The sequence below is a fragment of the Toxotes jaculatrix genome, chromosome 10 (genome assembly GCF_017976425.1).
Source record: "Toxotes jaculatrix isolate fToxJac2 chromosome 10, fToxJac2.pri, whole genome shotgun sequence".
NCBI lineage: Eukaryota > Metazoa > Chordata > Actinopteri > Toxotidae > Toxotes > Toxotes jaculatrix.
The window spans coordinates 7,512,358-7,656,536 of NC_054403.1; the positions used below are offsets into that span (position 1 = coordinate 7,512,358).

The following is a 144,179-nucleotide window of genomic DNA, read 5'->3' on the forward strand; positions in this document are numbered from 1 at the left end:
AATCTTCTCATCTAACTCTTGGCAAAAATTGGAAAATGTCAAACTTTCAGTTCAACAAAATTAAAAAAAATATATAGGTACGTCTCTCTCTTGATATTTGGACACAAAAGATGTGACATGACACTCAGTCAGACACATTTCTGCTGAGTTTAGCTTTTTTCCATTCATTAAAATCAGTGTAGTCTTCACGCTAATGGAAAAGTAGCCCAGAAAAGCCCAACCATATTAAAAACAACAAACAGTCACTAAATATAGCTGACCCCCAGAGGAAACAAAAGATGCTGCTGATAATTGAATCTTGGAATATATGAAGGACGTTGTTACCCAGATATGATACAACATGACGTCAAAAAATTGTCCTCTCTGTTTTTGCTGTGTTTAGTAAGTGGCTGGTAGAGGTGAAGCAGGGGATTTATTGTCATTGAGTCCAATCTCTGGGCAAAGTGACATTTTCAGTGATCACTTGCTATAAATAAGTAGAAGACAAAATGGCAAATAACAGGACTCTGTAAACATCTCAACAGATATATTTTAGCTTTCGCTTCAGGAGCCTGTAGATGAAGATCTCAGAGGGCAGAATCCCTTCACAGTTTGTATCTCCTCACAAAATGAGGATTTTGAAACATCTATTATTATAATTTAGATATTATCCTCTGTATATTTTGATGAAGGAATCACAAAAATAGAACAGAATATGCTTTTCTATGGCCTCATTTTGTTCTCCATCATTCATTAGAGACCGTTTTCAGAAGTCAAAGGTTAAACAGTTGTTGGATGAGCTCAGCTCCACTGTACACCTTTGCAGACTGAGATGTCATAAGGATATGTTACGTGTGGGGAGTCATCATGTAGTAGGCGCCTAGTTTCTTGCTCTAATAGCCATATCATCCATGGAGTCATGGTTGTTGGCCTCCGTCGATCCTTTAGTCTAACAGGAGTTATGATGCTGCCACAGTGGTGAGAAACACACAGACTGATGGACAGACCAAGATGCCTGCCGCCACTCACCTCTCCTAAACGCAGTCATGTGTGAAATTGATTTTGCTGTTATTACCTCCCCGTTGGTCCCTCACTCTCCCCCCTTCTCACAACAGTGTACAAAATATATCTCATTACAAAAACACAGAACATCCATGTACTAATGAGGACCCTGTCAACAACAGATTGATGTTCAGTGTTCACGTGGTGTGATTCTGCTGCTCTAAATGTGTGCATGATTGATGAAGCTGCCAACGCCAGGTTGTGGGTTTTCTGTTGTTGCTGTTTTTTTTTTTCCCACCAACATGCTGTTCTAGATGACAGACAGATAGTTAAAGATGCTCCACACGTTCACTGCCATTTTGAAAGCTGACATGAGGCAGGTTCGTGGAAAGTTCAACCTCAGCCTGAGATCGAGCTCTCAATTAATCATTGTCATTTTGGCTGTTTAAACAGTTCAGAAGCATCAAAACAGGCTTTTCAAAAAACCAGGCATTGCAGATGGTGCTGTAAAATGGGGCAGTCATTGTCACTTTTGAAGTAAACCATGGCGTAACACTCCCTCTAGTGGCTCAACTGACCCCTTTTTATTTTGAATACAATCCTAAGTCAGAATGTGGCTCTACACTTCATTTTAAACAGCAGGAGGTGAATGCAACAATAAAGACAGTTATGCTGCCTGTGGCTGCCAGAACTGAGAGACTTTTCAACAGGACAGAGGACACTTAAAAGTACACTTGCATTTTTCTCTGCTGATGGTTGAGTGCAACAATGAAATTAATGTGTTTAAAATTTCAAAACACTCCATTGGGATGACATTTCAGGTTTTTTATTGGATGTTCAAAAGCTTGGTTTGGATTTAAATGGTTAAAGTTCTTTGTTTCCTACTTATAAAGCAAAGTCTCCTCTACATTATCATCATATGGGATTTGAGGACACAAGGTGATCTGACTCACCTTGTTTTTTTAGGAAGCATACACAAACTCCTCACGCTCATAACAGAGGGACTTTGAAATGCATATTTTTATGTGCAATGGCGAGAGAGCATTTAAATCCAGTACTTTAAGTGGGATTAAGACAGTGCTGTTATACATGCCAGAAACACTATACACTTTGCTTTCTGGTCAATACAACAGTCATCTAACATCAGAAAAATTGAATTTCACTCACTTCAGAGAATACAAATTGCCCAATTTTTTGTTTTGCGGAATTAAAAGAAGTTTTTGTATTTTGAATTTCCATCAGTGTATCAACACAAAATATTACTGTACATGTCAAAGTCAGTGTAACTAATTTCAAGTCTTTCCTGCATTTTTGAACATACTCAGTGATGACAGTGTATATATACACTCAATACAGGGAGAAGGATGTGTATTAAATTAAAACTAATCCCTGAAATGATTGTTTTTGTACAAAAAGGTCACTAAATAGTCTAAAATAACACTGTTATGTGTATTTGGTCTAACCAAGTCAGTAGTAAAGGACTAAGAAAATGTTGTGACCACTCTTAGGCATGGTTGATACTTTGTGGTGTGATATTATGAATGATTTCAAAACTGGATCATGTGTATGTTGATTGTTACATCCCTTTCACAACATCACAGTGTACAGAGGGCGTTCAGTTTTTATGTCCTGGGTGTAATGAACCACTAGAGGGAGCAAAACAACCATGATTTTCTTGAGAGACCCAGTGACTTCAGATCAGATCAGACGGCTCTCAGTACAGGACGTCCAAACAGGCTGATTTGCATTTATTTCAGTGTCTAATTTCCTTGATTCTAAAGTGAAAGATGCTATGGATAGCATTTAGTTTTGTTAAAGAGTGCTCATGCTCTGATATTGGGCAGGGAGGAGGGGGGGTCCGGGGTCTCTGACAGAATGAAGAATAGTTAAATTACATGAGCCTCATCATTCTTTTAATTTCATGAGCTTCTCCCTAGAGATCAGCACAGTAACAATGTAGGTCTATCCTCCATAGTATTATTCTTATCACACATCTATCCTCATAGACGAGAATCCTTCAGGCAAAATTGTGCAGAGGATGAGGGTGGGGGTGGGGGTCAGTTATTTAGGATGAGTATCTGGGGCTTCATGATGTAAACACAGAAGCTTTTGCTACAAAAACAGACAGAAAGTGGCCTACACTTTATTCCTTATTTTGGTCATATCTTCTTACATACTGTTTTATTGTGTTTTGGAAAAACTAGAAGACACTTAACCCTGAGTTCTCATCAGCAGTGTCCCATCACCTGTTAGGGGCATCTCCATACCAGCTTTAAGAAACATGGCGGGTGTTTATTTTGATCATGCATTTTGTTTACTGATTGTGTAACGAAAGATGAATTCCACTGTCTCATCAATCTTCAGTTTTTCTCTGACGCTGTATTTGTCACATGTGAACATGTGATTTAAATTCACCCTTATCTTCTAATATTCTAATATTCCTTTGGGGCACACTTCTCATGCAGCCTGTGCATCTCAGTGGCTTCATGTGTAATAAGACCTCACTTAACCCAGTTTTTGGAATGCCACAGGCCAAGATAATTAATGTGTAGGCTCTTGGTAGTTAATAGGATAATACAGGTCTAATTTGTAATATACTTTCTTGCAGAAGTGCAAGTCATTTTGGGACTTAACTCCATGCCACTGATTGTTTGTTGTGTCACAACATTTACACACAGAATGTCAAGAGCCTAAAAAAAAAATCCTCATCTTATCTACTGGTTCATGTTTGCACCAGTGGGTTTCAGTGATGTGGAACAATGATTTCTGGAGTCATGATCTTGATTATACCCTCAATAACAATACTCAGTAGTAGAAGCACCACTTAAAGCAATGTTTAGCCTATTAGATAAGCCATGCACAGACAGCAATAATGTAAACAAAAGCATAGAAAATGACATGTGTACACAACCTTAACTGGCTTCCTTACATGAATTAATGCTGCACCAAAGGACTCATTACAATGCTTCTCCATTATGTAAGGACTTAAGATACACTTTTAATAATTCAACACATAGTCAAACACTAACAGACCCTCAAGTTGTACTAATATTCTAACAAAAAATTAAAACCAAAGAGCTTTAAATGCTTTGGTTTGCAGATGATTTTCTGCAACACTGTCTGAAGGAAATGGACTTGTGAAAATGAAAATTGTGTATTGTGTATTTAGTATTGACGCCAGGTTGAATTTATCTCTAGGTGACGACAAATTATGGTACTAACTGTACAGTGTTCCAATTTGAACTGTTTGCCATCTGCTCAAGTTGTTACAGTCAATACGCTGATAAAAATATTTTTTGAACTGATGTTTCATTTATTAGTCCTTATCTAATGCACTGTTTTGAAGAAACACAATTAAACATGTCAGACAAATCCTTCTCCCTGTTGTAACTTCATTTAATAAACTGGCAACAAAAGCACTGTATTAAATACATGTAAGCTGTGAGCTCTAACAACCAAAACAGTGAGGGGAAGACATTAAAATGCTCCATGTAGCTGAGTGGAACTGTACTGTCGGATAATTCTCTGTGCTTTTATTACTTCAGACAACCCATTTCACATTACACATGGTAATTTGACACATTAAGTACATAGATGTATTGATTAGTGCAGCTTTAAAATTGTCACATCAAATCATCATTGAAAACGACAGAATTACAGCAATTAAACTTCCACCACATACGTCTACAACAAACTCTGGATTTAAAACTATCCCAGCAGAGGACTAGCCGTGCTGACTGTAACTGTGCCAGTGAGACTGCTCTGCTGGAAGCTCTGTGCCATGATATGATGACTACATTAAACTATTTGCTGGCCAAGAACAACCGTCAGATAAGCTGCTTTTTGCTTTTAGCTAAAAGCTTGCAGGCTAGATAGAGGGCTAATGTGATAAGCTTGCTTAGGAAACAACAAGTGCACATGTTTACAGGAAATTAAAAAAAAAATTATTGCCTTACTCAAGTGGTGTTAGGGTTAGCATGAAAGGCAGCACCTCAAGCCCGTGAACAAGGTAAATTTTAAACTTCAGAGATTAGACATTAAAGGGCCTACACATCTAAAATTCCACTTTATATTATGTTGTCAGAGTTAACACGACTGCTTGCAATTTGTGGGTCTTTTGCCTCTTGCTTAGCATTAAAGTCAATCAACACTGATCTCAAAAACAACACAGAGTTTTCGAAATGTATCAAAGTACTAGGACAGAGAAATATATCACCAAAATTGTCATGACTAGCCATTAAGGGGGTTGTTTTCTGAACACTTTTATGTTTTGAACCCCTTTGTGGACTCTGAGACTCTTGTTTAGGTTGTTAAAGTTTGTTAGTAGTTCCTGTTTTATTTTGAAATCACTGCCCTAGTGTATCTTGTCTTGTTATACTTCCTGTCTTTGTCTTGTTTCCCGCCTTTGTAATTGTTTTCCCCAATCTAATTGTTTCCACCTGTTTCCCCTTACCTGTTGTGTATATATAGTCTGTGTTTTCCCTTGTCTGGTGTCAGTTCGTTTTTGTCTCATGCCGTTATCATACGTTTAGTCTCATGCTCTCATGTCTTGGCTTTTGCCAGTGATCAAGTCATCGTGTTTCCCTCGTCAGGTAATGTATTATTTGTTACTTTGTTTCTGATTTTGTTTTGCTCCTTGTTCAGTCTTCCTCCTCTCAAAGAGTGATTCTGTGTTCACGTTTTGCATTTTTGTTCTCGTGCCTTTTTTCCCCTTTATGGGTGATTCTTGTTTGTTACTTTGTTCAGTTGGTTTGCCTTCCTCCTTCGTGAGTAATTTTCTGTTGATACTTTGTTCGAATAAATAATTATTATTTTGGACTACGTCTGAGGGGTCGTGCATTTGGGTCCTAGTCTTTGCCTCCAAGTCTTGACAAAAATATCACTGAAAACTACCAGTAGACGAGACAAATCCAGAAGCCTCTCCCTTACCCCTTCCTTTCCCTCTGTTCACTCTAGGAAAACAGCAGCTGGTATGATAGCTCGCCAGTTTTGTGTCTCAGCTTATCATATGCAAAGCTGGTGACTACTGTTGGCGTCCTGCTTTTAAAAACCAAGACGTAAACAGTATAACAAGAGCTCCGTCTAGCTTAATATCTTTCTCTTGACAAGTGGTAGTGGTAATTATAAATCCACTTAAGGGAGCAGTAAAGATAATATAATATGGACTCAACACGTGGGAGCACCTCCATCACTCCCTCCACTGTTTGATACAGGAAATTAAAGCTGCACTGATCAATGCTTTTATATAAACTGTGACACAAATGACTGCGTGTAATGTGGAGGAGTTTCTGTTATAAGCCGACTCTGCAGCAATTGAAAAACCTGTTATAAACCCACCCGCTGATCACCAATCCAGAGGCAAAGTTAGCAACTAGCTGTTGTATGTAGTGGAGCACAGCTAAAGAGATAGAGATCGTTCCCTCAGGAGTTGGTGGAGACCAAAACAGAGTAAAAGAATAAAAATTAGACTGTAATTCATCAGGTGGACAGAAATACAACTCCAAAGAGCTCTGGCTCTACTGGATGTGCAAACAACTGAATAAAGTGATTTCAGTATTGTGTTTGCAGCTTATTGTGTGCCCAAAAAAATCTATTCTTGCTGCTTTAAGTGACTTTTTTCACAACGGACATGAATGTGGCCCAGTCGAAAGTAGGAGAACAAGCTACTCACTGCACCTTTAATGTCATAATTCGTTCTAAACAAATGACAGTTGGTTAGTGAGAGTGGAGAAATGTGTCAGATTGATAATCCACAGTTTTAGACATTGTGAGTGTGGCAGTACAAAATAAAAATTTTCTATTATATTTTCAGCTTTGGGAATTGGCTTATTTGCATTGAGTATGAATATCGAGTATGGATCATGTGATATATGTTTGCATTTAAAAAAACAACAACAACAACATAAAATGTCATGCACATTTAGCTGGTGTCTCTTCCTGCACAGGTGTAAAAACAAACCCAAAGGAAACTGAACTGTCTTACTCACTGATTTACTTTAATACTGTTAACTATAAAACATCAGAGAATCTTTGTGCAGACGTGTTTTGCAGTTGAGAGAAATTGCGGTTGGGCTGTGTAAAAGCAGTAATTAAGAGCAGATAAGAAATGATCAAGCCTGATAAGATACAATTCTTAAATAATTGAAATATCACTCACTGACAGATAGCACAGTGTAATCATAAAACATTTATGGATGTGTTTTTTTTATTCCTATAGAAAGCAGGGATGCATTTTACATTAGAAGCTATAAAACTTGACTAATTTGATAAATGCTTTCATTTTAAACCAGATTTCTTGCATTGACTTAAATATTTCATGGTGACAAGGGAACTACAAATACAAAGTTATATCTACAAGGCGTTATTCATTCTTTTCATTGTACTATGGAGAGAAAAGCAATTATAAATCTTGCAAAAATCTGTGTGAAAAGTTGGAAAAGGAGAAAAAAATAAAGATAATAACAGGTTGTCTGAGATCCACCAGGACAGTGAGTTATGTCGGAGGTTTAATCACTGTTCCGTTACTGGAAAAACAGCTTTTAATTCACTGTTGAATTCATCCTTCACATTGGTTGCACATAATGAGATACTGCTCTTCTTCTACAAGAATGACTCTTGAAATCAGCGATGGATGATGAAAACCACAGGCTAAAGGAAAAATGTAAGATGCTCTTTTTCACAGAATACAGTCTGTTTTCTCAGGGAACTCACTGTGCCTGCTGATAAATGAGCAGAGAACAGATGGAAGTGTGTTCAACTTCAAGTGCGCCATCTAGTGGCTGTTTGGAGCATGAAGCGGATCGGTATTGTACAGCTCATTTTTCTGTCCTGATGGACTGAAATCTTCTTTATTTAATGCAGTGAGCACTTTGATGACGAACACAAATAAATGAAAAGCGTAAAAACATATACATAGGTAAAAATATAAAGTAACGAACATGATATAAATCTAAACATACCAGATCAAGCCTGTGAATTACCCACGGTGTGTCCATTTTTAATTGTAGGATGTGAACTCCCCCCAAGTTACTAAAGCCCCTGATTTCCAAAAAGTAATAAAGAGAAAACGTCTCCAGTGTCCTCAGTTTTAGCGACGGTCCTGTTCATACCGTTAGATTACGTAAAAACCTACTGGTTGACAACAATTTTACAAGACACATACTTCTGAGTCAGGATATTTAAAAACATGGGAAGGGACTGAGACCACAATTTCAGGCTTTTGCCTCAGTTTATTTTAGCTGGTCTCATACCACTCATTTTTTCAGTAAATGAATGATAAATCAATATGAATTGTTCTGGCCTACAGCACGTAAATACTTTTATGTGCATGACCACATTGAGCCACTGAAAGACACACTAGCCACTCATCTTTACTATTCACTAAGGAAAGTACATTTCACACATATTCTTGTAAATTGGTATTCACTCTTAATAATACTGCTTTTTCAGTTTTGTAGAACTAACTCTAAAATCAATTCAAAAGACCACACACCCAAACACAAGAAAAGCCATCTAGTGTACAGTAGCCAGGACAGTGAAGAATGCCCTGGCATTCCTCAGTCCCTGTGAAACTAAACAACCGCTGAACAAAAATATGGCTAAACACAGGTGTGCCAGCTCCACTGTCCTCAATTGAGGACAACAATGTACATATTTTGGACAGGGAGGACAGGTGCTTTGATAGAGGAGAGAAGGAGGTATATGTATATGTTAAAGCAGAGACACCATCCCTCAGCAGAGGAGGAGGTCTATGTTCACCACTTATCCCCCACCTACAATGCTGTCTTGTCATCCCTTCACAGGAGATTTAACAACCATTTGCACTTGGCCGCAGGCAACTCTAATGACTCTGATGGTTGTCGTTTAACAACCAAGAGCACTAACAAACCAAGTGACATCGATGGCATTGATAACGACCTTACAGAGGTTAAGTACCTGGGACCAACCACCAGCCAGTCAGAGCTGAAAAAGCCTCTTGGATGAGAGGTGAAACATGTTCAAGTATCTACAGCCCAGTCCGGTTGGCCTCGATTCAACTCTTCTTGGGTGGTCAGTTTTTCAGTTTCTCTCCTGTATCGTGAGACTGAGATGCTTTCAGCATGTGACAGCGAGCTGCAGAAACCAGGTGTCAGAGTCCACGGTTTAGCTCTCTGCTGTTTGTACACAGACTCAGCAGTTAAATTTAGCCGTGGATAAAAAGGGAATTATTGTAGACACTCTGGAGCTGAAGATGGCAGATGCAATATGACCAGCAAAACACAGAGGACTGTTGAATCGCACTCGGTTTAGTTTCCTTGGTAACCTGAGGGAAATTAGCAACAGTGTGTGCAAAAAACTCCTGCTACATAAATAGCACTGGCAAGGTCATGAAAGGTGACCTTTTAATTTTTACAAGCTAAGTTTGCCTGTGATTCATGTGTTGAGTTATATAAGATTCAAGAAGAAGTAAAAAAAAAAAAAACAGGATGCAGCGCAGTGAGATCATCTGGCAGCCGATAACTTGAACTCTTGGTGAACTTTAATTTGTCTCCATCTGTGGTGCTCTGGGCTCAGAGCCGAGGTGTTTCTGCACTGCACCTGTCAATCAAACACTCAAGTGTGTTCAGACCATCCCTGAAACCCATTGCTCCCTTTAACCTGCTGGGACTGTCTGCACAAGAATGTTTGAAAGCATCATTAGTACTATGCGGGACATTTCTTAGTTTTGATTCAATTTCTATGTCACCTGACAACTGTCCAATTTCAGCTGATTTTGAAAGTGATTTCAAATTTAATGTTCTCCTGCCAAAGGCCATTTAAAGTGAAGGCAAAAGTTTAACACTGTCACTATGAACAACAGCTTCTTCCTTCTGACAGCCACCCAGCAATCACACACACACAGTTAATATGAACACACACATATACACTCAATCTCTCATTTTTTGTTATTGTCACTTTCATTTTTTATTTCATTTTCCTTTGAAAAGAATGTTCACTGCTGTCTTATGTGTAAATGCTCTGATGAAGGCTTTGCGCTGAAATGCATCACCAGCTCTATCTGTCCAAAATAATCAAGACATGAGGTTTTTTCTTTCTTTTATTATTATTGTCATTCTATAACTGAGTGCTGCCTTTCTCCCAAATTTGTCTTGGGGAAACACCATTACCTATTTATCTGAACACATTCAAATGTTTCTGCTTTTGATTAACTCATACTTCAGACATTTTATGTTTTTGTCATGATGATTTAATGGTTTCTCTGTCAGTTTGTCAGGTTTTATAACCTGCTGCTCCAGAAGAAACAATATTTCATTTCAGCTGCATGTTTTATAGCTGGAATGGTATAAACTTCTCTCTAATCTCTAGGTTTTCCAGCAGTGATGTATCTACCTTTGAGAAGTTTTTTGTCTTACAGCTGACGGCTGTTTATCTAACTTTCACATTGCTTTTTATTATTGTTTTATTACACATTTGGTGCTCACACAGTGGCTTCTCTGTCGCTTCTCCATATCTTGATACATCAACACGGCATAATTCTTACAGATTCCTCAATATATTATCCAACCTGAGGTAAATACCGAGCTCCATTTGTGATATTTCTTCCTCTACCTCAGTATTTTCCTCCTGTCACAAATGGCTATAAACCTGTTCATTTGTCACCACTTAGCTTTTGATTTATAAGCTTTTCTCAGAACGGACATTTCGACTTGTCAAACGCAGGTGTAAATAATGACATTAGTAATGGCTGCATCCCATTTAGTTATTTCAGCACAATGATGTGTCAGCTGTTTCAATATCACCATATAGATCCGGTGCTGTCTGACAAATGGTTTTTGAGGGTGACCTATCACTTTAAGAGTGTCAGAGCCCCTTGATGGGCTCCTCATCTTTTTTCTCTCACAACATCTTTCTTCTGCCATGCATGGCTTGTTGCCGAGGTAACAGGCCTGAGAATGGTTTAGCATTTCCAGCAGTGCCTGGTGAATCAACTCATGCTGACATACAACTGACAATAACATGCTGTATGACTGGCTCAGGTATTTTCTCCCTAAAATGTCAGCGGAGTCACCAACCACCTGGTGCTGTGGTATATTCTCACATGGGAATCACATCTGAGGTACCATATATGATGTTGTGTTTAGCTGCTCTGCGTGATGACGAACACAGCAAACTGAGCTGTGTGTGATGACTCTGCTTTGAGTTGTTGATACAGAAAATCAAACCTGGTGACGGGCACGTCCTCATGTGCTGCCTGCAACCACTTTCCAGATTTCTGCATAGTGATGTTTGGAGTGTTACTGTGTCTCTCCGGCAGAGGACAGTATGCATGCGCGTGTTTATGTGTGTCTACGTGTAAATCTGTCTGTGAGCGAGTGTGTGTGCATGCATGTGAGTCACATCACCCCACATGGCTATTAAGCATTTTATTCTATTCTAAAACAAGCAGCTACACAGACAGCAACTCTGAATTACTGACTATATTTAGATTCACCTATTCATTTCAGCTTGTTAAGATGTGCAGCAGCAGCAGCAGCAGCAACACACTTTTCCGTTACCTATTTTGATCATTATTGAGCTGCTCCCCCACAGACTGCAAGCACATCAGTCAGTTCCTGCCTGTCTGAATCTGCATTTGTATTGCTCCCTTGGTGCTCTTGCTGTTTACAGGTAATCTGTCTGTTGGAAACTAAAAACAAACATAGGGTTAATGAACAAGTCTGGGTTCCCAGCAAAAGGACAGATTGGAGTTACTCAGCCCTCCGTTAATTAATATTTATGATGAATAATGCTGCATATTTGGATGGCATTATTCGTATTTAGAGTGTGACTTTAATCAAAGTGGCATGGATCACAGTGCTGTCAGGACAAATGTGTGTTGTAAAAACTATTTACCATAATAATTAAGGACGATTTCAGGATATTTCCTTTCTGCACATCATTTACCAACACCAGCTTTTCCTAAAGCACAGGGTGACAGTGTTGTAAAAAGGTTAAATTATTTTTTACATAAAATATTCACAGCTACCTTTCAAGCTGAAATGATTTGCTTACCTTCTTCTACGTGGATGTGATCAATATGCGTTGTCACTCATTGTGCCCAACCGGGGCTCACTCAGGCCTGGCAGAAGGCTGAGTATGATGCAACATCTTGCAATAAACAATGTGCTGTAAGAGTATGTAACCCAGAGGCTAGCAACGCAAGTAAAATCCATAGTTCAGGGAAAAAAGAAACGAGTTCACACACATGCAAACACAATTTAACAAAATAAAAGATGAGCTTTTTTTTTCTTTTGTCCGTGATGCCCTTGTTTTTCTTCAGCTGGTTGTTTCCTACCTGCCTGCTTTGTTGGACTTGATGATGGGCCCGAGGGTCACCGTTATTGAGATGACCTGCCTCATTGATCACCTGTCACAGGTATGGATTAGAGCAGAGATCAATGGGACAGCTTTCTGGTGAGAAGCAGAGCAAAAGGAGGCAACGACTGCTTGATAATGGTCCGACCCTGAGGTCCACTGGTCTGTTTTGATGTGTGTGTGTGTGTCCTCTCTGCTTCTTAAATCAGGGTATATGCTGGGTTATCAGTCAGCAGGTTGAGTCCTTAAGGTTTTTAAATCCTTTCTTCAACCTGTCTGAGCATCAGCCACAGTTACCTGATATACATATAGAAGAGAAAATACTTGCTAGAACTGCACTCAGCAGACCAAGTACAGGCCAAGGATGACATTGGCCTTGAGCTCAGAGACAAATTTAATGGTTTCTTCCCTAGCTCATGTCCCATCCCTCCATCAAGCTCGGTGCTAATTGGTTCAGTAGTTTTTGTGTAATCTGGCTGACACATAAACAAACCAACAAACAGACACAGATATTATAACTTTCTTAGTAACAAAACATTAAAATTATTTCAAGTACATTTTTGTGCAGTCAGGGATTTGTACACTGGCTTCTTTTATTTAGAAGTAGTAAAAACAAAGAACAAGTAGTCAAAGTTACATTTGTCCAATAAAAGACATCTGTCTCAGAATGTGGTGCTGAGAGAAAAGCCCCCAAAGAAGCTGGTTATAAATGTGTGGCACGATTCAAGAAGAGAAACAGTGTTATGGAAACAATTTTGATACATAATCATGATTTTTATTTTTATTGTATTTTTCATCACCATGTTTCTGGTTTGAGGCAATCAGGAGAAAAAAGCTGCTTGCAGTAAACACTAAAACTACAATAGACATTTGAAAAGGCTGTTTCTATCACATCACATAGCCCTAGCAACAGCTAAGTGTCAATAGAGCCATCCATTCTCTCCCCCACTCACATAAACACACAAGATACAAAGGAAAACACCTCTTATTTAATCCAGTTTGTGGCTGGACCCACAATTTGATTTTGTGATTCTGTACATCAAGTTAATATTGGACATTTCTTTATATTTTCTTTACATTTCAGGTATCGGTAGCAGCAGTGTCCAGAGAAACTATACATATATACAAACACAGCTGAATGGTTAACTTTCAATGTGATTTTTGAAGCATTAATGGATTCATTAATACTTAATTTTAAATCAGTTGTGAGTCCCAGAATTTGACTTGCCATCCACCTGCTTTGGAGGAGCTCCTCCAAAGTCATTAATCAGCATTTGAGTGTTGAGTATCAGTGCCCCGTGGTCTAATCGCTGTTAAAGGTTTTCTCATCTCAGTAAATATACAGGTCCAAATTAATTTTTTTTAGTGTGTGACTCTAAAAAAAAATGAAAAAATGAAAGAAAATCAAAGGTTCTGGTGAGTCTTAAGCACAAACATTAGAGTGGATTAACCCAAACTGGTTAAACCCATGTACTCCATTTCAGTACATGCCGTTTCCACCACCACAATGACTGTTTTGCATAATCAATATGCCACTATGTATTGACTGTGAGTAGATACAACATTCATTTGCATCCTCACATTCCAAGGCCTGGGCTGGAGGCTGCAGGAAACTACCTTTAGGACCCAGTGTCTCTCCTCCTCAGCCTTTGTAGTTTTTGTGTGGAGATGAGGGAGACTGAGATGTGCTTCTTGCTTATCACGATTCACATCGAGCTTCTCATGCTGAGGAGGATGCTGAACAGGGCAATTTGAAGCCAGGATCAGCTCCCGCAACTGCTTGTTTTTTTATTTTGTTTTATTTTCTTTAAGTTTATATTTCATTTCTTCCCTCCTCATTGTCATTATTTCTCCATCCTCTGTATTCAATTTTTGGGGATACTATGAAAGCCAATGCATTTCGGGTGCATTCCTGCTGCTGGCTGGGACTATGATTTATCAGTGCTCGCAGCTTTGTTCTCATGACAGACTTGCACTCATTCAGTCTCATCAAAACAGGAGCGAGCGGTGAATTGTCCTTAACTTTCTTGCATCTTCGACGATTCCAGCTGCAGCAGGTACTTTCTGCACTTGAGGTGAGTGTTTTTTTTTTTTTTAACCCCCCTCAGACACAAAGGAAGCGTTTATTTTATTATTATTTATTATCTGAGGGGATGCTGGAAAGCGTGGGAGAGGAGCTTGATCTCTCCTCCACATTTCTTCCCTCCTTTTCCATATTATTGGTTATTTTTCTGCATTTAAGGAATTTGATTATCGTCTAAATTGGTGACACGGCTTCAGATCGGTGCATCGATTTGATCCAGTGTTTTTGGTTACAACAATGTTCAATGAGTGGAGGCGTGGGACGTGTCAGTGAATACTAATTACTGTCAGTTGCTGTCTCCGCCGCTTCTTCTCCTCCGTCTGTTTATTTATACATTTATTTATATATTTTTAACCCCCCCCCCCCCCCCCCCGTGCTAAAGGGAATCCCCAGAAATAAATAATGGATTTAAGGACATTATAGGTCACATATAAATCCAGCGGCATGTCAGCCCGGTTTAACTGATTCTCCATTCATTGCAGCGGCTGTCCTGTGGTGTGTAGGTGTTTAAGCAGCCATGTGGAGCAGAGAGAGCGCCTCTGTACTTCTCATCTGCCTGCTGGCGCTCACAGCTCTCTGGAAAACCAGGTGAGTCTTTTGAATGGGAGACGCCTTGAACGATAGGAGCTGTAGGCCAGAGGGGATCACTCACTTTGTCTCTGGGGGACGGACTGGAGGTCATGCAGCTACTATCAACACCGAAAAAGCGATTTGGTGACCAAATGGCCTCTCTTTCAAGAAGAACAAAATGTCTTAGGGCATAATTTCTTTGAACTGATATCTCAGAAAAATTTTCTAAACAGCTTTGCACACGTTTACTTAGGCACTCACAAGATGCTTTTTTTCATTATTATTATTTTTAAATCAGGACATCACATCAGGTGTTAAGGTGTCTTTTGATTATGGACCAGAACGTCCTTATCACACCAGAGGACACTTCACACACACACACACACACACACACACACACACACACACACACACACACACACACACACACACACACACACAAAATAAATAAATAAAAGACAAGTAAATAAGGTGACTGAATCTCTATTCCCAAACTGAAAGACTTGAATCAACAGCCATCATTAATGTTATTAGCCACACCTGTGCTTTTACTACTATGACAAGTCTAAATATCCGCTGTGAAAAAGGCCTGTCTGCACCGGATCAGAAGAATCGGAAGAACAGGAAAACCTTCGTTTAGCAGTCATGCATTAATCTGAGGTTTGTTACACAACTGTCTGTAGTATCTGTAGTAGTTTACTAACAGGTAAAACCAGAAATAAACACAGTGTGTCACTGTTAGCTCGGTCAAATGTATTGGTATCAAAAATTTGACAAGTGGGAGCTGCTGCATTTTAATGTTAGCCATGTGAATTAATCAAGGTTTATGGATAAAGTTTAAGTTCTCCTCCACGTAAGGTTTCCTGTACGCTAACGCAGGTTTGATGTCATGCTTTGCTTTTTCTGGTGCAACAACCTAAACATATGTACACTTTTCTGAAATGGGTGTGATTTTAAACGTGGCAATTGCTGCTGCCTAAATAGAGAAACTTGAAAATAAAACTAAAATAAAAATCTTAGCCTATTGACACCAGTAAGTAGGCTACGTTAATCCAACATTTTCACAGATGGTAATTAGAGAAATGTGGTCCAAACAAAACACACTCAGATGTGAAAAGTGATTAATATTGCATATACATTACCTTTTCCTTCTTAAAGTAAAATATGCCTGTAACCTGAGGTGGTTACACCAGAGCTGTCGACTGTGGTGATTATGTGGAGCTTTAATGTCATACCTTATCTGAATTTATTTACCATGAATCTCCAGCTCTGATTAAATTAGCATATTTAGTTGTGTTTTGACTCTAAGATCAGATGGCTCACAAATGTTCTTGAACTGGGTCATCCATGTGGATGAGAAACAATGTGTATGCGTGTCTGTGTGGGCACGTATGAAGTCTCTGCCAGATGATAACGACCCCTTTTCTTTCCATAAATCAAGCCTCTGAGGAAAACAGTTATGAGTCTAAACACATTTAAAATTTAATCAGATTTCTGTTTGTTGAAGTTTCCCTTAGCTGGTCACGTTGTTGCTGTGTGTCTGTCAACTAGATCAGTGAATGCCGATGCCACATCTGATGCCTTTAAAACCAACATCACCCTGTTCACACGGATCCTGGACAGACTGCTGGATGGATATGACAACCGTCTACGGCCTGGTCTTGGGGGTAAGGAAATTATGTACTATCACCGGATGTACGGAAGCTTGTTATTTAATATCTCTGCTATTTACAATCTAAATTTTCGTTATGAAACATCAAGTCTCTTTTTTTTTTTTTTTCAAATGGTTGATGGCTCATTTGGAGTGAGAACATTTCATTCAACATCAGCTTTTGTAGTACCGATAACCTTTGGCAGCAATCCCCACAAAAATAAACTGACAAACACACACTGTTCACAAAACATTTAGGTTATATAACACTCACTCCACGTTCTGAAAAGTAACAGCAGCCAGACTGGCCACAATTAACCCTGCAGAGGACTGCACTCTGATTTGAGCTTTTCCGGAAAATACACACTGAATCTGTCAGATATCTAAGGAAAGGAACAATGGGTGCATGGAAATTTGACATATGATGCTTTAGTGTTGTGTGGCTGTTTGTAAAGCTAGTTTAACCATAGAGACATAGAGATTTTGAAATCATTTTGCTTTTATGGCAAACATGTGACGTAGAATTTTTTAAATATTGTATGAAATGATTTTGCATTACACTGGTCTTTTCTTTCTTAAATTACATATTTTTAAAGGAGCTGTTAATGTATTAAAATGTAGCATTGAAAGTTGATTGTGTACTTTCTAGTATTTGAAATAAGGATACGTGGCATTGTGATTTAATGTCATTTTGGGATCTGCTCCTGTGGCCTCAGTTCTTCTCTCTCCATCCTCACCTCTCCCATCGTCCTCCATGTTTGGCATCTCATTTCCAGCTGGCCCCTCATCCCAAAGCTGAGCTCCTCCCTCAGGATTTGGTGCCATTCCATTTGAAATTCAAATTCCTGGGGCCATCAGCCCAGCCCAGGAGCTGCCATATGGGGAACAGACCTCCTTTAGCTTGGCAATGCTCAGCCTGTACAACTGGACCTAGAGTAATAGTGCTGCTAGCTTATGTTCTGTGTAGGGAAAGATCAAATTAATGGCCTATTACGACACTCTAGCTCCAGTATATATCTTACCTTCAGAACCTTAATGATAATATTTTATGTCCTGTTTCTATCAAATATGGTTTTATGCACCAAAATTTATACTAAATGCATCCTTATATATATAAACATTTAGTCTGTTTCTTGACATTTTTGATTTGACCCTGACATCGACAACATATTTGTGCAGTCCATTGGGAGATTTATAGGATTGGATCAATAAAATTGTATTGATTTTTTCACGAAAAATTACATTAACTAACGATTTGCCACCAACAGACAGCTCTTAAGAAGTGATGGTGTTAAAGACAGACTGAGGGGAGAGCTAAGTTCTGAAAACATAAAACATTTATATAAAATATTTAAACATAAATTAGACACTTTCATCCAAAGTGTCTTCAAGTACCATGAGCACATACATTTTTATCAGATTTGGCCCCAGTGGGAGCCAAACCCCCAACACCCCCAGTGTAGTAACATACTGTACCCATTAATATACACAGGGCCGACAGCGTGGTGCAGAATCCAGACTAAAAAGGGAAGATAAAATGACATCAGATGGAATTTTCCACATTGTACACACATTAGATCTGTATGTCTCATCTGTGGAAAAAAACATGTTAATGCTTCACTGGACTTTGGTTTATAACACATTTATAATGGCTGAAAAAGAGCCTCATCACAGCTGCACGAGTGTGTTCACTCATACATTCACTATATTCAGGGATACAGAGTCAGTCCCTTTGACAGTTTTCACGGTTCAAGTAGCGTGCCACAAAAAAAAAGGAGGCTGAAGCCCAGTAAAATACAGTATATACTGTATGTGCTCTCTCTTTGTGAATTATCAGTTTAATCATTTATTTATGATATCATCACAAATTGTATTATGTATTACAAAATTTATTCAGTATCAAAAATTTAAAATATTCATGTATATCCTTCAGTGTGTGGCCAAAATAATATGAAAATAATATGAACATCTGTGCGATATGATGCAGTGGATCCATGATAACGAGACCAGACTGTAGTCTGGATAATAACCCTAACACCTTTCAGACACACTTTCAGCCAAACTTATACAATAAAAGCCTCAAAAAGGTAGAATCAGTTGCATGTCTGTTATCACAGATGCATTAGACTGCACAGTAAGATCCTGTATCAAGGCTGAACATTGAGTTATTGTTTGGATGCTTTCACCAAATTGTGAGACAGTTAAATCTGCACTCATGAGCATTTTACTGTGTTTTATTACAGTGAACAAGAGATGTGAGATTTTACAGCCACTGAGAATCAAATGATGGAGATGGAAAAGATGAATCTGGGGCAGAGGTTTTCGAGATGAACCCACGTGTCCCCTTGGGGCTACTAGAAGGTTTCAGGGGATAGAAAAAGAACTACTGTAATCATTTCAACAATGAATGAATTACTGTGTGGGTTTAGGCTGCACATTTCTCTTGAATTTATTTATAGCAAATACAATATAACCACAGCCGTTTGATGGATAAATAGGCCCATTGCTTTCAGAAGCACAAACAGCTATTTTTCTCTAATACAGAGCCTATACTCTAACTAACTAATCCTAACTGCTTTAATGATGCATTTATTTTTCATACTTGTCGTGTGTTTGGGTGTTTAAGCAATACCAAGCTCTTTTAAAATGCAGCAATTGGTGTCTGTCACTTTCACTGAAATCAAGCCAGGCTGCAGAGTGAATGCAGAAAGCACAGTTGCTCCCACATCATCATTAATGTGACTGTGAGGCAGCCCACTTCTGTTCATATTCACACTTCTGCTGCTAATTTGTTTTCTACCCCAAAAATTTGTCATCTAGACTTTGTGCTTAGAGCTATATATTATGTTTACGGGGCTGTAAGAGCCACACTGACAGATTAAGATCCTGTGGATTTGTCATAAGCCCCCACAAGAAATGTTGTTGATGAGTATGGTCACTGCTCCCACAGAAGGTGAAAAATGAAAGCTTGACAGGAAAATACAAACTTCTAAACACGAGGAAGCTTCTCACATGTCTTTGCTAAAAAGCATCCAGGACTACCTCAGTTTGTAAACATCCATCGCTGCGTCCGTTCTCCACAGTTTAAAGAACAGGTCAAATTTCTATTTGGCCGTAAGAAGTGATCTTTAAAGCTACATTACTCAGTATATTTATACTGATATTTTTTATATTTTACTGCTCTTATCAGATCCATTTTCCCCTTAAAAAAGTGCTGAAAGGAGAGTGAATATTGGACTTACATTTGTTACGTGGCCAGAAACAAGTCCAGATAAATGCCAGTGAATGGTCTGATCTATTTTCTGAGTTCTGTCTAAAAAGTCATCTTTCCCTGGTTTAAATGGACATTGTTGAACATTTGTGTTGTTTGCGCTGTGGGTGATATTGTGACGTCTTCTGGTTGAATTGTAGTTGATTGTGCAAGTGATGATCTTGAAGGGGATGATTTGCAGATCGAGATAACTAGAGGAACCAAAATATTATCTCAAACAGCTTAAAAAGCTAACATTGTTAAGTACACAAGTATTAAACACATCTCTTCGCCTACAGTACAAGAACTCACGTGTTAAAGATATTAAAAGTAGTAATAAATATTCTTCAGTCACCGTTATGTTGTTAATTTCACTGCTGCTGTTAAAACTTATGACAGTTTGATCAACATCAGGCTTGGCTACTAAAGATTTCATCCCTCTGAACTGATGTCACCCACTCCCCCTGACTCATCCCTTACTCCAACATTGGGATTTTATTGATGCTCTTTATCTCTGTCCAAACTGGCAAGAGTTAAGTTGACATTTGGATAGTTGCACAGCGGGATGCACAGTCCCCTAACCAGGCAGGTTGCGTCTGACTAATTAAACATGCTTCAGCAGGCCCATCTGTACCAAATGATTCAGATTACATGAAAAGCACATGTTTATGACTGTTCCTGCTGAATAAATGAACTTTAGGTATTATTCTTGTTCCTATAAATAAGTGTCCTTGTGTCCTCAGGCATTAAATGCACTCTGGATATTTTTAAATAGTAAACATATTTTCCCCGAGGGCTGTGCTCTTCTAGGTTTTCTATTGCAAGGAAACACTACAACATGCAGAACAAACAGTAATAACATCAAAAACACACAACAGTGAAGTAATTCACTGGAATGAACACAACCTCTGCAGAAAACATAAATTCTCATAAAAACAAAAATATTGGTCAATAATCTACTCAACATCCAAAATACATAAACTAAACAAAGACTACCAGGGACTATACAGTGACACTACCTCTGAATCTTCCTACACCTCTGTGTAAATACAGCTGTGCAAAGATCACTTTTTCTTTATGTTATAATATAATACAACAATAGCTCATCTTTCCATTCTTATTTCATGGCATTAAGCATTTCTAGTCCGCCAGTGTCTGAAATCACTCACTTCATCTTTAAATATAAGATATATAGAGAACTATGCATCACAGTGCGTCTGATGGCAAATTCATGCATAACTAATATTTTTTCCCTTATCTGGCAGGTGTCTAGATGCATTTTTGTCTTTCTTTTCACAATGCATGATGGTATTTTACTGGAAAATAGCTAACTGCACTTTTTTTTACATTATATTGTGTAATCAATTGAGTCTATAAGGCGTAATGATTTTTACTGAACATAGGGACAACACAACAAAATGTCCACGGCCTTATGATAAAATGAGGCATATTGTGTCTTTTTACAAGAAGAAGCAGTTCACCATTCACCATGCGTTTAGTGTCAAACGTGCTTTCTCCTGGGTTGGTGTTTCATCTGTGTCTCCACAAACAACCTCTCCCTTTAAATAAGTCAAACTAATGGAGCCTCAGTAAAACCCTGATCACTTTAATTCAGCCTGATTCACATACAAAGGCCGGGTTTACATAAATAAATGCACCCTACCATATGTCTTGCTAAATGGATCGCAGCTATTACCCAGTAACCTGTCACTTCCTCTTGATTTACATCACCTTGTAAATAAGAAAGCATTTCCATAATATATCTTGTTAGAGGGACGTGAATGGCAGCCTGCCTCGCTGTGCATGAGAGCACTTTACTTAGGAGTAATGATCTCTTTAGACTGTATGTGAGATGCTGTTTGCTGTGTAGTACACAGTGTAGAGTAAAACGTGAAAGCTTTTTGAATTGACCGAGCATGAGAGATCGAGCTTCAGTAATTATTGAAACAGACAGAGTGTAGAGAAAGCAAATGGACCTGATGCCGCAGCGCTGATGTAGTCGCACATTATCACTTGCATAGGAAGCATATGAGGCTTTGCTCTTCCGGTCTGTCACAACAGTATGAACGTTTAGGACAAATTTCATACACTTAAAGTCATAGCTTACATGTCAGCGCAAGCCACGATCGCTAAATTTAATCTTACAGTCTGGTTTGCACAGTGATCTATAGGTGAACTGAGTTTGCATACAGAATATTGTAGTTCCAAACAAATGGAATTGAAAATAAATAAGATGTATTTATGAGTAAGATCAGCAACAGTTAAATCCGAAATCCACCAGGTATCATTGGAAGGTATATAACTTTATGCAAACATTACATTTTTATATATACTACACAGTGGTGTAAACCCAGAATGGGGTGTATTCATTTCACTGAATTTGCAGATAAAAAAGAAATTTCTTTCTGATTGTTATTTCAACTCATAATCCTTAAAATTTCAATCCTGTTTGATTGGACGACACCTGTGTAACTGGTGGTAACAGCAACTGCAATTTGATTTCATGCTGAACGTGGTGGAAGTAGTTTTCAACTCATCAGCAGGACACAGTGAAGCCTGCGGCTCTTCATCTAGCAGCTCACTGTGCCTGCTCCTTCTTGCTCCATAGAATATTTAAAAACTAATCCTCTGTCAGAACATGATGAAAATGACCATATTTTGACCATGTAGTTTCAAAACTAAGGTTGTATTTCATGAAAATAATAAGGATTAAAACTTTAAACCCATTGTTTTTTAACCTGATTAAAACCCATAGGAAAACACCTCAGCTGGCTTTGTTTTCGCTTTAAAATAATGAAAAATAAAGCTTTTAGCACCGAATATTCTGTCAGCTTTCCTGCCCTGTACTAACAGTCTGTGAAACAAAATTGTCAGAAAGATGAGAGAAAACAGCTTGTAGAAAATGACGTAAAAAATCCCATGTTCCTCACTTCACTGCCTTTAAACTTTCTTCTTTTTGCAACATTTTCACTTTGTTTTTTTTCCCATTTGGTGCCTTGATGCCTCTAATTGTTGTTCTCTTATCCAGACAGGGTAACTGAGGTGAAGACAAACATCTACGTCACCAGCTTTGGACCAGTTTCAGACACAGACATGGTGAGAGCAGATATCGGACATTTATTCATTGTGTTTCATTCATTCACCCGCATCTTTGTCGTTGTATAAACATTTAGAGACACAACACCATTCCAGAGGATGGCTTCGTACAACCTGTTCTTTCTTAAAGACAGAAAAGATGCTTGCTTTGCTTTATTTTTAGTTTCATTACGGCTTCCCCTCTAATCATAATTTCACAATCTCTTTCTCTCTCTCCACACACACACCCACACACCTACACACACCACGGTGCTGAAGTGGGACCAGTGTTTCTCACTACAGCACGATGTCTATTCATCTGACAATTTTCATCTTATAAATTATTGAAAGTCCTCTTGTTATTCAAGTCACTCCTTTGTTTATCCTGGGCTTTCCTGTTTATCATTCTGAAACATGCACCCACCTTCCCTTCTATTGTTGAAGACCCATTTTCCAAGTGATTGATCTATTGATTTAACAGTTACGATGCTGGAGTTCAATGCAGTGCTCTCTGAAAGATATGTAAACTAGAAGGCACTCAGTTGAACATAAACCACCGTTTATGCGGAACAAGGTCTCAGGGACAGACTAGTGAATCATTAAGACCAGAAACTAAAGATTACCTTGTGAAAACCAACCCACATCTGATCGACAAATTTTCCCAAGGGAGATCTTTCCACTAAATTTCGCTCAAATCATTTCTGATGTGTGTTTTTCAAAATATCTTAAAAACCAACAGTTGGACAGACACACAAACAGCTGACAGGAAAACAGCATCTCCTTCAGTTCCTCTGGCAGAGGTCATTACTGAGTTAGCTACAGTCAGTGGAGCTCATAGCCCAGAAATATGTCTAAACTGTGAAATCAGTGTCCTATAATCATCTCCCTGAATGCTAAGGTTTGAAAAATTATAACATTATTATTTATTCATTAGTAAAATGGACATATTGCATGGCAAAATAGGGCACAAGGCTGGAAATAAAGGATATATTTCAGGGTCTGCTCTTGTATAGACAGATGTCTCTTAAAAATGAGCAACAGCATGAAATATTCACCTCTGACCCGATTGATTTATTCAGATACTGTAGAGCAATTCGACTGATTGCTGAGGTGGCCACATTACAGGATTTATAGGAGGTCCACTGACAGTCAAAGCTGAAAAATGAAAGAAAAATAATTAGAGAAGAGGAAGACGAAGAAAGCACCCTGGCTTTAGCTTCACGAGCATTAGCCAAACAAAGAAGCCAGAGGTACATTTAAACCCATAGGCCAAAAGGCTTTATACTGTTTGGCTGCAGTTTAATAAATAAGAACATAAAAGGTGTGGTGTGTATAGTAACACAGATATTTGTGGTTTAACACTGTAAACCTTTGTCTTATTTTCATATTCATTCCTAGTGGGAACATTGTACTGACCAAGTTACTTGCGAAGATCTTATGAAAAAGACATCAGATGTAGTACGAATCAGAAGCAGCTCAGACGATCAGACAAGTTAAGAAAATATGTCTTGTCTCGTCATATGTATTGTCAGTTGAAATGTGTTAGTCTGCCTCTCAATACTTTTTTGTGGGACTCAGTCCATTTGTCCATTTGTTCCTACTGAAGATATCTAATAATGGGTGATAATGGATGTCTCATTAAACCGCGTACAAAGGAGCTGCATAGTGCAAACCTTCAATTTCCGGTTTTCATACTCAAGTTATAAATCTTTAAAAACAACCCACAAACATGCAGTTTCTTTTTTCTTTCCTGTCTTTTCTTTTTTAAAGCCTAGCTTATGTCTTAGAACAGCAGGGAATTGTAGTTCTTGGTAAATGTTCCAGTGAGTATTTATGACAGTGTATGTAGAATGTGATGGATCAACTCAAAATAAACTACAGTGCCCATGTTCACCAGCTGGATCATGTTATGCATTGTAAACATTATCATGACCAATATCAAGGATGGAAAAAAATTATAAAAACAAGACCCAGTTGTTATAAACCAGAATTATTCTGTTACTTTAAGAGCTGCTATACCCTAAAAGAATTTCATTAGTCTTGGTTACAGTGGACTGCTTCAGTGTCCAAGGATCTAAATGTCAAAGGCTTTTCAACTGTGTCAAGAAAAAAAAAAAAGACTGTGGGGGAATTTATCTCTCACTCTCACTTGCTGTGAGTGAATCACACAAACACACACACTCCCTCACATACACACATTTCACAGTGCAGTGGATTCTGCCCTAAATCCTTTCTCGTGTGGTTTCTTTTGACAGCAGAGGATTGTAGGTCAAGGGGTTGTCTTGGCCTCAGAGCCAGCTTAGGAAAACACCAGCTCAGGGGCTGCGTGGTACATGGAGAGTGCAGGACTCACCTTGATGGAGCTCTGACAAATAGAGAAGGCCGTGCAGTGCCCAGGTTTTAAAGTGGCAGGTGAAGTCAGTCGTGAAGACCTGCTGCTTGTCGACTCCATAAAACATGGTGGTGGAGAGTGCAGTGTGCTTTATTTTCCATTTTTTGAGAAGGAATGAGATTCATTTCCATAAATGTGAAAGCTGAAATACATGAAAATAGATTTATAAGTAATAGAAGCAAAAACTGTTAAGCTGTAGAGTTTAATGCATTTATCTCCTCTGCCCACAGGAGTATACCATAGATGTTTTTTTCCGGCAGAGCTGGAAGGATGAAAGGTTGAAATTTCATGGACCAATGAATATTTTGCCCCTCAACAACCTGATGGCGAGTAAGATCTGGACTCCAGACACCTTCTTCCACAATGGGAAAAAGTCTGTGGCTCATAACATGACCATGCCTAATAAACTGCTGAGGATCAAAGATGACGGGACGCTGCTGTACACCATGAGGTAATTCAAACAGAGGCGAGTCCAAAAAAAAACAAAAACAAGGCATAGTAAAAGTTGTTTTTATGTGATGAGACATTTTGGGAAATACGCTTATTTACTTTGACTGACACCACCCTTGTGTCTGGATGCTAAATATGAAACTACAGCCAACAGACCATTAGCTTAATAGTCATCTGACAGGTAAATCCTGTAAAATCACACTGTGTTTTCACACCTCAGTTTTTGTACGGATTAAACAAATGACATACAATGTGTTAATCAGTCTTTGTGCTAAGCTAAGCTTACAAGTCCACAAGAGTGATATCAGTCTTTTCAGCTAATAATAACCTGAATGAGCATATTTCCCAAATGTTGAACTGTTCCTTTAAAAACTGAGTATGTGACAGCCTTGCAGAAACACATCCAGCAGTGACAGAACCCTGTTTGATCAAATGTATTCCTCTGTTTTTTTGCAACGAAGCATCTTTCTGTCAACATGCATTTCAAGAAAATCAATTTGAATGATAAAATGTTGAAATATATTTTTGCCGTGCTTGAATAATGCTTTAAATAGTACACACCATGCAGTTTCTTATCACACAGCTAACCTGCAGTCTCACCACGGTCACACACTAGTCGTGATTTGTGCTGGTCTCTGCAGTACCTTGTTTACTTTGCTCTGATGACTACAGTTAAGATGAATTATTTTTGTCTCAAGGCATTACAGATGGGAAGCGTCTTGAATAGTGCATGAGGCTTGTGATTTTTATTTTTATTTATTTATTTATTTTTTTGAGAATGTGCCTAATCTGTGCTGTTTACTTTTCATGCATTTGCAAAGTCTCCTTAATTTTCTGTGAATTGGATGCAGGTTAACTGTGCATGCAGAGTGCCCAATGCATCTGGAGGATTTCCCCATGGACTTTCATTCCTGTCCACTAAAATTTGGCAGCTGTGAGTAACTCTGATGATGATAGCGCCTGAGGGAACTTTAAGTAAAATGCTGTTTTCTATTTTTTTTTTTTCTCCTCACTGGTTCTTTGGCAAGAGAGCAACCTAAGAACCGAGTGAAGCTGGAATGCATGGCTCAGTTTTCTGGCAGTAGCCCTACAAGTTTTAACAAAATATGCATCAGCAATTAAACAGATACAGAATGACTGACAGATAAAAGACTGAGTGGAAATGTCACTGAGAAATATGGGAAAAGGACTCTAAACTCATCCAAATATTTTTATTTTGTGGATTTAAAGCTGTTTTAATCCCAATTTTATTTCCACGGCTTCTTTACATTTGGATGAAGGATTTTTGCTTTAAGCTGCTTTTAAGATATTGGTTTAAAAACAAGTTAAATATCAGATCATCAGAACGTGGTGGGTCATGTCTGAAATGCCTTGACGTCTCACATTCATTAAATGTCACGTTTATTTTTAATGAGTTTATGTGGTGACCTGGAGCATCTTACATTAGTCTCTTTATATCTCTCTTTGTGCATTTACTACCCTGTTACAACAATAAAACAATCTGCAGCAGCGTATTTCAATTACTGAACATATTGAGGGGAAAAAAATCTGTTTTTCAGACATTCATAAGTTAGCAGACAAGCTTTCAAATTTCACATTCAGTGTTTGCTGTGACTGATTGAAAAGGGAAAATGTCACTATGCTCCAACTGCTTGTTGGAGTTTTACATCATCAACCACTGAGAGATTTTTTTCTCTCTACTGTAACCTTTTTTTTTCTAGAAACCCAGTATCAAACACAATGTAGTGGGGGCTTTTCATTTGGGTCACTGAAATAATTTCTCGAAAAATCATCAATAGCTGCGGCTGCCCCAGATTTATCCCCTTTGGATTTATCCTCTTCTCTCTTTTTTTTTTTTAGATGCCTACACAATCTCAGAAGTGACTTACGCTTGGACTCGAAATGCCTCTGACTCTGTGGTAGTGGAAGGAGAAAGCTCCCGTCTGAACCAGTACGACCTGCTTGGACAAACGGTCGGACAAGAAACTATCAAGTCGAGTACAGGTGAGCTTTCGTTAAGGTCGAGTAGAGATGTAGAGGGAACTGAGTCCATCTCATGACTCCTCCACCTCCTACTCAGCTCCGTCCTCTCCAGTAAATTTTCCTCCATTTTAAAAGAGGAAGGACCAGGCTAGGAAGTACTAGAAATTATGAAGCTATGACAGAAATAGTCTGGGTTTATCTTAATAGTTATCAACTGGCACACAGCAAAAAGTGTATATTTAAGAGCTGTTTCTTATACACCCTTCAGCAACACAACCTGTGCAAACGCACTGAAAACTGTCCTGTTAATTTTGTGGAATCTGGATACACAATATCTCTGTTATCTCAGTGTCAAACAGTTTCAGTGTGAAAATCAAACTGTGAAAATTTTGTGCTTGTTTGGGTGAATGTTGAACTTGTCCACCTCCTACATGTTGCAGGAGGCGGCCTCAGCTTACTGTGAAACGCTTGCTAAGTTTTGTCTTTTAGTTACTCACTTTACTTGGCTTGAAAAATGCAGGGAAACGTTTGTTCTGGCTTCCTCTGCATGACAAAGATTCAGCAAAACAGGGATTTGGCATTCATGCATCTTGAATTCCCTGCATTGTTCTGTATTTTGGTAATCTGCGTTTAGCATGGCCTGGAGACCCAAAAGCAGCATGACAGGTGAGCTGCTGCTGCGTTCACATGCAGCAGAGTTTCTTTGGATGGGTTTTAAATGCATGTCAGTAAAAACAGACGAGAGATGCTGATGCTGAACTAAACATGAGGGAGCACATCTGTCGCTGCAGTGGCTGAAAAGCTAACAGAGGAGAAAAGAACAGCTGCTGTGTTCGTCAGTGATATAAGTGTCTTCTGTTGGTGCCCAAAGACACGTGAACGTCTCACAAAAGTGCAGCGATGCATGAAATGACAAAGAAAATCTATGTTCTCAGCCCAGAAAGTGAATGACTTGGTGTGCACTGAAAATGGGGTGTTTCACTCAAATGGACCTACAGGACACATTAGCAAGTGAATCCAACAGTGACAAGCTCATTAGTGGACAGGATAATTAACTGTGGTTATGTCTAGAGTTTTAAAACATGGACTTGAAGCAAAAAGCAAGAGAGAAATATTTCTGAAACATACATGAACTTAATAAAATGTTTGGGAAGTTTATTTTTTTAAATTATTATTTTAAACTGTTCACTAAACTGAACAGCTGTTGTCCAATTCTAGCTTAGCAACGGTAACTAGGCACAGCTGGTGTTTCAGGTGTTGGATTTCTCCACATGTTGAAGCAGTGTGCAATGGGGGGATAAGTGAGAGTGATAGTCTGCATGTAAATGGTTTCTATTATTATTTGTTTTATTTGTATTTCTCTGCTCTATCCTAAGCTGCAACTTATTTAACCACTACATTTTCTCTAAATACTGGAATATAACTCACATGAGTGGGTTATATGAATCTTCTGAATTCTTGACACATTTTTTGTGACATCTAACAACATCTACTTTTCAGGCAAACTTAAATACACTTTCTTTCCATTGAAAATAGTTGGCAACCCTGTTTGGTCCTGGATAATGTATAAGCGTTTAGACTAACATTAGCAGCTGTGTCCTACTCTTTGTTGGATATGGGGATGCTCACACTCCCAGCAACCCCAGACAAGCTCATTTTCCTTGGATCTGCAGCTTTAGCCTTAGTCTTTTTGCTCCATATCATTAATGTAGCCATCATGGGCACAATGTAGGCAGTGTTTTCATGCACATCTAATGTTAATGTTAAGCTGGTGTTATCTTAATTAGCTACAGCTGATACACTGGCAACAGCCATCAAAGTCCATGGTCAATGGCTAGAAATGAGAAGCCTGCTTTTGTCTACTTATGTGTGAAATCAAGAATCCACTGTTTGAAAACTTTACTAAGAGGCTAAACCTGTCACTGTTATTTTACACTGCACATGTGCCATGACAGAAACTCGACGTAGCAACAGGCGTAGCAACAGTAACTAAGGGGAGGCTTATCAAACTGTCCATTCCTTCTCTTTTAAGTAGAAATGTGCTCTATCCAAGACAATCAGCTGTCAAGTTATTTTTATTTGTAAAACACTTTAAACAAGCCTACTGTTCACAAAGTGATTATGAAACAACAAAGAGCACAAATACATCGAAAAATAGGCTATAGGAAAAAAAGAAGGAGATAATGAGGTCTAAAAATAGAAGCAACGCATTTCATGCAAACACACTAACACAGATGCCAAGAAACGGGGCCAGATTTTGAGTGTGCATATATGAGACTATATGTGTTTCTGCGTGTGTGAAGATGAGAACGTCACCGTTACTGTCCAGGAAGTAGACAGTGCAGAGGAGAGCTTGAAAAGATTAGATCAAAAACTGGTCCTAGGTTGTGGTAAGTAAGCAGGACCTTGAGTCTGGATTTAAGTACTGAGACACCATGAGTCCAACTGGCTTCTTCTAGAGACATGAGAAATGGTTGGCAGCTGTTTTCTTTCACATGCTGGGAGTGACAAGGAATCTGACACACAATGACGGGAGATTATGTGGTGGCAGTAATCAAATCAATGATGAAGGCCATGTAATATGTTCTAAGTCAGAAATAAGACTTTGTAATCAGTGCATAAATGTACAGGGAGCCACTGGAGAGAGAATAAGTGCAGACTGCCGAGCAATGTGTTCTTGTCTTCTGGTTTTCAGAGTGTTGTGTAAGTGTAGAGGAGGAAATGGTTAAACCTGGGGATAATTATTGAAGTGACTGGAAAAGAAGTCTGGATCAAAGATGTGATAGCATTTGAAAGGATCCTTTTAGGTGACTCTACAGCTCTTGAAATAAGACAGATGTCTAACATGTGAGATCTTCACTGCTTTGGAGAAGGAATTTTTCATTTACCTTGTGTTGTTTAATGCTCATTTTTAGTGTACTATCAGAGGAGGCACGATGCTGATGAGGCCATTCTGCCTCTTACATTATTTTTTGCACATTTGCATTTGTACACTGACTGTGTATTTACTATTATTATAACCATTTTACAGCAGTTTTTACTTTGATACTAATTTACTTCCTCTTTCCTAACTGTGTGTTTACAATTGCAACAAAGCAATTTCTTTCCAGGGATCAATAGAGTTTTTCTAATTCTGATTCTAATTTTGTCGTTAGCCATGACGTCACATAGCAAATTAAAATGGAAATACAAATTGTCTCTACAATATGGTTCTCATCGGGGAAAGACTCCCTGCTGTGGCAGCAGTGTTACAGAATGAATGAATACGTAGCACCGTGATAAATAACATGCAGGGTCCGTTGCAAATAATCCCCCAGTGGTTATTAACTTAGAAATAAACGCCCTCCAGGGTGCGTACAAACAGAGCAGAACTGAAGCAGGTGGAGGCTGGGTGGAGTGGAGCAGCAGTAACAGCAGCAAGCACACGTCAGCGTGGAGTGAATGTGAACTAACAAGATGGTCTTTAAATAGGCCGCCAGATCAGTGCAGTGAGATGTGATGGCTGTGGATGTGGTTGGGTAACTGTTACAGCAGAGGGGGACAATGTTGTGCGATTAGTGGTTAATATGACACTAAACAGAGAGGTTTTGTCATTGTTATATATGATTATAATAATGTGAGTGTGAGGAGTAAGAATACCTGAGGATTTGTGAAGGAACCCCCAAAGGGGTCTCAAAATACACCTGACAGATGAGGCAAATTTCAGCAGACACACAGCTTTATCAGAGCGCATGTTGCCATGGTAACAATGCATGCTGCCATGGTAACATAAGCATAAACTAATCATAAAGTACTTATATAGCACTTTTCAAAACAGAAGTCACAAAGGGCTTAACAAGCAAGCTTTGAAAAGAAACATGAGAGATACAGGGGCTGCAGAAGTGATTCAAAGCAATGGTTCCCAACCTCAGGGTTGGGGACCCTTCAAGGGATCGCAAGAAAAATCTGAGGGGTCACAAGATGATCAAAGATATATTTAAAAATAAATGCTGTGTGTGTGTGTGTGTGTGTGTGTGTGTATTTTTCTTTTTTTTCTTTTTTTCTTGGTCTGGGTTGTAGCAAGGAGCAAGCCCTTGGTGAGTCTTACAGTAGAAATAATAATAAAAAATAATTTCTAAAGCTGATTGGCATCTGGTTAACCATCCCCCAAAAATAATAGCAATAATGGTAAAAATAATGCTGCAGCATTTCACACAGACTGGACCAATGCCATCGCTTGTTGTCTAAAAAGGTGTTGGATAGGTAGATAAGAAATTTGAAAGCATGATTCTCTGTGTCACTGAGCGACAGCGCTGATCTAATTTTAGTAATACTACTTAGTTGAGGAAAATGTGATGGTAGAAGCTTTTTGAACTGCACTTCTTGCAGGATGATGACAGCAGTGATCACAATAATGGTGAGAAATGTGTAGGTGTGCTATAATTACTGGGAGACCAGTGCTTTTTTTTTTTTAGTCCATTTTGTTGTGATCAGTGTTATCAATTTTTATTTTTCCCAGACTGACAGTTTTGTCAGTATGTGTCAGAGCAGTATAAAAATCTGTTTGCAGAAACTTGGAACTGTTTTTTAGAAAATACAAAAGCATTAGTTTTGACCTTTAAGAGGGGAAAATCAGATCATGGTAGATGTGTGAATTATGAGTATAACGGTTTGCAAAACTGTAAAGAATGAGCCACATTTGATGATTGTGAAAGAGTTTGAGAAGTTTGTTCCTGGTGGAGGATATTGACCTTGGGGTTATCACCTCCAGACTTAAACTGTAAAGTTGAGGGAGGAGTGGGTGGTTTGCAAAGCTCTGCTGTGGAGTTACATGTCTTCTTTAGGTGCACCAGCATGTACAGTGAGTCCTCCTTTTCTCACAAGCTGCTCCAGTTTTCATGCCTGGATTTTTTTACGCTGAAGTTTCTAGATATTTCAGGGTAGTGTGGGTGAAAGCATGGAAAAGGTGTCAAATAAAAACCTGCTTTCTTAGATCACACTCAAAAACCACATTTATGGAAATCATGTGATATTCCTGTAGCATTATAAGGGTCTTTATCCTGATGAAAGAGCCAAAATATCTAAAATCATATCTGAATTAAAATGCAGGTAAACAGTTTTAAATTATAGCTACATTTTTGTGTTACAGTTTTAAATTGCATCCAGAAAAAAAAAATGTATCTACTATAGAAAAACTTTTATAACTGTGTCCCTGAGTCAAGTGCTCCACCAGTAATCCCTTTAGGTATCAATTACCAGTATACAGAATTTCCCAAGTGACTGCATTCCACTATCAAGGGAATCCCTGCTTCAGTTTCAGTGAGTAAGAATATCCTTTCATGCACTAAATGCTCCTATCTAGGTTAAGTGCTGTATGATGCTTCGGTAGAAGGCAGCATGCCTGCCAGTGACCGCTTCTCTTGTTTAACTAGTCACTCCACATTATCTGATTGGCTGACTTTAAATTAATCATTCATTACTAGTGTGTCAGTGTTTGGTGTAGCGTACTTGCAAACTAGGTCATTTGGCACGAATGAATGTGCTCTCAGGCTTCACAGGGACGGACATCTTGCATAAGCCTGTGAACATATCAGCACACTGTTACAACAGAAAATCCCACTATTCAGCCATACATGTGCTGGTCACATACGACGTGTTACTTTAAAGCACTTACAAACAGCAGTTGCTGTGACTCTCACTTGTTAGCAGCCATGACAACGGGCTGGTATTGTTTTCCCCCTTGTTAGTTTGTGTGGTTGTGTGTGTATGTGTGTCATTGTGGCAAAATGTTGTCCTGGAGACACCTACTGTTGCAGGAGCTACCACAGAGGAGGTTCTGAGTACTTTGGCAGGTGTTCGTGACTGTGCAAGTTGCAGTCACGAAACTTTACTCATGTGTAGTTGAGATCAAAATGAAGTTGAGTTCGAAGACAGGTGTGGTCTGACCCATGAGTAATGAGTACTTATGCAAGCATGCGTGGCATTGTGGGTGCGCCTAACAGACCTGGACCCGCCCACTTGTACAACCTGCTATAGTTTTTTATTTTAGTTGTGTAAAAACAGGCTGTAAACACAACACACCCTGTACTAGCATCTTTTAAGATGATAAGATGAACCTGTTAGCAAACAGTTGCCTGTTTACACACTCAGCAGATACATGCATTTGAAGTCATGTTTCTGGCTACCAGGTGAATGTAAATACAAAATTCATCCCTTTGTCAGCTCTGTTTTTGCTCTCCACTAACTCCTGAGGAAAACATTTGGCTTTTTAGCTGATAAATCTTCTTTTAAAATATGAAATATGGATTATAGTGGATTATAGCTACTTTAAATGGTTTTTAGGGGGGTAGTAATGGTCCATTAAGTTCTACCTCACCAATAAACCTGCATTCATCAATATTTCTTATATTAATACAGAATCAGACGTTAAAGTCTGATCCTAAAGGGTTCACTCAGAAATCCCAAATCACAGGTGTGGCTCTACTGATCTTTGAATCAATAATGCTCTTTGTCTGCTAAATGTGTAGGTAAAGTAGGTAGTTGTTGGGGTCTGGCTATGTATGTGTCAGCTCGTTTTGATGCTTTTCTGCCCTCTAGAGGACAAAAAATTGAGCTATTCATCTTTAAATGATCATCTTTTAAAGGAGAGCTCTGTAGATTTTGTGGATCAAAGTGATATACTTGTCATGGAGAGTACTGTTCAGCCCACAGCAGTTGTATAATGTCTCCTGTGCCTCTGGAGGGAGCTGTTTAAAATCTGAAAAAATGACCCTGATGATGTCATCAGAGTAATCTTGGCCTGGCTTTGGAGACCACTGATTTGAAATACCATTGTAACCATGACAATGAGGGTCCTTTAACCTTGACAACGTGGTTATTTTACCCCAAACCTTGCTCTTTCACTAAACCTATCCAAGTTGTTTTTGTGCCTAAACCTTTTTAACAGTTTATCAGACGGCAGGAACAAATGACCTGTCATGACCAATCATTTGGGTTGGAGGAGGTGTTGGTAGGATCAAGTGATTTTGTAGCATGGCCCATTTTAGGTACATCCTTTTCTCTGCTGCACCAATTATAATTCTTTTTAAAATATGCCTCTTGCAAGTTTCCCACCTTTATGAAAGTGTAGTACTCAAGTGCTGTAGTTCTCTTTTAATGTAGTCTTTCAAGTAAACTGTTACCATTTAGTTTTGCTCCTGTGCTATAGACATTATACTAGGTAATTTATATAAAATAGCCTCTCAAAACATAAAGCTGAACTAAGTGTAGCAGCAATTATTACATGTATCTCTATTATAAATTCCCATGAAGTCTCCCTGGGCAAAGCTTGTTGTCTGGTGTGAATCTGTGCCCTCTGTTGGACAGTTGACACCATGCAACGTGTCCTGAATGAGTGAGGTATCCCTGTGGTGTAAGCAGGGAACCTTGTTTCCTACATCTGTAGGAAACATGACGCGATTACCATCTTTATGCTATAATTACTGTCTTCCCTCTCAGTGAAGCGATCTTCTCTAGAGTGAATTCAGCCACATCTAGTGGATTCCTTGCTTTTACATCCTCCTCCCCCATCCACAACACAGGCAACGGGGCTGGCATGCAAATTAAATTACAGAAGATATAGAGCTCCATAGGGTGCTGCATAGAGTGCACTCTAAATTCCAGTGCCTGAGTTAGTGCGTGTGTGTTTGTGTGTATGGTGAGAGAATTAGCCCTCACATAACTGCTAGAAATGCAGGCAATACAACTACACCGCTATAAAAAAAAAAAAAAGAGGGAATAAAAAATCTTTTGGGATTAGTCCTTGGAATTGACACCCCCTCCCCCCTTCCCACTGCTGAAAAGGACTTTCCTCTTGCCAAGTGGCAGTGTGTATCAAGGCCTTCATTTCAGAATCGCAGCAAATGAGCTATGTTTCTCTGTTCTGTTGCCATGGGTAACACATCTTTTTCTTCTCATGTCTAATCTTGGCTTCTCTTTGAGATATCTTCCATTTGGCCTGCCTGCCTGCTGCAGCATTGGCACTGTTTCACGGCCTTGTCAGCTATTAGGCTTCGGTCGGTGGCTAGGAAATCATACTGCCTACTTTTCCATGTATGGATGGACTATTATTTCAAATATGTACTGTTAACAGCTGAAGTGCGCTGTCTAATCTGTGTCTAAGACTGCTCTGGCTTATTAATGCTGCATTCTTCAAGATCGTCATATGAAAATATAATTTTCTGCTGATGTAAATAAGATGGGCACAAAGGGGGGCAAAGCTATCTTCTCTGATAGTTTGGATGGATAAAACACTTCTTCCTGAGTTGGGGACAGAGGGATGCTGCAGTGTCAGTGTTCAAACACTTCAGTCATTCACATTATCCTTAGAAGTATTTTTTAATTGTTTTGAATCATGAATCACATGTATTTAGCCAGTAGGTTGGTGTGTTATAGTATGACAGTCTGAGGAGAGAAGTCTTTATTTCAGTAACAACAATTTTGCCTTTAATTCTGACAAATCAGGCTAATTTCATAATAATGATAATAATAATAATTACTAAAAATGAGTGGGATAAATAAAAGAATGAAATTTAAACTAGGTATCGTGAAAAATGGACAGTGAAATCTTACCTTATGCAGTGCAGGCTGTAGGCTAACAGCTGTATATACAGTACATGTGTTTGATTTCTTTTTTTTATTCTTAAAGGGGAGCTGCTCTGATTTTTACACATCAAAGTCTGTTTATAGGCAGTAGCACACATTTGACATACTTTACTTCAGTATCTTCAGATCATACTGTACACTTCTACTCCACTACAAGAGGGAAATGTTGTATTTTTTTACTCTATTACATTTAATTTACAGCTACAATTACCAGTTATTTATTAAACTTCCCAACAGTATATTAAATAGTTAAAATTATCTCCAATTCAGCCAGGTAAAATATTAATGTGCTGCACACACATTAATGTATCAGTCAAAATAATAACAGTATATATAGTAGTATATCACTCACTGGCGCTGTTTTTCTGCATTGAGTGCTTTTACTTTGATATTTTACTCCACATTTTAACATGTTCAGTGTAGCCCTTTTACTTTAAATTGAGTATTTTTGCAGGGTGGTATTAATATTTTTACACAAGTAAAAATTAAGTTATTAATTTAAATATTTAGTTATTTTATTTATGTATCAATCCCAGCGCTGTTTATGGGTCATGTGTGGGAAAAAAAAATTGCATAAAGCTTTTTGTGCCTCTGGAGATAACCTGCACTAAATCTGATAAATTGCCTGAGGTGATGTTACTTGAGTCAGGGTTTAAGCTGAAGACTTAAAGTTTGAAAATGAAAAAAAAATCTGGAAGAAGGGAGCTCACCAGACCTCTGGAGCCCACTCCTCATCGCTGCTTGAGGCTCCAGGCTACGTTTGCCGTTACTAGTACAACACACCTGTGGGTGGTCGAGTTGCATCGTGGTAAATGAAAGCAGCAGGTTTTAAAAAGAAAGAAGAACGTGTGGAATAAAAAAAAAATAATGAAAAATGATTTCTCTGGTTCTGCTGCATCAATTTTTTATCTTTTTTTTAACTGTTCATTAGTCTGACGGTGTTATACAGTTTGAGTGCACTACAAAATCAGTGGAATGCTCCTTTAAAGTCATCAGATATACACAAATATTATAAGAAGGAAATGTGTTACCTCTATAAATCAGAGATTACTGTATATATCAGTATATTCATTAAGTGCATTAATTCATTGAAAGCACTGTCAAATTATAACTGGTAGTAGAAGGTGCTTTAAACAGAGCCTGATTCCTGTGTCCACAGGTGAATACACAGTGATGACAGCTCATTTCCATCTGAAGAGGAAGATCGGCTACTTTGTCATCCAGACGTACCTCCCATGTATCATGACCGTCATCCTCTCCCAAGTGTCTTTCTGGTTGAACAGAGAATCAGTGCCAGCTAGGACTGTGTTCGGTAAGTATATGACTTTATCCTTGACCATGCTCTTTGTCTCTTTTTTGTTATTCTCTTATTTTATTATTTATTTATTTGTTCTTATTTATTTCTGTGCTTGTTTTTTTTTTTTTTTTTTGGCAATAAACCTGTTTCTCGTTGAAACATCCCAATTCACAATGGCACTAAAGTAATTTGAGCCCAGCGTTATGAATGTGTGATCACACATACACACGATGGATGGTACATGGAGTTCATCCCAGCCTTTGTCAGCGTAGGGGGGGTGAACTCAGCCAATGGCTAAAATTTGATGACAAATGGTGGGTGCAGGAGAAAACCGGATAAAGAATAAAGAGGAGACATTTCTAAAGGCTTCAGTGCTTTTTCAATCCAGTTGGACAAGCTACTGTTGGACCTGTTTGTAAGCCAAGTGGAACTAATAACAATGACCTAAGACTGGTTGGCTCAAGGAAAAAACAGGCAGGAGTCAGGAATAAACCGGGCAAACAAACACAAACCTACCAAACAGTTAAAGCAGTACTGAAGGTCAGTGGTTATTAGGGAAGAGGAGGCTAATAGTAACCTTACACCGTAAAGACACAAAGGACACTAATGACAAACACTTAAAAGGGTAAAACAGTAGATCCCATTCTTTAAGAAGAAAAGAGTGGCAACACCGGAAGTAAAATGAGCAAAAGTGATTCATAGTTTTGACTTCAGTTTGTTGGCTATGTATATACTGTATCTTTATTATATAAAACAATCCTTTACTTATGAACCTCATGATGACTACCAAACAAAATCCTGTTTTCTATTTGTATTTCCAGGTGTAACCACTGTTCTCACGATGACAACACTGAGTATAAGTGCAAGGAACTCCCTCCCCAAGGTTGCTTATGCCACAGCCATGGACTGGTTCATTGCTGTCTGCTACGCCTTCGTCTTCTCCGCTTTGATTGAGTTTGCCACTGTCAATTACTTCACAAAGCGCGGCTGGGCTTGGGATGGAAAGAGTGTCGTGAATGACAAGGTAATGAGGAGAAAAACATGTCTTTTTGACAGGCTCCATTTTCAAAGAGAATTTATTAGCATTGTACTGAAGAAGGCAGTACTTGCACACTGGAGATTGGAGGTTCAAAAACATGTGTTGGGTGCAGAGGGAAGCAGTGATAATGGCTGCTCTAACCCTCCACAAGTGTTTTACCGTGAACTAATAAATCTGTCCAGCACTGCTCCTGTAGTCTACAACATGCAAACATGGGTTTGTGTGTAACATGAAATCCTAATACAGTAGACTTGAAAGTACGAGACCACTAATTAGTACTCCAGTATTAGCATCCCAGAGGAAAATTGTTTTAAACCTTAAAGTGCCATTGATGCACTCCTCTCATTTAACTATGATGTGCCCTGCAGCAAAGCACTTAACGCTCTAACTGCTGCAGGGGAGTGACTCAGTTTGTAAGTGTGTACAACTGTGATAATGTAGCTGTCAGACAAAACTCTATATAGACAGGAGGCATGTAGATTCAGAATAATGACAGAAACGAAGCAGGAAGTAATAATGACCTATAGATATTTATTTATATAGACAAAGTATCTCTTTAAATAGATGCAGACAGAGTTCTAATTATAAGTTTATAATGTAGTATTTTGCTTATTAGGGGCAAGAGCCATTAATTAGGAGAACTGGCCATATCAAAAGGATTTTACACTTTCAGTTAGATTGTATTCCAGTCACTGCCTTTAATTAAAAAAAAACAAAAGCAGATTTAAAGTTGCAGAGTTTGAGAAAAAACAACATTTTTACATATTTGTTGAAAAAAATATTCTTCAGGTGTTGAGTTGTATCTAGATAGACATCTGAAGATGGTAACGTAAATCCACTCATCATTTATATGAAAAATATCAATCTACAACTCTTTAGGGAATATTTCACTATTTTCAGTGTGAGGCTTAACACAGTAAACTGCACATGACTGAACTCTGCAGTGAGACTGAGAAAGGTTTGTCTAACCTTAGAGTGAGTCTCCATTTCAAAGATGATTTTACTTTTAACCTTAACACACCAGTATGGTGTATTTTGAAGTTTTCTTATTAAAACTACATCCTGTGTGACCAGCTGTATTTCCAGTGCTGTAAACGAATGACATCCTTGGAAGTGGTGGAAAGCTGAAACAGTGTGGAAAGTTAAAGAGCATCCATAACAAACTGTTGACACACAGTATGTGGCCTTTGCTGTCCTTCATTCTGAAACTACAAAATGTGCTCCATCCATTACCAGGACCTGCCCATTGCCGCTGCACCCCTTCATTTACATGTACTTTAAATTCATGGAGAGATGGTGACGGTGCACCTAATCCTTGTCATCTTTCAACAGAAAAAAGAGAGGGCGTCTGTTGTCAAGAAGAATAATGCCTACGCCGTGGCAGTGGCCAACTACGCGCCTAACATTACCAAGGACTCTAGCACACTTCCAACCATCGCCAAAGGTGGAGCTGCTGATCCCAACAAGGCCAAAGCAGATGGGAAAGCCCAAGAAAGCAAGAAGACGTTCAACAGTGTCAGCAAAATTGACAGGATGTCAAGGATTTTGTTTCCTGTTCTCTTTGGCACCTTCAATCTCGTCTACTGGGCCACCTACTTAAACAGAGAACCCGTTATAAAGGACATGGTCCCCTCTAATTAGAGACCAGTTTAAATGGGTTCTAGTCTGGGGACTAAGAGACGAATCAAATACCTCCAGCAACTGTGTACACATACCTTTGCAGAGTGAAGTCCTGGATTGCAGTGTGATCCTCTATCTCCGCCTGTTTTCTACACCATCTGCAGCACTTTTGAGACGCCTGGCTTTTGTAAATGTGTATGTATATTTATATTCATGGTTTCATGGTGACATATTTGTGTGATTACTATGATTAGAGTGCATATTTCCTTGAAAGTATGTTTCCAGTTACAGTATGTGGCCACTGTACATACAAAATCAAATGAAGAGTAAACCCATAAACATTAACACGTACATTTTATTTAAGATTACTTCTAAATGTGTTGAATTTTACTGGTAATGCCCACTCTCTTGATATTACAATATATTTTTTTTTCTTTTGAGTGAAAGGGACTGCTTATATCATATTTCTTTCTGTCTTTGCCATCTAAGAGTGGCTTTTTTTCTGTCCAAGCCAATGCAAAAACACACTTGTATAATATTGTTACAGTGTAAAAGTTGTTTTATTATCTGCGACTACAGGTATGGGGCTGCAATCATACACTGACCTCCAGAATCACTGAAGGTACAGAATTAGTGTGCTTGTGGTGCTGCTGGCAACACTTTGCAGTGATGCTAATTGGGATAACAGGAGAATTTCTATTTGAAAAAGTAAAGAGAAAATATATTGAGAAGGAAAGAAACAAGAAAGGGGCTAAAATCAACTGATCAGTTATGAATACTTGATATACTTACATGAAGTCATTATTTTTATTTGTGACATATGGCAAAGAAAAAATGTTCACAGTAGGTAGAGGCTGTACAGTCAGTTTGATTCCTACAGGAATGTAACTTATTGACTGTAATTTATAACTTATAATTTAATACTAGCAGAAACATTTGACTTAACAATAGAATGGAAGTGTGTGAAGTTCATCTGTAATATATCACAGCTTTGACAGTCAGTAGAAACTTGACTAAATGAAATACCCCGAAATCAAAGTTTGGACACTAAAGAGCAGAGGAACATCACAAGAAGCTGACAGACACACAACACAAACACAAACGTATTGCCTTACAGTATTTTCAGCTAACATTATCAAACAAAATGTCGATTGATTCATCCAATGGACACAGAGTAACATTTGTTATCCCACTGGAATTGTGTTTTTGGCCACATCACAAATGTTAGTCCAGTGTTCGCTCTCCTTTTAGCTCTGTGTCGGTGTCCAACAACTCCTGACAGTAATATCTGGCACTTTGGCTTGTAGACGTTAGAGTTTCTGAACCTTAGATGCAAACTTTGTCTGTCTGCCATTAGTTTGCCAGTTTTTAGAGAGAATTCCTGGAGAACAGCTTGAGATTAGGTTGATGAGAGTGGCAAAGCAAATGAGTTGCAATAGCAATGAAACAATGAGTTCCAAGGGGCTAAAAAGCAACATAGAGCTGCAGAGTTGAGGGATAATTATCTGTAGATACATCATGAGACATCATAAGATTACAAATCAAAAGAGGAAGAAAAGCATGTTGCTTCACAAGCACACTAATAAGCTTTATTCACTATTTATTTTTCAAATGATGTTGTACGTTTTTATTTTCTTAAATGATTTTAGTAAGGTTCAAGTCCAAATAATTTAATCTACTATTTACTACAGTATAGTTTAAATGTACACAAACGCAGTCTTATAAACATCATGTGAAAACTTGTCTAAACTCATCACAGCTTTTTATTGGCTTACCAACAGTGGTAATAGCTCTGGAGGACAGTGTGGATTTGTAAGCAGAGCACTGTGGCAGTCCTAATCAGCATGTCTGCCATCACAATTTCTGCTCATTATCCAGAGCCAGTGTCTGCAACATGTTTCATGATCCCACCAGCTATTTTGAAGTAATTACAGACATGAAAAGGATCGGATTGTAAACATAAAACTTCAGTGGATCATGCGTGGAAGTTCTGTTAACCGTCACATTTCTCTGCCAGCAAATCTTTTGTGTAAGAGGCCTAAAGTGAAAGGATACATTTGGGAGTACATTAATATTTATTATCATTAAATTATCATAGATTTATAGTTTCATCTCATATTCTTATGCAGATTGATTACTGCATACACTAAAACTCTGGACTGACTAAAAAGCCATATACAGTCCTCATCAGGAACAAAATAACAGGGACAAACAGTGATTGTACTTGTAAGAAATCATCAAAGTACTTTGTTTAGGTTTAAAATGATTGTGTAGTTGGTTAAATATACAGTTGCTCTTTCACAGTCTCTGCCGTGTTTTATTGTATATTGATAAGACAAATCATGTCCAGCCCCATATCAGTAGCCATATACGGGACTCTACTGTGTAACTTCTTTTTTCATAAAGTGATTTATGATTTTGCTTCACATCAATATTTCAACTCAATTTAACTTAATTTGATTGTTAAATCAAACTTTTGCATGAAGGTGAAATCTATAATTTGTATTTATTTTTTACAGATTCTGTTGTGGGATATACTTTTTTTTTCATTCCGTTTTTCTCCAACATCCTGATTGAATCTTAAACATTCCAGATAAAATGATTGTTCACGAGGTGGATGCTTGATTCAGTGCACAGTTTCTAATAAAACACATATCATTTCAATTCTTTATAGCTAGTTTTTGTTGTGTCTTATAAACATCATGTTTTTAACACAAACACACAAGGTTCCCTCAAAATTAGTTTAAGAAAATAGCTAATGAAGCTATAGAAAACAACTTTATTTCAATCTACTGTTTGAAAATGATTTGAAATTAACAGTTTCTATTTCTTTCTACACCAAAAAAAAAAGAAGGATTTTGTGGCCCTGTAAACCTCTTACTATGAGGTTAGCGGGTCAGCTCACCAGCTAACCATCCACAGTCATGAAGAAATGGCCAAAAAAAATACACAAATAAATTAATAAATTAATAAACAACATTTTATAAATATGTTTGGGCTTATTTTTGAGACACAGAGACGTCTAAGTTTGGCAGTAAGGTAACTGGACTAAAACTAGTTATATTGGTCATGACATTACAGCTTTGGCTCCAAGACCTGAGAAATATAACACACAATTTACAGCCCAGTCAGATCATGAGATCATCAGCCCTACTTCAGTAGGAGAGGATGCTGTCAACCAGTGCTCCTATGCTGCCAGAGACTATCATTACAAGTGTGTTGGCCAAACCCACAAAAAGCCCCGTGGCACTGAGCTGTAATGCGAAGCTCGCTGAAGTTTCATTTTCCAGCCTGATCTTTCCACCGCTCAGACCCCAGTGTGAGGTCTCCTCTTCTCTGAGCTCTATCTCCTCAGCCCACAGCTGACCCTGCTCAGTGTAATGTTGCATGGATGGTTCAAAGCCCAGAGAGGTCGATGAGGGTCATTCTCTCCCATCTATGTAGCTAATGACATGTCAAATCACTGTATGACAGACATTTGGACACATCATTGCAGGAAAGGCTCAAGTGTAATTAATAACATTAACAATGGCTGAAATATAGTTAAGGAGACTGGACGAGAATGTCCTCCCTGAAATAAATAAATAACAACTCCACAGGTTGTCGTGCAAACAGCTTATTACGACCTAATTTATTCTTAAATAAAATAAAATTAAATAGTTATTTATTCATTTTTTTAAAACATTGCATTTTTCAACAGTTTATCTGTAGCATGCTGCTGTAGAGACGCTAATTCAGGCAACACTCCAGTGGGTCTTATACGGTTGTTTAGGTTTGAAGACTTGTTGGGAAGAGCAGTATTTCCATGTTTGGAGGCTTTCTGACAAAACCATTCATAACAGTTCAGAGCTCAGTGAACAGATTTTATATGCACATATTATATCATATATATCATATTATATATGTATAAATATCCATACACACGCACATATATATGTATATTTTCATGATTTCTGGAAAAAAAATAAAATAAATGAATGTCCATTTTCAGATTTTCATCTCTAATTTCACAACGCGGGAACTAAGGTAAAAACCTTTACAGTGCAGAAGAAGCTAGATAGCAGAGTTGCTGAGAAATTGGAGATGTCTTCAAAACGGGTAGGCTGAGTGTTGTCAAATGATCAGTGAGGTTTTTACTATACTGGGAAAGAAAAACTGATGCTGAGCTCTTTGAATCAAAGGTATTCCTCAGTGCCTTGGATTCAAGTCTCAAATGAAAAAAAAAAGATGATTACATGACAGGCAGAAACTTGGGCTAATAGAGGCTTATTATCTCTGGCTGCACAAAGAAGAGAAGCAGGGATCTATTCTTGTGCTTCGTTGTCATAGCAACTGATGTCCATTTTTATCCTTCATCTGAAAGATTGAGTAGGCGGGACTTCCGGCTATCCAAGTATTTCCCCCAAAATAAAAGTACACAAAATGAAAACGACAAGATAACAATCCGCCTTTGACGCGTTCAAACGTTAATTTCTGTATTTTATATTATCAGTACATATTTGGTCCCTTAGTGTAGAGACTCCAAACTGAATGAATAGCCTTCTATACCATCAGCAGACACAGTCTGATGAAGTGTCTAGAAGTACTGGCATTTTAAATGAAAGACAGCAGCGCAATGAGTTATGCAAAGCTCATTAAAATCACAACACAGTGTGGATAAACTGAAGGTGAACAGTGTAATAGTTTAGTGAGGATACACTGTGGAGGACCTGTTCACATTTGAGTTCTGTCTCCTGACCGGAAATTAAAAAAACAAACAAGCGGAAGTCGTTGCAGAAGCTCATCTTGCCTCTGTTCATCATCTTTGGTCGGAAAACCAACAACATTTCCCACAAGTCTTTGCCGGTGAACTGTCACCCAAAATGTCAGCACCCTAGAAGCTCATGTACCGGGGTTATTACAGGACTATTTGTTTAAAAGATGAGTGATTTTTTTTTCTTTTATCAGTGTGACAGTTCACCCATGGTTCAGCACAGTGACAGCAGCCCACACACCGGAGTATTCCACAGTTAGCTAACGCTAGCTCTCATGTATTTATCCCTCTTATCCTGCTGTGAGGCTACTCGCTCAACGAAAACATGTCTCTGTTCTCGCCTCTGTTAAGACGTGTTACTCAGTTCAAAATGTGCAGACGGAAAATACAGCACTACAGCATGACCTGCACAGTGTTCAGACACCGCTGGATGAAGGGGCTGCCCGTTTTCTCCAGCAGCTTCAGGACGATTAGCACACAAACAGACAAGGTGATGAAACATGTTAAGGCTCAGTTAGCTGCATGGCTGGGATACATTATTGTCAATGTGCATGTTTGTGTCTTATTCGAAATTCTGTATCACTATGTACAATTCTCATACATCTTTTTTTCAGGGGAAAATAGTCATTTCACATAGAGATAAAGACTGAATAAAGTTTGAGAAGTGCTTCTTAAGTTCACAAGGCAATTACTTTATTTAACTGCTGCACAAAATACTGGTTCATTCCTTGTCCCATTCAGAAATACACAGAATAATAATTGGCCTTGATCCCAGAATATAAATTCTGCTTTGAGGTGGGTTACTCTAACAACTTTACTTTTGTTTTGAAGGAAACCATTGACCTTTCCAAGTTCCCCGTGGACAAAATCAGGAATTTTTGCATCATTGCTCATATTGACCATGGAAAAAGCACTTTGGCCGACAGGCTGTTGGAGATGACTGGTACGTCTGCTCACCACACGATGAAACTTAACTTTGAATCTAAAGAAGGTGACACGTAAACAGGTTCACATGTCAGAAGGGGTAGGGTTAGACTGATGGATTATTTTGTGATCAAAATGTTATTATCTGCCTCACACACACACACACTTACAATATCATGACTGGATCTTTGCTGTGTTTCACACGTAGTACTGAGTTAACCATATTATACCTTAGCCAGCGCCTCATAAAATGAATACGACTGTAGTGAGGTGTTACCAGTGAATGTCACTGACAAACAGGTGCCATAGCAAAGACTGAGAAGAACAAACAGGTGCTGGACAAGCTTCAGGTGGAGCGAGAGAGGGGGATCACAGTGAAGGCCCAGACAGCTTCGCTGTTTTACAACCACCAGGGACAGCAGTACCTCCTGAACCTCATCGACACACCGGTAAGTCCTCAGCCGTGGGGCGGGCGGGGGGGTGTTGGTAAGATGAAGGTGAAAAATGTGCTGCCTCATCTTGAAGCAGTGGCTGAGGCATGTTTATTTATTTATTTTATACAGCCCAAAAATTCCCTGCGGTCCATGAAGACAGTCGAAAGCAGATAGTTGAGTTTAGGTCTAAACACACCGATTATGTAGAACATCTACTATTTATTGTAGTTTTAATATGAAATATTTGCATGTTGCAGATTTCAACTTCTTGTCCACAGTATTCATAGCTGTAAAAATCATACTGTATGTGGCTTCTGCAAAGATAAAAGTAGCATTTTCAAAAAATGGGTATATGTTTCTTGCGATTTCTTTGTTACATGCTATTCTTCTGTCAAACTGACTTGTTTACATGATGCACAACTGTTATCTCTTAACCCTTTATAACCTTTTGTTTACCTTCTCTCCAGGGTCATGTTGACTTCAGTTACGAGGTGTCTCGGTCGATTTCTGCCTGCCAAGGCGTCTTGTTGATAGTTGATGCCAATCAGGTACAAACCCTGACTTTCTTATTGAATTACTGTGTTTGAACTTGCTGCATGTGATGCTGTCATTAATATTTTATTGTCATGTGAAGGGGATTCAAGCACAGACGGTGGCTAACTTCTACCTAGCTTTTGAAGCTCAGCTGACAGTCATTCCTGTCATCAACAAGGTGCGTTCACACCAGCCAGCGTTTGGTTTAATCACATGTTACTTTTCCACTTGAATGCTAAGTGTTGGGTGATTCTGCTCTGACATTTTCTCCCTCAGATTGATTTGAAAAATGCTGATCCGGAGAGAGTGGAGGCACAGATTGAAAAGGTGTTTGATATTCCACGCGAAGATTGCATTCGGGTGAGTTGGAGCACGATGTGACTTTCATTTTTATTTGTTCCACAGAGGCTGTATATTTTACAGAAATGTGACTTTATTTATGATCTCATCTTTTTTTCCAGATCTCGGCTAAACTTGGAACAAACGTTGAAACGGTTCTCCAAGCGGTTGTGAACAGGATTCCACCGTAAGAAACCTCAGGTGGTTTCATTTCTCATCTCATTCTTATGTTTGACGTAAGAAAAACTGAGGCTTTTTCTTTTTTCCATTCTTATTCTCAGGCCTGTGGCAAACAGTCATGACCCATTTAAAGCCCTGGTGTTTGACTCCAATTTCGACCACTACAGAGGAGTGGTGGCCAACATCGCTGTGTTTGGAGGTCGGGTCAGAAAAGGAGACAAGATCATGTCAGCTCATCTCGGCAAAACCTACGAGGTCAACGAGCTGGGGCTTCTCCGACCAGATGAGCACCCAACACAGAAGCTGTATGTGTCATTCTCCTCATTCTCATGTCATCTCTTCCATTTGGTTTTTCATCCAATGTGGCTGTTATTGTGATTAAAGCTGAAACGATTTGTCAATTAATCTATTAGTCGATCAACCAAAAATAATATGTTTTGATAGTTCTTTCATTGTTTAATTCTTTTTTTTAGGCAAAAATACCAAACATCTGTTGGTTCCAACCTCTATATTATGAGGATTTGCTGTGTTTTTAGTTGTAGGTGATAATGACCTGAATATGTTTAGGTTTTGGTCAGTGTTGGTGTTGGTCAGATAGACAGAAGAAGAAATGACATCAGCCTGAGACACTGGGAAATTTAGATTTTCACCCTTTTCTGACATTTTATAGACAAACTATTAACTGATTAATGGTTAATGGCTGGTTTATTTTATTATACATGTCAGTCTGAACTATTTTCATCAGGTGTTTTTTTTTTTTTTTTTTTTTTTTTTTTTTTTTTACACATTTCACACAAGTTACACACATCCACACACTGACAGCTTTTTTGTTTCCTCAAACTGTGGTGCTCTGATTGGATAGTCTATTTGCCATCTGTGTATATAATTGGTGCTGTTTGATTCTTGTTCATATACCTGATGAACCTCATTTAGGCCAAAACAAAGTGTTTACAATAAACCAGTGTGGTTTGTAATGAGCTCTGATCCACACAGTAGGAACTCACTGGAATCCAATGAACATTTGTCCAACTGTCCACCTAGATGCTTGTTTACATTGTATTAGTGTGACTCTGTGAGATGTGGTGTTGTGTAGGTTTGCAGGCCAAGTGGGCTACATAATAGCAGGGATGAAGGACGTGAAGGAGGCCCAGATTGGTGACACAATCTGCCACCAGGAGAAGCCAGTGGAGCCTCTTCCAGGCTTTAAGCCTGCTAAAGCCATGGTCTTTGCTGGTAAGAACCGCTCTTGTCTGCAACTCCTTCTCTTGGCAAAATTAGACTAAGAACTGAACACAGCCTTAAATATTCCAGTGTCACTGGACATGTAGGCAAACATAAAGCCCCTTGAGTGCATATTGTGTTTCTGTAGCTACTACAGTTAAGTGCAGCCAAATGAAAAGAGTCTTGTTGGCTGATGATGTGCACTCTGCCTTTTTTTTTTTTTTCCTCTGTCCCTCAGGCATGTATCCAATGGACCAGTCAGAATATCCAGCCCTTCGCAGTGCCATTGAGAGGCTGACCCTGAATGACTCAAGTGTCACAGTGCAGAGAGACAGCAGTCTGGCCCTGGGAGCAGGCTGGAGGTGAGGACTTTATGAATTTGAATAAAAAAGGCTTTACAATCCCCAACCCGAGGAGTAAGGATTGTACTGCATATACAGAACCAGACAACAAGAAGATATGACATGATTTATTGGTAAACAGCAACTTTCTTTGGGACATAGTGTACTTTGCCAAAATGGGCAAGAGTGTATTTATCTTCATGGGTCATATTATCTGTCCAGATGATGTAAATTTGATTGTATTAGTGCCAGTGGTTTAGATAATTTGGCAGTACGACGCTGCACTGCGATAGCAGTAAGTCTTACTCACTCTTGAACTCTTTCCAAAGAGGCTCTTTGTAATTAAAAAGCATGAATATCAATTACAAAGCTTGAGTGAAGCTGTGGACCGTCCCTTCCCCCTGCAGACTCGGCTTCCTGGGTCTTCTCCACATGGAGGTGTTCAATCAGAGGCTGGAACAGGAATACAATGCCTCTGTTATAGTAACAGCGCCCACTGTGCCCTACAAGGCTGTCCTCTCTTCAGCCAAACTCATCAAGGTAAGAGCCTTTTCCAGCCGTTATATTTTCTGATCTTACAGTGGGGCCTGGCCTACACTGTAATTTCAGAAAAAAAGTTTTGACCAACTTGGAAATCAATGATGAATGGAAGCTCTTTGGGATCACAACCATGTTTTCCTGTGAACTGACATATGGGAGACACTTGGGAAGGGAACAGTCAAAATGTTTTGCTAAGGCAAAATCACTGCTAGCTTGAAACCATAATGTGTGCATGTTTCTTTGGAAACAACATTTTGTCATCCCAGTTTCTACAGGTCAAGAATTTAGATTATTATTTTACGACAAATTATTTAGATGTATGTGAGAGTAGTAATGATTTACATGAACTACAATAAAGGGATCACAAAGCTGCAAAGGATATGTTCTGTAAATATAAAAGACTTTAGGTCAAACTTCTTTTTCAGCCTGCAGGGGGTAAATGTTTCATACTCAAAACAGCATTTGGTTGGAGTTTAACTATAAAATCACGTGTGCTTTTGGAAAAAGAAAAACCAGTTGTATTTGCAGGTTTAAGTCACGTTGGGTCTCCTTACAGGAACACGGCAGTGAGGAGATAACCATTGTGAACCCTGCCCAGTTCCCGGACAGATCGGTTGTGTCGGAGTATTTGGAGCCCATGGTGCTCGGGACCATTTTTGCTCCAGACACTTACACCGGCAAGATCATGACTCTCTGCTTGGTAAGAGGAGAGTTGAGGTTTCAAATATATGCAAGACTGGTGAAAGCATAAAATGGCCTCACACTGTCTGTGTCCTCAAAGAATCGCAGAGCTATCCAGAAGAACATGGTGTACGTAGACGACCAGCGTGTCATGATGAAGTATCTCTTCCCGTTGAATGAAATTGTTGTGGATTTCTATGACCTCCTCAAATCACTGTCATCTGGATATGCAAGGTAAAACTAAGCACGTACTACGTGAATACATACTGTAGTCTACAGTCATAAACACTTTGGATTTTCAGGAGTTGTTTTTGCATCGTCTAAAATCCTTGTGCATATATTTATATATTTTTATATATTTATTATATATTTACAAGCAATATTTATTTTCCTGTGCACCTTTCCCTGAGTCTTACATTTAGATCAAGGCCTGTGATAACTCTGAAATATTCCATGCATTCAGCTGACCATAACGTTGATTTTATCTTCCACATGAAAGCTTTGATTATGAGAATGCAGGCTACCAGGCGGCAGACTTAATAAAGATGGACATTCTGCTGAATGGGCAACCGGTGGAAGAACTCACCACAATTGTACACAGGTTAGTTGCAACACTAACTAAATTCAGACGAGATAAAGCAACAGTGATTAAATAAAAATATCCAGTTGTAAAACTGATGCTGCTTAAAAGCATCTTCTTGCAGTCTCCCACAGCTTAATTATCATTGCTGTCACAAAAAAGAAACTGCAGATTTTTACGAGTTTGCATAATTGCGAGTTATGGTCCTGTATTACCAGAGTAATTCTTCTGAGCCTATGGAGCATGAAATGTATTCAATACCCAGAATAACATTAAAATATGGCCTCTTGGCAGTCTGTGTTAACATTATCTGTTACGGTGACTTTACACAGCGGACAAGGACTTCACTCCATTTGTGGACAAGGACAATAGAGTAACTTTACAAGCAAAAAGTGATGACGCACAGCAGATCTGTATTTAATGAACCTACTACCAAAGCCAGTACAGGAGCCAGTGCAGGCCTAGGTAATTGAAGGACGCTGCGTTTCACCAACAATGGCTGCTCTCTGAACGTGTATACTGTGAGCCTTGGAGCAGAGCCCAGCATGTCTTCAGTCTGTGACGCTCCAATCACAGAGCAGAATATCTTTTACAAGGAACGTCAAGGACTGACTGAAATTTATGGTACGTGACTGGACCAAAGCGAGGCAAGGATGTGCTGTCAAGCAGAGAAGCCCTTTCCATCTGTTAGATGTGGAGGTGTTTATCCAAAGTATCTTACAGTATGTCAAGGGCACACAGTTCTACAGTGAACCCCAACGTTAGGTTCCCTGCTCTACCCATACCCTAGACCAGTTCAACACTTTGGAAAACAGACTTATTCATTTTCTTACAGAGAGATCGATGAGAAGATAAATAAAAGGAGACAAAGTAAAAGGGATTAATGTTACAGATTTTTAAGCCAGCCAAGCATTTCCCCATTTAAGCTTTCTAAACTTAAAAAAGCAAGGGGTCAATAACTGCTCCACCTGCTCCATTTTGATGACACTTGGGCAGATGGCGTAACGTGATGTTGCTCAAAGTGGTACCTGCATTTGTGGGAGTTATCAGCTTCTCTATTTTGAATGCATGTGGTGAGTACAGTAGCACAGTAGCATTTTACAACTGTTTTAGCTTCTAATAGATGTGTTTTCATTACAGAGACCGTGCGTACACAACAGGGAAAGCCATGTGTGAGCGACTCAAAGACTCCATACCGAGGCAGATGTTTGAGATAGCTGTACAGGCAGCTATTGGAAGCAAGGTCATCGCAAGAGAGACGTAAGTACATCTGCAATGACCTCTGTTAGAATAACAAAACAATATGTAAATACATGAAATGTGCTAAATAGATAAAACTTACCTTAAAAATGTGAATTGACTCTTTCAGAATAAAGGCGTATAGAAAAAACGTTCTCGCTAAATGTGTAAGTAAAGTTTTTTCTAAAATTAATTCTAAAAGTTGTTGTTTACAAATGTAGAACAAACAACTGTGTTTATTTTATTTTTTTTCTTGGCAGTACGGAGGTGACATAACGCGTAAGATGAAGCTGCTGAAGAGACAAGCAGAGGGCAAAAAGAAAATGAGGCGTGTTGGTAGCGTAGAAGTTCCTAAAGATGCCTTCATTAGTGTTCTGAAGAGAAAAGATAAATAGGTAGCAATACCATTAGTACCATTAGTATATTATTGTGCATTATTATTATTATTATTATTATTATATAAAACAGGTCTTTGTTATCAAAAGGCCCTGCTAGATTTTAGATCTCTGAATAAAGTGGTCACTGGTGCTGCAAACTGCTGTAAAGTAACTGTGCTGATTTCCACTATAAATGTCATTACTTCTGCTCTATCTGACATTTAACACATAATTCCATATTGTTCAATATCAATCAAAAATCATGTATTCATTTACCCCCAGTTATTCTAATGTTTTATTAACACTTATGTCCATGGTGGCAATTTCCTTCCATCAACCAATGGTCTTGACAAACAAGCGTTATAACCTGTTTAACAACAGAATGTTAACTTTCATTTTGTGTTCAGAAAATTATGTTGTGTCATTCAAATGCAATAGATGCATCGTGTGGCATGTTATTTTATAATACATACTGCATGTTATCCACATAAATAAGAATTATATACATACTTTGATCAGGCAGGTAAAGAAAAAAAAACTAGATATTAGATCAGCAGTTATTAATATGTACTAACTGTGTCAGGTTTTTAGTTTCCTTCTTATTTCATACAAAAGGTGGTGGAAGAAATGATCTTTTAAAGTACTAATCAATCTTTAGATTATTCTTTTGACAGAAAAGTATTTATTTTGTGTGACCAGCAGTCAAAAAAACCATAGGTATTCAGTTCAACAGTGCCAGTTATCAAATGTTCAAGACTATATACATAATTCAGTTAGAAGTATACTTACTAAACCAAAATGAATATGAGGCTTCATGAGTGTTGAGTCAGACAAATGAAACAGGTATCTTCTGAAGTTAGTGTTTTCCGTACAAAAGTCTCTGTGTTTCCATGGACAATTATTTGCTTCCTGAGGCACAGCAGAGGGACAGCAACACAACTCTGGACAGTACCCATGTGATTTGTCCATAGCCTCATATTAGCGTCAGCTGAACATTATAATCTATTTTCACACAGAATGAGGACTGTGGATTTGGTCCCCCATCACATACACTGAAATCATCTTATCTCTTCAAGGCCAATATGAACAGGCGGAAGGATTACAGCAACCAGTAACACTATCAGCATACATATGGGCATGTGAATATTGTTTTAAGACAGATCTGAAAAAAACTGTGAGTGTATCCTTTAATCCCTTCTAGCTCCTCATTGGTTGCTGACTCTGACCTTTTAAAGATACCAAAGAGAAAACACAATTAACATGCAAATATCTGTTGGTGTGCCGTGTTCGTCTGTCCTTTACAAAGTTTTCCCAGTAGATGGCAGCAGCAGCTCAAACACACAACAGAGTTGAGTACCCTGAGCTAATTTCCAATCAGACCTCATCAGCCTCAGGCCCCATAAATGTCAGCTTTAAATCATATAAAGCTCTAGACAGTCCCCTTATCTTCTACCAAGCAGTTGGAGTTGCATGATGAAAATATCTCATTGTCCCTGTGTGCTGCCCTTTCTACCAGGCAAATTAAAGCAAATCTGATTTAGGGACTAATTGGTATTTAACCACAGTAAAAGGCAGAGGGGACAAGCTGAACTTCAGCAGTGTGGACTGAATTATTGAAGAAAAAACATGTACAGACTGTCAGGTAAAAGCTTAGGTTTATAAACCTTTTCATTGTAGACATGTTATCATGTCATAGCAGGTAAGGCACAGGTGTAATTCTAAGTAATTAGTCTGAGTCGCAGTGAGTCAGCATGCCCAGTACTGTGAAACGCAGACATGATTAGAATATTCTATATAATAGTTACACCTGTGCTTTACCTGCTATGACAAGTCAAACTGGCAATATGAATAAGAACATTAAAAAGCTTGTGTTTGTATTTCAGTCATTTGACTAAAATTGTGTTAAGCAAATGTAATTTTGTGGTGACACATTAGTCCCCAAACTGTAAAAATCAGCAGATGCTTGATATTTTCCTACCAGCGCCGTCCCAGCTATTTTTGATGTTTTGACATTTCAGGATATTCTTGAACTTTAAAATGTGACTCAGCTTGGTTTCAACACCCAGTATGCAGCTGTGGGTTAAAAAAGCATGTTAGTAAGTGAGTAGTAAGTTTTTTTTAAAAAATTAAGAAAAGCATTGCTGCTTTTGTTTGAACTGTAGTTTTGTAAGTATTGTATCTGAACCAGTACAAGGCGTATTAATGGCCATTTGGTTTCGTAAGGACGCATAAAGGGGTTCCTCTGGTCTGTTCTAGGAACGTTTTTAAACTCACTGTATAACAATAACATGTATTCATCTATAAAACTTCTTGAAGCTTCTTCAAGAAGTTTCTTGGCAATATTCAGTTTACACACAGCCTGTCCTTATTCCTATTGGTATGAAATGCAAAAAAAAAGTACATCATTCTTAAATACACTTCAGTCATCCTGGGACCTTTGGCTTTGTGTTGGTGATAAACTGTCTTTCATATAATATGTTCAGGAACTGCAGCAGATGTACTATCATCTGGCTATAAGATCTATTAGAGGTGACAGCTTTAGATCTCTTTACTATTTATAAAGCCCTGCAGTAGAGCAAAAGAGAACATGTATTTATTCATATATTAATGTATTATTTTCTATAACAGTTATGGCTCTTTAAAATTATTAACGAACCGAATCATTTACATCTGCTTGTAGCTATAGTAGATGATACACAGTGTAGGGCGTATTGGTACTGTTTGGCACTGCGTCGCACCCGTAGTTCCATAATGCGGAAGTCGGTATGAATGGCAACAGCGCTAACTGGTATTTTGTGTTTTTAGTCTTGATTACGCCACAAATACATAATATAAAGGCACTTGGTTAAATACCGAGAAAGCTGGCTTTGTAATATGTTGTTTGACAGTGACCGTAGCTAGCAAGTTATCTTATTGACTTACTCTTTCCTTAAAGTGTCCGTCAGCCAGCAACATGAAAGTCCGCTCGTCTGTGTTTGCCTCGTTTATTTTAATATTTGAAGTGTGTGGCATTGCCCTCTTCCTGCGGGGGTTTTTCCCTGTGCCTGTCAAGTCTTCTTTCTCATACAAGAGCAGGCTGTCAGATCTGCCGGCGGAGCCGCTGTCAGGTGAGTTCACAGCATGGTCAGGCTCAGACTGACCTCGGTTTATGTGCGAGTATCAGCCCGCACTGTAAACACTTAAAACTCATAAAGTGTTCCCTTACTTTACAGGGAGCTCTCCAAATTCCTCTCGCCTCCCGCAGCCCCTTTTTAAAAGGGTGGTTATAATGCTAGTGGATGCTCTCCGGGAGGACTTTGTGTTTGGACCCAATGGTCGCATGTACATGCCCTACACCAGGCATGTGGTGGAAAGAGGCTCAGCGCACAGCTTTGTGGCCAAGGCAAGACCTCCAACAGTCACCATGCCCAGGATCAAGGTGAGATGCTGTCACTCAGGTGTCAGGATGTGTAGGTTTCAAATGAGAACTCACCCATTGTCAGCCTCCACATGGTGGGGGTCTGTTAGAAGTGCTTGTTTTGTACTGATGGTTCTGCAGATGCAGATTAGTTTACTGTAGTGAGTGAGTTATTTTCAAAAACACATGTATGATGTTTTAGAACAAAGGCACTGCATCGGTCCAAAATCTCCCATAGGTGTTCAACTGGGTTGAGATCTGGTGACTGTGAAGCCCACAGCATATGATTCACATTATCATTATACCCCTCCTGCCCCTATGGAGGGGGCATTATCATCCTGGCATCAGGACAGAAATGTTTCATCACAGGATTAAGGTGATCACTCAGAACAACTTTGTATTGATTTGAAGTGTCTCTTCCCGCTGAGGGGACAAGACTCAAACCATGCCAACAAATGCCCCCCACAGCATAACAGAGTCACTGGGTCCTCCTACTGTAGTGGTCAAGCATTCAGACCTGTACCGTTCTCTGGGTGGATGCCACACATGTATGACTCATCTGACCATATCACTCTTTTCCACATCTCTGTTGACCAGTCTACAGCCCTACTATAATATCTCTCTCTGTGTCGACAGACTGTTGTTCACACAGTCTGATCACGTCCTGCATTGACAGTCACCTGAGGAAGAGTTGCTCTTCTTCTTTTTCCTTACATATCACACTAATACACAAACATCACCATCATCCTATGTGTCCTGTTGACAAAGGATCAAAATCTTTGATGAAAATCAGTTCCTGTTAATTCCCAGTAGTAACTGTTTGTCCCTGTGCCCAGGCGAAGTAACATCATGTATATGTTTACATTCTTTGATCAACTTGCGCAATCTTTTCTCAAAAAGTTTCGCCTTGTCATGTCCTGTGTTTGTGTCTTGCTTGAGCTATTGGCTACACTGCTTCCATGATTTCCCACGATACTGCTCTGTTTCATCTGCATCCATAAGCTTTTACAAAACATGCACAAATATAAACAAAATGTCCTGAGTGCTCTGTCCATATCTACATACATATCTAACGTTGAGTATAAATGAACCTGAAACCCAACATGATCGATCGTTATAAACTGGGTGTCTTTGGTTTCTGGACTGTTGATGAGACAAAACGAGTAATTTGAATTTGTCTCCTTGTGGTCTGGGAAAACTTGACTTTGTGAGTAATGAATGAAGCAGAAAAGAAAATGTTTAAATTCCTTTATCAAGAGTATTTCATCCATCCCATCACAGGAGGTGCAGATATCTGAGCCACACATGCCCCAACAGTATTCCTGTGAGCCCAGAATAATCGTGTAGAAGGAAATAGGTGCTAAGTTTTCAGCCTATAACTGCAATTTGGGTTAATGGCAGAATTTGGAGAAGGTGAAAACATGGTGCTTTGTCACTTTTGGATGATGTGTCATGCTGATGAGAGTATTTTGGGAGCAGAGCCAGGAGGGAATTACAGTCATGTCATGTGCGCCTTGCATGACAGTTGGTAGCGCTGAAACACTTTGAAAAGACTGTGGGCAGACTGGGAAAGAGTCAGCGTGTTGTTTCAGTGGTGTTGGAGAGATTTTGCAAAGGGAATTATTTTCCAGGAAAAAGAGCAGCTCTTGTCTTGTCCATATGGGCGCCGGACAGTGCTGAGCTGGTGGGAAGGAATTTAACTGAAGCTGTCAGGTGAAGCAGAATATTCAGCCTCTGTGTCAAAGGGTAGAATAAAAGGCAGCATTCATGATTTAGCAGTGGTGGGAGGAACAGGGATGTGTCAAGCTGTTGTAAAGACAGAAGAAGATCGGAGCCAAAACTCAGCCTTAGAGAACCCTGCTGCTAAAGATACACTGTGGGCAGAAACCTCCTCAGTGATGTCTGATAAATGTGGTGAGACAGATAGACTGGGAGTGCGGACTCAGCGATCCTCAGGTCAGCGAGGGTCACAAAGAGCATGTGTTGGTTGACAGTTTCAGAGAGTTGCACAGGGTGAGCGATGAAGACGAGGAGAAGCAGCTCTGGAGGAGGAGCAGTAGTACAGAAGTCCTTTCTGAAGCCTGATCCTGCAGAGTGTGGTACGATGTGGGGGGAGCAGCTCATTTAGCCTATAAAGTGTCAACACTGACAACTGCCTGTTAAAAGCTATCAGAACACAAAGCAATGCATTAAAATTGGTCACTTTAATAAATGAATAAAAGCCCACAAATCTGTGACATCGTCCAATGAGAGCTTCAATATCTTCATTTTGATTAATCTGCCTATATTCTCTTATTCATCAGCAGAAGTCGACGGGCTATAAAAAGCCCTTTGCACTTTCCCAGAGCCAAAGGTGATGCGTTCAGTTGCTTGCTTTATTTGACCAACAGTCCAAAAGATATTTAGATATACTGCCTGTGAATGGATGGAAGAGAGTTTTCTTGAATAGACTCTTGAATCAAAGGAGAGTTGATGCTGGTTGTCGTGAAACAGAGCAGGTCAGTGATGATCTGGAGGAGGGCTGCTGGCCGGGCTGGAGCTGAGCTGGATTGATGCAGGGAGACAGATGTTCCCCCATAATCCGAGGGTTTAAAGGAGGATGTAGTGATGATGGAGAGAAATGGCTTGAAGGCAGCTTGGAAAAACAACCCTGGATGTGAACCTTGACAAAAGATTTGTTGATAGGACAAGAGAAGGCAGGACTGTGTGGAGGGGAAATCAATAAGAGAGGAAATTCAAAATAAAATCTTGCTCTTGATTTAGAAGCACAAGCGTGAAGGGTTTATGTCGCACCAGATATGTACAGTACAGTCTATGGACGAGGAGAAATTGAAAATGCCACTTCCTCAGCTGTCTGTAAACTTGTAAGTTTGATTTGCAGACCTGGAGAGAGCGTACAAGTACATCTGTAAGCCCTGCAGGAGGGACCGTTAATCACACTCTAGGGGGAGGGGCAGTTACAGTAGGCTTGAGGCATAACACCTTAATATAGTGACTGTGCTGCTTTATATTCCTCCTCATCTGTTGACAAACCTCTCCAAAATAAAATACCGAATGATTGTTCATTCTTGAGCTAAATTTGAGACTTATTTTAATTGGGGGACTGATTCTAACGAGACACACGCTGCCTGTACTGTAATGAAATCCCACAGGACGTCGTTGAAAGTTTTTGGCACACTGTCACACTGCAGCTGGTGCGTCACAAAAACAAGCATGTGATCGGATCTCTGTGGCAGCACACAGCTTTATGTGCAGTAACTACAGTGGTCAGCTTAACCGATTCAAAAGTCATGTTATTCATAGAGCTTTATTTACATCAGTGTTAACATTAAATTTATCAGTCACGCCAGTGAGGTTTGGTAATGCATCAGTAGGTGGCAGTACAGGCCAGCTGTCATTTATCACTGCATTGCACCCAATTAACTGGTATGACACAGCCAACTAACCTAAATCATAATCTCTCGGTGGCATGACCATTAATTTACACACACATTAGCCCCAGCTCTCCCTCCCCTGTATCTAACAAAGTTACAGTCTCCATGCAGATGTGCAGCCCAGCTGAATTTGCTGAAGTCTTATTCAGACACACAGTTAGGCTTTAGTAACTAGCTTTTTGTCTGTGTATTATTTTTTATTAAGTGCGAGGCAGGAAACTGTTTTTATTTATTTTTTTATACACTTGAAACACTACCCTGGGGTCTTCCCACTAAATTTAATGATTCCAATTTAGTCGGCCTTTATAACCATGACAGGAAGAGAAAAGAAGTTAGCTTTCCTCTCCCAGTTCTGTATTCACATGTGGCCATTTCAGCCCGCGCTCTCAGACTGGCACAGCAGTCAGTGGACATTACTGAAGTGCCAGATTTGGACAATGAATTCAGTTAATCGTAAGAGCAGCAGCAGCAGCAGCAATGCACTGTGGGTGTCTGAAAGTCTTGTATCTGCCTGGGTAGTATGGACACAGTAGATCAAGAGCTTAATTGGTCCACTGTTTTACCTCCATAGGTATTATGTGATAATGAGGCCTGAGAAGATTGAGGACATTTTGAAGTCTATGTGTAGAAAGTCTTCCTTTCAGTAGTCGACCAAAAGCAAGTGCCGAAAAGGAAACTGGAAAATCTTCTGCCGTACTCAAAGACTTGAAGTCACAGCCCCTTCCGTCTGTGTTTTGGCACCTTTACAAGTTTTCAGTGCTCTGCCAGAGAGTGTCTGTATACCCCACTGATATTGTATTTGACATTTAAGCAGTGGCACGTTGCAAGCCTAGACACATGCTGTGGGCCAGTAATTAGTAAGTTGATGAGTCACTGATTTCGTTTGGGCAGGATCTCAGTTTTTTTTTTGGCATCTGGAGAAATTTTCAGATTTGTCCTTTTGTGAACTCTTTCACAGATCTTTTGTCCTTCTCAAGATGATCTTTACAGTAGAATTAACTCCAGATTCCATGTTTATGATTGCATGTCCTACCACTTTGAAAAAAAAAAAAAAACCCAAAAGACCAGTTTTTGTCTGATCCACCGGTTTCATTAGTTGGACTATCTCTATTAATAGACTGGGGACCTCAGCGAGACTGAATAGGCAGAAAGAGAAGTCTGCTTTTGAAGCAGAACCATCCATCTCTTCCTGAAACAAGCATCTGCACTGGCAGGAGCAAATCAAATCGCAAGGAAGGAAGTGGTAAATAATTGAGCTCAGGAACAAAGATCACTAGATGGGGCTTGAAATTTCAGCTTCGGTTTCCAGCTGGAGGGTTTGTTTTTTTTTTCCTCGTACCTGTGAATCAATTGACCAAACTGAATGGCCTCTGATGTTACCAGGCCGTGGAGTATGTTCATTACTTTGTCATTGATAAATAGGAGACACAAACCTTTTAAGGAAGTGGCAGAGGAGAATTTGGTTCTCACACATCGAGACTCACATTGATAAAAGCATCATGGTCCAGGGTATGTACTGAAAGTGTAATAGAAAATAAAACAAGGTTTATGTCTTCTTGTCAGTTCTTAAAGCCCTTCTGCCCTTCAGTGTGGGGGTGTGACATCCTTAGTTTATTGCTGTTTGTCTCTTGTGTCTGTGAAGAAGACACAGAGTCGCTGTACAACAGCTAAAGTGGAGCTCACACAGTAACCACGTACAAACTGGTACAAAGTGTTTTGCAAACAAAAAAACACTAATAAATAAAACCTGATAAGATAACCAAAATACCTCAGTGTGAACTAACAAACAGGGTTATACAAGGACAAATACATCAATTACAAACTGGATAAAAAAATAGTGTTTTAAGAGGTGATTTAAAAGATGGCTTTTGAGTTTGCCAGCCCAGCTCCGTCTGCAGGTTCCTCTAACACCTGGGCCCTAACGCAGTAAAGGCTGGTCAGCTCTGCTTTTAGCCTGGATTTTTGAGCGTCCCGGAAGATCTCAGGCTGTCTTCAGGGCAGCTCATGGGGGGGCTTAAATAACAGTGTTTCCTGCCAGCATCTGCAATCTCATGTCTCCTTCAGTGCATAAAGACAAGGCCTCTGTACTCCCCCCTTGACGATGCACCAGGCTCTCCACTGATTTCCAAAAAAAAAACAGGCTGTGTTTTCCTTGTCAGTCAAGTGGAGGCCAGTATTGTCTTACTGCAGATTCCATGATGAAATCAGTAGAAACTGTGCTTCATAAATATCATCTGTCTACCTGACTCAGCTTTCAGTTTCCATTTGTGGCCACAAGATTGGTTTGGGAATGTGGGAATAGGTCTGGTTACCGATGCTCGATCAATGCAGTCGCCATCATCATATAAAAGGGAAACTGATTAATTTCGATTTGTTTTGTTTTGAATATTCTCAGTATATGAAAGAACCGTTTTTAACACCGTACTGCAGCACAAATCTTAATTAGCTGGATTAATATGATGAAACTGTAAGGTTGTATAACACCATTAAAAGACAATTATTGTTCAAAGGACAATGACAAAAACATATCCCTCCCCAGGCTCTCACTACTGGCAGTATCCCAGGCTTCATTGATGTGGTAATGAACCTAAATTCTCCTGCTCTGCTGGAAGACAACCTCATTTGGCAGGCCAAAACAGCAGGGAAGAGGATAGTTTTCTATGGAGATGACACCTGGGTGCGCCTCTTCCCCAAACACTTCATGGAGTACGATGGCACAACCTCCTTCTTTGTATCCGACTACACTGAGGTATGTATGAGTCAAACATCCCAGGGTTTAGCTGCGTCAAAGGTATGAGTGATGGGTTTTTATGCTAATATCAATCAGGGATTAAAGCATCTGATGGCTAGAAGGCAGAATGTTTGAAATGAGACATAAAAAAAAATGTTATATATGTTATATATATAATGTTATAGAAGGTTGAACTAAACATGTTGAGGCTTTTAGTTTGACAGCAGAACTTGCTTCACTTCAGCCTCATGTGTTTCATACTGTAAATATGACTGTAAATGTTTTACAGATTGTATTATGGACTAGAAAACCCTCACATGCTTATGATGATTATTCGTGAAACAAAATCCTTTTCCTGTTTGCAAATAATTTTAGTCACATCATACAGCAAAAATAATTTATACACAGTCTCCTCAAGTTTTCATACACTGCTGCTGCTATACATTAAAGAATATTAAACCATACTGTAACCCAATTTGTACAGCAAAGACTCCACATAATGTAGTAAAGATTAATTGGCTTATGTATCTATTCTGTGTAATGTGCTGTACATGTATGTCTGGAGATGATTCAGTCGCTGCATCAGTTACGAGGCCAAGTCATCTGCATTAGAGAGATGAAGGCAGCTGATCAACCAGGGAGCCACAGAGCTGAGATCACACAAAAAACTGTTCATCAATTAGCTGTGTGTGCTGTAGCTACAAATGCACCATGGGACTGTATGCAATCTGCTCTTGTTTATACTTGCATATTGGTGGTGCTGCTTTTTAAGCGCTTTACCTGAAATGTTGGATGGAGGTAAATATCTGCCAGAAAATATTTGCCCAGTGATAATCAGACAGTCGTCTGACTCTGTCACAGTTCTGGGTAAAGCCCCTCTCGGCTCACTTTTAATTTGCTCTAGGGGATTGATGTGAATAATATCAACCCAAACTGACTGTCAGTTGAAATCCTGGGCATCAGTAAATGTACTGTATCTTGCTTCCATCCAGGTTGACAACAACGTGACCCGTCATTTGGATAGCACCCTCAAGAGAGATGACTGGGACATTTTGATCCTTCACTACTTAGGCCTGGACCACATTGGTCATATCAGCGGGCCCCACAGTTCACTCATCCAGCCCAAACTGCTGGAGATGGACGACATCCTGAAGAAGATCCACAGCGCCCTCATTTCAAAGGTAATTTCTTTTCTCATGCTCGGTTTACAAATGATGTTGCATAAAAACAAACATCATCCACAGGTTCTGCTGTGAGAGAATTTCACAATTTAGTTATTTATTTATTTATTTATTTATTTATTTGCAAAGACATCATTTTGAAGAATCTGCAAAGATGTTTTTGAATTTATATGAAGGCTTAAAGCTTCACTGATCAATACTTTTGTATGAATAATGGGGAAAAGGAGAGTTCAGTCAATCACATCCTCTAAGACAGGACTCCAGATAAATAGTAATGTTGCTCTGTGGCTGCTGGATGTGTAAATTAAATTGGCACCTTTTTGCTAACACTTAAATATGTCAATAAAGCTAAAACAATTGGCTGATTAATCATTTAGCGTGAGAAAAAGTACTGGGCAAATATTTTGATACTTATGTCATCATTTAAGTCATTCTTTAATCAAACATGCCCTAGTTCCAGCTTCAGTATTGAGTGTTTGCTGCTGTTCTCGGTCTTATGGATAGTAAACTGAATATCTTCTGAATATCTTGAGGTTCTGGGGCATTGGTCAGACAAAGCAAGACAGGATCCTGGGCTTTCAGAAGTCCTAATGGGCATTTAAACTATGTTCTGACATTGTTAGATGCAGCACTGCGTTGACTTTATGACGCCATAATATGTCAAATGTGTGTGTAATATTCAGCTTGCTGCTAAAAACCACTCACTGTGTTATGTTTGATCGATTGACATGAATCATACAAAATACAGTTGGCAGATGTTTTAGAAAGCAGCTTATTCAGAACATTTCCAGAGTCGTCCTCAGTGGAACAAATTCAAAAGGAGTGAAATACCTACAATTCATATCACAATCACAGGCAATCATTGTTTCCTGTGAATCCTTCTTGTGTAGGAAGAAGCTGTGCATATAATGGCAGACTCTGCCTATTATATGCAGAGGTAATTACAGAATGTAAATAAGTGTCAGCCATAAAAAGAATCAAAAAACGTCATGAACATCCTAAAGAATGCAACTCGAACCTATCAGTTATTTACTCGCTGTATTTGGATACTGGCTTGGCATCTAATTTTCAAATCAAGTTAATTAGACTACTTTGCTCTGTTCATCTCGGCTGCCGCTTAATTTAATTCTTGCTTGTCAACATCTGTTTCTCTCTATTAAAACTCAACATCCCTCTTCAGATTTTGAACAGTAATTTGATGGTTTTCGAGGGCTTCCAGGGTTATTATAAAAACTAGTCAGTGTCATTATGAAGTAAACAAATGAAATATGCAAATACAAAGTAATGATCAACAGTTAATCATTTGATGTGATGCTATCAGGAAACTCTCTGCATCATCAGGTGTTGGATGGTCATTTAATTACATAGATAATTTGTTATGTTTCCAGCAGTTATTATATTATCTGTTGCAGCAGCTCCAGAGATTTAATAAACTGTTAAGCTTTTCTGTTATCTTTAATTTTGTCTTTGATCAGTGTGCAGGTCTCGTGGCCTTGTTTTCTCTGTGTGTTCTGACAGCTGTGCGTGCTTTTCGTCTTTGCGCCGTGTGTGTGTGTTGCTAATGGGCATTGTCTCACTGTCACTCAGCCGCGTGGCTTGTATTTAGATTGTCAAGTCATGTCTAAACGAGCCTACAATTTCCCTCCTCTTTCTCATCCTTTTGCATCAGTGAAATGGCAGAGAGAACAGAAGCCGAGTTCACATATTGTTGTAAAGTTTCCCTCCTTTCAAAAGACACAGCGAAGGCTATTTCTGGAAATGTTGTTGCAACATTTCATCACATCCCCAAAGTTGTTAATTCTGTCTTGTTAAATCCCGTCTCTCCAGGCTCGTGGCAACATCTGTGTGTTGTGGGCAATGGCAGCCTCGTATGCGCTCCCAGTGAGCTCTTTGAATGAGATGTGTTTGAAAGTCTCGCTTCAGTCACATTAGTGAAAGCTGTGGCTGTTCTCTTCCAGCAGCAGTGTGACCTAAATATAGACACAGCCCAGTGGGGTCCCACAGGATATGTTAGAAGCTTGTTCAAAAACAACTACGTTTGCTCTGATCAGCACATGCTCTTAACATGTTGGGGGGTATAATATTATCATTTCAGGGTTTGACTGCACACGTAAGGTGGCTGCTGTCTGCTGCTGCATCTTTACTTGCTAAAAAAAAAAAAGATGGTTCCTTCTGCAGAGGAGAAAAGCTGGGTAGCATTCAAATGGCTCTCTCTTCTCTTTGTAATGTGATGCGAGTAGCCTATTTCAGCGAGCTCATATTAGGGGGCAGAGAAACGCTCTACCTGCACGCTCTCCATTAAAACATGATTGGAAAGCAGGATCTCCTGGTTATAAAGACTTCCGTCAGGCCTTTGTGTTAATGGAGAGCACATGGCCTCAATCTTCTCTTTGGACATTTCAAATTTTAAGGTCGGGCCTGTTGCTTTCGCTGTTTGAAGTGCAAAACTTCTTAAACCTGACCTGCAGAGTAAGTGTGTAATCTGAGCTGTGTATGCTATAAAGGAGATAAATGAAATAGAGATTCACTGTTGCAACTGTCTCGACTGTTATTTCTCTATAACATTTTTCTTTTCTCCTTCTCTCTTACAATCTTCTGCTCTGACAGAAGACCTGAATTTTGTTTCTTTTTATTCAGTTGTAATTACAGCTTCTTCTTCTCAACACATTTGCAGCTTACTGCAGTGGTTTGTTGTCTTTTTTGTCTGATGGACCACAGACCAGAAATACCTGACCTCACCTGTCATGTTTTCAATGTGTTTTATGAATGTTGTAAAGACAAAATGCTATTTAAAAGTGTTTATTGTTACAGTAATGTTACAATATTTTTTTTTGTACGATCAAATTGTCAGTCTTTAGCTTTGTTTTGGTTTACATTGAAGTTTGTATTCAACATACTACCTCTTGGAGAGATGGAAGCAGGATGTTTCAGCCATTTATCCATGACTTTTAGCTGTCTGCTCTAGCTGTTTTTCTATTTCAACTTCTTATCCATTACTTTTAGTTAATAACCTCACTTTGCTTTGTCAGTAGTTGACTCATTACATATAGCTTACCCTATGTAAGGTGTGTGGGTTTTTTGCTACTGCACTATAAAGGAAAACCACTTAGCTTGTTATTTTCACTGGCTTGCTCATGGAGAACATGAGCTACCACCTGATTCAGCATGGCACCTTGTGGATTGGTTTAAAAAAAGGTTTCTTATGAAGTGTGAAAAAAGTCTCCCAAAAGAGGCCTGCTTGGTGCTTTCATCCTGAAGAACAGGAGTACACTCTGACTTATCCTAAACAGGAAAGAGGCTCACTCAGCGCCGAGCTCAGTGGTGTTAAGTACTGGTCTTGAGGTGTTTTTAGTCCCTTGTGTCCGGTGCCATTTATAACAAGCATTCAAGAGGTAAAATCTAGGACAGAGGGTAGTCTCTTGCTTCTTCTGTGCTGAGAGAGTAACAAATATAATGGGTCAGCTGAACACAGAGGCTTAGATTGGCTCCAACCTGCAGTGTTTTTCATTGTGTTCATCATGTTTTTATGTTGTGCTCCAACCGTATCAAAAAAAATATGCAATAATATGTTGTGGGGTATTAGTAAAGCTCCAGCTACAGACTAAACATTTATGCTGGCGTTGCCCTTTGCTGTGTCTGTTTGGAAAAAGTCATCCAAAATGACAAAAACATGATATGAGACTTGCCTTTCAAACACAAAACCAGAATTTATCTCAGCCATTAAGCAATTATGTCTTTTTCTGTCTTTCAGGCTGTCTATTAATCTGATGCTTGATGGGATACAATTTTCAATCTTTAATAATAGATGAAGCCACTGGTCTTTTTTATTTATGTGTGATACAGCGCTGGAACTGAGGAGTCTTTTGAGAGTGTTGTAATGTGCGGCAGGATTTGGCTTTTGTTTTGATAACATCTGTAGTCGTGTCTTTAAATCAGCCCCCGCTGCCGTGACTCATAAGGCATCCCTGTCGAATTCATAGTCAATGGAAGGTTCTCATGAGTCTAGTTGAAAGGGAATCACTTAGGGAAGAAACCGAGCTTGATCAAAGTCTGCCATTCTCAACAAAAGAGCCATCCTCTGGGTTTGTTTGCTGCCTTCACTGTTCACTTTTTTTTTTTTTTTTTTTAAATCTCGTAGATGGTATGAAGCTGTGCCAGGAAACGTTTGTCATTACTTCTTTTTCAAAAGTAATAATTAACCACCTTTATTTTCTGCCACAGTTAAATGTCTCCAGCATAATAACATAAAAAAAAAAAATGGTGAATCAATAATCAGCCCAGCAGCCATCACTCTCTGCCACTGCCCTGTTTCTCCAAACTGGATGTATTTTTTTATTTTTTTTAATTTTGGTTGCTGACACAGGAAGCATTTGGTTCTAGTTGTGAATTATTCACATCTTCAAGCTTTAAGGTTTGTCCCCCTGTATCAGCACATACAGTGGGAGTCCATTTACCTTGATGTTTGTTCTTTCAGGAGGCAGAGGGATCTCTGCCCTACCTGCTGGTGCTCTGTGGAGACCACGGCATGTCGGAGACCGGCAGCCACGGCGGCTCCTCGGAGCCAGAAGTCAATACGCCCCTGGTGCTCATAAGTCCAGCCTTCAAAAGGAAAGGTAAACTGTCTGGTGTTGTTAAAAGAGGCTGGATTTGTTATTAAATTGAAGAGATTCTGTTTGGCTGTGGTCTCAATCAGCTTCTTTTACTCATGCCAGTACAGCTGCGATCTGTCAACATACTGACCCATGAATAAGAGCGTAGTCATGTCATGTTTTTTTTTTTAATATTTGGACCATCTTTGGACACCATCATCTCACGGTGACTCTATCTAGTGATCCACCCTGTTGGACAGAATGTGATTTATTTATGACAAATAATTATGAATCAAGTAAACCAAACTTGTAGCTTTGGAAGTGACACATTTTCTTCCATGCTCACACATAACTTTCCATTAATTTTAGCGTGAGGAGCAGTGTCATCTCGAATGAGTGCAAATAGGAGCTCCTGAGCCCAACTTTATTTTGCAGCGAATGAATGTGGTTGAGTGCGAAAGTGTGATGGTGATAATTGCTTCTTTCTCAGCCAAGTCTATTTTTGAGATCTTTCCTTGCATAGATTTTTATTTTTTTTTATTTATAGACCATTCATGTTAATTAATCATTTGCAGTTCAGTTGAGTTGTTGCTACAGAATTCATGCTTTTGCTAGCACTCCTCACCTCCCATGGTGCCAACAGCTTGAATGACTTGTCTACCACCTCGACTTTTTCTATCAAATTCCTAAATTTTACCATTCACAGAAGGGGTAGGAAGTAAAAGCCAAATTCTGTTATCCCTTCACATGAAATAGATCCAGAGCTACTTGAATTAATTCCTTAAGTGGTTAACGAGGTGGGTTTCTGTTTCATTAGCATAGACCTAATGACCATTACCATGACACTGTGTCTTTGGGATGCAAAGTTTGTTTTGTTAGAATACAAATATAATGTAGCCCCTGAAAACTTGTCTTCAGTGTTTCTATGACATTAAATATTCAGGAATAAAGGAAGTACTTTTTCAGGTCCCCATATGAACACCTTTACTTCAGGACAGTAATTCATGACAGAGGCTTCAGCCTTATGCCTTATGTTTTTCCTGCGGGGGAGAAATTCTGATTTGTGCCTGAAGCACCTCATTTTCTCATTAGTAAGGAAAAATGAAGTCTTCAGTCCATTGTAGCTGGACTCCTTTGTAACCTTAATGCCATAATGTACAGATTTTCCGTTAATACCACCTCAGATGCACATACTGAATGTTGACATGGAAACGTGTTCTGTTAGTCAGTGCAATCAATGGCCTCATCAGCAGAAGTGGTTATTTTTAACATAGGGAGAATCTCTGTGTGTGTGTGTGTGTTAATTTGAATGCATCATTGAGAAAGCAGCCCTCTCAGCGCAGATTGGTACAACATTTAGTCGACATTGTTGGGAGGAACCTGAGAGAGGCAGTGCCACTTTAATCAGACAACTTAGGCAAAGTAAGCCACACAGACACCGTTTACCTCGGTAGCTATCTCTGTATTTTCCTGTATTGTAGTCAAAAGTACGAGAAAGCATTAACAGAGAATGGATAAGGTGATCAATTCCCAGCCCCAAAACCCACAGCAGCAGTGGTGCAACCGCATCAGCAACTGATGCAAGAATGTTTTGATAAGTTGATAGACAAAATTTCAGCTGACTGATGTGAGAGAGATATTAATGAACTGGGCTGTAGTACCCAGATACACATTTCTTACATGTGCCTGCAGTAATTTAAACCCCGTCATAACAAATGTTGAGGTAGCTGCTAACCTTGTTACTGTCACAGCGTTCACACAAAGTCATCTACAAACAGAGCAAACGCGTGTCTCCTTACACGTACATTAAGAATTTAAACATGGCTGTGACGGTGGTATTTTAGAGATTTTAGAGCTAGATAGTGTAATGCATATGGCATTGTCATCAGCTGCAGTTTTCTCATCTATGAATCAGCATTCAGTGTTTGTAACCTTCTACTGAGTTATGACACATCTGTTCTGCCAGAATGTGAGTCGCTCTGTTGTGTAACCCTCCCATGGTCATACCCAAATAGTACAGTACACGCAAAGAGGTTTGGTTGGATGTAACAGTGCAGACATGTGGTCAGTGCTCCGCTTGGGAAATGACATCTTCTTGGCTTCTTTTCAGGGAACAAATCGCAACATCGTGAATTAATAATGTGTGATTTTACATGCAGTTAATATGGGATTAAAACTGTTCTAATTTCTCCATGGGTTTTAAAATGTTCCATTTTTAAGAAGAAGGCTGTATCAACATCACTCATTAGTGTAATTGGTGCAACTAAAAGCACAACTTAAATATTTTTAGACATTCATTGCTAAGTAACTGATTTAAACAAGCCTGATGTACGTCGTAGATTTATAACATTATCCTGAATAGCTGTGGGCTTAATACGGCAAAGTTCTTGTCTTGTTGCAAATCCGTGTCCTTTTAATTTAGAATGGATAATTCCCCAGCTTATTTCATTGTGTCCAATTACCAAATTAGCTCATAGCTGCGGGGTTTGTCCCAGCCTTTAGTCTGCAGCTGTCTCGCTTCCCCTCACATGTGAGCTGTGTTGTTCATTTTTGGATGTATCCTATACAGCAGTATAGTTCATTATTGCAACCTGAAAACTTCCCTCAAAAACAGACAGTGTGGCAAATAGCTCCCACTCTCTGTTTGTATTCTTGAGAGCTCTCTACAGGAAGTAGCTATGTCAACACAAAAGTGTTTGATAGGAGACACGCTTTGAAAAATGAGTTACAATTCAAATGATAATGATTTCATTTCAGTTCATTTCTTTTTTTTTTTTTTTTTTTGGTTTTTGTTTTGGTGGTTTTTACATGTTGTGACAACCCTCCCTGCAGTCATAGCCACAGGCACTAATACAACAGTAATTAGAAGGGTTGTTTGTGATGCTTTTGTGTTCAGGTTCACGCTTTCTGTGTTAGAATTTAAAATAAATATTGCCCTGTTTCTAATCAACAAATAAGACGTCTCTAATGCACTTTGCCTTAATAAATAAAACAAGAGTCAATTGTGGAGAAAGGTTGTAGCCGTTCCTCCGCACTCTCGCTACTTTCTGTGACCGCAGTTTGATGGTCCTGAGGGGAAAATGAAAGCAGTGGCAATGAGAGGCTGTAGCTGCTGCGATTAGGGGAGTATGTCCCACTAAAATATGCTCCACATATTCACTGACTTCCAAGTAACAGACAGGCGTGAGATATTTCACTGTCAGTGTTGTGTGAGGTTTATGACTTTAGAAGAAGTACTTCCTTTTTCTAATTTATCTTGATGAGTGTTGTGAAATTCCTTTAGACAAGCTCTTATTGAGTGAACGCACAAATCTTCCACAGCAGACAGTATGAAAATTGAGCCATTTCCTTGTGTCCATCATGTGAATAGTTTTTGTCTGTGAATTGCTTCGGAGTTTGAAGTGATAAAATGTGACTCTTGTTCTTATAAATAAATAGCCATTTTGCTACCGGCTGTTACTGATTGATGTAAAACAGTTGTGATTCGGTTAGTTTTTGGGAGCTTTTCCATTTTTTTGTGTCTGACACAGCAGGTTTTTTAGGGAATAATGCTCAGGCACGCAGAAAGTGGTGTGTCTTAACTTTCAGGCCCTTTAGGAATAGAACAGATGAAACACCTGATAGCTGGTACATTCACTGATGTGTGTTTTGCTGTGTTTTTGTTAATGCACTGAATTCATGTGTCATTAAAAAGCCATAAAGTATTGCAGGCAGAGTAGTTCTCACTGTTTTCCATGTGTGTCTCGTTGCTGTGTCATATCAGTGGGAATGGAGAAACCTGGGGTGGTTGAGCAAGTTGACCTGACCCCGACCTTGGCCCTGGGACTCGGCCTGCCCATATCTCAAAACAGCGTGGGCCGCGTCATCCCCGGTGTCTTGGAAGAAACCTCACTGCGAGACCAGCTGCGCTTCCTGCATCTCAATGGCCACCAGCTCAGCAGCCTGCTCAAAGACAGCATGCCCAACTATGAGAAAGGTGGGTTACAGATTCACTGTGTCCAACCTCTGGAGTTGTTAAAATCCCACAAAGCCAGGACCTTGTCTGACAGGGAGTCTCATCATTATGCTGTATTGTTTCCAGAGTGATAATAGTATTAGTGTCTATATTTTTCATGCACACAGCCATGTGTCTATTGGAAATGGAAAGTCAAAACTCTATTGAAGTTAGTGAACCACCAAACGCACAGGAAGTAATTTGCCATTACTACATCTCAGCCTTCTCCCAAACTATTAAAGATAATGGGGCCATCATATTGTAACACACAAAATATAACACAATACCCAGTGTTTCCTCACAACTTGCCTCTGGTAATTGACACTTAATAATCTGGTTTATGTGTATCTGTTTTGGTTTTCTGTCCCACAAACTTCACTCTCACTGCTCTTATCATCTTATTTCTTTTTCAGCTGTAGCAGCAGCTGTTTTCAGTGAAAAACTTCTGATAAACCTTCCTAGCACCATACATGCAAACAAAGTTAGCAATATTTAGCAGCTAAAGATATTTCCCATAGTGGGGTGGGGACCAAAACGGGGATAAAATGGGAGTGAATATGGGACATATCTCAATCAGATTACAGACACATGACTCCAAATGAATGCTAATGTTGCTCCACATTAGCTGGATGTGTAAATAAGCAACATTTTGCTTAAAATTTTACATGTAGTGACTCTGTGAGATGATAATTTGTCAGCGTTGTGCTGCCTCCAAGTGGCCAAAAAATACTTTTAATGCTGCTTTAGAATTATAACATTTAGGTTTCTCTATGTTCTGATAGGTGCCTGTTACAGATAGTAAAATGTGAGTACTCCATATGAAGTACATTGACATAACATATGGAAGCCAAGAGAATCTATCTTTATTGAGATTCTTCTTTTATTAGTGTGTCACTCACAGTTGTATGCATGTAAGTGTTGTCACTGAAAAAAAACACAGATAACACAGTCTTAAGTTGAGTCTTAATATGAGAAATGGTTTGTTCTAAGACCAGCTCCTCATTATTCACACCGTGTTGTCGACTGCATCAAAGCAGCTTCTCAGAGCGTTTAACCTGAAGGAGTCTGATTAAAAACGAGGGTAGAATAATCTTACAAGTTCAAAAGATTCATCATACCAAAACTCGTCAACACTGCAGTCCTTTACAAAAACAGGGAAATTTAGATTTCAACATGACTCAGATGAAAATAGATCAATTTAAACACTTGGTTATATTTTGGGTAATAGTTTCTAATGGTAGCTAACGGATTGAAAATATTCATCTTGCAGACAGATAATCCTCCAGATGTTTCAGCTAAAGTATGTTTGAAGTTTCTGGTTGGTGCAGATAAATCACATATGCACTGACAAAAAGTAGGGAATAAAAAGCTGCCATAAAAACTAACCTGTTCTGAACGCGTTGGCTCCTGTCAGGATATAAGTGATAGCAAATATGAATACAAATTTCTTCAAATCCATGAAAAATGACCTTACAACTGTGAAAACTCCACACAGGAGACTCACCAACCGTCTGTGGTCTGTTCTTGAACATGAATGCCGCCCGGTCTTTGTGCAAATGCATGCATATATCCTCTCAGAGTTCTGCTCCCTACTTATATCTGGGGGTCACACTGTTTGTCAGAGTTATCCATCTCACAGCCTGTTCCCCCACAACTCTTAGTTTTCTCCTTCTCAGTCCGTCTCTCTGTTTCTGTCCTTCACTTTAACAAACATTTGATACATCAGTGGCAGCAATTACCATTGCTAATGTTTGATCGGTCTGAAGTAATTTATCTTGTCGTTTTAAATGAGACAGAAGGACGGAAGCAGAAGGAAAACTCTTTGATAAGTGGCTTGTTTGGCAAATAATTGGACATGTGACATTTAATTTGGGATTTCATAATCTTCACTGGATCAGTTATATCATAGAATAGTTTTGCTTTGGAAGTTATGACAGAAGAAGTACTTGGGTTGGGTTACAGACCTGCAATCATCCTACAGCTAAAGGCAGCTAGGAAACATGCAATGACCAGAAAATGAAAAAAATGACACCCTTCATGTAAGAAACCTTGGCAAACATTTCAAGACTGATTTAAAATCACTACCCTGCGTCTGTAAGAAGCAGTATGAACTTAATTACATTAAATACCAATGGTTTTCAATCAAGATCTTCCTAAATGAATCACTGGGAAGAGAGGATGGATTAGATGGATGGCCTTGAGGATCAGTGCGCCCGCAATGTCTTCTCATTTTTAGCCATGTTAGTGCAGAGTGAAATATCTCAGCAACTGCCGGATGGATTTCTGTTAAATTTTATACATGCATTTATGGTTTCCAGATGATGAAATGTTTTGTTTGGTGCCGTCTTTGGGCCCACACACATTTGCATGTTGTCCCAGTTTTCATTATAACGTATGCTGATGACAATAACAGTATTGTCTTGTGTGTGTGTGTGTGTGTGTTGTGTTGTGAGACAAATGTACAGAGTGCTGTCGAAAAGAAAACACTGACACAAACTTGTTTGAAGTAAGTAGCAAATAATGCATTTTCAAAACTTGATTTGAAACAAACTACTTCCTTTCACATAAAAAAAAAAAACTTACCGCTCTGGCAGCACATTTTCCTCTCTATTTTGGTCCCTGGTTTCCATAGTGATGGGATGAAATGGAAATTATTTCAGCAGACCTACATTTGGATGTGTTGATTTTTTTGAATCTGTCCACTTGGGTAATCATGAAGCTGTTATGCAGCAGAATGTAATAGTTGTCACTGCTGGGAAATTCGCCTGGGATGATATTTTAAGTAGCATGCCCGTTGGACACCTGTTGGGGTCATATTTTACTGAGTGTGAAAGAAGTTGCTTAAAAGAAATCAGCCTTCTGTCTGAAAAGAAATGTTGCTGATTTCAGTATTCAAACATGTTTCATCAAGGAGACAAAAAGTACTTCAATCGAAAAATCATTTAGCAAAGATTTACAATGCCCAGCCGCTCTCGGCTTCGGTGGGACACCTTAATGTGGTATTTTATTATTCTGTCATTGTTGTGCAATCTCCGTGAAGTTTTTGCAATCACTCATCCTTGTCCCAAAGTAATAATAACCTGCAGAACATAAAAGTAGCATTTCTGAAGTTTAACTCTGGTAATACAAGGTTTAAACAACCTTGCTCTGCCTGCATATCTGTCTTCCACATTCTCTCTCTGTCTTCCCTTGTTTCAATCTTCATATTGTGTGTTCTTTTTTTTTTTTTTTTTTTTTTTGTGCGTCTGACCTCAGGCGTCTTGGAGGGCCATTAACCAATCTCTGTACTTTCAGACAGATGAAACATGGCCAGGACCATCGATATTGTATGATTCATGCCTGTGGCTTAAGGTTCTAATATTTCTACCAACCCCTCTGTCTGGCAAAGCCACTGTCACTATTTATCACCTCTATGCCTATGCTGCTGAGATAGGTGTTATATTGCAAAATATTGTTCTTAGGAGTGTGTGTGTGTGTGTGTGTGTGTTTCACCGAAGTATACCACAAATCAAACCTCCACATTGCTTTGTCCTTGAACAGGTTTCTAAAGCACTGAAGAAAGATGAAAATGGGCATCGTTTCATCTGCTTTGAGTAAACATGTGAATGAGTCATAGCTTGTCATGGTTAGGCCCCTGACAAATCACACGCGGCCTTTTTCAAGATTAAATGGTTTTTACCACAAGTGTATTATCTTTTCAATTTAAGGAACATTGTCAACACAGGAAACAGCAAAAGAAAGTTCACAGATCTCATAGTTTTCACCTTGTAAAATATCCAGAATACATCAGAATGATTGACGGAGACTTAAAGAGGATTACTGAACTCTCATTCATAAAGAAACTAATAGTTAGAATATACCTGTATTCTCTTAATGATGAAATACAGCAGGATAGGCAGTAGCCTGAAGAGTCTTTTTCTGATGTAAGACAAAGTGCTGCAGACTGCCTCAACTTTCCTTCACTTTTTTCATGGTTCGGTTTTTAAATAAGTGAATAGTTAAAAAAAAAAAAAAAAAGCAGCCTTTCTGCTGATATATAACATAGTTAATATGTCACAATATGGTGACATATTGCCATTATGACAACAGTGCTCTGCTGTAATACCGAAAATATTGCTTTTAATTTAGAGGCAGTCTGCAAACAGAAGCTGAAGTTATATAATTACGAAGCTTCGATTGTTTGGTTTCATAAATAAGTTTAACTGATGCATCCTAATGCATCAAGTGGTATTTGGTGATAAATAAAACAGACTGCAATTAATGTGATGCCGCATCAGGAAACTCATAGAGGTTATTAATGAGATGCTGCAGATGCCCTCCTTATTTTGACAAGTATATATGAGTGCAATGGCTGCAGCGAGAGGGTTATATAACATTAATGCCAAGTCTTTGAGTAATTGACAACAAACATTAATGTCAAGTAATCCCTGATTAACGGCAACACTATTTAAAGGCTCCAGTTGCTGATACCAACTTCTGTCTAATCCAGAGGCCGGCTTTGAGCAGTTCCGTGTGGCAGAAAAGGCTCATGGGAGCTGGATGAAGCTCTATCTGGAGGGAAACACCTCTGAGGTGCTGAGCAACATGGGGAAAAAGGTCCTGAAGCAGTATCTTGATGCCCTGGCCGCCATGAGCTCGGCTCTCAGCAAACAGCTGGGCAAGTACGACATGTACTCCATGATCGCAGGCATGATCTTTGTATTTCAGGTGAGTACAGAAGAATTTCATTCCTCCTAAGCACTTTAACGAGCAGTGGATTGATTTGTCACAGGGGTGTAGGGACAACATGAAAAATACAAAAACTGTGTCCACAATTAAAAGTTTTTTTTCAATTAAAGGATTGAGAAGAAAAAGCTTTGTTATAATGGATCAGTACTAAAATTATCCGTCAACATATGTTGTTGTGGTCGGTTCTACATGCATTATCTTTATGCCAAATACCCAGTGGCATCGCTGTTAACTACCACAGTAAAGAAATGCGGCCTCCACTGTTCATATATACAGATCAAATCATTCACGGTTTTTTCAGGTTGTGTCAGTTGGAACAAAAACTTGATCAAAGTTCTTAAAAACGTCTCTCCTTTCTCTCCCTCTCTCCTGGCCTTTCAGCTCCTGTTGGTCTTACTGCTGGCTATGCCTGAAGCCCTCAGTGGTGCAGCAGCAGTGGACCTCCCAGTCCTCTCAGCCCTGCTCTCCCTGCCTTTCTACCTCCTGTGCCTGCTGCTTGCCTCAGTTCACGTCTTGGTGTGCACATCCGCAGAGAGCTCCTGCTACTTCTGCAGCCTCTCCTGGGGTCTCGTGTTTGCCGCTGTTGTCTTCTCCTCAGCAATGTTTTGTATTCTGGTCTCCATGGCAACACGCCGACTTCCCCTGGGAGCAAAGATTCATGGGAAGGTGAGTTTGTGCACTTAAATGTAACCACACAAACACAGGTGGAGATAATAACAGATGCTTGCTCTCAGAGATGTAAACACACATCCTTTACCTGTGCACAATAAGCTGCATGTAAACCCTGAACTTGTTCATCAGTTCAGCTACTCTGTGATAACAAAGAATATTAAAAGGACAAGTGGGGACAAAGATCTAATGTTAATGAATCTAGCTGTCTCTGGATGAAAAACAAACTCTTTTTGCTCTAACACAGTAATTTCTCACTTCCTGCGGGTAAAGAAAACATTACCTATGAGACCGTTGGAATTTATTTTAGAGAGAATCTACTAAATCTTCTGAGGCTCAGGGGGGATGGCACGCTCTTGTCTTTGGTACACCCACTTTGTGATTTAGCAAAGTTAGCAAAGTCTTTACTAATGCAGCTTTAAATCACTTGAATTTACTGAAACAAAGACATGAACAGAAGAAAGTTTTAGTAGATTTTCTTGGACCTGTGACAACTGCAAAATTGCTCTACCAAAAAGACGCTTAAAAGAAGTGCTCCAGCGAGAGCCTTTTAGTCCAATTGACGGTTTTAGCACCATTTATAATAATCAAACAGTGCTTGGCCGTATGCACATCTTTTCATGTGTTTTTAATGGAAGATGGCAAAGAGGCTTGTTAAATACAACTTAATTACTGTAGAGAAACACATAGGAAAATGGAAGGTAATTGGTAGAGAGTAGTTTTAATGTCGACATTTTAATGATGTAATGCAGTAATATACCCTGAAATATGTTGACACATGAAAATGATGTTATTTAATGAGTGAGTGTGACAGTCATAGAAAGACATTACTCCTCAAACTCCAGAGCTTAACTGTTTATCCAGTGTGACAGCAGAATGTGAGCTGCCACCGTCTGTTCTGCTGCAGGTTTCGATGCCAGAAGTCAAAGGCTTCCATTGTTTTCCAAATTCATTCAAAAACAGCTCACATGGCTGAAACACACTGCTGCATTGATGAGCGTAATCCGTCATTTCAAAGAGCATATGTTTTAATTATTTTTGAACGCGACTTTATAACCCCACAATCATTGCACTCGTATCAAAGAATGCTCCAGTCTGACAGAACTGAGTCTGTGCAGATTGCTGTGTGTTCTTCTGCTCTGCATGACAGAAAGTTTTGCTTTGCCTTTTTACTGCCAAATGAAGGTCACCACTGTGTGGTGTAGTGGAAAAAGTGAAAACAGGCCAACCAAACGTGACTATTACCATCAATCTAAAGGCATTTTTGGAAAGATTACAGTAGTTGTGCTGTTTAACATTTGAAAGTCTTTGCAACAGTAGGACACTGTCAGCAGTATCTAAAGTTTTTATTTTTTGTTTTGCAAACAGCAGGACCTTAATAAGCAATAAGACCAACTTGGATAAGAGACATTAGCAGCATGTGATCTAACAAACACTACAAAAACTGTATTAATTCATTTGCACTGTTGTGATTTTTGAATTGTATCGGACTAAAAAACTCATGGAAAATTACTTTAGCTCTGTAGTTATGTTACCACAGTTAAAATCACTGATACAAATCTAAGTCATAGTATAATGAATGCCAGTTTTCAGCTATTGTCAAGTGTAAAACAGACAATCAGCTTATTGATGTGTGAGTTTTCCCTCCAACGTGAGAGAAGAGGCCACATCATCTGTGCTGAAACTGCCGGGGCACTTCTCAAATAAACAGGAAGAAGGGAACAGTCATTAAACCACCATGTCACCATTAAACCTACAAAATTGATGGACAAAGAACTCTACTGAAATGGACTCACACAAATTAAAGTAAATGCCAGCGATATGTAGATCACTCTTCTACATGTGAGCAATCAATCAGATACAGCAGGACCACTTACTCAGAAGGTGGAAGGTCTCAGTCTCTGGTGTTTGTATAAATTGGCCTAAAAGATCAGTCCCCCTTTACTGCTGCACCTCTTTGCTCACTATAATTTATCTGTGAAGGTTACATCTCATTTCCCTCCTGGGAACTTTGAGAAAGTGCTGACACGGCAAAAAAAAAAACCTCAGCAGAAATCAACTCGGACCATTAGGTTAGGTGGAGAAACAAACTAACAAATCTATACACTGGAGCATGTGGAGGAAATATACAGTACTGTCGATGTTTGTGTGACTCGTCCTCCCTCTGTTTGTGTTTGAGTCCGAATGTCACACAAATGTCAGTGTCAGTGTGCACATACTTCAGAGGGCAGTTAGTGATTGGACTTGTAAGGAGAAGTGTGTGTCCTCATCCAGCAGCAAAGTCTTGAGAACTTATGAACAAATGAATGCATCAAACACTAAACTGTTTCTAGAAGTGGCAGAGTGACCACAAATTGAAATGGAGCAAATTATTTGTCGTTTGTCTATTAAATGTCAGAGAATAGTGAAAACCCAACGATGTTCAACTAACAAATCCTCAGAGCCAGTCCTCCAGTTTTAGAAGCTGGAACCACAGACTGTTCGAGTGTTTCTCCTGATAAATGATGCATGATTAATCGATTACTAAAATAGCGGTGTTTCAGCACTGCTGTCTGTGTTTTATATTAAATAACTTATGTCAAGAAAGTGATGCTACACACAAGTAGGGTTATATCTTTAAAAAAAACCTGCAGAAGATTCACAGACCTGGATCCTGATTGGTAGATTGTTCCAAGTCACACAGTGAACATGATACAGGATGATACAGGCTATAAAAGCTCATAACAATATATATTTATGGATAATAAGCGCTAACTGTGATCTGTCCTTAATCATAAAACCTGTTACTTGTGTTCATTTTGTTTTGAATCCTGGTGAAACTTTTAACCAGACTTGGCAGGACCTTATAAACTACAGTTGCATTTCAGCTTTCTTATATTGACTTGCAGTTGATGTTGGAATCAATTTTGAAATGTCATTGATTATTTAAAAAGCAGTACATTGATTTGCCCTATCTGCAGTTATACTATAGGGAGTGTACAGAAGTGCTGCCTGGTACCATGACATGTTTTATATTTTGTGATTAAAAATTTCCAGTCTCGGTCCATCTTCATGAACAATCTTTATCTCTGTAATAACCTGTGTGAGGAAATACAATTAGTGGGCTCTGTGTCCTGTGAGTCATGACTGACAAACTCATTTTGATATTCAGATAAAATAATGAAGCTGTTATACTGTCATACTATATTAGTATTGGTAATGAATTTGCAAGAAATTACATTTTTCAAAGTTTTTTGTTGCCGGATCAAAACAAGTCAGCTTTTTTCCAGTTTGGCATCTTTTTCAGGCACCTTTCAATTTACTGAAGTGCCTCAGAAATGCAGCCTGAATTACAATTAAGGAGGAGAAAGTAAGCAAAACATAGTGTGTCAGAGTTCTGAAATGAAAGATGGAAAGGGTAAGAAATGATCAAAAGTCAGGTACAGTGTTGTTTATGCAATCACTTCAATCAGTTTGTTTGTAAGTGCAAAGCTGCGCCTGGTTTGGCCTGACAAATGACTGCATTATGGATAGCATCCAGAACTTTTATTAGACCTATCCTGATTAGTTTCTCTGAAAGACAGTGGGGTTGTGAAACTGGAGGATTAAGCACACTTACCAACTCACCACTTGAACAGAAATGTGATTAGAATTCAGTTGAATGAATTTTAATAACCTGAAGGTGAGCACACTTTATTTAAAGAAGTAGTTTCTATGATGGAGGTCACAAGTGGGGAAATATTTGAAAAGAGAAATTGGGAAGGAAAAAAAAAAAACCTGAAATGCCAAGAGAAAAATGTCCTCAATATTAAAAAAAGCTAAGACCCCCTTAACAAATGTATTCATTGAGTCTGTCATGACTTTTGTGAGGAGCTCACTTAACTCTGAGAACAATACGAGAGTTTAATAAGCTTCCTTTTTTAGCCTGAGTGAAAATAACTATATTTCAGATGAGAACACTGGAAAGTCCTTTTCTAGAGGGCTGAGTCAGAAAGGCTGTTTCACAACTGGATGATGGAAAGTCAGGTTCAGTGGTCTGCCAGTAGAATAATCATAAATCAAATCATACCTAAGAAGGGTTGTTGTATTTCCAAAGGCATCACAACTGATTTGTCACTTTCATACTACTTTTGCCTCGAATGATAGAAACGTCAATGCAGACAGGGCGCCAAAGATCCTCCAGTGGTTTTAGGAAACAAATATTAGATTTTAGACAAAAAAGTCACGATTCTGTCATTTCACTGTGCTTTGTCATTATGCAGAGGAGGTCTCAGACAGACAGAGAGCAATATCTTTTATCCTTTTATCTGGAATCACATAAGGCTTCAGATCAAGGATTGATCGATGTTCTACTGTATATGTTGGCCCTGAGGCTGCTTACACCGTATTTCAACCTTTTCAGTTTCATGCATACCTGCTGTTAAACCTAAAGTCACAGGCAGCAGCTGATTACCTTTGCTTAGCACAAACACCAAAACAAGGGATATGGCTAATCCACCTATCAGCTTCTCTAAAGCTCACAAATTAACACTCTATGCCTCTTTTGTTTAATCAATGCAAAAAACTGAAGAAAAAAAACGACAGTTTGGCTTTTTGTGACTGGATATGTTGAGAATAATTTTTTTGTCTGGGACCAGTAACTTCCTTCTCTGCTGCTGGGAACAGGTAGCAGCAGCAGCAGGGAGTTTTCTAGAAGGTTTGTAGGGAGAAAGTGTGTCAGATATTTAATTTGGTCCTAGTCCAGTAAGAGATTTGCAGACCAGTAGCAGTATTTTTAATTTGATTCTCTGATTCACTGATAACCAATTCAAAGACTTTAAAATGGACATTTAAGCAATATATACAACAATATATAGTTTAAATTGCTCAGGATGAATGTGTGGATAGTGTCCTTTGCCAAGCAATATTTTTATAGATAATAAGACTGATGCCGTTACTGATATAGTATGACTGCTAAAATTTAGAACCTAATTTAAAGAGTACACCCAAATTTCTGGCCTGACTCACAATTCAGTTTTTTCCAGACAAAGACTCGAACAGAAGAAGGTCAAGTATTCAACCTTGTGTTTCTCCACAGGTCGTGCTGATATTTGGAAGTAAAATTGCCAGTGGAGATAAACTAATTCCTGTCTGGACCAGGACCAGAGAGCCAAACCTAAGTGTTACAACCAGCAGCAGTGACCATTTAATATAACAGCCTGCAGTTTTGTAGTGGAAAAACAAGTATGAAACAACCCAGTCCCACAGTGAAACGACCACTGTAGCCTGCAGGTAGTGCATGTACAGGTTCAGCCTCTCTTTGTCATCAAGGTGAACACGGGCTAAGATGTATGCCTGTGTCTGGTGGTTGTTTGTTAGGATAAAATATTGCTGCTGAACCGAGAGTCTGGCTGAACTTCATTTGAACTTTTCGGCAGTGGGCTGTCAACTTTGAACAAAATAATTTGCATATGAGTTAGTGGACAAACACCAACCTTAAAAAATGTGAAGGAAGCATCCGTGAGGGACTGAACACAATTTATGCAGGACAGCTCATGGTCACTGTCTACAGTGCTATGGCATGGTGTCTATACATCAGTAGCATGTGATGGATAATCTCAGTCTGAGTAGGGTTTCTTTGTGTGAACGGAAAACCCATCAAGAGACACAATTTTCTCTTTTTGAAACCTTTTTGAATTTAAAATGATCAGCATGGGCTGTTGGGCTGTTTATTATGAAGCACATTGGTCATTTAATGAGTGTCACTAGATGATTTTATTTCAGGATTGAAGTAGACTGGTGCGCATCACCCAAGCAGTAGTTTGATCCAACTAATTATCCCATTGAGTCAAACAATAAAATCATAACTGCTGATGGATAAACATCACACAGGTGGGCGAGGTGAAAAAAGATTCAGTGTCTAGTTGGGCTTGTGTGGTTGCGGTGGTTGCAACTCTTACACCATTTGTGAATAGCATCATGTTAATATGGTTTTAAGTTAAATAGATTAGCTGCTGGAAAAAAAAAGCTCCTAAGATTTGGATCAAGGTCTGTTACTTTTGTACTTTTGGCTGCTGCCATGATACTCTTCTCATGTGGAGAACCCCAATCTGGATCCCTACCAGAATGGTGTCATATGTTTTTAGACCCAAGACCTACTTGTCCGTAAAATCTCAAGGAAATCTGTGCTTTGTTTATGAGACACCCAGCTGAGAAACACATGAACAGACAAGAGCAAAAGTTTGATCTTTGTCCGAACTTGAAAAAAAAATGTTTACACCCTACTGTAACCACACAACATATTTTAAACATTTTAATACTCTTGTTCTAAAGTTTCTGTTTTAATGCACTTTCACCCTCCTTTATAGTCTCCGCTGAGGAGTAGTGGCAGTGAGTGGTCGCTGTCAGAGCTGGATGTGTTGCTCCTGGCGGGCACCATCGGACACACTCTCAGCTTGGCCGCCAGCAGCTTCGTGGAGGAAGAGCACCAAACTTGGTACTTTCTGCTCAGCACCCTCTGCCTCGCCGTCTTCCAGGACGTCTGTCGCAAGTACTTCAGAGAGCAGAAGGGCTCAGGAGATGAGGAGGAGCATGTCCTCCCTTCCAAAGACTGTCATCCCTTGGCTCACCCTAAGGCAGAGATTTGCTCAGAGAAGTGGCTAGCATTAGCCACACCGCCCTTCATTCTGGCCTGCTGCCGGCTGCTGCGCTCTCTCAACCAGACCGGGGTACAATGGGCTCATCTTCCTGATGTTGGACATTGGCTTAACAGGTTGGGTTTGCCATTCTTCTAAAATTATAAATACTATGAAGTGCTACACAAAGCTAAATTAAAGAAACATACAGCAAAAACTTCTAAAACTACGGAACTCCAGAAAGGCCAATATTAAATACACAAATTTAATTTGAAATAATTCATCATAGATAAATACAGAAAATATTTAGGAAAGAAAAGAGTATCAATACATTTGGAATATATTGTAATGAATTATTAACCCTCATTGCTGTGAATCATGTTTCACTCCATGTTTTCATACAGTGCACACACAGTGCACACACCTGTCCCTTTATTTTAACCTGAAATAATAGAATTTTTTTAGCCACTTAAGGGGCAATGCAACTAGCTACAAACACAACACTGTTAAATCCTTACTTTGTGTAGATGATATGGTGAACATGTTAGCAAACAGTTGCCTGTTTACATTAATTTGGAGCCATGTTTTTGGCCACCTGATAAAATTAAGTCCAATATTCATATATTCATTTCGTTTGTTTGCTGAGGGAAATATTTGGCTCTTTAGCTGTTAAATGCTTCACTGTGTTCACCAGCTTATCACTACCTGTGTCCCTCTGCTGTGTGCTACCGGACAGGTACTGTAAAGTGGGTTTATCATAGCGTCATTTCTATTGTTACTATGCAAATATTGATTGGAGCATGTTTATCTCAGAGTTAGCAAACCCAGTGAGCCAGTCACGCTGGCTTGTGAACTCGAACTGTTTTAGTATTCAGCATAGCAAAGAATATCAGCAACAGCTACCTGCTTGAGTCAGGATTACCTTGGCAGCACTATGACTCCTAAGAAGTTCTCCAGGGGAAAGATGCACCACTGTATGAATAGCAAAAAGAGTGGTATGTCTTTCTCTTTGGTTTATCTGAAGTCTTTGGAGTTCCTTAATAAATAACAAAAAAAAAACAGCTCTGTAAATGTAAAGTAATTATATTGAAGATCAAAAGTGTATCTGCATGCATAAATCCCTTTTAGTGTACTGCCTCCATGCATTTTTCTTTTCTTACTCAAGACAAACATTACAGCTTTGTACCCACTGCTGGTGAGGCTCCACGAACAGCGAAATCTTCAGTATGTGATTTGTTCTGACAAATAATATTTTATCGTGGGCTGTAATGAACATGGGGCTGCAAGCAGAGCTGAGGGCTATTAGTCTTGTGTTATAGTGTGTAGTATATTTTTCTTTTCCATGTGGATATATGGGAACATGTAGGTGACATTACAGAAACTCATTTTCTACACAGCTACAGTGGAGGGTGAGAGGAGAAAAAAAAAACTCAGGTGTAAAGTTGAGGTTTTAGTGTAATAGTGAAGTGAATAGCCTTCTTTCACTGTTTTAAGTACTGACACGAGGTGAATTTCATAATAAAAGGGCAGAGGCACCAGTTTGTCTGAAATAAGTAGCCAAGAATGTGATGCAGCGACAAGATGTTAAGTTTCCTTTTGTCTCTCCACCTACACATAAGTGTAAGAGATCAATGTAACAAGTTCATTCCTGCTCTCTGGGGAATATTGAAAGCTATTATAGGAAATATAGGCTCTCGCCTACTGAAGTAGCCATAGACAGCGCTGGATGAGTGTGAAATTACACTTGATAACAAAATAAGTCTCTGAATAATTTAGTCATCACAGACACTGAAGGGAAGGTATGGGTGTTAAAGCTAAACAAGTCTGTTCTTCTGACACTGAAACATTGTTAAGTGTTTTTTTTTTTTTTTTTATTGGCTGAGAAGCTGAAAGGATCCTCTACTTAGCATAAAAAAAAAAGATTCAAGAAGGGAAAATAGCCTTCTGATTGCTCAGACTGTAGAAAAACAGTGATTTCTCTGTAAAACTGTGACAGTTTCAGAGCCATTAACATTCAGTCAACAGCTCAGGGCAGGGGGATTACAGTTTGTTCTTTAACATGCATCACATTGTGGAATAGAGATGTGGATTCTGACCTTTTCCCTGTCCAGCGTTGCCCTTTCTTCCTACCTGCTCTGCCTGTTGCTTGGATAATGAGATCTAGGCAGCGTTACGCCTCATCTTGGCTCAAGGTAGCCAACTTCCTCTGCTGTCTGATCCAGCTAACGGCTAAATACACAGCTTCTCTTCAACTTTGATATGTCCTTTGAGGTTTTACTTCCTGTCTGTGCTCAGTGCGATGTAATTTCACACTGTATAGCCTTAAATCCAGTGAACAATTGAAGATCCATGACTCTACAAAGTTTAAACTACTGCTGGAGGATATGACTGACAGTGTTTTATCTCATCAAATTGTTCTCTGTTGCTCAGAAAACTTCCTGTTCAAGATTTAAGCTTTTGTTTTTATGATTTATTAAACTGAAATAACTTCATTTGCTTTAACACATCCCATATTTGAAGCTAATATACGGAAATATATTGTGAAGTGTTTACATAGACATGTTAAATAGGAATTAATTTCAGCATGAGAAGAGCCCCTTCATTTTAGACCCCAGGTCTTTTCTTCACCCCGTGATGATTTGTCTGTTCTTGTTTTCTAGCTCCGAGCACAAGATGGTACTCTCTCTGCTGGCTGCTTTCTGTTTGGTCCTTATCTACCTCCTGGTTCAAAGGCGGTGCTCATGGGTCTCCAAGGTTGCCCTCGCCCTCGGACTTTTGGGTGTCTACAGCTACCGGGCAGCTGTCGGCAATGTCTTGTTTCCCTGGCAACACTCTGGTCGTACTATGTCCAAGTAAGTGTTTGTGAACCCCAGGACCATGATTTCATTCACCACAACAGTTGGCAAATTGCTGTCTCCTGTTAGTGAGCTAATTTAAAGTGCCAGGCTGTGATGTAGCTGAGCTCACAGGCTGCAGTGCTGCATGTGTCATCTGGGACCAACACACAAACCCATATTGCTTTAACTGATGATGAACCTCCCTGTTTTTTTGTTTTGTATTGTTTTGTTTTGTTTTGTTTTGTTTTGTTTTTGCTTTACATCTGCCTACAGTAATTCTGCCTCACCCAGTGTCCCCTAATCCTAAAAAAATGAAAGTCACAGCATTTAAAGGGGCATCAAGGAACCAATGACTGTCAATTTAAATTGGCAGCCAGTAAGAACTGCAATAGTATTGACAGGTGTGGGTTTTTTTTTTTGTCCAACAGAAGTTTCTGGCATAAACAATAACCTCACCCCCTTCTGCTGTCCTCTGTAACTAATGAAAACAAAGTCACATTTTCACAACACAGAGGCTCCTCCGTGTTAGCTGGCTAATTAGAGTGCAGATTGAGGAGGTAAGAAATCATCATGCAGGATATTGGAATAATAGTTTTGTAAATTTGCTTTTCATTTGTCTTGAAAATTAGGTTCTTTTTTGGCTTTCATGACTGAACTGCAAAACCACACTTTGTTTGCCATTGCTGAGCAGTGAAAAAGCCAGTAGGTGGATGGTTTGGAAGTATGTAGGCATTCCTGTGGGACTCTGCAGACATGCAAAATATAGTAGGGTATTGAAATTAGAGATCCCAGTCCCTGTTAGTACTGAGTAACATCAAGAGCCACCATCAGGTCAGAATTATATTTGTTTTACTTTGGTTTTTGACCAAAAACCAGAAAAACTAATGATTTCCATCAGTTTCAGCTGCAGTTTTTGTTTAGAGCTAATTACCATGCTAATACTATATGTAAACATGGTAAATACTGCATATTGTACAATATAACTGCCTAACATTAGCTTGTCAGCCCTGTCATTGTGACCATGTTAGCATTTAGCTCAAAGCACTGCTGGTTTCTTTTTTCATCTCAGTTCTTAAAATGGTCCTCAGTTCCTCTTGTTACCATTTTAAAAAAAAATCTTGAGAAGAGTTTGGATTTTTTAAACCTGCAGATGCACTGAAACCCTCGAGGTATATTCCTTTGGGTAAGAATCTCCTCTCCTAGACCCATAAGCCTTAATTAAGTCCATAATTGCATTAATTTTACACATGATAAAACATTTCACCCGATGCATAACCCTTCAGCATCCAGTGCACTTTGTGTCTCATTGAAAAATCGTGTTTAATGTGTGCTTTAAAGAATAGATTAGTATTTGAAGACTGATGCCTCTTAACACGGTATATTTCTAATCCCTCAGCACAATCTATATGTAATAGCTGTAGTTACCATTGTGGAAAACGAGAGGAAATCGACAATCTTGCAGCTCCTAAGTGTGGTAATTTTTCACTCTGCAGACTGTAGCTTGGCACAGAGTTATCTGCTACTAACCCCCGTCAGAAAATAATGAGTGTGCAGGGCGGCGCACAGTTCTCCTGTCTAGTTTTCCTGACCCCCCTTCATCTACTACCAGAACCTGGCCTTCCCTAACCTTTCCTGTTCTCCTTGGCAGCCTCTCCTACTTGCTCACCTAATTAAAAGCTCAACCTCTCACCCTTATCCATACAAAGACACCTGAACTAAAGCCATTCTGGGATCCCGGCTCCTTTTGACAAACTGTATGATTGACAAGGTTGACGGTTGACCCAGTCCTCCAGCTTTTCCTCCAGACCTCAACAAGTTGATCATTAAGGTGCTCCACCTCGAGGATTTATTTTAGATTTAGTCCCCACTGTGGCTTTTCTTGGGCAAAGCTCTTCATTCTTCATGCTGTATAGTTAAGACCAACTTTAGTCTTGTTCCCTATAACAGCAACATCCAGCCCCTCCTGGATGCTGGATTTGGATTGCTGGGTATTTCTGCAACTGTACTGAAATAGTGCTTTGAGTCAAATAATGTGGTAAATTTCTCTTAGGTCCAATTTTTTGGGTGTTTTGGAATTTGGAACAATATGGTTGAATTTCTGATTATTTTAGACAAAAAATCAAAGCAGTTTCTTTTTCTCTAGAGTGAAAAAAAAAAAATCCCAAAACATGTTGCGCTTTTTCCCTTTTCATCATTCAGCCACAACATTAAAACCGGTAACTGCTTTTTATGTTGTGGCTGATCGGTGTACACTGTGAATATAAAAAGAGACGACTTTGTATAATGACCCTGTTTAAAGTCTGCTCTTCCTGGGTTACTCTCCCTGTGTTTTATCAGAGTAAAGCCCCACGACATCTCCCCTGTCCCCTCCTCGCCTTCCCTTTGTGCCAACTGCCTAATTGCGCTGTTGCATCTTTCAAAATGGCTAATGGGGTTGAGAACAGACAACGCTGCTCACTTTAAACAGTTCAAAGAGTTACTTGGATTGATGTCACTGTGGATCCAGTTTGTCTTTCTCTTTCTGTTTTTCTGCCTCTCCCGCACACGCTCTTCCTTATGGCATCAGAAGTGAACCTAAAAATAGACCAGCAGTCAACTGACAGTGCAAACATGTGCTCTGCATTATTTTTATTTGGCTGGATAATGAAAGAACCCTCAAACAGCATAAGAACGTCTATAAAGCAAGATACAATCAAAGTAACATAAAAGATGAAGCAAATTAAAGTTTTTGAACAAGTGTTCCGATATGAAGCAGCTCAACATCAAAGCAGTCGGCTGAGGGCCAAACCTGTCTGAGCCCGTGTACATCATAGGCAAAGTTTGGTGCTGTCTCCATCCACCTTCTGCCTTTATGGCACGTTTTCTACCAAACATAAAGCCACAAACAAACATTTACAATGTTTATGTTTTCATTTGTGTGTGTGTGTTTGTGTGTGTGTATGTGCTTCACACCTGAACAAAACATGACCCATTTTATCATGTACTGCTTTATCTAGAAAGGGGCTGTTGTGCAGGTTCCCAATTTAAAAATATTCATGCATACAGATCCCGCTTAAAAATGGAAATGTATTCAAACTCGTGTCAAAACACCTGTGAACCCCTGCCACACACACACAGTCAGAGAGAGACACACACACACACACACACACACACACACACACACACACACACACACACACACACACACACACACACACACACACACACACACACACACAGAATTCAGTTTTCAGTTTTATTACCCAAGAGGTAAACCGTTATTTTATATATATATGTATATTAATATAATGCTGTCTCAAAGGCAATTCTGTGTTGGTAAAATATACATCAGCAATAACATTTAACAAATTATTTTCTTCCACTGACTTCTACTTTAAGGCATTGTTCATAAAACTGCTTTTGTCAGTGCTTCATCATGTAGCTGTTTCCAAAAAAAATGTGCTTTTCTTTTTAATCAAACATTAAGAAGAAAAAAGACATCAGCACATGTGCCAGGAGAGCGGGCATTGATCAAGTGGCTTGTTGTGTAATGACCATTGTTTTAAAGACTGTCACTCAGTCCCAGTGGTATTTCAGTAGTTGCAGCTCCTCGACATGGTCAGCTTTATCCCACAGAAAGACCAGGACTTAGACAAAGTGGGACAGGCCGTCCTCATTCTCAGGCGTCCTCTTCAAAGCCTTCCTCTGGCAGTGACTTACTTGTTTTGGGTGATTTAGTGTAAGTGTTAGCCCCGATGCAGGTGATTGATGAAGGGCATACACCAAGCATGTTGAGGGGATTGGACGTAGTCTTACCTATTCTTATTCACTCGCTGGAACACCAGTGCTCGTTTCCAAGGTAACATTACATCCAGGCAGCTCCTCTGTACAACAGCTTGCCAAGCTACTATTTTCTATCCACTGTTACTACTATTAACATTGCAAAATGCAGCAAATAACACTGATTCCACTGGTCATGTCTCCACATCATGCGATGTTGAGGAGGATTCTCTAAGGCTTTACCTGAAAACAGAATTTCAAATCTGAAGTTTTGCTCAAAAAATGTAAATATTTATATGTAAATAAGCAACAATAACAACTGAAGTTTGAAAAAACATCCAGTGGTGTTGTATATGAAGAGTCTGATACTTAAACATGTCAGCTGTGTGGGTTTAAATCGATTTGATTGACAGGGACAACATAAAAAAAAAAAAACCACGCAACTGTCTTCAATTCTTTTGACTCAGATATTTCTAAATTCATAAAAAGTTCATAAAAGTACAGAACTGTGTTCATGGCATGTGCATTACTATCAACTCACAATCCCACAATAGAGTATGTGGCATTTTAAATAAGTGAAAATCACAGTCATGCATAATGATGATGATTTATAAGTGTTTGAAACTTCAATTTACTGCTGCTCACTATAGACTCAATATAGAGCTATTGAGTGTCTGTTATAATGTCTGTTATAATGGGAATGAATGAACCGAGGGTGTCCATGCAGGACTTCATCGCTCATATTAAGAAGCTGAGAGAGAGAATTTGTTTTCAGGGTTTTTAAAAGTATCGATCATCCCTTAAATAAAGTTATGAGAATGTGTTTATTATTAAAGTGACACCAGAGAGTATCGGTGTGAGGGTAGGAATGTGTTTTGGACACATTTTTAGGTACTTATTTTCTGTGTGAACTCACCTGACTAAATAAGCTTTGATTAATGATGCATTCAGACTACAGTATTACTGTATGTGCTGTAATGAAAGTTTAATGACCTGCCTTGTCTTATTAATGTGAGAGTGGCACTCTGAAACAGAACCTAAAAAAACTTTCCAGACTCTTTCCAGGGTGTAGTTCTCAAATCCACAAGTAATCTCAGCAAATGATGCCAAGAATAACAACATGCACTCTTAGCATTGTTCTTTATGATAAATGTGCCCCGCTGGAAGACACAGCTGAGCCCCATTATCACAACAACTTTGGCCTCTTCTTTGTTATTGTTCTGGAATAAGACTGAGCTTCCTGTGACCTTGGTGTTTGCTCGGTGGTCCTAACTACAGCCCACCAAAGGACTCTCACAGACCCCTTTAACAAAATGACAATAACATATCTGAGGAGGGTTGAAAGGATTGACATTCAGTACTAATGACCTAACAGGCTGCCTGACTGAAGCAAAAACTCCCTCTAGACTGGGTTTTCAAGACACTTTTCATACCACCACCAAATAAAAATGCAGCATTATTAACCCAGAGCTTGCCATGGTTATATGCTGCTGCTGTCTGTTAGCTTTCTTACATCAGTCTATTGGTAAGCCATGACTATACAGTTTTGGTCTGTTACAAGCCACCGTGCTTCAAGTGGACAGAAGTGATGAGACGGCAGGGACATGAGGGGCTGGAGGAGTCTTGTTTTAGTGTTGTTGCAGTTCCTGCTGCTTGTCTGGAGAGTTGGATGGTAATCATAGATGACGTAACACTGCCCTATCTCCATGACTAGACTGATTTAAGTAAGGGTTGCAAAATTTGAGTAATCTCATAGATGCAAAGCTGTCTCATTCACACTTTGGAGAGAACGTGTGATATCCTATAATCAGGAGGAGCTTAAAATAACTGCAGCCACTTTTTGGGGGGGTGGGGGGGGGGTGGGGGGGTGATGCAGATGGGGACAGGGCATAAAAAGCAAATAGCCTTTATTGCTTAGACAAGAAGGAGAGCTTGTGCTTTCTGCTTTGAAAATGTCAAAGCAAACAAGATGCCTTTCGGCATTCAGAGTGTCGCATGCCTCAGTGTTGGAGAAAATGTTTATTGTTTCAGGCTGATGTGGATTAGTCCTGCAGTCTCTCGTAGTTGAATATACAGGCTTCAGAAGGGAAACCATGGAAATCTCAGACATTTTTTTTTCTCCTCCTGCTTCCTCCGTGTAAAATAATTACAAGAAAACAGCTACATCAAGAGCAAGACACAATACTGGTTGTTAAGCACAAACATGTAGAACAGTATGATTATTTTAGAATTCTCTCAATCTTTTTTTTTCCACCCTGCGCACTAGTTAACAAGTAAGCCCGGCAGCTCAAATCCATCACTTTCCTCAAATAATATGAAATCCAGGCCAGGATTTTCCGCTTTTCCTTTTGCATAAAATAATGATGAATACAATCCCTGCCATATTGTTAGGGGAGTTGTGAATAATAAAGAATAGTGCTGTATGGAGCATATTACTCTGCTCCTTTCCTCTGTTGGAACAGGTTTCCATAAAACACACTGATTAATAATACATGTCCAATACTTGCTCAACTCCTTCAGGGCTGGTGAGTACTCTTGCAGCTTTGACTGCATCCTGCTGCAAAAGAAATGTCATTTTACTCTGTGATTGCTTTTGACTGAATAGAGGCGCTTTTCTAATGTTTTACTTTCGAGATTCTCTAAATGCGTAAATAGCTTTTGAACCGTTTTTGAACAGTTTTGAAATCTTTCCAGAAGCCACTTGAAATGAATGTTAGATATAATTCTGAAAATTTATATCCAGGTTTTGGTAGTCAGTAGGTGAGCACATAGAAAGCACTGTATTCTTAATGCCTGGGATAATCTCCACATGTTTGAGAATACAATTAAAGGCCGCAGTTTCCTCAGGCTGCAACTCCATGAAAATTCAGTAGCTTCCTAAACTTCATTAGTTCTTAATGTTCTTAATTTCCCCCTTATCCATTATGAAATAGAGTAAAACAACCTATCATTACCAGCCTTTTGTAATCTGTGTTTTTGTTTGTTTTGTTTTATTAAGGCTAATTTACTCATTCACCTTTTTGGGACAAATTAAAAGTTAAAAAAATTCAAGAAGCGCAGATTTGAGGAAAAAATATTTTATTAAGTTTTGTTGAATAAAAGCATATGCTGAATGCCCGAAATGGAAATTAGACTAAATGTAATTGCCTTCATAATCGAAAGTACTTTTCCTTTAAAGCTTCAATTTGGAACTCTTTGAGCATATAAATTATTGATAGGTGGAAAAGGATTTTTGTGGAGTAAGCCTTTTAGAAGGAGAAGAGTTTCATAGAAACCTTTTAACCTTCTACTAGCTTCAGACGTTAGACCCACACTCACTGTTGTACATTGCAGGTGATACATTTTAGACCTCAACCATCTTTGAATCTGTATTAAATTCTTGTTGACTTGAATTCATAGCTTACATTCTTTTTTCTGAACTTGTTGTTTGAACTTGTTAATTGTTGGAGAGAGGTCATGTCCACGAGAAGGAACATTGGATCAAAATAAGTGAGCTTGTGAATAAAATACACCCAGTTGGCAGGTTATTAGATGCAACTACCTTTGTAGCCTGATACAACAGTGCTGCAATAAATCCTCCCTTTATGAAAGTTATAACGCTCAGTCTTTGTTCAAACAGTTTCAGAGAGGTGTTGATTCAACTTTATGATCATTCGGAGACTGTGGTCTGTGGTGCTGTTGGATTGTGTTGTGTTTTACTGAGACGTCTTTCTAATCTTTTGTCCATCTCATTTGTATCAGTGAAGGTAGGATTAATATTATAAACCTCAGCGTTAGACTACATTAGTTTTAGATTGGTGTTGCTAATAAACTGGCAAATGAGTGTATAAATGATTACAATTCAAAATACAGTTTTACAACAGTATTCAGAAATGGATTATGGATCATATATTTAAATGTAAAACATCAGAAACATCCATCATCAAATGACTGTAAATAATGTTAACCCTACAATGGCTGCTGCCTTACCGTCCTAGCATTAATGTTACTCCATGCTGTTCCTTGGTATTTGTCCTGGTCTGCTGCCCGTTGTTTTTATCATTCAGTGTAACTTTCCAGTCAAAAACCCTCAGAATAATGTACACAATTATAGCACCTGTGTCATGTGATCCCAATGAATAAACCCCTGAAGTACCCAGAACACATTCATTCAATCTATCTGTCTATCTGACTATAATTCAGTAAGTTTTGACATTTTACAGTCTTTAACCGAAAATTACACCTGCGAAAGTTTTTAACATTCCAGTACAGCTGCTGTAAAATCCCTCTGTAACCTTCAAGCATACTGTGTGCTCTGGGTTTATTCACTGCCACTGTGTCTACCTTCATTATTATCCTTAACTATTTACAATCTGTGGTTCTCAGTTCAAGACAGAGACTTTTGATCAAATGTCACATAACCCTAAAATGTATTAAAAAGTGTTAATGCAGTGTTTCTCAAATTACAGTGATTCAGAAACAAGGAGAACAGACAGAGTGATGGGTGTGGGAAAGCCTGTTTTCCTCGGGGCGACTCGTTCTGTCTTCCAGTCTCACACCTTTAATTATTAATGTTACATTGACACACTGCATATTGAATGAAAGAAAGGTTATGAGTTACAGAAATATAAGGAATCCTGTCTAACAAGAGACAGTGATATGAAATTAATTAAAGCAGTGAACTTTGAAAACCTCTTTTACAAAGGGTCTGGCTGACACGTGCAGAAACCACAGGTGTGTTAGGCTGTAGATCTCTGGCTTGTTTTCTGTCATATTAGAAAAATATAATTAATTTTAATGACTGAAACATGCATGATGCATCGCTCAGCTAAATATGAACCATTGTTTTGAGCTTTATACTCACTTTACTTTCCTTCTTTATACTCCTGCTGTTACTGCTGCTGTCACAGAGATAATATGAATTCTTTTTTTGGTTCTGTTAAGTAGTTTGATTTGATTCTGCTCTTGTCACTTGTTTTGCAGCTTTTGTTGTCAACTTTATTTGATAAGAAGTGTGATTTTTCTTTTATCATTCAGTATATAATGTCCCAAAACCTAGCTCTGGATATTTAGTTGCTAAATGCACAGACAAATACAGTGAGACCATAAGAACCCACATCCCAGAGTCCTGTACCACAATTACTTGAATATTGAATGAGTTTTGTGTGGAAAAATCAGTACTCGCTCACTGCAAATGCAAAAAAATGACACAGTGTGGAATCTTTCTGTTTTAGGGGAACAGTGGAGGCACGCTTTGTTTATGTCTTCGTTTTGGGCATCCTCTTCACGGGCACCAAGGACCTGCTCCGATCCCAGATCATCACAGCAGATGCCAAACTGAAGAGCAGGGGATTGTGGGAGATTTACAGCGGCTTGGTTTTGTTGGTGTCGCTCTTGTTTCGTGCTCACAACCTGCCCGTGCTGTGCTGCTGCCTGTTGATCCAGACCCTCATGGCTCAGTTTGTCTTGAGGAAACTCCACTATGATGCAGCCCAGACCACCATCATTCACTACTGGTTTGGTCAGGCCTTCTTCTACTTTCAGGTAAAGAACAATAACAATGATTATATATATCAGTGGTAGCCTGTCTGTTTAATATGCTGTGCAGAGGAAGGTGTATTAATGAGTAACTGAACAGCAGGCTGAAAATCAGGGTTTTGCTGCCCTCTCTCTTTCAGCAGTGATGCTGGTTTTGATTGGGTGTGGTTAGAGGTGAGCTTTGTTGCACCTGTAACCACACCCAGCAGTGATGTCACAGGATCCTGGAGTACACCTGTACATCGCTGCAGCCAGGTGAAAGGTTAAACCACTGGAGGTCAGAAAAAACAAGATTTTCAGGGGCTGTTCAGTTACTCTTTTAGTAAATTACAATCTGTATGTTTTTAAACATCAAAGTTTGAGTTTGTTGATGTTTCAGTGACAGGAAAACCTCAAACTAACATTTCTCCACTGTGTTTTTAATGTAATTTACCAACTGTTTGGTATCTTCATAATAATAATGACAGTAAATGGGGCAGTGGGGAGCTCAGTGTGAGAGAAATGGGCTTGTGGCTGGTAGGTCACCAGGACACACCAGCTTAAATGTCAGTGCTAGCATGTTAGCGGTTAGCTCATCAGTTATAGTAGTTCACCAACAAAGCTTGTGAAAAATCACCAAGCATTTACCAGACAAATACTCAGCAAAGACTCGCAGATGAAATTTGACAGTTTCTGGTGTGACCAGGGCTGAAGTGTGTGAAACCCCTGACTGCTCCAGTGGAGCTGCTCAGTGACCTGCAGGTTAGACTGTGGTTGTACAGCTTCACTGGGCCTTGTATTGATTTTGTTTCTTCAAAGTAAGTTTTGCTCTTTCTTGATGATGGTAAGAAGAAAAATTGAATTATGCTCATTATATCCTTTATCTCTCTAGATTAAGCTCGATTCTAAATTTGCTCAATTACCAGTTTACAAACCACAGCCATTTCAAAAAGTGCAACACCCGTTGGTGCTGGCGCCACAAGGACAGAGGTGTGAAGCTGTGTATCAGAGCCAGAATCACCACGGCTCACATCAACAAAAGGAAGTTCACAGTGCAACAAAACCTAAGCAAGTCTTACTTGTCTGATTGTAAGAGACATCTCATTTAATGCTGTGACACAGAGTGTAGCCACGTTTGAGAAAGCTATCACCACTGATAAAGGGCACTGTAATAGGTGCCGTTCTGGGCAGAGGAAGTGTTTGTGTATAAATTATATTACTTTCATCCGGCACTGGCATGAAGGCCAACTGGACTAGTTGTTTCCTGTGGATGTGTTATGGTGTTATGGGCTATGAATGTTCCTAAAAGGCGGATGTGACACCTGCCGTTTGATTTAACCTCCACCCAAGACAGACATTTGTTTAGCAGCTATGTATTGTTGTCAACACAGAATTTCCACATGGCTAACAATTTAATAACCCTCATCACCTTTGGGTCATTAATATTGTGATGGGCCGGGGAATAGACCGCCACCAGTCAATTTTCAGTCTAACCGCCCAGGCATGTAATTATAGACCTTTGAGTAATAACGTTCTCGACGAAGCTGTAACCATAATGGATCTGTAAAGCTGCGACATATGTGATTTAAAATTGCTGCTCTGAAACAAAAACTAATGTCATGCAGAACAATCAAAATTATGTTGAATTAAAATCTAATCAGTGAGTACAGTAACAGCAGATCAGGGACCTCTGGGCTGCAAACTGATCAGAGTTGTAAGATATTACTGTGGGGTCTAGAAACAGTTGCTTTTTCTGTTTTGTTTTCAGAGGCTTTAGTATAAATATTGGCAGAAAGCTGTTGTTGTTTTCAAAGTGTCCTTGGTTTTTGGCAGCCAAACACACCAAAACACAAGAGGACTGTGGGAAATATTCCAGGTAACCTCACCTGCAGAAACATCGCTATTGTTACAAAAGGCTTTAAATCGTATCACATGATGAATTAACTGTCTCACAGGTGAGGTTTTGGCCGCCTGCATTCAGCTGTCTTGATGATTTGGAGTGATGGACGAGTCAGACTTTGCTGTGGATTTTCGGTGTATTTATCTCTGTCCCCAAAACCAGATGGTCAGTAAAGCAGCAAGGAGGGGTTTATTCTTCAGAAATGAGACAGTTTGTGCAAATGTTGCCACATGAGTAGGGACGAGTCACCCCGCAGGTATGAATTCAGCTCAGCAGCTTTCTGTAGAAAATAAATGAATCATCACAGGGATGGTTTCAGAGCTGAGAACTGAAAGGTGGACTCACATTTAACTAATCCGACAGACGTGACTTGCGATAAATGTACAAGTTGCAGCAGATATTTGAGCCATTTTAATGCACACGAAACTATTCAGGTTTTAAGTTGTGCTCATCAAACTAATTACAGACATCTGTAATCACACTTTCCCCAAAATAGAGGTGTGTGTGGAGTCATCTGTTACCCCTGATTTTTTTTTTCATGTTATATGCTCCTGCACTCCTGCAAAGAACCCTATAAGACCAACCTCGCTCTCTCACAGATGTTGTGACAATCAATTTTGTCAGAAATTCATACATAAAACATTTCTTTCTCTCCTGGTTTTTCAGAAGTGATAGATTTGTTGAAGGTGCAGAATGTTATTTGAAAGATCACAGCTTGATTTCTGCAAGAAAGCAAGTAGAAAACATCCATATGCACCCTCCAGCCGGCTCACTGATAGTCTCTGTCTGTTTGTTTAAAATGGAACCAGCTGTTAATGTTCCCTTCCTCTGTGATCAGGGATGTGTGCACAGAAGGGAAACAAACAGTCACTTGATGTGTTGCTGCTTATGGATCATCATTGCTTTCAGATTTAACAAGAAAACCATCCTTGATCTCTGCTGATGCCCAGAGATATTTTTTTTCCCCTGGTGTATGTGCATGTATAGGGTACAACATAAATGCAGCAGGTAATTATCACTTGTTATGCACAAGGAAAGTGAATCTGTTAAGTGAAACACTCACAAAATGAAATACTAATGAGCCAATTTGAACCTAATAGGAAAAGATCTCAATGTGCCTTCCAGAAATCAGATCAAGTTTAAACACAAATGACGCTGTCCGAGTATTCTTTGAACTAAATACAATCAGGTTGTTACAAAGGTGAGACTATAAAATTGCTTAGACACCTGATCTGCACTAACCAAGAGCTGACAAAGGAGGTAAGTACAAGTGCAGACCATATTACATATTTTAGTATTTTTCAGTTTAAATATAATGACTATAATGACTCTCACATGCAGGTTGAGCTTGTAATGAAACAACTACTTAAAAATCTCTAACATATATTTCAATGTTATGGAACGTTTCTTCATTTTGTCAAACTCTTTTTTAGTTTTTAGTTTTTTTGCACCATTTTATTACATTTGAACTGAGGCTTATTTTCCTTGTGAATATATCCAAAATACACTTACACTTACAGAACCATATACCCTTTATATTGTGGCTATAAATCCCGATTGCTTTGCAGTGATAAAATCTTCTAAAAGCTTCAGATAGAACTTCTGAACAAGAAAGAATACAATAAAACAAGGTTAGAAAAGTTTAATATTTTCAGTTTACTGCAGGCATGTTTGGTTTGCTCCACAAATACTGGAAATCAGTGTTTAAATAAACCAGAAATATGCAGTTTTCTTAAAAAACAGAATGTGTGTGTGCACACATGCACAGTAGCCTGAGCAGCTTTAACAAGAGTCCAGCTCCAGACAGAAAGCTGTGTGTGCTGCTCTGGTCAGGGACTGGAAAACACAAACAACTGGGCCGCTGGGAAGTCGCCAGAAGCTCAAAGTAATGATGATAAAGCAAAGGACCAGTTCTTTAGAGCTCTGAAATGCTTACAAAGCTTCACCCACAGATCTCTGTGTACTCTTTTTTTTCTGTATACAGGATAAAGTTAAAGTAAAATCTCTGTGCTCCTGGAGATGCTAAAATAAGATTTCTTTCTGCTCCTGCAGGGAAATTCCAACAACATTGCCACCGTTGACATTTCAGTCGGCTTCATTGGACTGGAAAGCTACGTAGAGGCACCTGCCATCTTCTTAACAGCCCTCAACACTTACGCAGGGCCCCTGCTCTGGGCGTGCCACCTCGTCTGCTACCTCAGCTCAGAGAGAGAGAGGTAAGTGTCAGTTTAAAAGTCACTCTGTGACAGTGACGTCCAACTAGGGTGTAAACATCCTGGTTCCCCGGTAGTTTCCTGGAGAAAGTTCAACTTCTCATCTCAACTAACTAAAATTATTATTTCATTAAAAATACATCCGTGTGTTTTAAGGAGAGAAAAAAAAAATCAAAATAGGATTAGAAATTGGTGCTATGCTGATCTTTACTTCTGCATTTACAAGAACCAGTGAGCTGCCCATCAGCCTGAGTCTGAAAAATGAAATCGTTAGCTGTAAGTACTGGAGAAATGGTTGAAATAATCATCCTAGCTAAAAGAAACAGATTAACAGTTTAAATAATGAGGTAAAAGTCATAGACATGGTTGAAATGTCCAGCTTCTGTCACTCCAAGTATTAGTATCAATTCCATCTTGATCAAGGCGACCTGAGCTGAGTGTTAATTCAAACACTCTGCTCTCTTTTACTTTGGTTTCAGACCATCTGTGGCAGCACATCCACACAGCATCATCACTATGCAATGACTTTTGAGTGTTGTTTATATATGTTTTTATGCTGTGTCGGTCTGAATTCTCTCTGTGTGGACTGTACAGGTGCAGAAAAATATTCTGTTAATTGGTCTGCTCATGGCAACAGGGAGATTTGCTTGCAGGGTATCAAACAAGCATGTAAACAGCTTATCCCGCATAAAGCCATAACTGGATATAGGCCAGTAGCTGGGTTGTTGCATGTGTGTGAATGTAGCCAATGGCTACAGCTTCGCCTCAGCATGAGGCCCCTGCACAGTACTGAGTGATGAGGTCTGTGGCTGGGCAGCAGCTGCCCTGCTGATAGAGCCAAAGCTAAAATGCTCTTTTAATGTAGACAAAGGATGGTATTTGTATAAAAAGAGTTTTTTTGAACCTTCCTCTGTTGTTTAAATGCCAGTAACAGAAATTTGAGGATATATCGAAGGCTGTAGCCTTGTGATAAAAAGTCATTACTTTATGTAAAAAAAAAAAAAAAGTTTTAATTTTGTCAGCACAAAGGTCCCGTAGAAATTAGACTGCAGAGGGTGTATATGTATCCATGAATGATTTAGATTCTTAATAATCTTTGATCCCACATTTAAATACGATGTTTTAAACATTTCAGGAGCTCAGACAGTCTCTGATTAAAAAGTTCTACTCATCTTAAATTTTTGTGCTGCCAGAGGCAGAGCCTGGGGATGACAAAGTTGATCCATTCACCCATCCAACATTCTGGTCCAGAATGGCTCCTGTCTGGCTTTCCATGAAATTGGACGTGGACATTAAAGGTCCTCAGAGAATGACACTGTGATATTGGTGACCAAGACATTGCTGAAAATTTTTTACCCTCAGCACCCCAAAAATTTCTACTTTTACACAGAAAGAACAAAATTTACTCAACATTCATGGCTCCCGGGTGATTATAATGACCTCCATCATCTTTCCTGTAGCACCGTACTCAGGGAAACTAAACCCACGAAGAGGGAGCGGGATTCAAATTCAAAGTAAAGCCTCACTGAGATTCTCGCTACACCACAGCGAGCCAGGCAAAGCTGTGGCGTAACATTCATCTTCTACTAGAAGAAGCAAAAGTGCTTGTGAGAAGCAGTAAAGAGAAGAAGGATCTAAAATACAGTAACGAAGAATCACTTTGCAGTAACCAGTGACAACATGACACCTGAGATGTGTTGGGTGTGTAAGTTCAAACTGCTGCCTAAAACCTTACTTCTCAAACACTAAATTCAGACACATCACCTGCATTGATCTGTTTCACGTGTGAACCTAAAGTGCAGCGACAGAGCAGGCGGGCTGTAAATTGCATTTAGACCGACAGCACCATTGATCCACCCGCAAACGGCTGCTAATGGGGCACGATGGTGGTGCCTGGCTGCCTCGCCACACTCGCTGTGGTTTTACCCTCTGAATAGCCAAATCGGCAGGATGTTGTTTGGTCTGCCAATCACTTTGACATTATTGGCTGAAGTGAACAGTGCAGCCTCTAGAGGCCACTGCAGGGACTTCAGCCTTGATGCCGTTCAGGTTAATATCACATGAAATCCAGCTTGTAAACATTACGTACTGCATTACAGTGCTGGACACATAATCGTCTTTCATTGCTGATATAACTCATAGCATGTTGCTTTCCACAGACACCCCACCTGTAAAATGCACGCAGAGACGCTGTGACAGATGTGAGTGTAGGGCAGTCTCATGCAGAGTACAGTAACTCATTTAAAATTCACTCTGCACCATCAGCAGCTCAACCACCAGGCAAGTACTGGAAATGGGCTTTGATCAATAGCTGTTCAACGGGTTTCCCCAGACACTGTCAGACTCCACTTAAAGCAATGCCATGATTTGAGGAGAGTGTTTTCGTTGTTTTAGTCCACATAATCACTGTAGACCTTCACAACGGGGTTAATCAGGGGAGACGCATCACAGCTTTAGTGCCATCATTAAAACTGTCTCTGAAGTCACATATTCTGACAAATACAAGCAGCAAAAAGAATATTCAGGTCATTCTGTTTACTATATGTGTACCTTGTACTTGATTTCCAATAAGCTCTTTGAACTTACCTTTGTTGAGAGCATGAGTGACTCCACAGAGTTGGTCTTTGTTGATCTTTTGTGCAGCCTGCTGCTTCGTGAGCTCAGGAGTGAGACTGTTTACTGAAATACAGCATACTGAAGGACACAGTCACTGCTTCATTCATCCTTCATTTTGCACTTTATACACATTTATTACAGAGAAAATATTCACAAAGAGAAAAGCTGCTTTTTTTCTCTGAGTTACTCACATGTGCTTCTTTCTTCTACTATCAGAGTTTCACTTTTCTAACCACACACTTCGGATGAATGGCATCAAGCTAAAGGAACGCTAAGCCTCTTTGTCACCTCGTTCATTTATATAACTGTGAATTAGAGAAGATGTCAAAGATGTGGCACTTCTTCTCCTCTGAGAGAATTAAGTTGCTGGCAAGATTTTGCAGACAGACTGTTTACCCTGGTAACCCACCTGAGAGGTTGCACATGAATGTTTTAGTAATTCTTTGAGGTAGGACGCAGAAATAAACCTAAGCTGTGTTAAAAACAGCAGCTCTGTGGAAGGAGCCGTTTGCTGAAGAGCTTACCTTTTATGTTGATTCACAGTGTAGTGTAGATTTGTTTTTTTTGTTTATGTTTTATTTTGTTTTGTTTTTTTTACAGCCATGCCATCATACCATTTTTCATCTAAGTTACCATGACTATACACTCACCAACTTCATTTCTCTTCATCTGAGTCCATTAGGGCAACAAAACCGACCAGACAAGTCCCAGTTTAATCATATTTTTTTGTAGCCATTATTTGAACACACACACACACATAAAAAAAACAGTTGATATGAAAACTCTCTGTTGGAAATATCATCAGAACTCGCAGGGTTATGTCCTGGTTCAACATTTACCTGCTGGTCTTATTCTGTTCATGCACGCCAGGAGTTTTGGCACTGAATTATAAAGTATGTTCACCCTCGTTTTTGAAGTGATTCATGTGGTTGTGTTAAACTGGGGAAGTGTTTAAAATATCTGATCTAATGGATAATCTGATCACGTGGATTCTGCTGCAGCATCTGTTTGTAAAATCATCACTAAGCTTGTGTGTGTAGCTCTTCTTATGTTCTCAGTAATTACCAACAAATTTCACACTAGTGACCAACTAAGTCGTGTTTCACCACTAAAACTAAAGACATGACTTGGCGAGTAGAGTCATAAGTGAATTGGTTGCTAGGAAACATCAGCAGCGCTGTCCAGTTTGAGGCAATCGACTTTGTGAACACGAGGTCAAAAAAATTGCAGTTTTCGAGGGTCGAGCTTAATATTAAACTGAACTGTCAGTCCTTTGACTTTGGTTTGTTTATAAGTGCACACGCTGAGAAATATATGTGTATCAGAGTTAACAGTATTCCTACACATGTTGGAATTTGTGTGCTTTTTTTGTGAAATGTTATTTAAAATCTTCCTGGTTTACATCATTATTTAAACAGGATTTTATCGAGTGTCAGATCAGATTTGTCAGCCATGTTCTGTATTATCTCTTAACAATCGGAAGCTTTGTTAAGTAAGTAAACTCTTACATTATAACTAGGTTAGAGAAGAGGTGGTTCAGCTATTCCCTGACCACTTGTGTTGCTTTTCATAAAAGACTCATGTAACGTAACTGGTGGGTAAAAGGTTAAAATGTTTTTATGAAAAAGGATGTTGTTTTAAGTCCATAAAACCAAGACCAAGCTCATAAAAACTGAACTTTTCCTTTGGGAGAAAATCTCTGACTCTTTTCACACAGGTACTTTAATATCATTTAATCAGATCTTATCAAATCATTTCTGCCTCCCAGACTCAGGACAGTGTAGCAACAATAGCTCTTACACCTTTACACCTTTACTTTTCTCTATTGCCCACTCCATTAAAAAAAAAAAAAAAATTATTGTATTATTGATTATTGGTCACTGTTTGATTACATTCCTCACCAACACTGGTGCGTATGTGTATATCTCCATGGAAGTTAACTGGCCCTTTGGTTGCATTTCCACCTCCAAACTGGACTACTTCCCACGTCTCCTACTTCATCAGCTTGCCTTCTCTTGTCTTGAGAAAAGGCTTGAAGTTCTTCCCCCTCAGCTGGGACTCTGCCTGTTTGAATGGACCAAGTCCCTGTACTAATTTACGCATGTGTCTCACTGCGTCAGAGATGAAGTGTACACATACACAACTCTTTGTGTGTCCCCATGTGCTTGGTTTTTACATCATCATCTCCTAATCTCCTCGCTGCATCCCTCCTCCCATCATGCGGGTTTTAAAGTCGTTTACTTCTTTATCAGAATTTTCCAGCAATTTGTGTTATTGTGAGAAGATAATTGGATCAGACTCTCGGGTACATGCGTGAGGTAAAATCTCCAAAATGTGAAAATGTGGCCTTCTCTGTGAATCATCAAAAACAATCTGAATCAGCACCATCACGTTTCATTTAGAAGACATAAATCGTCTCAGCTGACCTCGGTTCACATGTAAACTTTTGCTTGTGTTGCTGAACAGGAAGTTTTCCTGTTATTCACAGCACAGAGTCGCCTGCCTTGCTCTCTGCAGTGCTTTCCTCCTCTCTGATGAACCCTTTTCCTCTCTGCAGGAGCCCGGTTGCAGTCGGCCATGGTTGCTACTGTTTGGCCCTGCTGAGGTCTGTGCCAGCTGCAGCCTACATTGTGCTGGTAACTGTTCTTCGCTACCATCTCTTCATATGGAGCGTCTTTTCACCAAAATTACTGTACGAGTCCATGCACCTGCTGCTGACTGCAGGGGTCTGTCTCTTCTTCAACACCATGGAGCAAAGCCACAGCTCCAGTAAGTCGTAGGCAGCCAGAGACGCAGAGCTCTCATTAAGGAATTCAGATAAGTCAGAGGGTCGGACGCAGTCTCTTAACTCTGTGTGTAAGAAACACAAAGACTGACACTACAATATGCTTGTCATCAGTGCGTAGTACACTGACCTGCTCACAGTGTGTGAATAGATGCTTCGTAATGACTCTGTACATCTGGTTTGCAAAAACACTTTGAAAATGCATTAACAGTGTATTTTTGTGGGCAGTTTATTTAGTATTTTGCTGTTTCCAAGGAGAAAATGTTTGCAGGGGAATAAACATGGAATGCTGTAAAGAAACTTTTTGAGGGAGAATAACTTTAACATACACATATTGTATAATACCTCAGGGACTGGTGTGCAGTGCTACATAGACTCCATGGGTAATTTAATGTAGCTTTATTTTTACAGGGGAAAACAACGTGTTTAAGTTGAACAGAGTGTAAACGTGTGATGTTTGGGTGCTTACAGAGCTGAGCTCTTTAGATGACAGTCATTTTATAGGTCACCAAACTCAAAATGCTTTTTGCCACAGCAGGAAAAGCACAGGTGTAAATAATAGAATGAAAAATGGCCGAATTCCATTTAGCTGCTTCAGTTTCAGGGTCCTGGTTTTGCGCACGCTGCTCACGGTCACACTTTCATGGCTTACTGGGGCACTTGAATACAACAGAGCCATTGTTAATGTGAACACCTGTGATTTTCCTGCTGTGAAAAAGACCTATTGACTAATCATAAAGGTTTATGTTGTTCTGGATTGAACACACTTTCAGGCACAAACACCTAACAGAAGTGTGAAGGGGATGTCAGCTACAGTCTGGACCTGTTCATTCTGTCCAAGGACGACCTGATGTCCAAGTCCAAGAGACTTCATCTTCATTTCACGGTGTCTGTTTAGATGCATTAAGTTCAGGGCTGGACAATAAACCACATTTATCAAAAAAAAAAAAAACATTATTAATCTCAAATTGGCCTAAATTTATTCGTAACTCAATTTTCAACAAATGGATATTTAGATTTCCATGTAGTTTACTCTGTGACTGAGAAAAGGAAGTATCATGGTATGTTAAAAGGTTTATGTTATAAGTTGTGGCACATGTTCACAGCTCTAACTCACATTTTACTCATTCAGTAGCAATTTCAGAGTCTTGGCAAACATTTCTACTTCATATGTCAGCTAGAGGTGTGAGGCCCATTATAGAGAAAGGAAAAAAGGAAAATCACAAATACTGAGCTCAGTGTTATAAACGGTCATCATTCATCTACAACAGCTTTTTGAAGATGTGAATTGATTAAGAACACTTTCCTCTTTTTTTAATCTCATACATTGTTCAGTAGGAGATATAGTCTGAAAAAATACATTTTCTAGTTGGATGACCTTAAGTTTCTGCTGAAGGAGCATAATCCCCTTTTTTTTGTTCGCTCTCCTTATCCAGCTGTTTCCTCCTGAGTATATGTTACAATTTTCAATGTGTAGGTCATACAACTTCCAGACTCTGGCAGATTTATCTGACTTATAAACTTCTTTAACTTCTACTCTGTTCCTTCAGTATCACTGAGAATACTACCAAAGTAAAGTTGGCAAGCTGGCGGTCATCCAAAGCAATAAGAGTATGGAACCAAAAGAGCAAACCATGCGTTGCTGTCCAAGTACTTGTGGAGTACACAAGTATAGTATCTCACTGAGAGCTTGGACTCAGAAAATGGAAATATCCAAACTGCAGTTACAGTGAGTGAGGACTGATGTCCAGGTTTCATCGAACCTTTCAATGTCACAAACTCACCGCTTCTGTAACATAAACTCATCATGTTTGTTCGTGTAATTTGACCCATAAAAATGTTCCCGCCTCCCGTACGCAGGACTGCAGTCTTTTATAATAAAGTAAGAGCAAAGATTTCCGTTTCAGCAGGTATCTTGTTGAGTTATGGCCGTGTGTGATGTCAGTAAACAGCTGTGACTACTTCAAAGCTCCTTGCTGATTATAACCTGACAGTTCTTACATCATTATCCTTTGAGATTTGTCCAGAAAAAAAAAAAAAAAGCAAGTTTAAAGATTTGGTGTTAAAGCCGCAGTGTGCAACTTTTCACCTCCAGGCAGTAAAATGAATTGTAAGTTCCCGCCCCAACACTTGTCACTCACCTTGATGAGCTGTCTGCCTTGAAACAGCATCTCGCCCGCAGCTAAGATCACTGACATCCCCCAAGTCACCACAGGCGTTGGAGAAGCAGATGCCAAACTGAGAAAGGAGGGGGAAAAAAACCCCAGCAATGCTGATGTTCAGTGTTTTTTTTTTTTTTTTTTTTTAATAGATTTCGTCTGATGCAAGTCGAACATCTCTCGTTTTTATTTTGCTGCCGTCGCAGTTGTCGCTGTGACTCACCTTGACAGCGACAGAGACCTGAACGCTGACTACTCCCACAGAGAATGGAATTTAAATGTCCTGAACATCATTGAAAAGTCAGACAAACAAGAGGATTTACATTTGAATAGACAGGGTCACTGACAGACATACACTGCATATGGATCACAGCAGGTTAGCTGGTTTGCATCAGAAGCGGGACACATTTAGCTTTGAGGTATCCAGGCTCAAAGCTGAATTGATCCTTTTCTAAATTGGCAGCATGCTGTTGTCAAGTGCCTTTCCTCTCTTCAGCTGAATTCAGAGACCCGCACAGACTTCAATCAAAGGCTGATGGAAATAGTTTATGAAGCAGATAACAGTCGACATCACTCATGAGGATTGTTCTGTCAGTGTTCAGTATGCTTCATATCACTTTGCTTAGCTAACGACCATCATAATGTCTTTGCAAACTGATATCTTTAAAAGAATAGTTTGACATTTTCCAGGCAAACAGAAGAGGGTCCATGGAGTAACTGTGTGTCCCCCAGAAACTACAACTTGTTGTTTATACATTCTTGTTTTTGTTCTGATTATGTAAGCTGTAGCTTGGTTGATTGTTTCCCCCCTGCTTCCAGCCTTTATGCTAAGCTAAGCTAACCATTTCCTGGCTGTAGCGTCATATTCACAGTACAGACATGAGAGTGGCATTGATCTTCTCATCTAACTCAACTGCTAAAACTGTGTGGCTGCTGTGTTTACAAACACAACTCAATATGTTTGTATGTTTCATTTCCTGCTATGTTTTTATTTCTCCCGTGATTGTAATTTCTGAAGGTGATTTAAGATCCATTTTCTGTGATGGAGATGGGTTTAATGTTCTGAGAGATGAAAATGAATGTAGCTGGTGTTGTTGGTGAACTGCTCAGGGGTTTTTTACAGTGGATGAGGATGAATTATGTCTGATAGAGCTGCATCCCCTGCATCTCATCAGATACCTTGTGCTAAAGTGAAAACCTGTAACACCACTTTACTTGTATGGAGTCAGAGAAACTCCTGTCGTAGACACTGAGTTTGATTATATCATTACAGTGGTCATTTTTCTTATAGTTCTGGCAGCAGATCTGCTGCCAGCGGCCAGCACTGTGATTAGATTTTCTATGGGCTTTCTGTTGATTAAGTTTCTATAGGGGGCATTTCCTTTTCTTTTTTTTTTTGTCTATTCTTTCCATCATGCTGGTCTTTTCATTCTAAACAAACCAGAAATGTTTTTTTTAAGCTGTTTTATTTTTTCCCTAAACCTCGTGGATCCTGTGTAAAACATGTCTGCACTGGTGCAAGAAGAAGCCTCAGAGCAGCTTCTCACAAATCTGATGGGACAACACTTTCTGTGTGAAATCATTCCTCTGTATCCAAATACCCAACCGCCCATGAAATGGATCAGAATAATTGTAGTTTCCACATGGCTGAAAGTTCTTTAGCGGGCGTTAGCAACACAGTTATGCATCACCTGAAAAGTGGACTGCTGTTTGTGTATTTATTTGCACCTGTTTGTAGAAATCACATTCACATTGTTGTATGATCCTTCAGATTTACATCCTACTTGTTGTTTTTGTGTAGTTTTTAATAACTATGCAAATCATCCTGTTTACTAAACGTGCATGTGCATTTTTTTCCTGATTCTTCTCACATGTGTTGAACTTGATGAAATCACCCTGAAGTTGAAATGAATGATTTCTTTTCTTTCTTTCTTTTTTTTTTTTAAGCTACTTCTCATTTCTATATGTTCTCGTTCAGTTTTTGGGTTTTGGCTTCTTTGTGTTTCTTGTAAAGTCCTGCAACAAATGTGAAATGAAAGAAAGGTGACAGATGACTATTTACCAAAATCTTTTTTTTTTTTAATCAAGAGTCACTCTTGCATTATTTATGATCCTAACCATGAAATAAATGGTTTACTCTATTGTATAATTTTCTGTTTCTGTGTGACTTTATCAGCTGTAAAGACTTTGAGGAAGCACTTTCAGAGCCTGATTTTGGTTGAACCTTTACACCTCAGTAAGAATTCATGTGCAGTCCTCCAGTAATATTAGTGATTAGCTGCCCATTAAATTGTCTTTCAGCTCGGTGTAGCCTGGGTGGAGACCATCTGTCCGCAGGCCTGGCCTGCTCTGGAGGATGGATTACATATGAAGCACTTTCAACACTGGAGTTTCTCCTGTCAAAGTTTCCTACTGACTTAGTAAAACTGGACGAGAAACCATCTGTGAAAGTGCACCTAGCGTATCTCCACGTACGGTGTAGTAGTAGGAGGATGATAATTCAGTAATCATCCTTCTATCTGCCATCCACCCACTAAATGATTATTTTATGCCTTCAGGAGCTGGACTTCAGTGCCATCATTAAAGGAGCGACACATTTCGTGCTGTGCTCACTTCTGAGTGGGAGTCACTCTTAAAATCTCCAAAGTGGTGATGCACTGAAGATGTATTATTGCCCTGAAATCAGAAATGTTGCAGACAAAAAGCTGAATTCAATTAGTTTTTAATGCTTGTTCAGAAGCAACAATGTCCATAAATGAAGATATCTGCCAGCATCCACATTTCACCCAAACTGGCACAAGTGTGTGTTTTATAATGTTCAGTACATTGTTGTTGTTGTTTTAATTTATTTTCCAGCACAACAAATGTTACTGTGAACAAAGTTTTGTGACTAAATTCAAACACTGTTCTCATGGTGCCTGTTCGCGCTGGTATTTTCTCCTGTGTTGTTTTAAAGTCTTTTCTCTTTTCATGTAACATGTATCCTTATGTTACACACAGCATCCATCCATTCATCCATTTTCCACCTCTCATCCAGTTCCAGGTCACGACGACAACCTTCTTCTTGACCGTGTCCTCCAGCTCCTCTGGGAGATCCTGAGTGTTTACAGGCTAAAAGTGATGTGTAATCTCTCCAGCAGGTTCTGGCTCTGCCTCTGGGTCTCCTCCCAGGTGACATCCTGACCAGATCTCCAGACCACCGCAACTTGCTCCTTTCATTGCAAAGTTGTAGCCAGTTGTCACCAAACAGGACATACTTCACTCTCCACGCACGAGTCTGGGCTAAACCCGGCTTCCTGAGGCATCTGATGGTTTGCCAGATCTGATTAACCAAAAGTCATTTTCACTGGATTCAGCAAACTCAACCCACACTTTTTGTTTCTTCTGTGGCCACAGAGGCTGCAGTTCTCTTGGACTGCCAGTGCCTGTCAGCTGATTCAAGAGTTTATTGGGCTAACGAAGCCCAAGTGAGCTTGTCTTGACAGCTTCCTCCACCAGAGGGTTTTTGTGTTGCCATCACAGATGAACCTTTTGGCCACAGCACTGAGTAACTGCCTCAACAATAGAGGCTTTAACATGACCCACTCAGACTTTTTTTTTGGCCTAAGGTGCTCTGGTACCAGGAACACCTCAAGCTGAAACGTAGAGCTCCAGTACAACTGCTCAGGCTCAGATGAGGCAGCTCATTCCTCCCAGTCCCAGCTTTCCAACAGAGCATGGAGTCCTCAGGCAGTGAAGGACCCGAAACAGACTCCATAGGGGCCAGCAGCTCTTAGCTTTTAGCAGTCCTCCTCTCTGAGACCTGCATCCATATGGAGGTGACACACTTTCTCTGAGCACTGTAGCACCCCCCGACCCTGGACACCAAAGTGTCCAGACCCTATCCAAGAGTCTGGTTTCAGAGCTGATGCTGTGGGATCGCATTGATGGAATTTCTGTCTTCAGTCAACTAAAGGTAAACAATCATCTTTTTTTCCACTGTTGTAGACCACTAATCTAAAACTAGTTTGCCCTCATTATAATGTCTATGGTGATCTTGTTTTCAACCTGCTACAATCAATATTTTTATATTAAGGGATTCAGTGACTGCGTAATGTTAAAGAGTCGCTCATAGTCATGAACCTACAGAGAAATCACCTGACTCTGCAGTTCCCCTCAGCTCTGTGGAGCATTTTTTTTTTATTATTGTTTTGGTTTTAAGGCCTTTAATTTTATTGTTTTGGCTCAGGTCCACAGCTCTCATCATTTTCATTTTCATTTTCATTTCCAGTTGCAGCAGGCAGCTGTTTTGTGTTTAATCAGACAAACCCACTGTACACTACACACCCAGCACTAAAGTTAGCAGCTAAGTTAGCATTTAGCAGCTAAAGAGCCAAATGTTCCCTCAGGACTTGGTAGGAACCAAACCTGAGTTAAAATCAATCCAATTAAATGATAAATATAAAGCTTTTCCTCATGTGACCAAAAAACTCTGTTAATGCAGGTTGAAGCGAAGCTAATAAATTGAAGTCATAGTAGATCAATATTGAAAGGAAATAAAAGAAATATATAGAAATATATTTTTTGCTCTTGTGAAGAAATGCAAAATGTGTGAAGTGACAGTTTCTCCTTTTGCAGTGTGATGTGTCTGTGAATCATCCGGCACATGTGTTAATGTGCAAGTGAAAGGGCATAAATCATGCCGTCATAAATCAGTAAACATTTCATGCCCGCTCAGCGTGTATGCTGCTGGAATACATACATGAAACTCAGTGATTGGTATATTCTCCTTATATATCTGTCATGCGAATTAAGGACTAACCATGTCTAGCCATCCAGCAGAAAACACAGAACTAATTTAAGAAGTGGAGTGGAGAACTAAATTGGAATTGTGTCTTTGAGTTGGAGCTTTCCCTGTGATCGCGACCTTACCTCAGCTACAGCGCTCCACACTTTTGATGCTCCAGGAGTTGTCTGCTAAGTGGCAGATGGCGGTGAGCCAAAGAGGTTATTGCAAGTTTAGAGCTGGCTCCCTCTGAAAACACCAGCCTCTGCAGGAGCTATTGATTGACACGCGCCTCACTCTGTGGCTGCAGACGCTGCCAGGGTTCCCCTTCTCCCCTCAATGCATCTCTGTTCCAAGCCTCTTAGAGGAATCCAGCTCACTAAAACTCTGCTCAGTTGTTAAGAAGCCTGGAGGGGGAAACACTTGCTGTTTGCGTAACACAACTACTGGCTTGACTGACACAGCCGAGGAGAAACTGCTCGTTAACCCACCGTGAACCATATTTGACCATCTGAGTCGAGATCCTTTCACTGATGAATGCATTAGATCAGACTTCTCAAGATTTGTTTGTGTGTCCAAGTCACAGTAAAAATGTGAATGTGACTCTGACCTAAAAAAAAAAACGAAAAGTTTGAGTACTTTTGCTGCACTTTAAATGTCGGGATGTGTCGAGAACACTTTCTGGGACTTATATAATCACTCCACATTCAGAATAATGTAGCAGTGGTACTCTCAGAGAAGTTTTAGCTGAGAAATGCGACACTCAGCAATTCCATTAACAATATAATTTTCAGTATGAAGGAAGCTGATGAACAAACTATCCGGGAGTTAGCCGTGATACAAAATACCTTGCTGGCAAATGGTGCTCATTAGTTGGCAGACAAATGGAACAAACAGACATCTGGTGCTGAGAGTTTGGTTCAAACTGAGTATAAAAGATAATTAAACAGCAACATTGAGGAAAGGCATTCATTAAGTATTAATTCAGGAGGCCGCCATGTGAGATGAGTCGATTCTAATCTACAAATCCAGCTGCAGGTCGGTGCTGGTAGAAGCCCGGTTGGTTATTAAAAGGCTGTTAAGGTATCCACAACCCTCATCGACCTCTTCTGGGCAACCAGTATTCAACATTTTCTTCTCAAGGTCTGTCCATCCTCAGTGAGGGGCATTTTTAAATCAGGAGATGTTACTGTAGGTAGGGAGGCTTCACTGCAACACAAACTACAGGATGAAATATAGCCAGAGAGCTCAGCACCTGGCAAAGGAATCACTAAATCACCAGTACTGATCGAACCAACCTCCTGCAGTATCAGCTGGTGCACTCGGGTTGAAAAGCTGTATTCACTGCCCCTTGAACTGCTTCATCCGAGTCTCGGAAACTATCTTTAACATAGGCATTAGAGGTCCTTACTGACTTTGGAGACAGCAGCAGCTTGAAAAAGCAATCCCAACTCAAGGTCCACTTCTCCTGAAGATTTCAACATAATCATGTGGTCTTCATCAGTGGGTGGAGTTTGTTCAGTGGAGATGGATCTGTTGACTTCTGTTGACTGTTGATCTTTTTTTTTTTTTTTTTTTTTTTACAGATCATCATCAGCAGATGAAGACTACGTTAAATGGTTGAAAGCTTAAAAAAAAAAAAAGCTAGTAGGTGGACCTTGAGTCTAACTACTATTTCCAAGGTCAAGAATGAACTTTTAGATTAATTATTTAAGTTCTTTAAAAACAAAAAAAACAAAAAAAAAAACAAGCCAAACTCTTTCTTCACTGATACTGATTCTGATGCTTGTCTCTGTAAACTGATCATCTTTGTGTTTTGTATTATTGACCAACCTTTGGTTTCAGGTACTTGAGATGCACATTTTAACTATTTCCTGACATGTTACAGATGAAATAATTGATCCATTAATGACAAAAGTAATAATCAGAAAAATAATTCATCAAAATAATGATTTTTTGCAGCCTGAGAAATCTTACCAGCGACTGAGCTCAAGCATCAGTATGAACACACAGTAAACAGGTCTGCAGCTAAATGTTTTTGAAGCCTCTGCAATGGTGATTTTCTGTAACATTTCTTGTTGTGTAGTTCATTCTGCATTCAGTCATGATGAAGGCTCGAACACTGTTGCTCCTGGTAACAAAAAAAAAAAAGTGAAAATGAGAAACTTTAGAATTCTTCAAAGACGTTATATAGAAGAGCTGAGCTTTTGAGAAACTGGCCCAGGCGAGTCTAATGGTTTGGAAGCTCACACACAGGTAATGAACCACATATTTGTCAGGAAAAGCCCAGTGTTGGCTTTTAAAAGCCACTGGAGTTTTTCCAGACACAACTTTCCCTGGCAGCTGCACAGAAACAAATGGATATGTGTCTAATGAAAGGCTTTTAGGGGGTATTGATTTTTTTTCCATAAGTACGGCCGGCAGTTTCGTCCTTGACATACATTCTGACAAGTATGCAGATGGAAGGAAAAAAAATGTAATGCAAGAGATGTGTGTGTGTGAACCCTTTGCGCCTGTGCTTCTTTCAGGAGCTCATCCATTATTTTCTCTGAGTGAGCGGCAACAGAAGTGGCACTACAGCGTTTAAAAAGTTATTACACACGTTAATGAGCTAATTGTCAAACCAAGTCTCGAGTAGCACCAAAGACATTTTTGAACTCACTTCCTTGCCTCAGGGCTCGCCCCGGCTGCACGCTCCTGTCCACGAACATCATTCATCCAAATATCTGCAGTGTAATCACTTGTGCAGAAACCCTCTCTTATATTCCTCGCAGTGAGGAACTTTGAGATGCAAGTCAGCAGTTTTTGCTTTGTGTGACCAGGACCGGAGCCTGTCATTACACTAATGCAGCACTGCTATCCAACAAAGAATCTGCCACCAGGGGAAAAAAAAAAAAAAAAACCCACAGACCGCAGAGAACACAGATCTTAAGGTAATAGACTGCCCTACATCACAACCTCACATCTTTGCTTTTTTTTTTTAGATGTGCAATTACTCATCATTACACCTCTGAAGCAGCAGGAGTTTTCATATGGTGGAGAGGATACCATGAGCTATCTTCAAAGGCACGGTTCATTCATTTATGGAGGTAATCACTTACAGACGCAGACTGTCAGTGGTTTTTTAAATCAGTTTTGACATCGCATTAGTGATTAGAACTGGAGATAAAATACACATGACATTTTTTCAGCCTCAGCCAGCTCTGTTAGGATTCCCCTGTGCTCAGCTGAGATGTTTGAACTTGATTTTGGCTTGAAAAAGCAGCTGGGTTAGGGCACCAAGTTGAATCCCATGAAAAGGTGGCTCTAAGAAGGGCACTGAACCCCTACCTCCTCCCATGTAGCAGCTCGATGAGCATCAGTAGAGCTGCACTGGACTCTCTGTGTGAATGTGTGGACTTGGATGTGAATTGATGGAAAAGAGCATCCAGGCTCAGTTAACCTCCCTGGATAAATACACATTAGATTTATTGTGTAATCTTAGATTTTCTTTCCAGTGAACAGACAGGTGACATTTGTTAATGACCACAGAGCAGAGACGCGTTTGTCATGATAGACAGCGAGTTATAAACTGCTCCCACAGTGGTGACTTTTAGAAAGTTAATTTCTCCGTCTTTTAGTCGTATGGGTGAGAGCACTTTGTCAGTTCATAATTACATCTGATGGAGCTGATATTTAAACACAGCAACACGGTGAAACATGCTGGGTAAAATGAGTCAGACTCAGCTGAGAGTTTCTCTTGGTTGGATGTTTTCTCAAGTTTTTGGTTTGACTTGAAAAGTAGAGAATTATATTTGTGCCTCAACCTTGAGCATGTGGTAGGACATCTTGCACATGAGAAGAAAAAAAAATTAAGCACATAAATTATGTTGTGTGGTAAAATCATCATCACGTTGAGAACAAATTCATCTAAGCAAACGAAAATCTATTTTTTGCTCCATACTGTTACTTAAATATTAGACCTGTTTTGTCTCCAATGTGATTTCTAGGATTATCAGTTTCCAGGGAAGCACTTAGCGAAACACCACAGCCAAACAGAAGCTGTTTGTAGAATTTCAATCACAAACCTTTAAAACTCAGATTATAAATTTGTCTGTTCTTTATTCCAATTCAGCTGTAGCTTCCCTTGTTAGCTAGTTAGCTCACTTCTGTCCGGTAAGCAGTGGCTAACTAAGCAGTTTAAAAAAAAAAAAAAAAAACTACCTTAAAAACCTGGACTTATGATAGTAGAAGTGCCTATTAAAAATAAATCCACAAGTTTAAGTCAAGCATTAAACATGTTCTTCAGTCAAAAATCAGAAGAGCAAAATGTACTTGTCAAAATTCATCAACATAATACCATCAAAATTAAAAACATTACAAATGAAGAGAAATGATCCCTGTGAGTGTTTCATGTTTATGTTCTCAACTTGGTACTTAAGTAACATGTAAGTATAGAAGTCAAATCAATGTAATTAAGCAAAAAGTACAATCATTTCCTCTAAACTGTATTGGAGTAGATGTATTAAGTTGCATTAAATGAAAATCATGTAAAGTACAGATTTTTAAGTACAATACTTAAGTAAATACAGTTATTTTCCACCACTGTTAAATTACTACTTATTATTAATTACTATTAACCGCCGTATAACATGGTATTGAAAAGAGATGTAGCACTCTCTGTCTAAAAATATCACATCTGATTTATGTGCTTGCAAACAGTCTTTCAGTATTCTCAGCATGTCCCATCACACACTCAGGACCGAGGCAGAGTTAATGCCACAGAAAACTGTTGTTGTTTTAGATCAGTGAGCTCCAGACTATGTGACCCAGACTGAAGTGATGGCAATAACAACAGTATGTTGCTAAAAGATGTATAATTGGGGCCGACACGGCCAGCTGATTTTATGGTGCTGTTAACAGTGATTCTGACAGAAGCTTGAACACTAGAAATCACTCAGTACTTCAACTAAAATCTGTTCCTCTTTCATTTAAGAAACCTTCACTTTTATTTATGCTTTACTATGTGCTTTAATTATGTTTTTTTTTTATGAAAATCTGCTGAATAATCGCTCCATGTTTTCAATTCAATAGTTTTTAGCAGTAAATGTCAGAAAATGTTAGTCTGGGAATTTGCATGATTGTGTCTCTATTAGGGCTGAAGATATAATCAGCATTTTTGTGATGATGTTTACATACGGAACATTTTGAAATAGTTGAATACCCATCTGATTTTCCAACCGCAAATCAAACTCTGTTTAAAGGGACCTTGTACGTTCTGAAAATATATAAAACCTCTATGCTTAGCTTAACCAGGCAATGAACTGGAAAATGGAAATGGAAAATATCTTCAGTCCAATAACTCTCAATGCAAACAAAGTCAGCTCTGATGTCCCAGTGATTTAATAGAAGGGATCAGACTGGAGTTTTATCTACAGTTTATTGCTCCGTCTAAATTTTTGGGTCATTTATATCACATTCAGTCTCCTAAAGCTCCCATTCAAAAGCAGTCCAATAAAACCAAATGATGCCTATTTACCTCAGCTTTTTCCCGTCTTATTCTGACTTCAGTTATTGAATGTCGGATCATTTCTCTTAAGTAACAAGCTCCATGCATAATGAAAATATCTAATAGAAGCAGCACTGCTTCATTACACCAGCTCCCTGAGAGATGATCCTCACAAAAAGTGACATTTGATTGTGTTTCGAGGAGTCAAGAGGAACAGCAGAAAACATTCTCAGTGGTCTCTACAGCAGACCACCTGAAACAAATCCAGGCCAGCTGACCTGGACGACTGCACACCAGGTTTAAGACTCGCTGCTGGCAAGGGCACACACCTTATTTGTGCAGCTAGATCCGTCTTTTGTTTTGAAAGGGTGTGAACATAAGTTTTCTGTTGGTTTTTTTTTTTTTTTTTTTTGTCAATGGACACAGCTGGTGCACAACCACAGCAGGTGACTTTTACAGAGTCCTCACCATTAGCATCTTTCTTTGGACGCCCCACCAGGAAATGTTTAGGACGTCAGCTCCCTGAAGGCCTCTTTTGTTCTCTGGTTGGTTGCTGAGTTCATCTTAGGTTGAAGGTATTTTTTTTTACAGGCAAGAAACTTAAGCTGGAATAGGAGAAGTTGTTTTTTTTTTTTGTCTTATCTTGTATTCAGCTCTGGCACACAAAGCTCAACCTAAGCAGAGAGCATCATCACATGGTTTGAAAAGGATAAGAGGAGGATTATTACACTGAGCCAGTAAAGTACTTCTTAAAGTTTTTCCGTCAAAGTGGCCCTAGAGAGACATTTGGCCACGGATGTTGATTTGAGGGCTTTAATTTGAGGGAAAATGGCCCATTTCAATTTAATTTACCTCAGAACAGTGTTGTCTAAAGGTGGGAACGTAATGACGACAGCCAAGTTTTTTTTTTTTCTGTGACTGCTCTAGCTGTTAAGTGAAATTAGTGGGCCTAACAGTGAGGTTGAAAAGGTTTTCGTTGGTCCAGGGAGGATCCGTGCTGAGAGCTGACGTGGTTATTTTTGAGTGGTGGAGTTAATAAAGGATTTCAAGTCACATCACATGGAACAATATGGGAAGCAAAGCTGCACAGTTTGATTCTTTTAAATTGGAAACAGTGCCGGACTACCTTCAGTCTGTATCATATCAGGACTGCCTGGTTCATCTGAGTGCATTAAAGGACCCAAAAATTATGGATTCAGTATCATTACCCCTTCTTCAATTTTTAAAGCAAATGATTTTCATTGTGATTGGGTTCAGAGTCCACCCACCCCCAGTTTTACAGGATTATCTTTGATCTGAAACTTAAAGGCAAACTCCAACCAATTTTACACATCCAGTTCAGTTTCCTGGTCATGAGGATTCAGCCTGTGAGAAAACCCAACCCTGATCTTTTAGTGTTGATGTTATCAGGGTTTTCTCAGCGTGGCCTTGAAGACTACAAATTTATAACAGATAGTCTATGTTATAAACTGAGGGTGTGAAGTTTTAAAGATGTACACCAGGCAATAAAAGACACTGTCAGTTTGCTTTATGGGAAATGAGGGATCCAGTGATTTTGTACTCACAACAGAGACAAAAAGTTCAGATATTTCAGCCTGTGCTGCTTTCAGTTTTTTTTTCTTCTAAATTTCCCTCTTTTGATTAATAAATCAGTGATGTGTCCCCGCTGAGCACTTTTTAGTCTTTTTCTTCAGTAATATAGCATCATAATGATAATCCTGATACTTTCCCAGATGATGTTTACTAATGGATTTGTAAATAGTGGTCTCCAAATGGCACCAGCCACACTCATCAATCAGGAGAAGTGGTTTAAAGCCTTGGAAATGAATTATAAACTTTATCAACAAGATTCCCAGAAGCTGAACTGGCAGCGTGAGGGTGATGAGGTTAAATACACTTTTTATTCACAAGTAGAAATGTTAACAGCAAACATTCAAAACACAAACTCTGCTTTTGTTATAATAGCAAGCTGTTGCGTTTATGGGCCTTGATCTGTCTGCACTGTCTGGGCCTGTATCACTTTGATCTGCTCTTCTACATCAGTCTGACTGGTGATGTAGAGTATAAGGTACCAGACAGATGTAGACTAAGAAAACATAAGAATGAGAAGGAATAAAATCCACTGCTTCTGTCCTCCTGTGTAACTTACTGTGTTTTTCTTTTTTTGTTGTTGTTGTTAGGGATGTTTGGAGCGGAGGAGGAGAGGGGAACTGTTAAAGCACAAAGTCACTGATTGTCACAGCAGAGGAAAACGCTGCTGGGGCTGCTCCAGAGCGGCTATGTGTTGCATGCCTCGGCGGGGAAAATGTCTTCGTATGCGGGCGGTAGTTCACTGGGGAGCGGGTAGGAGAAAGGGAAGCTGTGATTGAGCTCCGGGTCCGTGGGCGAGTATCCCGGCAGCTCGATGGACGGGTGTCCCCCGCACTGCACTTCTGCACCTGTCTCGTCAAACACATTAAAAACACCCAAATTGATGTAAGACACTGGCTGGAAATCCGCCGAGGAGCAGTCCCGCTCCTCGCTGAAGAGGATGGCCCCGGCGCTCTGCCTCTGAGACTGTCTGCTCCTAGAAAACTGCGCTGTTTTGTACCTTTTGATGATCACCAGGTTGATGAGCCCGAGGAGGCACTCCAAGGTGCTGAGAACAGTGGAGATGACCAGACTCCGCTGGTAATCCCTCAGCTGCTCGCAGGCAGGGTTCACAATCACAGAGTGGAAGCAGTAATGGGAATATTTCCTCTCCACCAGAGAAGCCGTGTCCCCGTCCACCACCGCGCCGGAGAAGGCGGTGAGGACTCCCAACAAGAAGACCACAACACCGAGGAGAAAGAAATTCCTGCAGCCGGGTTTCTCCAAGCAACAGAGCAGCGCAGAGCCCAACAGGACCTGCCCGATTCCCACAAGTAGCCCAGAGTAGAAAGCCCCGGCCGCAGCGCCGAGGTGGAAATGCGCTTTCACCGTAGATCCCAGCGAGACGCATCTTAATCCAACGACAACTTCGCTCAGGGCGCACACGAAGAGGAGGGTGCTGGAGAAGACGGTGCACAGTCCTTTCCCACTCAACTTCATTATATTCCACCTCTGCCGCTCTCGATCCCTCTCCCCCCTTCTTCATCCTCCTTCGTCCTCTCCTTCGTCTCCTCTGGAAGCACTCTCACATTGGGACATCATCTGCCGGTGACTCCTCCGGTTCAGAGCGGGCGATCTTCGCCGCTGTGGCGTCTCTCTCGCATCCCTGCCGCTTTACGGGAATATATAAATAATTAATGGCAAGAACGCGTTTCCTTTTTTGCACTTATCGATAATCCATACGCAGTCGATGATCACTTTAGCCCGCAGATCACCAAACCGCCCACCAGACTCCTGAAGCACTCTCCTGACCAAAAGTTTTCCCTTTTTTTTTTTTTTTTTTTTTTTTTTGGGAAAACAGAGTCTGGTCTGCAGTCCTCCGGGCTGAATGCCGTGTGGCGTTTCTTTTTCTTCTTTTTTTGTGGCAGAGAAGGAGGCGGCTGCTACAGCCTGAGATACTGAAAGGGTCCTGTGACAGTCCAATGACCACTGACCCGCAGGCCTTCAAATCACTGCAGCACTCCTACAGGGGCTCCAGATGCGCCCCGTTGTGAGTTTATAGCAACGAGGGGGGTGTTAAACGGAAACGTGGATGAACGACTTTTGGGTGGTGATCAAGAAAACAACCTCCACAACAGAAATCACCGGCTTTCAGGAACATTCATTTCCTTTACACTCAATCAGTAAAATCAGTTTGTTACCGGTGATCCCTGCAAATAAAAGGTGGACAAATCGAGTTTAGGCGGAATCATAATTTCTATGAGTCGATGACATAACTCTATACAACTCACACACACACAGTGATATCTACGTCATCCTTTCATTATTTTCTCATGAGAGTTGTAGTTTATCGTGTGGATATTTCTGGAGATCATAAATAAAAGCATTAAGAATAGAGGCTGGACGGAGGCTGTGAGGCTGTGCGCTGTCCGCGGTGCTGGAGCATCCAGCCCCTGGCCAGATGGCAGCTAACTGAACTCCTCAACCAACATCTTTCCTGTCAGCCAACATCCCGCAAAAATCCAGCAGGCGTTCGTAGGAGAAGCTATACTTCGCACTTTTATTTTAGTACTGATTTAATAACTTGTGTAGGTGTGGACAAAACTGTGGTCTTTCTTATTTATTTATTTATTTATTTATATTTCTCAATGCCCGAACGACCATGATGTGAAATTCAGGGGGTGAAAACAAAAGAGGCAAAAGTATTACAAGGGGGAATTTTGTGAGGAGATATTCTCTGTTTTTGTCCCAAAACATACACGTGACCGGAATATTCTGTGATTCCTCGGGTTTAAAATGTGGTTAAGAGAACATTTCAGAGATGCAGAGATTTTAATTTACCTGTAGCTAGATGGAAACTTAAGGGATTTCCAAATTTATTACAGTTCATCCTGCAGGGAACATGAACATGTGTACCAAAATTCATCATTATCCTGTCCATGTGTTGTCAAGACATTTCTCTTTCAAACAACAAAAGTCAACCTCATGCAGGTGCGGGAGAAAAAGTCAGGGGCTCACCAAAGTAACCAGGGTTTATCCTCAGGGAACCATGAATATCTGTACAACATTTGGTGCCAGGACATTTGGTAGATGCTGAGATATTTCTGTCTGGATCATAGTGGTGGACCAACTGACAGCCTGACATTGCCAACCATGTAGCCACAGCACTAGCAAAAAAAAAGGGAGAAGAAGAAGAAGAAAAGAATGTGTGATGGAACCAGAGCTAGCTGAAAACATTAGAAAAATGACTGAATTAGTTTCCAAACCTAAGAGGCTGCCATCTGAAAAAAGATCAAGGATATGTAAAATGATCCCCTTGTGTGATTTGCTGGCAAATTGTTGTAGGCTCTCGGATTTGATTTGTTTCCAGTTCATTTACCCTGAATGTGAAAACGTTCAGAGGACAGCACGAGTTTTTGACTTAATGAAGCAAACATTTGATGGGTGCAGGTGAGAGCGTTACACCAGGGAAAGCCCTTGTCGATCCATTCATCACTATGAGCCACCTCATTGACTGTACCAGTGCAGCTGCCAGTGTGTGCGTGTATGTGTGTGTGAGGGAGAGAGTCTAATTAGGTCATTATTACTTTGCATAGGTTTACAGATAAGAGAAGGTGCTGTTAATGACGAGTTGATAATCTGCTGATTGGCTGATTGATTGGCAGCCCTGCTTGCTGGCAGTGGGTGTCCCTGCCAGTGTGGGCCAGTTCATTGGCAGCACATCAGCAGTAACAACGAGACTGACTTGCCCCATCACTTCACATCCATTGCCCCAAACAGACCAGTTTTCAGGAGGAAAAACCACAATTCTGAGTCCACCCTTCTGTTACACTGTTGTATAATGTCCAGGCTTTGTTGATCAGCAGATACAAACCAATTTTCACATTTGTTGTTCCATAATGTGGGCGTCGTGAGGCCTTTTGAGACTGTAACTGTGATTAAGAGCTATACAAATAAACTTGGATAAGGCCAGCTTAGAATATGGCTTTAGTTGATGCTCAGTAGGAGCAGTCACAGGTACGCAGCACGCATTTTAATTTCAGGCGAGGCTACTGAATTCAATTGTCTGACAAATTTGATGAAGCAGAGGTTGTTAACAGCATATGTCTTCCATCATGGCACAAGGAGAGCCCTGCTCACCTCTATGACACAGACAATTTCTCTGTCATGGCCACAAACCTGGAAGATGCTGCTAGTGAAGAGGAAACTAATTCCCATCCTAATAAAATCACCCCTCACATACAGGGCAGCAGGAGGTGGAAGGCTGTAGACCACTGCTGAATTATCTGAAAACATATTTAGTTTTATCATGGAGGACATTTCCACACAGTATAAAATAAAAATGATCCACTAAACATAAACCTTGTCTGTTAAGTGACACAGAAAAATTAAGATAATTTCTCACATTGTGGGGAAAAAACTCACCGTTTCTTCCTCAAGAACAGCATTTTAACTTAAATCACTACTGTGTGTGTGTGTGTGTGTGTGTGTGTGTGTGTGTGTGTGTGTGTGTGTGTGTGTGTGTGTGTGTGTGTGTGTGTGTGTGTGTGTGTGTGTGTTTAAGACCCATTGCCTCAGCTGTGCCAAGAGTCAGCTGTGAAGGGACTGCTTTGGCATCTTAGATGCAGTTTTACAGCAGCAGTTACAACAGCAGTGACAGGTCAGCCTGTAAAATCCGGTGTTAGCCTATAAATATTAATGATTCTAAAGCAGCCTGCACTGTTGTTGCCTGGAACTGGGAGGAACTCACACAGTGTTTATCCCAAACAGGACTGTCAAATGGGAAGAACTGTAAGGAAAATAAACAAAGAAGCAAGGTGGTCAAGGGGGTAGGGTATTCTTTATAGTTGCAAAATTAATATTTTTATATCAGCAATGGATCAAATGTGAAAGATGCTGTTTGTAGTGATTTACCCACAGAAAACATCACTTAACAGAGCATTTTAGCCCTTTTTTAAGCTATAGTTTTGGTTTCCAGCATAACTTCTTCTCTCATTGACCTCATTTACAGCCACAGCAGGTTACTGTGAAAAAAAAGAGCAAAAACAAAACGAAACCTAAATCTAAACCTGAAATAAACCTTTTGTGCACTAGCTACCCAGCACTAAACAGATACAGACAGAAAACTTTATCCACTGATGTTAGGTGGTGAACACAGTAGAACATTTGGCAGCTAAAAAGTCAGATATTTTTCTCAGGACTTGGTTGTGACCAAAACAGAGCTAAAAGTAGAGTAAATGCATACTTATTGATACTTATTTTATGAACATAACAGAAAACAGAAACAAAAACACACTAAGAAAACAGCAATAACAAAAAAAAATGTAATAATTGTGGCATGTGCAAAAGTTTGATCATTACAATTTTTGTGGTGATATGTCAGTGCTGTGTTTTGAGCTTGTTCTGTCATCCCCCCTAGTAGTCAAAAATAGATCATTTTAAGTTAAATAACATCAGTTTATGATAATGTTTTCGTTGGCTACTTCTTAATGTAATGGCCTAATATGTCTGGAGGTTTCCCTTCTACAACTTTGAACAGATGTTACAAAAACCAAAAGAACATCAGTAGTCTGGGTTTAGTGGAGTGTTAACTGTATTATCATCATCTACAGAAAATGCTCCTTGTTTCACCATGAAAAGAAACACTGAATCTTCATAGATCAATAGATCAATAACACAGAATCAGCCCTTAAAATACTTTATTGGTTTGATTCTTACTACCACCTGCACTCTTCAGTGTTTCTGTCACCATTATTAGACATTGTCTAAAAGAAATACAAAGCAAACTGATAAAATTTCTGCTCATAACCTATACCAAAAGTCAATTTACATTTACACTCTTTCCCTGGTCATTTTATTTGGCACTCCTTGATGTAATAATAGACTTTATTGCCCATCTATAAATATTTTTAATTGGTTTCCATGAGGTAACTTTTAATCAAAGAACAAAAGAAACTATTTTTTTCACCATGTAAAAGTAAAGGACACAAAGAGTCATGTAAGGGTGAAGGCTGCTCACACTAAGTCATGTCATGTCATCATCTGCCTCTTATCTGGGTCCAGGCCCAGGTCACAGGGGCGACTGCCACCCAGTCCACAATGCACCGAAGTCCTATGGCCCCTCCTACGGGTGGTGAGCCCATGGGAGGTGGTGCTGCCTGGAGGGGGGTTCAAACCCACGGCCCTGAGAGACTGAGTCTCATGCTCTACCAACTGAGCTCACCGGGCAGGTCATACTAAGTCAATAGATTATTATTAGAGACTGACAACAGTTTGTGAGAGTCAAGTCAATTATAAAGCTTCCTTCAGGATTTGGCAGGTTGGTCTGGAGGCTGCAGATGCAGAAACCTGATGAGTACTTTAAGTACATTTCCTCCACATTCAGCACCATCACTGTGATTGTTCTGCTACATGTTTCAGAGGATGAACAGTGGCAGTTGTTTAATGGATATCAGTGTAGTTTGTATTAAAGGATTGCTTTTCCTTTTCTTCTCTAGAGCAGTACTCAGGTGATTAGGATGATGGTAATGATGATGAACACACTGCTACAACAGTTCATTAGTAAGAAGGAAGAGAAGAGGTTAAGATCAGAGGGAACAGGGTGTAATGTGATGATCACATGTATGAAGTTAAAACAGTGCACAGGGGAGGGTTTATTAATTATATATTTTCTAATCAATGATGATTTAGGTAAGAAACGTACACTCAGTTGTCGGTTCATTAGGAACAGATGCAGACACTGATGCAGTCTCACACAACAGTCTAGGATTTATGGCAGGATAAATCTTACTTTCATGAAGGTTTTAATGTTCCGTTTTTACTGAAACTGTGAACTGCATTGTGTTATGTCGCCAAGTGTTCCTCTTATTTTGTTCACTCCATTCAAATCAGTGAGGGTAGGCCAAAGAAGCTGCAGGTTCCAAATAGACTGACAACTGAGTGTATAGTTTCATGTTTCAGAAAGTCTAAATTATTTAAGGAAATTATTTAGCCTTTTCCTTTAACAGACTGTCATTTTTAATAATTGCAGCTCAAACAGTAGTAAATGGTGCATTTGCTTGGATCTATTATCTGCTACAGATTAATACATGTCTTATTTTAGGGACCATAATTGTGTATGTGGGTTCAACAAAATAAACGACAGTGCTCATGTTCATTTGTAAGGAAGGAGCATGTTGTTTTTATAGTTTCTGGACAACAATGGAGTTCTGTGGGACACAGGAATGGGATATCCAGACTTTGGCTTCAGAGACAGTACTTGTTACAGGATCAGTTCATTGTTGGTTTGGTTGATATTAAAAACAATATAAAATAGTCTCAGCCCCATGTGTCTTTCTGCTTCTGCTCAAACAAGCATTGGTCAAACTGCTAGAAAAGCTAACCACTGTTTTTCCGCTGTTCAGTATTCAGTTCTGTGCACCTTTAACTGAATCATATAGGCATATAATCATATATGTTTTGTATTTAACTACTCTTGTGATGCTTTTTTCTGTGTTAAACAGAGGCCGAGCAGAGAGCCATTTTGGATGGATGCTTTCTTGTGTGATTGGAGTAGCCTTAGCCTGCTGTGTATGTGTAACTTTGGAGTGGGTCTTTTTCCACCTATATTCATTGTAAATAAAATATTTATTTGTGGCAAGTTTGTTTGTCTTGCTGCTTTTGAACAACTTGCAGGTTCATTTGCTCTGAGCTTCTACTATCTGGTTTCTGGGCTGAAATACATTATGAAAACAGACTTATTGTTTGCCCCCTTAAAAAAACCTTACATGTGCTGTTATGGCTCTGGTATCAATGCTCCTATGTCTCAGTGTATAACTAGTAGCTGAGTCTATGATAAAGGCAGAGGCTGCAGAATCCCACTCAGGATTAGCTGCCTTTTCCACCATTTATATGAAACAGATGTCTCATAAACAAGCTGGATATTGTCCAGGACTCTACACTGATACACTGGTCTCCTGTTAATCCACTGTGTCTGTGCATGCATCTTAAAAAGTAGCCCGTGGCACCGCAAGCCTCCATGATAATTGCTGTTGTGGACAACACATATGGACACCTGAACAGAGGACAGATTTTTGGCTGCTCTCTGTCTTCTTCACCTGTATTTAATAACAACCATAGCCTGCAGGCTGCAGGGGAGCCTGGGTGGTTTGTTTAGACTTGTGTTGGCTTTAATTAGTATTTTAATTAGACACTTTCGGAGACCCTTTTTATTAGGGCCCGAGCACGAAATTCGAGCGAAGCCCTATTGTAACTGAAGGAATTATTATTATTCTCCTCTTTTATTTTCCTTCCGCCACTTTGTTGGCTAATTTGACCCTGAACATACTCAAAAAGTCACCAAACTTTGCCCAAAATGTCCCCCGACGAAAATTTTGACACTGTCCGTGCGACTGGGCGCGGCCAAACGGCTCTGCAGCATCCCTCTAGAGTGTGAAAATATTCACCGTAAGACCTACGGACTTGAAAATCAGTACACAGATGCATCACGTCGAGACGAGAAAAAAAAACTCTTGGAGAAAAATTTTGGAAAGACTGCACCATTTTGCCTTTTGCACTCGCCGTACTTTGATGAACTCCTCCTAGGGGAATTGTCCAATTGCGCTGAATTTTGGTCAGATTGCTCAGAAGGCATTAGGGACAAAAAGTTATCAAATGTTTTGATGTGGGTTACACAGTCTGCCCGTGGCGCCGCCACGAAAATGACCCTTCACCAACACACAGGAAATGGATGTATTTGTGGCTGTATCTCACACATACAAAATCAGGCATGATGAGCATGTGATTCTGATCAGATTGATATGCTAATGTGATGATATAGTCACAGCGCCACCTAATGGCTGATCGGATGGAGCTGAAATCTTGTCATGTTGCTCTTAAGACACCATTGTCCAAAAGTGATCAAAAGCTTTTCTCTATGTTACACGATGTGGGCAGAGCACTGCCACAAACTCACCCTCCGATTTGTGAAAATGAGGATTTTGGGTTTTTTCCCACTTATCATCCATTCTGGCTAATGTTTCGTCTTGAAACCTATAATACCCTACAAGTCTTGCCACCGTTTTAGCACAATTGGGTGTGGTAACTCAGCTCAGCAGTGCCCCCTGGAATGTGAACTCAGCCCTCATGAGGCCTACAGACATGAAATTTGGTGCACAGATAGATCTCTTCAATACAAGAAAAAAAAGTCTCTTGGAGGAAAATTCTACAATGTACAGGAAGTCTGCCATTTTGGAAAAATACCGCCGTTTGGTGTTTCGGACTGGCCGTAATTTAACAAACTTGTCCTAGGGGCTAAAATTTTGTCTGTTGAATCTTAAGGCATTAAGGACAAAAAGTTATCAAAAGTTTTGTTGTGGGTTACACGGTCTACCCGTGGTGCCTCCACGAACTTGACCCTTCACCTACAGGAAATGAATATAATTGTGGCTCTATCTCCCACATCATCCAATGTGGATGAAAAAAATCAGGCATGATGACCATGTGATTCCGAACAGATTGATATGCTAATATGATGATACAGTCGCCACCTACGCCACCTACTGGCTATATGCATTATTTTTAGCCCTATTTTCTACATTCCACACATTGTATTTTAATGAAGTCCTCTTAGGGACATAATCTGATTCATTTCAAATGTTGTCTCATGGTTCAGAAGACATTCTTGAGTAAAAGTTATCAAAAGCTTTTTTTAAAAGCTTAATTTATGCTTCTCCAACACATAGGAAATGGATGTATTTGTGCCTCTATCTCCCATATACTTAATTTAATGTTGACCAAATATACAGTCAGGATGACCTTCAAACTCTCAACTGATTTATATGCTCGTTTGATGATACACTCATAGTACCCCCTGCTGGGAGAGGCCCATGTCTTTTCTGTTGCTGTATACTGCTGTGCTTCTCTGGGGAGAAGAGCAGGAGAGAGGAGAGGACATAATATGATACTTTTGAAATGTTATGTCATGGTTCAGAAGGCATTGATAAGTAAAAGTTATCAAAAGCTTTCATCAAAATTAATCGGTGTGGGTGGGGCGGCAACACGAAGTTGACCTTGCCAAAACAAAGGAAATGGATGTATGGGTGTTTCTCCCACATACTTAATCTACTTAAGAACTTGACATTTTGAGGCCTTACTAAAGTATGACTTTTTATGGCATATTTTGACGTCATACATTTTTTATGACATTTTGAGGCCTGACTAAAGTATGACTTTTTTTGGCATATTTTGAAGGCTTACTATACTATAACGATTTTTATGACATTTTAAGGCCTTACAAAAGTATGACTTTTTTTGGCATATTTTGAAGCCTTACTATACTATGACCATTTTTATGACATTTTGAGGCCAAATAAAAGTATGACTTTTTTTGGCTGATTTTGACGCCTTACTATATTATGACGTTTTTTCTGACATTTTGAGGTCAAAAACATTTTTGACTTTTTTTGCCCGATTTTGACGCCTTACTATACTATGATGTTTTTACTGACATTTTGAAGTCATGCAAAAATATGACTTTTTTTGGCCGATTTTGACGCCTTACTATATTATGATGTTTTTTCTGACATTTTGAGGTCAAAAACATTTTTGACTTTTTTTGGCCGATTTTGACGCCTTACTATACTATGATGTTTTTACTGACATTTTGAAGTCATGCAAAAATATGACTTTTTTTGGCCGATTTTGACGCCTTACTATACTATGACGTTTTTTTTTTTGACATTTTGAGGTCAAAAAAAATTTGGACATTTTTTGGCTGATTTTGACGCCTTACTATACTATGACGTTTTTTATGACATTTTGAGGTCAAAAACATTTTTGACTTTTTTTGGCCGATTTTGACGCCTTACTATACTATGATGTTTTTACTGACATTTTGAAGTCATGCAAAAATATGACTTTTTTTGGCCGATTTTGACGCCTTACTATATTATGACGTTTTTTCTGACATTTTGAGGTCAAAAACATGTTTGACTTTTTTTGGCCGATTTTGACGCCTTACTATACTATGATGTTTTTACTGACATTTTGAAGTCATGCAAAAATATGACTTTTTTTGGCCGATTTTGACGCCTTACTATACTATGACGTTTTTTTGTGACATTTTGAGGTCAAAAAAAATTTGGAATTTTTTTGGCTGATTTTGACGCCTTACTATACTATGACGTTTTTTCTGACATTTTGAGGTCAAAAAAATTTTTGACTTTTTTTGGCTGATTTTGACGCCTTACTATACTATGATGTTTTTTCTGACATTTTGAGGTCATACAACAATATGACTTTTTTTGGCCGATTTTGACGCCTTACTATACTATGATGTTTTTTATGATATTTTGAGGCCCAAAAAAATTTTGACTTTTTTTGGCGAAAAAAACGCCATACTATACTATGACGTTTTTTATGACATTTTGAGGCCCAAAAAAATTTGACTTTTTTTGGCCGATTTAGAAGCCATACTATACTATGACGTTTTTTATGACATTTTGAGGCCCAAAAAAATTTTGACTTTTTTTGGTGAAAAAAACGCCATACTATACTATGACGTTTTTTATGACATTTTGAGACCCAAAAAAATTTTGACTTTTTTTGCCGGAAAAAAACGCCATACTATACTATGACGTTTTTTATGACATTTTGAGGCCAAAAAATTTTTTCTTTTTTTGCCCGAAAAAAACGCCATACTATACTATGACGTTTTTTATGACATTTTGAGGCCCAAAAAAATGTTGACTTTTTTTGCCCGAAAAAAACACCATACTATACTATGACGTTTTTTTGACATTTTGAGGTCAAAAAAAATTTTGTCTTTTTTTGCCCGAAAAAAACGCCATACTATACTATGACGTTTTTTATGACATTTTGAGGCCCAAAAAAATTTTGACTTTTTTGGTGAAAAAAACGCCATACTATACTATGACGTTTTTTATGACATTTTGAGACCAAAAAAAATTTTGACTTTTTTTGGCGAAAAAAACGCCATACTATACTATGACGTTTTTTATGATATTTTGAGGCCCAAAAAAATTTTGACTTTTTTTGGCCGAAAAAAACGCCATACTATACTATGATGTTTTTTATGATATTTTGAGGCCAAAAAAATTTTTGACTTTTTTTGGCCAATTTTGATGCCATACTATACTATGACGTTTTTTATGACATTTTGAGACCAAAAAAAATTTTGACTTTTTTTGGTGAAAAAAACGCCATACTATACTATGACGTTTTTTATGACATTTTGAGGCCCAAAAAAATGTTGACTTTTTTTGCCCGAAAAAAAACGCCATACTATACTATGACATTTTTTATGACATTTTGAGGCCAAAAAAAATTTTGACTTTCTTTGCCCGAAAAAAACGCCATACTATACTATGACGTTTTTTATGACATTTTGAGGCCCAAAAAAATTTTGACTTTTTTTGCCCGAAAAAAACGCCATACTATACTATGACGTTTTTTATGACATTTTGAGGACAAAAAAATGTTGACTTTTTTTGGCCGATTTTGACGCCATACTATACTATGACGTTTTTTATGACATTTTGAGGCCCAAAAAAATTTTGACTTTTTTTGCACAAAAAAAAACGCCATACTATACTATGACGTTTTTTATGATATTTTGAGGCCAAAAAAAATGTTGACTTTTTTTGGCCGATTTTGACGCCTTACTATACTATGACGTTTTTTATGACATTTTGAGGCCAAAAAAAAATTTGACTTTTTTTGCCCGAAAAAAACGCCATACTATACTATGACGTTTTTTATGACATTTTGAGCCAAAAAATTTTTTGACTTTTTTTGCCCGAAAAAAACGCCATACTATACTATGACGTTTTTTATGACATTTTGAGGCCCAAAAAAATGTTGACTTTTTTTGGTGAAAAAAACGCCATACTATACTATGACGTTTTTTATGACATTTTGAGGCCCAAAAAAATTTTGACTTTTTTTGCCGGAAAAAAACGCCATACTATACTATGACGTTTTTTATGATATTTTGAGGCCAAAAAAAATGTTGACATTTTTTGGCCGATTTTGACGCCTTACTATACTATGACCTTTTTTATGACATTTTGAGGCCAAAAAAAAATTTGACTTTTTTTGCCCGAAAAAAACGCCATACTATACTATGACGTTTTTTATGACATTTTGAAACCAAAAAAAATGTTGACTTTTTTTGCCCGAAAAAAACGCCATACTATACTATGACGTTTTTTATGACATTTTGAGGCCCAAAAAAATTTTGACTTTTTTTGCCCGAAATAAACGCCATACTATACTATGACGTTTTTTATGACATTTTGAGGTCAAAAACATTTTTGACTTTTTTTGGCCGATTTTGACGCCTTACTATACTATGATGTTTTTACTGACATTTTGAAGTCATGCAAAAATATGACTTTTTTTGGCCGATTTTGACGCCTTACTATACTATGACGTTTTTTTTTTTGACATTTTGAGGTCAAAAAAAATTTGGACATTTTTTGGCTGATTTTGACGCCTTACTATACTATGACGTTTTTTATGACATTTTGAGGTCAAAAACATTTTTGACTTTTTTTGGCCGATTTTGACGCCTTACTATACTATGATGTTTTTACTGACATTTTGAAGTCATGCAAAAATATGACTTTTTTTGGCCGATTTTGACGCCTTACTATATTATGACGTTTTTTCTGACATTTTGAGGTCAAAAACATGTTTGACTTTTTTTGGCTGATTTTGACGCCTTACTATACTATGATGTTTTTACTGACATTTTGAAGTCATGCAAAAATATGACTTTTTTTGGCCGATTTTGACGCCTTACTATACTATGACGTTTTTTTGTGACATTTTGAGGTCAAAAAAAATTTGGAATTTTTTTGGCTGATTTTGACGCCTTACTATACTATGACGTTTTTTCTGACATTTTGAGGTCAAAAAAATTTTTGACTTTTTTTGGCTGATTTTGACGCCTTACTATACTATGATGTTTTTTCTGACATTTTGAGGTCATACAACAATATGACTTTTTTTGGCCGATTTTGACGCCTTACTATACTATGATGTTTTTTATGATATTTTGAGGCCCAAAAAAATTTTGACTTTTTTTGGCGAAAAAAACGCCATACTATACTATGACGTTTTTTATGACATTTTGAGGCCCAAAAAAATTTGACTTTTTTTGGCCGATTTAGAAGCCATACTATACTATGACGTTTTTTATGACATTTTGAGGCCCAAAAAAATTTTGACTTTTTTTGGTGAAAAAAACGCCATACTATACTATGACGTTTTTTATGACATTTTGAGGCCCAAAAAAATTTTGACTTTTTTTGCCGGAAAAAAACGCCATACTATACTATGACGTTTTTTATGACATTTTGAGGCCAAAAAATTTTTTCTTTTTTTGCCCGAAAAAAACGCCATACTATACTATGACGTTTTTTATGACATTTTGAGGCCCAAAAAAATGTTGACTTTTTTTGCCCGAAAAAAACACCATACTATACTATGACGTTTTTTTGACATTTTGAGATCAAAAAAAATTTTGTCTTTTTTTGCCCGAAAAAAACGCCATACTATACTATGACGTTTTTTATGACATTTTGAGGCCCAAAAAATTTTTGACTTTTTTGGTGAAAAAAACGCCATACTATACTATGACGTTTTTTATGACATTTTGAGACCAAAAAAAATTTTGACTTTTTTTGGCGAAAAAAACGCCATACTATACTATGACGTTTTTTATGATATTTTGAGGCCCAAAAAAATTTTGACTTTTTTTGGCCGAAAAAAACGCCATACTATACTATGATGTTTTTTATGATATTTTGAGGCCAAAAAAATTTTTGACTTTTTTTGGCCAATTTTGATGCCATACTATACTATGACGTTTTTTATGACATTTTGAGACCAAAAAAAATTTTGACTTTTTTTGGTGAAAAAAACGCCATACTATACTATGACGTTTTTTATGACATTTTGAGGCCCAAAAAAATTTTGACTTTCTTTGCCCGAAAAAAACGCCATACTATACTATGACGTTTTTTATGACATTTTGAGGCCCAAAAAAATTTTGACTTTTTTTGCCCGAAAAAAACGCCATACTATACTATGACGTTTTTTATGACATTTTGAGGACAAAAAAATGTTGACTTTTTTTGGCCGATTTTGACGCCATACTATACTATGACATTTTTTATGACATTTTGAGGCCCAAAAAAATTTTGACTTTTTTTGCACAAAAAAAAACGCCATACTATACTATGACGTTTTTTATGATATTTTGAGGCCAAATAAAATGTTGACTTTTTTTGGCCGATTTTGACGCCTTACTATACTATGACGTTTTTTATGACATTTTGAGGCCAAAAAAAAATTTGACTTTTTTTGCCCGAAAAAAACGCCATACTATACTATGATGTTTTTTATGACATTTTGAGCCAAAAAATTTTTTGACTTTTTTTGCCCGAAAAAAACGCCATACTATACTATGACGTTTTTTATGACATTTTGAGGCCCAAAAAAATTTTGACTTTCTTTGCCCGAAAAAAACGCCATACTATACTATGACGTTTTTTATGACATTTTGAGGCCCAAAAAAATTTTGACTTTTTTTGCCCGAAAAAAACGCCATACTATACTATGACGTTTTTTATGACATTTTGAGGACAAAAAAATGTTGACTTTTTTTGGCCGATTTTGACGCCATACTATACTATGACATTTTTTATGACATTTTGAGGCCCAAAAAAATTTTGACTTTTTTTGCACAAAAAAAAACGCCATACTATACTATGACGTTTTTTATGATATTTTGAGGCCAAATAAAATGTTGACTTTTTTTGGCCGATTTTGACGCCTTACTATACTATGACGTTTTTTATGACATTTTGAGGCCAAAAAAAAATTTGACTTTTTTTGCCCGAAAAAAACGCCATACTATACTATGATGTTTTTTATGACATTTTGAGCCAAAAAATTTTTTGACTTTTTTTGCCCGAAAAAAACGCCATACTATACTATGACGTTTTTTATGACATTTTGAGACCAAAAAAAATTTTGACTTTTTTTGGCGAAAAAAACGCCATACTATACTATGACGTTTTTTATGATATTTTGAGGCCCAAAAAAATTTTGACTTTTTTTGGCCGAAAAAAACGCCATACTATACTATGATGTTTTTTATGATATTTTGAGGCCAAAAAAATTTTTGACTTTTTTTGGCCAATTTTGATGCCATACTATACTATGACGTTTTTTATGACATTTTGAGACCAAAAAAAATTTTGACTTTTTTTGGTGAAAAAAACGCCATACTATACTATGACGTTTTTTATGACATTTTGAGGCCCAAAAAAATTTTGACTTTCTTTGCCCGAAAAAAACGCCATACTATACTATGACGTTTTTTATGACATTTTGAGGCCCAAAAAAATTTTGACTTTTTTTGCCCGAAAAAAACGCCATACTATACTATGACGTTTTTTATGACATTTTGAGGACAAAAAAATGTTGACTTTTTTTGGCCGATTTTGACGCCATACTATACTATGACGTTTTTTATGACATTTTGAGGCCCAAAAAAATTTTGACTTTTTTTGCACAAAAAAAAACGCCATACTATACTATGACGTTTTTTATGACATTTTGAGGCCCAAAAAAATGTTGACTTTTTTTGCCCGAAAAAAACACCATACTATACTATGATGTTTTTTATGACATTTTGAGCCAAAAAATTTTTTGACTTTTTTTGCCCGAAAAAAACGCCATACTATACTATGACGTTTTTTATGACATTTTGAGACCAAAAAAAATTTTGACTTTTTTTGGCGAAAAAAACGCCATACTATACTATGACGTTTTTTATGATATTTTGAGGCCCAAAAAAATTTTGACTTTTTTTGGCCGAAAAAAACGCCATACTATACTATGATGTTTTTTATGATATTTTGAGGCCAAAAAAATTTTTGACTTTTTTTGGCCAATTTTGATGCCATACTATACTATGACGTTTTTTATGACATTTTGAGACCAAAAAAAATTTTGACTTTTTTTGGTGAAAAAAACGCCATACTATACTATGACGTTTTTTATGACATTTTGAGGCCCAAAAAAATTTTGACTTTCTTTGCCCGAAAAAAACGCCATACTATACTATGACGTTTTTTATGACATTTTGAGGCCCAAAAAAATTTTGACTTTTTTTGCCCGAAAAAAACGCCATACTATACTATGACGTTTTTTATGACATTTTGAGGACAAAAAAATGTTGACTTTTTTTGGCCGATTTTGACGCCATACTATACTATGACGTTTTTTATGACATTTTGAGGCCCAAAAAAATTTTGACTTTTTTTGCACAAAAAAAAAACGCCATACTATACTATGACGTTTTTTATGACATTTTGAGGCCCAAAAAAATGTTGACTTTTTTTGCCCGAAAAAAACACCATACTATACTATGACGTTTTTTTGACATTTTGAGGTCAAAAAAAATTTTGTCTTTTTTTGCCCGAAAAAAACGCCATACTATACTATGACGTTTTTTATGACATTTTGAGGCCCAAAAAAATTTTGACTTTTTTGGTGAAAAAAACGCCATACTATACTATGACGTTTTTTATGACATTTTGAGACCAAAAAAAATTTTGACTTTTTTTGGTGAAAAAAACGCCATACTATACTATGACGTTTTTTATGACATTTTGAGGCCCAAAAAAATTTTGACTTTTTTTGGTGAAAAAAACGCCATACTATACTATGACGTTTTTTATGACATTTTGAGACCAAAAAAATTTTTGACTTTTTTTGCCGGAAAAAAACGCCATACTATACTATGACCTTTTTTATGACATTTTGAGGCCAAAAATTTTTTGACTTTTTTTGCCCGAAAAAAACACCATACTGTACTATGACGTTTTTTATGACATTTTGAGGTCAAAAAAAATTTTGTCTTTTTTTGCCCGAAAAAAACGCCATACTATACTATGACATTTTTTATGACATTTTGAGGCCCAAAAAAATTTTGACTTTTTTGGTGAAAAAAACGCCATACTATACTATGACGTTTTTTATGACATTTTGAGTCCCAAAAAAATTTTGACTATTTTTGCCCGAAAAAAACGCCATACTATACTATGACGTTTTTTTATGACATTTTGAGACCAAAAAAATTTTGACTTTTGGTGAAAAAAACGCCATACTATACTATGACGTTTTTTATGACATTTTGAGTCCCAAAAAAATGTTGACTTTTTTTGCCCGAAAAAAACGCCATACTATACTATGACGTTTTTTATGACATTTTGAGACCAAAAAATTTTTTGACTTTTTTTGGTGAAAAAAACGCCATACTATACTATGACGTTTTTTATGACATTTTGAGGCCCAAAAATTTTTTGACTTTTTTTGCCCGAAAAAAACGCCATACTATACTATGACGTTTTTTATGACATTTTGAGGCACAAAAATTTTTTGACTTTTTTGGTGAAAAAAACGCCATACTATACTATGACGTTTTTTATGACATTTTGAGTCCCAAAAAAATGTCTACTTTTTTTGCCCGAAAAAAACGCCATACTATACTATGACGTTTTTTATGATATTTTGAGGCCAAAAAAATTTTGTCTTTTTTTGCCCGAAAAAAACGCCATACTATACTATGACGTTTTTTATGACATTTTGAGGCCCAAAAAAATTTGACTTTTTTTGCCCGAAAAAAACGCCATACTATACTATGACGTTTTTTATGACATTTTGAGGGCAAAAAAATTTTTGACTTTTTTTGGCCAATTTTGATGCCATACTATACTATGACGTTTTTTATGACATTTTGAGACCAAAAAAAATTTTGACTTTTTTTGGTGAAAAAAACGCCATACTATACTATGACGTTTTTTATGACATTTTGAGGCCCAAAAAAATTTTTGACTTTTTTTGCCCGAAAAAAAACGCCATACTATACTATGACATTTTTTATGACATTTTGAGGCCAAAAAGAATTTTGACTTTCTTTGCCCGAAAAAAACGCCATACTATACTATGACGTTTTTTATGACATTTTGAGGCCAAAAAATTTTTAGACTTTTTTTGGCCGATTTTGACGCCTTACTATACTATGACGTTTTTTATGACATTTTGAGACCAAAAAAACTTTGACTTATTGTGCCCGAAAAAAACGCCATACGATACTATGACGTTTTTTATGACATTTTGAGGCCCAAAAAATTTTGACTTTTTTTGCCCGAAAAAAACGCCATACTATACTATGACGTTTTTTATGATATTTTGAGGCCAAAAAATTTTGTCTTTTTTTGCCCGAAAAAAACGCCATACTATACTATGACGTTTTTTATGACATTTTGAGGCCCAAAAAAATTTTGACTTTTTTTACCCGAAATAAACGCCATACTATACTATGACGTTTTTTATGACATTTTGAGGCCCAAAAAAATTTTGACTTTTTTTGGCCGAAAAAAACGCCATACTATACTATGACGTTTTTTTATGACATTTTGAGGCCCAAAAAAATTTTGACTTTTTTTGCCCGAAATAAACGCCATACTATACTATGACGTTTTTTATGACATTTTGAGGCCCAAAAAAATTTTGACTTTTTTTGGCCGAAAAAAATGCCATACTATACTATGACGTTTTTTATGACATCTTGAGGCCAAAAAAATTTTTGACTTTTTTTGGCCAATTTTGATGCCATACTATACTATGACGTTTTTTATGACATTTTGAGGCCCAAAAAAATTTTGACTTTTTTTGCCCGAAAAAAAAAAACGCCATACTATACTATGACGTTTTTTATGACATTTTGAGGCCAAAAAAAATTTTGACTTTCTTTGCCCGAAAAAAACGCCATACTATACTATGACGTTTTTTATGACATTTTAAGGCCAAAAAATATTTTGTCTTTTTTTGCCCGAAAAAAACGCCATACTATACTATGATGTTTTTGATGACATTTTGAGGCCCAAAAAAATTTGACTTTTTTTGCCCGAAAAAAACGCCATACTATACTATGACGTTTTTTATGACATTTTGAAACCAAAAAAAATTTTGACTTTTTTTGCCCGAAAAAAACGCCATACTATACTATGACGTTTTTTATGATATTTTGAGGCCCAAAAAAATTTTGACTTTTTTTGCCCGAAAAAAACGCCATACTATACTATGACGTTTTTTATGATATTTTGAGGCCAAAAAAATTTTGACTTTTTTTGGCCGAAAAAAACGCCATACTATACTATGACGTTTTTTATGACATTTTGAGGCCCAAAAAAATTTTGACTTTTTTTGCCCGAAAAAAACGCCATACTATACTATGACGTTTTTTATGACATTTTGAGTCCCAAAAAAATGTTGACTATTTTTGTCCGAAAAAAACGCCATACTATACTATGACGTTTTTTATGACATTTTGAGGCCCAAAAAAATTTTGACTTTTTTTGGCCGAAAAAAACGCCATACTATACTATGACGTTTTTTATGACATTTTGAGGCCCAAAAAAATTTTGACTTTTTTTGGCCGAAAAAAACGCCATACTATACTATGACGTTTTTTATGACATTTTGAGTCCCCAAAAAATTTTGACTATTTTTGCCCGAAAAAAACGCCATACTATACTATGACGTTTTTTATGACATTTTGAGGCCAAAAAAAATTTTGTCTTTTTTTGCCCGAAAAAAACGCCATACTATACTATGACGTTTTTTACGACATTTTGAGACCCAAAAAAATTTTGACTTTTTTTGCCAGAAAAAAACGCCATACTATACTATGACGTTTTTTATGACATTTTGAGGCCAAAAAAAATTTTGTCTTTTTTTGCCCGAAAAAAACGCCATACTATACTATGACGTTTTTTATGACATTTTGAGGCAAAAAAAATTTTTGACTTTTTTTGGCCAATTTTGACGCCATACTATACTATGACGTTTTTTATGACATTTTGAGGCCCAAAAAAATTTTGACTTTTTTTGGTCGAAAAAAACGCCATACTATACTATGACGTTTTTTATGACATTTTGAGGCCCAAAAAAATTTTGACATTTTTTGGCCGAAAAAAACGCCATACTATACTATGACGTTTTTTATGACATTTTGAGGCCCAAAAAATTTTTGACTTTTTTTGCCCAAAAAAAACACCATACTATACTATGACGTTTTTTATGACATTTTGAGGACAAAAAAAATGTTGACTTTTTTTGGCCGATTTTGACGCCATACTATACTATGACGTTTTTTATGACATTTTGAGGCCCAAAAAAGTTTTGACTTTTTGTGGCCGAAAAAAACGCCATACTATACTATGACGTTTTTTATGACATTTTGAGGCCAAAAAAATTTTTGACTTTTTTTGGCCAATTTTGACGCCATACTATACTATGACGTTTTTTATGACATTTTGAGGCCCAAAAAAATGTTTACTTTTTTTGGTGAAAAAAACGCCATACTATACTATGACGTTTTTTATGACATTTTGAGGCCCCAAAAAATTTTGACTTTTTTTGGCCGAAAAAAACGCCATGCTATACTATGACGTTTTTTATGACATTTTGAGTCCCAAAAAAATTTTGACTATTTTTGGCCAATTTTGACGCCATACTATACTATGACGTTTTTTATGACATTTTGAGGCCCAAAAAAATGTTGACTTTTTTTGGCCGATTTTGACGCCATACTATACTATAACGTTTTTTATGACATTTTTAGACCAAAAAAAATTTGACCTTTTTTGCCCGAAAAAAACGCCATACTATACTATGACGTTTTTTATGACATTTTGAGGCCCAAAAAATGTTTGACTTTTTTTGCCCGAAAAAAACGCCATACTATACTATGACGTTTTTTATGACATTTTGAGACCAAAAAAATTTTTGACTTTTTTTGGTGAAAAAAACGCCATACTATACTATGACGTTTTTTATGACATTTTGAGGCCCAAAAAAATTTAGACTTTTTTTGCCCGAAAAAAACGCCATACTATACTATGACGTTTTTTATGACATTTTGAGGCCAAAAAATTTTTTGAATTTTTTTGGCCGAAAAAAACGCCATACTATACTATGACGTTTTTTATGACATTTTGAGGCCCAAAAAAAATGTTGACTTTTTTTGGCCGATTTAGACGCCATACTATACTATGATGTTTTTTATGACATTTTGAGGCCCAAAAAAATTTTCGACTTTTTTTGGTGAAAAAAACGCCATACTATACTATGACGTTTTTTATGACATTTTGAGACCAAAAAAATTTTTGACTTTTTTTGGTGAAAAAAACGCCATACTATACTATGACGTTTTTTATGACATTTTGAGGCCAAAAAAAATTTAGACTTTTTTTGCCCGAAAAAAACGCCATACTATACTATGACGTTTTTTATGACATTTTGAGGCCAAAAAAAATTTTGTCTTTTTTTGCCCGAAAAAAACGCCATACTATACTATGACGTTTTTTATGACATTTTGAGGCCAAAAAAATTTTTGACTTTTTTTGGCCAATTTTGATGCCATACTATACTATGACGTTTTTTATGACATTTTGAGGCCCAAAAAAATTTTGACTTTTTTTGCCCGAAAAAAAACGCCATACTATACTATGACATTTTTTATGACATTTTGAGGCCAAAAAGAATTTTGACTTTCTTTGCCCGAAAAAAACGCCATACTATACTATGACATTTTTTATGACATTTTGAGGCCAAAAAATATTTTGTCTTTTTTTGCCCGAAAAAAACGCCATACTATACTATGATGTTTTTTATGACATTTTGAGGCAAAAAAATTTTTTGACTTTTTTTGGCCAATTTTGACGCCATACTATACTATGACGTTTTTTATGACATTTTGAGGCCCAAAAAATTTTTTGACTTTTTTTGGTGAAAAAAACGCCATACTATACTATGACGTTTTTTATGACATTTTGAGGCCCAAAAAATTTTTGACTTTTTGTGGCCGAAAAAAAACGCCATACTATACTATGACGTTTTTTATGACATTTTGAGGCCAAAAAAATTTTGTCTTTTTTTGCCCGAAAAAAACGCCATACTATACTATGACGTTTTTTATGACATTTTGAGTCCCAAAAAAATTTTGACTTTTTTTGCCCGAAATAAACGCCATACTATACTATGACGTTTTTTATGACATTTTGAGTCCCAAAAAAATTTTGACTTTTTTTAGCCGAAAAAAACGCCATACTATACCATGACGTTTTTTATGACATTTTGAGTCCCAAAAAAATTTTGACTTTTTTTGCCCGAAATAAACGCCATACTATACTATGACGTTTTTTATGACATTTTGAGGCCCAAAAAAATTTTGACTTTTTTTGGCCGAAAAAAACGCCATACTATACTATGACGTTTTTTATGACATTTTGAGGCCAAAAAATTTTTTGACTTTTTTTGGCCAATTTTGATGCCATACTATACTATGACGTTTTTTATGACATTTTGAGACCAAAAAAAATTTTGACTTTTTTTTGGTGAAAAAAACGCCATACTATACTATGACGTTTTTTATGACATTTTGAGGCCCAAAAAATTTTTGACTTTTTTTGCCCAAAAAAAACACCATACTATACTATGACGTTTTTTATGACATTTTGAGGACAAAAAAAATGTTGACTTTTTTTGGCCAATTTTGACGCCATACTATACCATGACGTTTTTTATGACATTTTGAGGCCCAAAAAAATTTTGACTTTTTTTGCCCGAAAAAAACGCCATACTATACTATGACGTTTTTATGACATTTTGAGACCAAAAAAAATTTGGACTTTTTTTGCCCGAAAAAAACGCCATACTATACTATGACGTTTTTTATGACATTTTGAGGCCCAAAAAAATTTGACTTTTTATGCCCGAAAAAAACGCCATACTATATTATGACGTTTTTTATGACATTTTGAAACCTAAAAAAATTTTGACTTTTTTTGCCCGAAAAAAACGCCATACTATACTATGACGTTTTTTATGATATTTTGAGGCCAAAAAAATTTTGACTTTTTTTGCCCGAAAAAAACGCCATACTATACTATGACGTTTTTTATGACATTTTGAGGCCCAAAAAAATTTTGACTTTTTTTGCCCGAAAAAAACGCCATACTATACTATGACGTTTTTTATGACATTTTGAGGCCCAAAAAAATGTTGACTATTTTTGTCCGAAAAAAACGCCATACTATACTATGACGTTTTTTATGACATTTTGAGGCCCAAAAAAATTTTGACTTTTTTTGGCCGAAAAAAACGCCATACTATACTATGACGTTTTTTATGACATTTTGAGGCCAAAAAAATTTTGACTTTTTTTGGCCGAAAAAAACGCCATACTATACTATGACGTTTTTTATGACATTTTGAGTCCCCAAAAAATTTTGACTATTTTTGCCCGAAAAAAACGCCATACTATACTATGACTTTTTTTATGACATTTTGAGACCAAAAAAATTTTGACTTTTTTTGGCCGAAAAAAACGCCATACTATACTATGACGTTTTTTATGACATTTTGAGGCCAAAAAATTTTTTGACTTTTTTTGGCCAATTTTGATGCCATACTATACTATGACGTTTTTTATGACATTTTGAGGCCCAAAAAAATTTTGACTTTTTTTGCCCGAAAAAAAACGCCATACTATACTATGACATTTTTTATGACATTTTGAGGCCAAAAAAAATTTTGACTTTCTTTGCCCGAAAAAAACGCCATACTATACTATGACGTTTTTTATGACATTTTGAGGCCAAAAAAAATTTTGTCTTTTTTTGCCCGAAAAAAACGCCATAC

General features: G+C 38.6%; 4 protein-coding genes across 6 annotated transcripts; 3 read left to right on the top strand and 1 right to left on the bottom strand.

Annotated features, from left to right (window-relative positions):
* Positions 1-14,915: 14,915 nt before the first annotated feature.
* LOC121188239 (gamma-aminobutyric acid receptor subunit alpha-2) lies at positions 14,916-40,368 on the top strand. Its single transcript, XM_041047880.1, has 9 exons — positions 14,916-14,986; positions 16,520-16,635; positions 22,898-22,965; positions 25,567-25,787; positions 26,638-26,720; positions 27,647-27,790; positions 37,551-37,703; positions 38,510-38,712; positions 40,060-40,368. Exons 1-9 carry the CDS (start codon positions 14,916-14,918, stop codon positions 40,366-40,368), a joined length of 1,368 nt encoding a protein of 455 aa, XP_040903814.1.
* Positions 40,369-45,203: 4,835 nt separating this feature from the next.
* Positions 45,204-55,086, top strand: guf1 (GTP binding elongation factor GUF1). Of its 2 annotated transcripts, XR_005894757.1 has the most exons (18): positions 45,204-45,590; positions 45,932-46,043; positions 46,325-46,473; positions 46,926-47,006; positions 47,093-47,170; positions 47,269-47,352; positions 47,454-47,518; positions 47,613-47,816; positions 48,605-48,744; positions 48,971-49,094; positions 49,481-49,613; positions 50,170-50,313; positions 50,395-50,528; positions 50,794-50,895; positions 52,015-52,134; positions 52,244-52,280; positions 52,374-52,754; positions 55,075-55,086. XR_005894757.1 is itself a non-coding variant. In XM_041048969.1 (17 exons), the coding sequence occupies exons 1-17, from the start codon at positions 45,426-45,428 to the stop codon at positions 52,506-52,508; spliced, it is 2,007 nt and encodes a 668-aa protein (XP_040904903.1). In that variant the 5' UTR covers positions 45,204-45,425; the 3' UTR covers positions 52,509-54,831. The 2 variants fall into 2 exon arrangements, 1 of the variants encoding a protein (XP_040904903.1); XM_041048969.1 differs by lacking the exon at positions 55,075-55,086 and having other exon boundaries at positions 52,374-54,831.
* Positions 55,087-55,243: 157 nt separating this feature from the next.
* pigg (phosphatidylinositol glycan anchor biosynthesis class G) lies at positions 55,244-107,665 on the top strand. Of its 2 annotated transcripts, XM_041048547.1 has the most exons (14): positions 55,244-55,278; positions 55,426-55,597; positions 55,703-55,908; positions 61,861-62,070; positions 63,045-63,233; positions 67,708-67,846; positions 71,586-71,798; positions 76,306-76,523; positions 76,926-77,210; positions 83,540-83,943; positions 86,467-86,658; positions 95,616-95,925; positions 99,851-100,014; positions 105,185-107,665. In XM_041048547.1, the coding sequence occupies exons 2-14, from the start codon at positions 55,444-55,446 to the stop codon at positions 105,405-105,407; spliced, it is 2,907 nt and encodes a 968-aa protein (XP_040904481.1). In that variant the 5' UTR covers positions 55,244-55,278; positions 55,426-55,443; the 3' UTR covers positions 105,408-107,665. The 2 variants fall into 2 exon arrangements, with proteins under 2 accessions (XP_040904481.1, XP_040904480.1); XM_041048546.1 differs by having other exon boundaries at positions 55,244-55,597.
* Positions 107,666-120,101: 12,436 nt separating this feature from the next.
* On the bottom strand, positions 120,102-120,893 carry LOC121188781 (transmembrane protein 271-like). The gene has a single exon (XM_041048673.1). The coding sequence runs from the start codon at positions 120,891-120,893 to the stop codon at positions 120,102-120,104; it is 792 nt and encodes a 263-aa protein (XP_040904607.1).
* Between the last annotated feature and the right edge of the window lie 23,286 nt (positions 120,894-144,179).

Excerpts from the sequence above, each read along its gene's own strand:
- LOC121188239 (XM_041047880.1), top strand. The coding sequence starts at position 14,916 with ATGTGGAGCAGAGAGAGCGCCTCTGTACTTCTCATCTGCCTGCTGGCG. Across the intron at positions 22,966-25,566 it reads CAGTTTCAGACACAGACATG|GAGTATACCATAGATGTTTT; the intron begins GTGAGAGCAGAT and ends CTCTGCCCACAG. Across the intron at positions 25,788-26,637 it reads ACGCTGCTGTACACCATGAG|GTTAACTGTGCATGCAGAGT; the intron begins GTAATTCAAACA and ends AATTGGATGCAG.
- guf1 (XM_041048969.1), top strand. The coding sequence starts at position 45,426 with ATGTCTCTGTTCTCGCCTCTGTTAAGACGTGTTACTCAGTTCAAAATG. Across the intron at positions 47,519-47,612 it reads GTTGTGAACAGGATTCCACC|GCCTGTGGCAAACAGTCATG; the intron begins GTAAGAAACCTC and ends TCTTATTCTCAG. Across the intron at positions 47,817-48,604 it reads GAGCACCCAACACAGAAGCT|GTTTGCAGGCCAAGTGGGCT; the intron begins GTATGTGTCATT and ends GGTGTTGTGTAG.
- pigg (XM_041048546.1), top strand. The coding sequence starts at position 55,444 with ATGAAAGTCCGCTCGTCTGTGTTTGCCTCGTTTATTTTAATATTTGAA. Across the intron at positions 76,524-76,925 it reads GCATGATCTTTGTATTTCAG|CTCCTGTTGGTCTTACTGCT; the intron begins GTGAGTACAGAA and ends CTGGCCTTTCAG. Across the intron at positions 95,926-99,850 it reads AGGCCTTCTTCTACTTTCAG|GGAAATTCCAACAACATTGC; the intron begins GTAAAGAACAAT and ends CTGCTCCTGCAG.
- LOC121188781 (XM_041048673.1), bottom strand. The coding sequence starts at position 120,893 with ATGAAGTTGAGTGGGAAAGGACTGTGCACCGTCTTCTCCAGCACCCTC.